Source organism: Copidosoma floridanum, unplaced genomic scaffold, assembly GCF_036245765.1.
Source record: "Copidosoma floridanum isolate Cflo_tuat_1 unplaced genomic scaffold, Cflo_Japanese_pri ptg000013l, whole genome shotgun sequence".
Taxonomy (NCBI): domain Eukaryota; kingdom Metazoa; phylum Arthropoda; class Insecta; order Hymenoptera; family Encyrtidae; genus Copidosoma; species Copidosoma floridanum.
The window spans coordinates 29,075,544-29,193,525 of record NW_028321890.1 but is presented as its reverse complement, the minus strand read 5'-3'; the positions used below and the strand labels follow the sequence as shown (position 1 = coordinate 29,193,525).

At 37.3% G+C, this 117,982-nt stretch overlaps 16 protein-coding genes and 1 long non-coding RNA gene across 24 annotated transcripts; 8 read left to right on the top strand and 9 right to left on the bottom strand.

Moving 5' to 3' along the window:
* The first annotated feature begins 4,234 nt into the window (after positions 1-4,234).
* LOC106640641 (uncharacterized) lies at positions 4,235-5,605 on the top strand. Its single transcript, XM_014354733.2, has 3 exons — positions 4,235-4,383; positions 4,695-5,105; positions 5,180-5,605. The coding sequence occupies exons 1-3, from the start codon at positions 4,306-4,308 to the stop codon at positions 5,603-5,605; spliced, it is 915 nt and encodes a 304-aa protein (XP_014210219.2). The 5' UTR covers positions 4,235-4,305.
* Positions 5,606-7,669: 2,064 nt separating this feature from the next.
* LOC106640682 (ADP-ribosylarginine hydrolase CG2909) lies at positions 7,670-13,857 on the top strand. Its single transcript, XM_014354791.3, has 10 exons — positions 7,670-7,893; positions 8,979-9,245; positions 10,016-10,279; positions 10,838-11,007; positions 11,096-11,167; positions 12,637-12,923; positions 13,001-13,162; positions 13,249-13,359; positions 13,486-13,670; positions 13,750-13,857. The coding sequence occupies exons 1-9, from the start codon at positions 7,864-7,866 to the stop codon at positions 13,668-13,670; spliced, it is 1,548 nt and encodes a 515-aa protein (XP_014210277.1). The 5' UTR covers positions 7,670-7,863; the 3' UTR covers positions 13,750-13,857.
* LOC149374992 (uncharacterized) lies at positions 10,636-11,754 on the bottom strand. The gene is made up of 2 exons (XR_016292942.1): positions 11,597-11,754; positions 10,636-11,512 (listed from the first exon to the last, which is right to left on the bottom strand). It is a non-coding gene; the product is annotated as an uncharacterized LOC149374992 (long non-coding RNA).
* A 7-nt stretch (positions 13,858-13,864) lies between the features above and the next one.
* On the top strand, positions 13,865-25,721 carry LOC106640642 (uncharacterized). Its single transcript, XM_014354734.3, has 4 exons — positions 13,865-14,041; positions 14,136-14,768; positions 15,577-16,395; positions 25,267-25,721. The coding sequence occupies exons 1-4, from the start codon at positions 13,867-13,869 to the stop codon at positions 25,302-25,304; spliced, it is 1,665 nt and encodes a 554-aa protein (XP_014210220.3). The 5' UTR covers positions 13,865-13,866; the 3' UTR covers positions 25,305-25,721.
* HLH3B (Helix loop helix protein 3B) lies at positions 17,046-19,133 on the bottom strand. Its single transcript, XM_014354814.2, has 4 exons — positions 19,007-19,133; positions 18,515-18,745; positions 17,722-17,939; positions 17,046-17,649 (listed from the first exon to the last, which is right to left on the bottom strand). The coding sequence occupies exons 2-4, from the start codon at positions 18,740-18,742 to the stop codon at positions 17,133-17,135; spliced, it is 963 nt and encodes a 320-aa protein (XP_014210300.2). The 5' UTR covers positions 18,743-18,745; positions 19,007-19,133; the 3' UTR covers positions 17,046-17,132.
* LOC106640672 (uncharacterized) lies at positions 24,528-34,005 on the bottom strand. Of its 2 annotated transcripts, XM_089591073.1 has the most exons (8): positions 33,614-34,004; positions 30,270-30,487; positions 28,670-28,851; positions 27,912-28,062; positions 26,527-26,905; positions 26,150-26,439; positions 25,847-26,076; positions 24,528-25,638 (listed from the first exon to the last, which is right to left on the bottom strand). In XM_089591073.1, exons 1-8 carry the CDS (start codon positions 33,678-33,680, stop codon positions 25,308-25,310), a joined length of 1,848 nt encoding a protein of 615 aa, XP_089447199.1. In that variant the 5' UTR covers positions 33,681-34,004; the 3' UTR covers positions 24,528-25,307. The 2 variants fall into 2 exon arrangements, with proteins under 2 accessions (XP_089447199.1, XP_089447198.1); XM_089591072.1 differs by having other exon boundaries at positions 26,150-26,905; positions 33,614-34,005.
* Positions 34,006-34,692: 687 nt separating this feature from the next.
* On the bottom strand, positions 34,693-49,701 carry LOC106640643 (spliceosome-associated protein CWC27 homolog). 2 transcript variants are annotated; one of them, XM_089591180.1, is made up of 9 exons: positions 49,677-49,701; positions 36,767-37,009; positions 36,468-36,677; positions 36,185-36,385; positions 35,968-36,107; positions 35,646-35,906; positions 35,420-35,572; positions 35,152-35,339; positions 34,693-35,090 (listed from the first exon to the last, which is right to left on the bottom strand). In XM_089591180.1, the coding sequence occupies exons 2-9, from the start codon at positions 36,806-36,808 to the stop codon at positions 34,777-34,779; spliced, it is 1,509 nt and encodes a 502-aa protein (XP_089447306.1). In that variant the 5' UTR covers positions 36,809-37,009; positions 49,677-49,701; the 3' UTR covers positions 34,693-34,776. The 2 variants fall into 2 exon arrangements, with proteins under 2 accessions (XP_089447306.1, XP_014210221.2); XM_014354735.2 differs by lacking the exon at positions 49,677-49,701 and having other exon boundaries at positions 36,767-37,019.
* LOC106640644 (dynein axonemal heavy chain 7) lies at positions 38,007-49,481 on the top strand. The gene has a single exon (XM_089591176.1). The coding sequence runs from the start codon at positions 38,007-38,009 to the stop codon at positions 49,479-49,481; it is 11,475 nt and encodes a 3,824-aa protein (XP_089447302.1).
* A 101-nt stretch (positions 49,702-49,802) lies between the features above and the next one.
* LOC106640675 (NSFL1 cofactor p47) lies at positions 49,803-51,841 on the top strand. Of its 3 annotated transcripts, none has more exons than XM_014354777.2 (6): positions 49,803-49,864; positions 49,943-50,053; positions 50,333-50,792; positions 50,868-51,156; positions 51,226-51,429; positions 51,543-51,841. In XM_014354777.2, exons 2-6 carry the CDS (start codon positions 49,952-49,954, stop codon positions 51,673-51,675), a joined length of 1,188 nt encoding a protein of 395 aa, XP_014210263.2. In that variant the 5' UTR covers positions 49,803-49,864; positions 49,943-49,951; the 3' UTR covers positions 51,676-51,841. The 3 variants fall into 3 exon arrangements, with proteins under 3 accessions (XP_014210263.2, XP_014210265.2, XP_014210264.2); XM_014354778.2 differs by having other exon boundaries at positions 49,828-49,849; XM_014354779.2 differs by having other exon boundaries at positions 49,809-50,053; positions 50,871-51,156.
* Positions 51,842-51,895: 54 nt separating this feature from the next.
* LOC106640676 (uncharacterized) lies at positions 51,896-54,560 on the bottom strand. 2 transcript variants are annotated; one of them, XM_014354780.2, is made up of 2 exons: positions 54,144-54,560; positions 51,896-54,036 (listed from the first exon to the last, which is right to left on the bottom strand). In XM_014354780.2, the coding sequence occupies exon 2, from the start codon at positions 54,001-54,003 to the stop codon at positions 52,615-52,617; it is 1,389 nt and encodes a 462-aa protein (XP_014210266.2). In that variant the 5' UTR covers positions 54,004-54,036; positions 54,144-54,560; the 3' UTR covers positions 51,896-52,614. The 2 variants fall into 2 exon arrangements, with proteins under 2 accessions (XP_014210266.2, XP_089447462.1); XM_089591336.1 differs by having other exon boundaries at positions 51,896-53,961.
* Positions 54,561-57,171: 2,611 nt separating this feature from the next.
* On the top strand, positions 57,172-58,188 carry LOC106640706 (uncharacterized). Its single transcript, XM_014354817.2, has 3 exons — positions 57,172-57,540; positions 57,615-57,745; positions 57,821-58,188. The coding sequence occupies exons 1-3, from the start codon at positions 57,534-57,536 to the stop codon at positions 58,049-58,051; spliced, it is 369 nt and encodes a 122-aa protein (XP_014210303.2). The 5' UTR covers positions 57,172-57,533; the 3' UTR covers positions 58,052-58,188.
* A 74-nt stretch (positions 58,189-58,262) lies between these two features.
* LOC106640645 (uncharacterized) lies at positions 58,263-62,720 on the bottom strand. Of its 2 annotated transcripts, none has more exons than XM_089591714.1 (4): positions 62,631-62,720; positions 61,840-61,955; positions 60,897-61,284; positions 58,263-60,659 (listed from the first exon to the last, which is right to left on the bottom strand). In XM_089591714.1, exons 1-4 carry the CDS (start codon positions 62,645-62,647, stop codon positions 58,670-58,672), a joined length of 2,511 nt encoding a protein of 836 aa, XP_089447840.1. In that variant the 5' UTR covers positions 62,648-62,720; the 3' UTR covers positions 58,263-58,669. The 2 variants fall into 2 exon arrangements, with proteins under 2 accessions (XP_089447840.1, XP_014210224.2); XM_014354738.2 differs by lacking the exon at positions 62,631-62,720 and adding an exon at positions 62,292-62,504.
* Positions 62,721-67,533: 4,813 nt separating this feature from the next.
* On the top strand, positions 67,534-71,115 carry LOC106640722 (E3 ubiquitin-protein ligase PPP1R11). Its single transcript, XM_014354847.2, has 4 exons — positions 67,534-67,835; positions 69,959-70,067; positions 70,144-70,302; positions 70,364-71,115. The coding sequence occupies exons 1-4, from the start codon at positions 67,767-67,769 to the stop codon at positions 70,390-70,392; spliced, it is 366 nt and encodes a 121-aa protein (XP_014210333.2). The 5' UTR covers positions 67,534-67,766; the 3' UTR covers positions 70,393-71,115.
* Positions 67,868-69,847, top strand: LOC106640721 (succinyl-CoA:glutarate CoA-transferase). The gene is made up of 3 exons (XM_014354846.2): positions 67,868-68,702; positions 68,818-69,320; positions 69,397-69,847. The coding sequence occupies exons 1-3, from the start codon at positions 68,144-68,146 to the stop codon at positions 69,619-69,621; spliced, it is 1,287 nt and encodes a 428-aa protein (XP_014210332.2). The 5' UTR covers positions 67,868-68,143; the 3' UTR covers positions 69,622-69,847.
* Fbw5 (F-box and WD repeat domain containing 5) lies at positions 70,994-75,889 on the bottom strand. Of its 2 annotated transcripts, XM_089591716.1 has the most exons (10): positions 75,348-75,889; positions 74,741-75,239; positions 74,424-74,581; positions 74,160-74,337; positions 73,519-73,711; positions 73,208-73,429; positions 72,956-73,134; positions 72,535-72,874; positions 72,159-72,371; positions 70,994-72,080 (listed from the first exon to the last, which is right to left on the bottom strand). In XM_089591716.1, the coding sequence occupies exons 2-10, from the start codon at positions 75,198-75,200 to the stop codon at positions 71,813-71,815; spliced, it is 2,211 nt and encodes a 736-aa protein (XP_089447842.1). In that variant the 5' UTR covers positions 75,201-75,239; positions 75,348-75,889; the 3' UTR covers positions 70,994-71,812. The 2 variants fall into 2 exon arrangements, with proteins under 2 accessions (XP_089447842.1, XP_089447841.1); XM_089591715.1 differs by having other exon boundaries at positions 72,535-73,134.
* Positions 75,890-81,211: 5,322 nt separating this feature from the next.
* Positions 81,212-85,695, bottom strand: Cds (CDP-diacylglycerol synthase). The gene is made up of 10 exons (XM_014354764.2): positions 85,081-85,695; positions 83,348-83,472; positions 83,176-83,272; positions 82,919-83,095; positions 82,427-82,629; positions 82,193-82,349; positions 81,968-82,120; positions 81,755-81,886; positions 81,551-81,685; positions 81,212-81,475 (listed from the first exon to the last, which is right to left on the bottom strand). The coding sequence occupies exons 1-10, from the start codon at positions 85,144-85,146 to the stop codon at positions 81,386-81,388; spliced, it is 1,335 nt and encodes a 444-aa protein (XP_014210250.2). The 5' UTR covers positions 85,147-85,695; the 3' UTR covers positions 81,212-81,385.
* A 1,052-nt stretch (positions 85,696-86,747) lies between these two features.
* Positions 86,748-90,107, bottom strand: LOC106640646 (uncharacterized). Its single transcript, XM_014354739.2, has 8 exons — positions 89,882-90,107; positions 89,647-89,790; positions 89,355-89,573; positions 89,125-89,282; positions 87,829-89,044; positions 87,375-87,746; positions 87,202-87,297; positions 86,748-87,138 (listed from the first exon to the last, which is right to left on the bottom strand). Exons 1-8 carry the CDS (start codon positions 89,993-89,995, stop codon positions 86,980-86,982), a joined length of 2,478 nt encoding a protein of 825 aa, XP_014210225.2. The 5' UTR covers positions 89,996-90,107; the 3' UTR covers positions 86,748-86,979.
* Positions 90,108-117,982: the final 27,875 nt, after the last annotated feature.

Below are 117,982 nucleotides of genomic sequence, written 5' to 3'. Positions count from 1 at the left end.
TCGCCGCTCATCTATAGCCTTCTCTTGAATAAATCATGCATTAATATAGCGATTATTACAACATATCATTGCGTTATAATAATATTAAACCTTGTACTGTGTATGTGTGTGCGTGTGGATTAATGTCATCATTGTTGTGAATAACACATTTATTTGACCCAATTGTTGAAATATTTCAATTAAATTCAACGACATCGAGCTCAACCCACTCGATTCTCAACAATAAAACAGTAGTATATGTACGCGAGGTGACGCTTAGTGTCCTTACATTGGGAAAGAAAAAAAAAAGACATCCGGCATGCTCGTGATACCAAACGAAACAAGACCCAAAACAGCTCAATGTCGGAAAGTCCCGAGCGAGCGTCGTAACTTTTCCGGTATGAGTCAGTGCAGGGTTCAGTACTCGCGGCCAAGGATGTCTCTCGGTGCAATTGAAGGGGGTGTGAATATATATATGGGAGAACAAAAAAAGAGGCTCGAAACTGCGGCAAAATGTGTAAGACGAGAGCGGGGAAGGTGCTCCGACGCCGGTGCCAAGGTAAAGGCGCGCGCGTGGACGTACAGAGAGAGGAACTCGAGGTAATCGGCGGTGCGCTTTTTTTCTTTTTTTTTTCTTTTTTTTTTTTTTTTTTTTTTGCGTACGTATACACGCGCCCGCGTGTACGTGTACACGTTGCGGAATTTTTGCTGTCGTTGCATTTGCTACGCGGTCGCGTGATATTTTCGCAACGCAGATATACATATATATTGCGCGTATAATCATCGGGTATGCGTTGACACGGTCTTTTCTTTTTTTTTATCTGGAACGTCTTGAATCTTTTTTTCTTCGTCGCTCGTGCACTACGGTTCCGTGAAAGTATTATCTTTTCCTCGATTCCCGCGCGACAAGGGCTATTTTAACAATCTCTCAGTCCCTCCCACTCACTTTTACTTACGTATATGCATAATATACTCCTCGTATGAGAAACGATACAAAGGCCTGTCTCTATCTCTTATTTTGACAACCTGACCCTTTACATCCCTTTTCGTATATTGGCTTTGCGTTAGGATTTGTTTTTTCATTTTGGATTTTAGGAGCAATGTATATACGTTACGAAGAATATTTGGAAGAAGGTTCATTCCATCGCGTAATCGATTTACGAAGTGTACGGTTTCATATACCAACGAAGAGTATAAATTGGTAAATTTTGATGCATTTTTTGCTTTGGTCCGGGTAAGAATTAAATTTTTATCAAAAGTACACGATACTAAAAGAGGAACGATTTTTTTTTTACATATGTCAATCAACTCGTACCTGCCGATCATCGGTATTTTCAGTGAATTTCACTTCGATATTCGATTCTGGGTCTCCAAAGCAACTATACCTGCCATCTTCGAAGATAATCTATTGTCTATACCATTCAACTAGACGTCCCATGAATAAATTAAAAGAAAGGCATTCGTCGGTTCCCCCCGACTCGACCGATTTCCGTCTAGCCGCAGTAAACTCCCACCCACACATCAAGAATCGTTAATTCAAGACCTCACCCTTCCCACTTTTCTCACTGTAAGACACAGGCAAAGGAAGAAAAAAAAAAAAAAAAGAAAAAAAAAAAGACACAGGTCACGAAACGCCGATACCACGCGGATAAATTGGAGTTCACCGAGAGAAAATTGTCTGTTGGCCTAATACTCGCTACCGAAACTACATCGAGGCGGGGCACATGCCGATAGCGTCGCTCCTTGCCTCGTAATATACCGTTCACCGGCCAACTCTCTCTCGCGTTTTATTCGAGCCGCTTATGTATACACATATATATTTAATATTCCCGAGCCGCTTTCCCCCCCGTTATTACGTGCCTCGTGGGTACATGTATATAATATAGACTCATAGGCTGGCTTACGGGACATTCCGGCTCCGTATGGCCCGCAATCGCGTGTCTTTTTACAAAGACTCTCCCTATATTTTACACTGCACGTGTTGCGCTCTTATCGCGTAATATACGGAATTTATTGGCCCCCGAATTTTCATGCTTCGGTTCCCCTTGTTGTTTCATACGTATAACGATCGAGCCGTTATTGGCGTTAGATTCGGACTCTAAGGTATTGTAATTCCAAAAGTCACGAGTATAATAATGTACATATACATTTGGGATACCTCAACGAGTAACAAAAAGTGCCTTCACCTATAAAATCAAATTAAAATTTAACTTTTCTCTCATACTAAGGAATCACATATATTACAGTCGAGCGATCGTGTTTGCACGTACATATATTTATTACTTTTTTCTTGTACGCTCCCACAAAGTTGAGTACTGTCGATTGTGCATTTGATAAGGCAAATAATTCTCTGTAACGTGCTATAGTATGTGGGTAATTTAATATAGATGGCCCTGCGATGGGCAAGGATTACTCGCGCGAGTGGAATTTTACAATGATACGTGTATATGTGCACTTATCGTTTTGCGATTATCCGCTTGCAACGATGAAAAAAAAAAAAAAAAAAAAAAAAAGGGCAGCTGTTTGAGGTAAAGGTCGATTGCAAAACAATAATCCCCTTGTATGTACAAACGCCTGTTGCGTGGACTGGTCGATCAACCGTTTCTCGCGAAACGAAGGGGTATAGGTATCCAGCTTTGCTGATAAAACATTCAAAACTCGCTCGTCGGCAGAAACGAACGGAAGATGAATAAACAAAAGAAAAAGAAATTTTACTCGTAGTGCCATACATACTAGCACCTAGCCATAGAATCAAACAAAGTCCGATACGTGGAATCGATCGGTGCGTTGCGATGCATGTGTAGGTAAACAAGAAGAGGAACAAATGAGCCTGACGTAATGTACAGAATCGAATAAGTGGCGGTCACTCTCGTGCCTATACTATGACTATATTATGTACAAGCCGGGTCCAAGAGGGTTCGATAACCGCGAGCCACCGAGTGACAGGTTGGTGTATATATTTTATTCGGCACCTGCGGGCGGGTCTCTTTTCTCGATGGCCTTTTTTTTTGCCTATAGGTATAATTAGGTAAACGAGGAGAAGGTAAGATACGTTGCATGGAAACGCCTGTATATATTATGACCACCTAAAGTGTATAAAATATTGAGTTAGGGAATTATAATTTATTCAATCGTGAGTGATTTCGGCGTTAAAATATTCAAGAAGTCTTCAATTTTTATTTTTAATACTCTTGTAGTGTATTTTTAGTCGCAGTCGCCATACATTATTGAAATTCAGTGTATGACCATTACGTGAACGAAATGGCTATTGCGCTTACGGCGTTGTACATCATATTTTTATTCGCTGCGTATATTTTTGTGCGTTTGCTTGTCAATTATGTATGAAATAAATCATTAATTATAATGTAGGAAACTGGTAAATTAAAATTGAAAACATTAACAGATTTTTCACTTGTCAGTTCTCGATTCTACAACCCGTTCAGGGATTTTAGTATAGTATTTTAGTATATACATGTGCAAGGATAAATACTCTGTATTTTGTTACATCGATCGCATATCACTCGATAAACAAACAAAAGACATCGAGGGGGGGGGGGTACTAGTCCCTACACCTTTTACCCGGTGGATATAGCGTGACGTTTAAGTTTCACATTATTGCGATAGGTTTCGAGTGATTCCCAAAATACCAAAACTCCATCCAGGTGGAATAAAAATGTTCAAACCCGAAACATTTGCCGCTTCGAGCTTTCCACAACTCGATATCCCGGAGCAATCTCAGCGTCCGGCTAGCCAAAACCGCAGTACCGTCCGTGGGAATTCCAGTGGCCGCATGCTCGTCTTGCCGAACTTTTTAATCTCCGTTTGTATACTAGTAGTGGTGGTGATGAAATTGTAATTATGTTGACTGACCGTGCGAAAAATGCATTTTGTCTTGCCGATCCCGAAAATTTTCGCTCTTTACATTTACGTGTGACTTTTGATCAGGAATGTGTAATATTTTGTTAATATTATTCAATGCTTTTTTGATGTTGGGTTTATTTGATTTTATTAAACATTCATGTTTCTTACATCCAAGCTCTTAAATTTTATTACATAGACAATAGATAGAGCGATAATACTCACAGTACAGTTGGAAAAAGGCGCAATAAAATGATTTTTGTTTCTGTTGTTTAACGTGAGCTTTGAAAAAAATCGGTAACATCACGACTTCGTGACTCTATTTTCCCCATTCTAGGATTATTGGTTGAGTTGAACGTATATTTTACGATCAGGAAAAAACAAACCGTGAAAATATGTGCATATTATCGTCACACGTAGAGAAACTCAGTTGACTTTGAAAATTTTTTCAAGTAAAACGTCAAAGCTATGCCTTCGAGATCACTCGTCACTTTTGTCATACTCAGCTTTAGCTGTGTCCCATTGGACATTAGCCTCCTATGCATCGTAAGTTCAACAAGTAAAATTTAATTAGTATAAATTAAAAACCGCTAACTTTTCACACGTACTATATTCACTTAGTAATTGAATGTAATCTGGGTCACTGCGAATCAAACAACAGTCATGGTTCTGTTTGAATAAAAAAATCGTAATGTATACCTACTGCTTTATTTATTGGATTTTCTTGCAGTGCCACTAGAATACATGAAAAATCTTCATACCTGTCAAATGAGCAGAAAAACTTTTCCCTCGAGCACTTGTAACTTCAATAGTGTAGCAATAAAAAAAAAAAAAAAAAAAAAAAAAAATTCCCACAGTTTCCATACACCAGCATCTTCGAGTCAATCACGGTAGAAGCCACCCCCACCTCACCTCAAGAAGGCATGGCAGTCAAAAGTCTGTTCGACGAACTGAAGCAGCACACGGAAAACGCGTACAACGAGGCGCGTGACAACTGGAAGAGACTGAAGCTCGACCTCCTGAGGGGAATATCCATCGGCGAGACGAGCCACGCGATAGCCAAAAACAAAACGTTGAAGCTTATCAGGAGGGTCGAAAGGGCTTACCGGAAAATCATGAACGGAACCGATGAAAATTATTACACCTTTGCTGGGCTCTACGCCGAATTGACGAACGAAATTCGGCACTTTGGTAATCGCGGAGCCAAGACTTACCTAAAATTGCGGGAGCTGCTCTACTACGTCAAACAAAACGTCGCTGTTATGAAGGTAAGCTCCGCATTTTCAAGAAATACTATACATTGGTCCTTACGCAGAATTTTTTACTCTACCCCGCGATGCAGGGGAGAAACATGTACACCGAACTAAACCAGCTGGAGACCCAGTGGCAGCCGATGAAGTCGAGGTGGGACGATTTCACGATCCTCTTGATCAGAGGCATCGATCGATCGGACAATCCAACTGCCCACATCGCGGTGAAGGAGTTACTGTCCCAAGTAAGGGCTGCTTTCGATTCGATAGTTTTCAGGCGTTACAATAACTACGAAGATTTCGATCGGGCGTACGGTGAACTGAAGAAAATCTGGGATGACGTGAAAAAACACCTTAACATAGAGGAAATCACTATCTCCTTGGAAGCGTTTGGCTCGTTCGTGCAAAGGTACAGGGAATACGTGGATAACTCTCAACAACTCGTTTCATCGACTCGTGATGCCTATGCGAGGAAAAACTTGTTAGACGCGGCGAATGCCATTCTCCGCGTTATTTAACCCAATGGTGAATAAAACAATTTTCACCAAACCATCAATTTCGACAAAGATTCCAGATACGTATAACAAATAACTTTAATGATCCCCGCATCCTCTGTATCGGTAAACTCGGGCGTACCGATACTTTTCTATACTCAGGAAAAAAAAAAAAAAAAAAAAAAAAAAAAAAGGTTTCATATCGGGAGGGGAAAAAAAGTGTTGAAAACAAAAACAAAAAAGATCACCTCTGCTAGCTGCCAAAAGCAATATCAAAGCCCCCTGGTCCGGTTGCGCACTTTTTCTCCCTTCGATCCGCAGCGCGTGCTATATATCCTCTCCACTTTGGCTCCAAACGCTTCCTAAATCAACACAAACGCGCGCACACGTATACGCCTACGATGTAGGGTTGAAAGATCACATACATCCGATCGGTGATAAACAAAAGGCGTCCCTATATGCACCACCCGAGCAAAACTGGGTACACCAACCACGAATTCCCGAATTCAAGTATACCACCGTGTAAGTATGGTAAGGTCTTACAAATGAGCGTCCGCGGCAGTGGCCAGCCACTTGACTGCCGGTGGCCGATCGGCTCGACAGGTATAACCGCTCGCTTTCGCAGGAGGTGGAGAAGGAAGGCTCGCTGGCATTCAGATGTATACATGTGTATATAGGTGTACATATAATGTACGGAGAAAGAGGTGACGGCCTATAGGTGCACACATGGGGCCCCGTTCGGTCTCGTGTGTAGCACACTTACGAAATCGACTCGCGAGCCACCGTGGTCGCATTATAAGCAGCCCATTGGGGGCTCGATGTGGGTACGTGCCATGGTATATATAGTATATAGGAGGGGCTATAGAAAGACAGAGAGAGAGAGACGAGCGTGCGTGTGGGTATACGTCTAGATACGCGCGATTGAGGTCGTGCACCGGCTATATGTGTACTTTACGCTGCCTGTACTGTATACTACCGATCGTAAAAATAAAAGAAGAAAACAGAGACAAGCGGACGTACGATCGATCGGCTCTTTTTTCTCCCTCTCTCGCTGGTGTGCACGACCTTATGTATGTTTTGAGCACTTGTCGTTCTGTAGGGGCTTGCAACATACTTATATGTCCTTAGCATTGCGATAATCATTATATACTTGTGTGCAAACGTATACTAATCACGGTACCGATTCGTGAGGCGAAACAAACATGTACCTTTTTTTTACCGATCTACCACCTGTTGAAATAATTTTTTTAACGCTAAATATTATCCCAAAGTGGTATCACGATACTTAGTCAACGATGACTATAAGGTTACAAGTGTTGAACGACTTACCGAACTACCGATCGGTATGTAGGTTTTGTTTACCGAGTCATGTTATCTTTTTATTTATTTTTTTTTTTTAAGGCAATCGAATTATAAGAACAGGATTGTGTCAATGGCACCAATACCGATCTCAAAGAGTTGGGACAGTCTCGTGTACAGTTTTAATCACTTGAAATCCTCGATGTAAGGAATGGTCGAGATTTTTCGTACGAGAGGTCGCTCGAGATCAGTACATTGTTTGTCAGGCTGCAATCAATACGTTTCGCTCGGACGGTAACCTCCGTACTTTCGATGTATTATCGACGATTAATAATGAGTTATCTCAGGTCAACTGTATAAATTATTTGACTTTGCAAAACTATATCGTCTGCGATTCAAACGATTTATCAGCGGTTTCAATCATTTTGTTATAAAAACCGTGCGAATACCTGGAACTTTATTAACAATGAAACTCTTTAATAGAAATAATATCAATGTAATAACTAGAGACGAAATCGGTAAAACGGAGACGTCGAAATCGGTATGGTTAAAAATGTTTGCTTCTCTTGGTCGGGTAGCGCAAGTCGCAACTTCTCGGAGGAATAATCAATACGAGTTATTTTTAAACCGAATTTCATATACTTCCGATCTGAGATGAAAGAGAGAGATAGAGATGGGGGAAAAAAGGGAGATATCCCAAGCATGCGCAAAAGCAAGGTAACGAGTTGGACGAGCGCACGAGCGAAAATTCAATCGCCATCTCTCACCGACGACGACGCGGGGAGAGCGAATAATCTTTGTCGGAGATAAGGGCTCGGTTTGTCTTGGATCGCGCGCCGATCTTCCCGGAAATGAGCGTCGAAGGCGCGACGAGTGCATTCATTGACGCAAAGGGCTGCAATCAGTGAGTCGCGTCCTACATCTTACATGTGAGTGGGCTCGAAGAAGAGCTGGCTGGTGCTGATCGGCGTTTGGGATTCGTCATGTCGATATTCGCCTGTTGCTTCCGAAGAGTAAGTCCTTGAGTTACTTTTTTTTTTTCTACATCTCAGTGTCTTTGGTACTACACATTATTTAACAGCTCCCAACTTCGGGTTCATGGAGTCGATGTTCATTGTTTTTCCTTTTCTTTCTTTTTTTTTCTTTTTTTCATTCGAGCGATCGTCGATAAAACACCAAAAACCCGAGTTTTTGAGTTAAAACCCAGGCGTGGTGATTCGCACGGCTTTCAAAGGGAGATCGGGAACAAAAGTCGATTTTCAAGGATGCGCACGTGCGTACGGGACAAAAGGTCTCTTGCTCGCGGGAGCTTCACCCCTATCGTCGAGCTGGCAAAATCGTCCGTGAATGCGAAAAGGCCGGCCTTTTGCACACGTCCACCCAATACCCACACGTTATACATGTGTCAAAAGAATATCGAGATACACGCCAAAGGAGAGCGCATGCATGTATAGGTGAGCGAGGGTGAGCGGATAAATTTTCCACTACTTAGCGGATATTTCATGCCCGAGTGTCAAAGGCGCGCTAACGCCGGCCTTGCTCCGATCGCGTTATTAATAGAGAGGAGGAAAGGTGTTGCAGATACGGGGTGTGGATGGGGGAGAAAAAAAATATGTACATACATGTATAAAAATATTGGGTCAACCACGAGCGAGGGAGATACGATGAAAGGGCGTGTGTTACATTATTTTGAATATCCACCGCGGCTACGCGAGATGTAAGCCAATCGATGAGACGATTACGGTAGTGGGTGATCGAGATAAATAAACTGTACGCGCCGCTGTGTCAGGGACGATCGAGTATCAGTAAATTCAATCGGTTGCTTTGACGTGGGAGGGGGTGTACCATTGTTTTAGTCTTTTGTCAATATAATTTTCGGCAAACGTTTCCACATGGAGTTTATGATTCATATAACAAAGGGAAAAAAAAAAAAACAATCTCGACCAGCCAATAATAGCACGTATAAACCCGAGTTAATGTCACTCTTGCGCAACTATTGAAATCCGAACGATAAACCGAAGGAAAAAAAAAGCTCGAGAGTGAGCCGATGAACTAAGAAAAAAAGAAAAAAAGAAAAAAAAAAAACTTTTCCCATTAGCACAACAGACAGAGGGACGAGAGCATGAACGTGCTGCACGAGCCGCCCGAGATTTCGTGGGAGAATACCTTGGGTGCGCCAACGGGCGTGCCCTTCGACGACGAGACCAAGGAGCTGCTGCGTGCCTGCTTGGGCGCCAAAATGCCCAGCCCCGCCACCCTCACCGAGATCATCAAGCGCAGCGAGAACTTTCCCGTCCCCTTTCCCGTTGGTAACGCTCGCAGCTTCGCCCTGCGCGATCGGGGCGTCGGCATGGACACCCTCGAGGCAAGTGCTTTTACCATCCACTCATCGAATCCATCATCGGTTCTATAGATGAGTAACATACGATGTTTATTGGCAAAATGGGGCCAACAGCGTCAATTGCAAAAACCAATCGTCTTCCTGATAGCAAAATTCGATGTTTGGATGAAATAAAGAGTGTTGAGAGTAAAACACGTACAAAACGAATGTGCTTTTGTTCAAGAAATTGTATCTTTTGTAGTCAGTTGCAATCGCGATGGCTGTACCCTTTTTACTCACCTGAGTTTGTGAACATTTACCATCAATCATTGGTTTTTCGCTTACTCGAATTCATACATACATACAAGTACATATACGTAAGCGCACGCAGATATATATATTTATGATATATGTATACCCATGAACCGATACACGTATCGTTGACCGCAAGCGAACGATACAGTACCTATACTACCCGCATATACATATATGTGTATGTACACGGCGTAATTGACAATTGGTGCGAAGTCAAGTGTGAATTTGCACGTGGGGTAATACTTACATATATGTATATATTGGGATGGTGCAGGATTTTCATCGATTTCATTTCCCTATAATGCGTATACGCGAACACTGCAATTGTTTCGTGTATGACTATTTAGTTAAAAGTACTGCATAAGGTGTATATGTATATCATATACCCAACAAGGCAGTGTCTAATATAATCATGTGTAGAGATAAAAATCGATACTGTGTAGATATTGTATGAACCAGGGCATATAGTTGACACGTAACGTAGTCTCGATTTGTCACAGTTCAACGCAAACTCGGTTTACCCCCTGATCCACGAGGCCACGCTGCCCTTGATCGCCAATTGGCTCAAGTACAAGCGCATCCACGGCAGTTCGGTCGAGCGAGGGCTGTACAAGGACATGGGACTCGTGAGGTTCGTCCAGCGTCTCCTCGACAAGCGAGCCCTGCAGTTTTACGGGGCCGATGATCGCTTCTTTCTCGTTAGCGGCAAATCCGGCTCCGGTGGGTGGGAACATGTTGGCACCGAGCGCGAGAAGGAGCCACTGGTGAGTCGGGCATGGGTCTGGGGAGTTGAATACTTACAGTACACGTACCTCACGGGGTTTTCAGCTATATGCGGAAAAAGTCAATCACTCGCTCGTACTTTGTTACAGTTGGTATTGATAAATTATTAACTTTCTTTTTTTCTTTTTTTTTTTTTCAAGTTAAAGGAAGGAAAAGTTTTTTCGTTACAACACTGTCTTAAATGTATATTACAAATTAAATTGTTCAATCAGTTATCATTACTTTTAGCACTTTTCATTGAAAATTTCTTTCCAAGTCATTAATTAATGTTTCGTTACTTTTAATTGCAATTTACATTACAGTTTTGACATTTAAATTAACATTGTTGTATTGGTAAAACAAGACAATGTGGATTTTTATTTAAACAACGTCGATAAAGCTAGAATTACTTTAATTATAATTTCGAATCCCAAATCAGGATGTGTAATAGCATCAATAAAACATAAATTGACAAAAAAATTGGCCATTACTTAGTTTAACTCGGCGACAAACCGAAAAAGGTTTTATTGACCGTTGCAAATGTTTGGTGATCGTCGCAGGTCTTGGCATCGTGTCTGTCCTACGACGAAATCAAACTGTCGGCCACGATTATAATCACATCCCACACGGAGTTCATAAATGACGGTTCGAGGGAAAACAAGGGTGTTGTCACTGACGATCCCGACTCGATACAGCCACGTGGTGTCATTATGGGCGTCGTCGGGACGAGGTAGGTATTCCCAATTGACTGTGCTCTCATGAACTTTCTTTTTTTTTTTTCTTTTTTTTTTATTGAAACTAATTAATCCCCGTTTCAGATTCGAGAAGCCACGCGTCATGGAGTACCAGGACATACTCATCTCGCACATGCAAAACAACGCCGACAATGGGTAAGCTCACCGAAAATTTCCATTCGACTTTCCATACCGAATATATGGGCTGTGCACGTTGTGGATGACGAAATCTTTACACGCACGCACACATACACATACACACATACACACATACATTGAAATTTCACTGTTGCGCCAGATGATCGTTGGCCCGAGTAAACGAGTAGGCGCCAAAACAATCCTCCCTCATGACGAGGAAAAACTCGGACCATTCCTTGACGGTCTCCGCCAGGGCCCTGTCAATGGGGCTGAGTTTCTTTTCCCCACCTGCGTTCCAGGATCGACTCGAGGGCCCTGGGGCTTCGTCCGACTTGCGTTTCCGGCCACCTCGGCGGGCTTGCTCTGAGAAAACAAAATTAGACCGGTTATAATTTGTCCGACGGGCTCGGGGAGGAAAAAGAAAAAAAAGTTTGGCGATAGACATACCTTTGTAACTTTTCATCTTGGGAAAATAAGGTGACAATAGACGCTCCTGTGAAAAGCAAGTGAGGGCCTCGGAGAGCTGGCAGAAACTGTCCGAGAGATTACCCCTTTTACGGCGAGAGGCACGTTTTCATGTTTAGTAGTTGAAGGGAAAATTAGAAAGTTCGATGACGTAGGTAAGTATACGAGCCGGGGCTGCGGAGTAGGCTTGAGACCCCCTTGAGAATTGCTTTAATGGGAGTAACGAAGGGAAACTCATTAAGTAAGAAAGTAGTGAGTCGATCTCGCCGAGTTACTCATTGATGTGGTGAAATTCTTTCACTTCGTTGTACTCAACGATTTGTCGTGTAACAAGACATTAACTTTTTACTGATTATATCCTCCACTGTTGGAGTAATCTCGATAGGGCTCCAATAAGCCTACTATAAGCTATTTTACATTTGGGCACAGTAAATATTATCTAAATCGAAAAAAAGTCATTGGTTTTTTCGAATAAGTACAATTGTATTTGAATTAATGAAAAAAAAAAAAAAAAAAAAATACATTTAGGATTATTTTAACAAATACCGATAAAATATTAATTTCGTGGCTTTGAAATAATGTTTATGCTGCACTTAAAGTACAATTTTATGAATAACATAGTTTGAAGCCATATAATTATTTGAAGTATTTAAAATAATTAAGTGAAATGTATAAGTGTATTACATTGAACTGTTTTTAATGATTTAATCACCTGCAAATATATTGAGATAGTCTATATTTTTAGGTATATCCCTATTACTTTGGATGAATCATTTATATGAAAAACCAATGTTTTGGATAATTTATTTGATAAATAAAAATACATGTTTTTTCAAATTATTTATTATTTAATTACGTTTGAAACGAATTTTTTTTTTTTTTAATTTTGTAGTTAATGGAAATATTTAATATTGAGATGAAACAGAAGTGTGTGTGAATTGCTGTACAAAAGTACGAATGAAAAACAGAGAAGAAAAAAAATTATAATTAACCATAGAGTAACGGAAAAAAAAAAAAAATAGCTACGGACCAGCGGAGGAAGGCGCGAGCGAGGAAAAGCGCGGTCTTCGTTGCGTGTGGGCGCGCTTCTACGGGGAAGAGTACCATCCTGTATACGACGAGGCCATGCAGCGAGCAAAGTCCAAGGACAACAGGCGCTACGTACCACTGACCGGACAGATAATATTCGACGCCGAGAACTACATGAAGAGAATCTTGATGTCCGTCGAGATGATACTGCTCGACGCCAACACGCGAGCCGAGAAGCAAAACACCACGGCCTTCCTCCACGTGGTTGGATTTGGACTGGGTCGGTTTTTTTATACGTTGCTGGTGAAAAAATAAAAAGAAAAACAAAAATTTACACATGTTTTTCCCGCCTACCAGGGATCTGGAAGATCATCTACGACCAGGAAATTTACTTTCTGAAAACCTTCGAGATAGCCCTACGTAAGATGAACAAAAAACTGAGGTACGTGTCGGACATCATGTTTTCGTACTTTCGCCAGCAAAAGTGCGGCGGCGCCGGCAACGGGGATTACCTCGGAGGTGAGAGCCCGCATAAATGTACACACCCATTTTTTGCACGACCTCCTCTATACCTCTCCGTGGCACTTGTTGCCTCCAATTTGCAGACATCAGGATACACTTTGCTCTGCGCGAGCCCCAAACGAAGCTGTTTCGCTCCAGCGACGCCAATAAACTCCTTGTCGTCACTTACGCAGCCGATGGGAACTCCTACCCTGGTACGTACCACTCGCGTGTGTTTTACCGTAATTTCATACAGCCACATCCTCCCAACTAACCACAAGGGGATGACGGAATGAAAACGAGAAAAGTATACCATGCGTGTATGGTTCGTTGGCCAACAGGTAACGAGTTCTGGGGCAACTACTTGACCGCGAGCGCCGATCCCGCGGCCGCGTGCAGCTCCCAGATAGCCGAGCTGCACAACCCACGTATCAATCCACGAGCTTGCGGTGCCAGCTTGCACGTGGCGTCCCCGGAGCACGGGCTCGTGCACATAGGCGACTACGCCAAGCTTCACCTCACGTAGGTCAGTCCAATCGACAATACTTTGCCCACGCGCGCTTGTGCCCCCCTGTATATTCAAGCCCTCCCCCACGTTGCAACAGGGTCGAATAAGCCCTGTGGGCACGGATGAGCAATCACAGGTGGGAGCGAGACGGCCCTCGCGCTCACCACGCAGCCAACGCAGCCGCAGCGCGGACATTGACTGTCTCAAAAAGTACATGGAGCGCAAGGTGGAGCACCGCCGGCACACCGAGGCCGGGGAGACTTCGCGATGGATCCCCTTCTCCCGGGGCTCCATACAGGCGGGCCTGCCGACCAAGGACCCTCGGGCCCCCAACAACGCCAGGGCTGGCTCCATCGCCGCCGACTCGACGCCCAAGCGCGCCACCGAAGGTCGGTACTATTTTTTTTTTTTACGATTTTTACACAACCCACCCACCCCCCCTAGTTATTTTTGAGGCTCAAAGAGCGCGGTTGACTCTCGTAGTAGCCGGGAGCGTCAGCGCTGGGGAGAAGCCCTCGCCGCGTCGGTGGACGCTCGACCTGCACGAGATCCCCGAGACGAAGGACAAGGTGCGCCCGTTGCCGGTCCTGGGGCGCTACCGATCAACGGAGCACGCGAACGAGGACGACGTCGTTCGCACTCCGGGTAGGACGCGGCAGGCGCGTAGCCACAGCGCCGACGTGACGGGGAGCGTGCGACGGGACTCGTTGTCGCGGTACAACGAGCGCTACGTGAACTTTAGCGAGCGGGGCAGGTTGGGCAACTACCGGCTCATGTCCGACGCGGGCCCGATCGTCTCGCGTTACGTGCCGTCGCCCCTGGCTCGGCGCATCAGCGAGGGGGGCAACAATCCCGAGCCGCTCGGGGCGAGGTGGGTGGGGTGCTCGCGTGGCCCCGTGCAGCGCAATCCGTCCTACAGGCGGGCCTCCGAGCAGAACCAGTCGCTGCTGTCTACCTGCAGGCGCCAAGAGAGTATAACCGAGGGGGAAGAGGAGCAGCAGATCGTCGGGTGGCAGCCCATCAGGAAGTTTGCACCCATCGTCGACACCACCACTACGACCGTCGCAGCTGAGGACACCGGGGCTGTGCCGAAGCAGCCCAAGCCCAGTGCACCAGGTGCTGATCGGACGCGTTAGAGAGTACCTGATGGTTTTTTTCTTTTTCTGTTTCCGTTCAATGAGCTCATATGTTTTTTCTTTCAATTTTTAATTTTTTTGTGTGGCGTTTCTCTTTGTCCTTCGAGTGTTTATCCAATCGGTACATTGTTATGCTCGGGGCTGGGTGGACATCAGAATCCTAACGCGGTCTTTCAATTTTTTTTCAACTACCCAGCCTTGATTGCACTTTTTTTGTTTGCGAAACCATTTCAATGTTTGTAAATTATATTATTACTATTTTTTTTTTTTAATGTCTAAAACTTGATGTATCATTGTATCGAAGGCAAATGTTTTTTATTATTACTCTTAGTGTCTCCAGAAAAAGTGTTGATTATATGTGTACATAAAATGTTACCCTTTCTTTCAAAGTATCGTGTATACCTAACGAAAACCTTTTTAATCCCCAATCGTTTTAATGTTAAATCATCAATTTCGTGTAAAATAACAATTCACAGTTTTTCTTTAGTATACAGGAGTAAACCATTAATAAAAAAAATACAATACAAATCAATTTTATCGATCATAAAGAGATACTCGTACAATCGTCCATCACATCATCTCAAAGTGTGCGAATAACGATGTAAAACCCACGTGTGTTGTTTGAAAAAATAAAACTTTGTACATAAAATCGAAACGTTTGCTCCACGTTATTATTATACTCCTCGAAGATGCCTCCTTTTGCACGACTCTTGACTATTCATTGTGTAAATAAACACCAACGACGAGCAAAGGATTGGAAAGAAAGAAAAAAAAGGCCTCGTCTGCAGGTGACCACGAGCCAGACGTGAACCGCGTGAAACAACGGCTGCGCGAGCTTTACGACTTCAAAATCGAGACCGAGTGGCCGCAACGGGTGCGCAAGCCGTCCCGCGACACCCTCTGGATCAGCAAGAGCAGCAGCGAGGAAGACAAGCAGCCACCGGCTTCATCCACGACGGGTACTCTTCTACCGCCCCCGCCACCGTCACCGCCCCAACCACCCGAGCCCGTGCGCCGCAACAGCCAAGACCTCGAGTTCAACGACCGCGACGGCAAACCAAGCATCGGCAGCAAGTACGAGCGCAGTGCCGAGACACCGGCTACTGTGTACCACAGGCGACTGCCCGAACTGCCCTCGGACAGGCGGGACTCTGGTGGCTGGAGCGACCACGTGTTCGAGCCCGTCAACGCCGATGACCGCCGACTCCAGCGGAAACTCGTCCTCGACAGGTTGTGCTTCAGCGAGGAGGAGCAACAGCAGCAACCGGCCGTGGCTCAACGGGCCTGGCGCAAGTACAGCCTGAGCGTGTTGGCCGGGGGCGAGGCGAAGCGCAACTCGGACTTGAGGCCATCACCGGCTAGATTGCTGCCTCGAGTGCCCCGTCCAACCGAGGCCGTGGGTCACGCGAGGATCGGTCGGTGTGACGAGGACGACCAGCACCGGTACCATCAGCCGCTCGCCAAGAGGAGCAGCTTGGAGCACAGGAGTGCTGGCGGCGGGAGGCTCGAGGCGGGGCATCACAGGCGCGCGATGAGCCAGTACGAGCCGAGGCAGAGGCTGATGGAGCCGAGACCGAGGGAGCAAGTCTACGGGGACTTTAGACCGGGTAAGGTTACAGGTGACAATGGGCTTTCTTTAACAAACCGAGGCTACATGCCACCTGGTGCACAAAAATCGTAATACATAGTCTCTACCTGTCTGTTTTCTTTTTTTTTTCCCCTCGTCTTTTTCAATATTGTACATTGTAGTTTTTGGTACACGCTGAGTTTAAACAACATTAACATCAAACGCGTGTCACACACGTGGAACAAACGCAACATCAAACAGAAATACAAATATGACGGTATTGTTCATTTGTTTTGCGTTTTTGTTAACTTATCTTTTGTTTGACTGTAAAACAACGAGTGTTGGGATCAACTGTTGTGAGGTTTATTTTTTTTTTTTATTTTATTTTTTTTTTTTTATGTCGTTTTTGCATAGATTCTCGAAAATAAAACAAACAGCCATGAAAAATGTTGGATGGCATACAGATACAATGACACAGCCACGTGTTTGTAACGCACTTGTTTATTTTTTCAAAGAGACAGCGAAAAGTATTAACGAAAGAAAAGAAAAACTGCGGGTAGAATGACGCAAAAAGAAGGGGGGGAGGGAAATTAACAATCACTGTAGTAAGCTTAAAACTATACAAAGAGACACGAGTGATTTTTCATTGGTAAGGATAAAAAAAAGGGGGGGGGGATCGTTATTGTTTGAATTCCGCAACAACCAACCAACAAATGTCACTTTCGTATAACACCTCCCTCCAATCCCCCGTTCACGCGCACCCACACACGCGCAATCTCAAGTTCTGTTGGCATCCTTGCCGAAGGGTACTTTGAGCCGCTTCCTCGAGCAGGCTTTGCTCCGCGAAACAACAACAAGAGCCTCCTCCTCCTCCTTCTCGACCTCCTCGTCCATCACCATCTCGAGCTTGGGCCTCTTGGCAGCCACGGAGCACCCATTGCTCGCGTAACCACTCGACGACGACGACACGTGATGGTGCTGCTGAGTCGGCGCCACCTGATGCCTCCCGATTCGCGGTGGACACCCCTGCGACCCCCCGTTCACCTGCACGCCGTGCAAAAACGTCGCAGTGGGCCTCGGGTTTGCGACCATCGGCACTACACCACCGCGGTTCCGGTCGCTCGTCAAACATTGCGGTCCAATCGCCTGGTAGATCGTCCCCGGGACGGTGGTCTGGTGGTGCGTCGGGACGGGCTCTGACTTGACGCGCACCTCCTGGTGACCATGTGCCGCGACGCCGTTGCGCTCCTGCGACTTTTGCCACTCGAGCACGCGGCTCAGGAGGCCTATGTACCTGCAATTGAGGGGGCCATATTATACATACATATAGTTACGTGACACAACGGGTACTCATTTGCACACTTACTTGATGGCCATGCGGAGGATCTCGTTTTTCGAGAGCTTTTTGTCCGGGGGATGGGTGGGCACGAGCTTCCTCAGCTCGGCGAAGGCGCCGCTGACGTTTTGTTGGCGCCATCGCTCGCGGCTGTTGGTGAAGAGCTTTTTGACCCCGGTGCACCCGCTGTTGGCGCGCGACGTCGGCGAGCCCAACTGTCCGTTCGTCGAGGAGGACACTCCGTCGATCTGGAAAGTCATGGATGTGGTTTAACGGACAAGTGTTTTTTTTTTTTTTTTTTTTTTTTTTTTTTTTCTTACAAATGAAAAATGTTTGTCTCTCGGTAGTTTTTACGTGAAAATGCTGTTTTCCTTACAAATATACTTACAGATTTAGGCACAATCATTTCTACTCCCAAGTGGAATTGTTTTGGTGTGAAACAGTTTTTTATCCATCACTATTTACCGTACAATATTGGATTTTGGATATTGTAATTAAATATTTAAACATCTTTTCAACTACCTTGGCTAATTTTTTCATCTAAATTGTTGTATGGTAGAAATAATGAAGAAATAAAAAAAGGATCATAGTGCCCGTTACACTTTGCAAAAAAATGATGTCAACAGCGACTTTTTAAATATACCTGGTATATATCCCAAGTTAAAGTTTGAGCGAACGCGGATCAATATTTGTAATCGAAATGATAAAACATTGACAAAAACGTAGAAGTTAAATATGGTATGGAACGAGGTAGTTTTGACACGATGTGTGCACTGCAACTTGAGAAAGAGAAAAATGGGAGAGGAAAAAGAATTGGAAGTACCGAATTCGTGCGATCGCGTTTCTTCCTGCCCTGCTCGTCCTCGTCGTCGGTGTCGTGGGAGTAAAAGTCATCGGACAGCCCGGCCTCCTCCTCGGTGTCCCTCGGCGTTTCCGGGGAATCCCCGGGCTCGTCTGCCATCTCGCCCTCGCCCGAGAGCAACGAGCCCGCCGGCGAGCCATTGTCGTTCTCCGAGCTCCCGCAGTTTGTCGCGCTACTGTACGTCAACATGGGCTGGGGGAACAAAACAACGGGCGCCTCGTTTTTTTACTACAATCATTACAACATTCCCCCCCCCATGGCTAGTTTTCACTCCATCTCAAAGTGATCTATTCTACTTTTTTTTCCTTTTCATAAGAATTTTAATTGCTATTGTGATGGTTTGGGGGTATGGGTATGTACATTCCAGCTCGTTGCGTTTAATATCTATGTTCGGAAATTAGTTTGTTGATGAAGCCCCGATTATTTTTATTGTAATACTTTGCACCAACTTACGCATAAAATGACGAAACAAAGAAAACAAGAAACCGGAAAGCAGATAAAACTCGTGGTCGTCGACGGCACTTTGTCCCTGACATTCGTCAGATATACCCAGATCCAGTCATATACGTGTGGTATACTCCCTTATCTCCTCGGCGGAGCCGTGCTATGCGCGCACTCCATCGTGTTATTGTGGTCAAATATAAATATACCCCGAGATAACGCGCTGGCCACTGATTATTGTCTTTCCTAAAACAACAATTACACGAAACTCACAATCACATGCATGTATGTACACGCATCAATGGCACTTGGACGCGAAAACACAGGATACAATTGAGAAAAAAAAGAAAGTACTTATTCCACACGCGTCAAACGCACACCATTATTGGTCCGTGCCTCCGCCGAAATGCACCAGCACCGAGTATATTTCTGTAAACTCCACGAAACACTGAGGTGGGAGGGGGGAAGAATCACAGTATCGGACTAACGAAGCTCATCTGGGGCACAACTCGCGTTCGACAGTGGCAGGACATTTGACTGACGGCGTCAACGAGGAGGGATGTCTAGTCGAAGAAGAAGAAGGACCTCCTCGGGGAGGGGGGACAAGCGTATAAATTCGAGGGCGGAGCGGACAAGCTCTCCCCGGCGCGGAGTGAAACGTTGTGGGTGGAGTCGCCCCGCGCGCGCGTGTTTCACCCGATGGGAGCTCCCGCATTGGCTCGCGTGGGCCGATGCGCGCAAATCGATGTCGCGCTCTCTTTCTCTCTGGTAAAGTCCTTAGAAGGGGCTGCTGGGCTCGCTCTCATTTTTACGGACGGCAAATTTTACCTTTCGCCCGATCGTACAGGTGTACGAGTGTCGATTCGTTTTTGGAAGGGTTTGTCGCGCCACTAGTGATACAAAAGTTCATCGCGTCTGTTATTGTTGTTCCAATGTAGGGAAACAGATCCCACGGCCGGACAAAGTTTTCCTTTGGCTCCTTTTAATCCGGTAAATCTCGACAGGGGTTATCCCTCCGGAGGGAGAGGATTTAATTTCTCTTCCTCGGTGCTCTTTCGTTTTTGTTAGGTCAAGGAGAAGGAGCTTTCTTTTTTGTTTTTTTACTTCATAATCGGTGTAGGATAAAATTTGTGTCTTATCGTTGTTGCGCGTGTATTTGGTTTGAGAATAATTGTTTATTATTATTTTCACGTTTTGGTTCCACTTTAATAAAAAATCACGAAACATTTGAAGAAAAATTATTTGTGTTGTGCAACAAAAGCCAAAAGTTCTTTTGATAATATTACGTCATAATATATCTAAATGTTTTGTAATTATTTTTTTTTTACTCTTATCCCGTGATCACTGAATACACGTAGGTAGGTATGGGAGACTTATTTATTCGTTTAATCGTTTGATAGTGAATTAGTTTAAGTTTTATATTCATTTACTCATTTCTTTTTTTTTTTTTTTTTTTTTTTTTTTCAAATGTGCATGAAATATTACTTAAATAAATATATCATTTTCATATTCTTACAGTTTTTCTTTTTATTTCCTAAGACAGAAGTTTTTTTTTTTTTTTTTTACAAACTAATCAATCTTTGAAAAACAAATCAAAAAAAAATTGTGAATACATTTTCTACATGAAAATAAAAAACTTTCCCAGCGCCATGAAATTAATCGGATGCCAAATAAAAAGCACAAGCGCACAAACACCACCAGCATCACCCTTCAGCTTTCCCATCTAATTAAATTCAAATCGCAAAGATTAAAAAAAAAAAAAAAAAAAAAAAAAACATCACTCATGCGTGCACGAGAGCGAGCAGCGTCGGAAACCATCAGTGGAAGGGTCGCAGTATCCAAACACTCAGCGACGGGGACAAAAGAAGGCACCGTCAGTTAAATCTGCATTAATACCCATATAGCCAATAACGAAGGGCGACGCGTCCCACTCTACGGTCCGTACGCCAATGCACACAGACTCCCACCCTCCCTCCTAGCCGTCAAGTGACCGCACCGTTATAGTCACGTGTTGCTCTATTATGACACTCGAATTAGGGCCGACTGCCATCGGGGATATACGATTTTTCGATGGGGTGTCATCGGTATATTATATAGGTGCGGGATGCGCAGTATCAATCAGCCGGTATCGCGATCTCAAGTGCCTTTTAGCGGGTCCAATCTGCGTGGGATAAGTTTTTCTGCAGGGGAGGGATGGGATCATCTTTTTTTTTTTTCTTTTTTTTTTTTTTTTTTTTTTTAAATAAAATACGTACAGAGCGCGTGTGATGTGTCCACGGGACAATGGAGTACACGCCTCGATACCCTCATTTGGCTCCGTTGATTCGACACTTTTGTTCAACGTCGCAATGAAAGGTATATTGTCCGTGTACGTGTTAGATCGCAATCTCCGTTTGGATTGAATTTTTATTGTTATTTAATTTTTGTATTGTACACCAATCCTTTCAGTGAGTTGTGAAAAAGTTAAGATTTTACCTAGTTGATACCGAAAGTCTTTATTTCAGTATTTACAATCGTTTGCTCTATATATAAAATCGGTAATTCAAAGGTACGAAAATGGATGAAATTAGGTGAAAATTATATTTCTCAAGTGGTGAAATTTGATAAACGAAAGTGTGAGTGTACTGAAAATATATGGAATCTAAAAATATGTGACAAGATTACACGAAAATATTTATCGTAAGTCTCTTTGAAAAAAGAAAAAAAAAAAGTTTTACCAGTTAAAATAGAAAACAATTTTTTTATTACTTATGTAATTTTTTTATTACTGATGGTGTACCACATTAGCTATTTTAAACTTGGATCGAAGGATAATTCTGCATGCGTACAGTACGAAAAAATACGAAGTACACAGGGGGAAAAAAAGTTCAATCTAAAACGGACACCTCGTAATAATACAATAATTTATATCGCAGAAAGGCGATAAATTACTCGTAAATTAATTCATGAGCCCTCGATCGTGTGTATATGATATATAATCTTTGAAATCTCAGTATTCTCAGAGGCTTATAAAATATAACGACACCCAGAGAGCCACGAAGCAGCTCTAAAAAAAACACCGCTCGCCACATCCTATACATGCAAAGGCTATATGAATATTGGTAAAAAGCACACACGAGTCTAATTGTCCTCGTAAGCGACTGGTTATTTCAGTCAACCCCCCCATGATAAAGTATCCTCGTACACATCGCCCTCTCCCCCGTTATGTGCATTTGTTACCTACCATCCCCACATTATTGTACGCACATAAGCCAATACGAGGGGGGTAAATAACTCCTCGCCCCACAGAGTTTCCCTTATTTCTAACGTTAGCACTGCGTCACCTCAAAATAATAGAAATACCATTTCTACAGCCACTCCATTTTTTTTCCCCCCAAAAATCAGTCTCTCTCTGAGCAGCTAATAAAATTCGTGCACATAGGGAACCCGATACAGATCTGCCGATCGACGCGTGCTCGTGATCGTATACCGTAATCGAAAAGCGACTTTGCGGTCGCTTTTCCCACACGTGAGGATGAATACATTTTCGGACTTTGGGACCGGCAGCTATACTCAAATGGGATGCACGTGGCCCAATAGCACACTCAGGATGGACGAAAAAACAAATACCACATTGTATACGGGTTTTTTTTTTTTTTTTTGTTTAACAAACAGTTGGCCTCACTTACGAAATAAAATTAAAAAAAATAAAACACGTTAATCACGCGAGAAACACGCCTCTCTCTCTCCCATTGACCGGATCACACAAAACGTTTTATAGGCAGCCGCGCGGTTGTGTGCAACCCATTGTCGTGCAAAAGTCAACGATGAGTATCACACACGTATATATACGTGTGGAGCGCGCCGACGCGGAATCATTGAGAGAAAAGGCACGCGCGCCCTCGTCGACTATATACACATACCGTACGTGTATCGCAATGGAAATAAAAAAGGCGAGGAGCCCGAAAAGGGACTGAAGCAAATCACGCTATGGGTGGGCGTGTCGCTGAGATTTGCCCACTGTCCCATGAACGTCAAACCTCGTGCATTATCGTCATCTTGTTTGAATTTGTTCGTATCTATATAGGTACTTTTTTTTTTTTTTTTTTTTTTTTTTGTCACTCATTTCCAATTTTGATAAAATTAGAGCGCCTCTTTTTTTGTTAGAACGTAAACTCGCGTGAGTCGGCATCATCGAGGTGTCCACGGAAGCAAACGAGCTAGTATACACGATTTTCTCGGCAAATTCAACGACCCACACCACCTACAACGAGTAAGCGTGCGCGGGCGCGTCACAAAAAAAAAAAAAAAAAAAAGAACGAAAGAAATGGTCGACGAGCGCGAGAGAGGGCTCAGAGGGCACACAATACAAGAGGGGGTTGGGGGGGGGAATAGAGCAGAGGGGACCAGCGGGAGGGAGGAATCAATTTTCCTTATCACTGTCGAGCAGCCGTCCCCGTATTAATTCCACTATTAGTGTTTACTCCCCCCACGACTCTCTTTCTCTCTCTCTGCCACGCATCCATCCGTCGGTCGTATGGTTATATATATATTATACACATGTACGAGTAGCGAAGGCTCTCTGATGTGCATTTCATTTACGGAGCTTTTGTATACTCGCACGTCCCGCGACCATTTCGCTCCGTATACACCACCTCCTCCTGCATACACATGGTCGTTCTTGTGCAGGCACGTTTTCCCGCATCAGCGACATGTTATCCAAATTATATTTTTGCAACTGCAACTTGCACGAATGTACGAGTGGTTGGGTTTTTTTTTTTTTTTTTTTTTTTTTTCTCTGGAAAAGAAAATCCGAGAGCAACAATGAACAACAAGAGACGATGGGTGTATCCTTGAGTCTGCGCGAACGTCTTGGCCTGCTCCCTCCCCAGGGAAGGAAGGAAGGAAGGAAGGAGGAGTAGGCAGCCAGTGTCGAGTGTTTCTAGCTGATAAGGAACGCCAGCGCTCCGCCTTCTCGAAGCAGATAGATAGCCGAGGCGAGCTGAGAAACAGGCTCGGGGGGGGGGGAGTAATCGTGGCGTGAAAAATTAATCCCCGGCTACAAATCGTCGGGCAGATGACTCCGGGAGATATACAGGGGCGGACACCGAAGGAAGGGAAGGACGTGGGACGGGCCGGAGATCATTTCTGAGTCGGGACAGTCTCGGGTCGCGATTCTGGTCTATCTGCTCGTTAGTTGATTGATTGATTGATTGATTGATGGCTGGGTTGGCCTTTTCGTATAAAAAATATATACAGAGGGTACACCAGTAGATATACGTATACCTCGAAGGACTCCTTAGCGTGACTTTCAAGTTGTTGTCAGCGAGTATTGTGTGTTTACGAATGATGATGAAAGGGATTCGTTTTTGGTACAAAAATTTTTATTCGTCTATAAATTAATTTTTTAACATGTACGTATGAACTATGTTGTTACAATTACGGCGCAATCGTTTCGAGGCAAAAGTAGAAAAAAAAAGCGAGCTCTGTATAAGTATTACAAAGTCATTGAATTCTCACGGTTTTATCGTGCATTTGGATTTGGGGTGTTTTTTTTTTTTTTTGTTTTTTTTTTTTTCAAATGCACGTGCATAAAGAATACTTTTTTTTTTTACCCAAGCTCCTTTCTTTTGCATCCATAAAGGATTACAATAACAAAACAAAAAAAGTTGAATATTACATACGGTATACTAAATATCAAAATATCACATTGCGTTTGAGTTTTTGTTAAACTCGAGGTACACTTTAAAACTCGTTTTTCGCTTTATTTACCATTTATTTTGTAAGGCTATGAAATACCCGAATTTGTCTAAATATCGCACAAATATCATACTCGAGTTTGGATGGTTAAAAAAAATAAAATAAAATGAAAAAATCGTAATACTTCACACGGTTTACACTTGCCTTTTTTTTTTTTTTTATCATCCAACGCGTAAACCATCACTACAGTCTTTTCGGAAGGAAAACTAATAAACCTAGTGACTCTGATGCTCGTTCCCAGCGGCAACGATCCCCGTACTATACCTTACACTAAAAACAACTTTGCTTCTCGCGTAGATTTTTTTTTTTGTCATCCCTCTCTACGCTTGTGATAAAGAGATGAAAAAAAAAGAACAGACAGACGAGCAAATCTTGATGTACAACGCGGTCTAAAGCTAAAAAGTTAAAATACTCGGAATGGCAAATAATAAAAATAAAAGAAGACGCGCAAGTTTGTCGTTGGTAAGAAAGCCAGTATCTGGAGTAACAAAACAAAACAAACAAGTAACAACGACACCTCCCTCGATTTGCAGAGCTCGCCCCGCGCTCGGCCAGCGAGATATTCCTGTGAGGTTCAATAAAACGCAAACATGAGGATGAGCAGAGGCACCGCCATCGTGCAGACAACGTAGACCGCGGTCCTGGGCACGCAGGTCGACATGACGACGTACTCCTGGTTCCAGAGCGACTCGTCCCCGGCTAGGACCGGCAACTCGAGGACCGTCCTCTCCCCACTGAAGAAACTGATCGGCAGGGAGCACTCCCCCGTGCTGTTTTTGCACTGGAACACCGACTCCGAGGTGTTGTACAGCCTCTTCTGCAGGTCGAACTTTACGCGCAGGTAGTTCGACTGCATCTCGTTCTCCGAGCTGAACACGAAAAAGTAGTAACCATCCGTGGGAACTCTGGAAACATATACCATATCTCAAAATGTCAATCTCTCTGATGCTATAGCCTTTTTTTGTGTGTTGGGTACACATTGTCACTCATATATATGTTTTATCACTATCCAAGCCATTGCATGTATAGGTACAGTCCAATAAAACACAAATGTTTCGGTGTGCACGTTTATCACATTATTATTTTTTCATTTATGCAATTTGTACGGTGTACCTGTACGTGATGGTATTGGCCACCGCGGCGGTAGAGTGTTGATGCTCCATCTTCGAGTCGCAGAACCGGTGTGGCGTCAAGGGAAGGTTCAGTATAAGGCCCTTGCACTCGAGCAGCCTCTCCTCGGAGCTGCTGAACGAGCTCCAGAATTCAGAGTTGCTCCTGTCGTTGAGGGTCGTCTCGTTGACGGTCCCCCGGTCGTCGGCTATACCGTCCGGCTGCAGTACGCCCTGTCAAACACACAAACACATGAAACCTACGTCTCACGGTACAAATTTTATAAATGATGTATAATTTACGTACCTCTTCGATGGCAGCATCCGCAGCCTCGTCGTCCTCGGCCAGCATGTCCATGGGCGGTGTCAGGGTCAGGTCCCGTTTGCGTCGGCTGGCCTCTTTGGCCGCCACCTCGGCGACGATTTCGGGATTCCTCTGGCCGATCTCCTCCACCAGCTTGCTCAGGACCTTCTGTCCCCTCTCACCGAGCGCGCTTATCTTCTCCAAGGCGTCCTGGTACACTTCCACGGACGAAGGCTCGCTCGAGTTGGTCCTCCGCGCGCTTGGATCCACCGTAGTTGTTTCGGAGGGGGACGCTGTTTGGAAAGTGATTCGATGATTGCGGGGGTTCTGGGCAGTGGTTGACTGGTGGTGGATCATGGAAGGATATATTATGCGTATACCTGGAGTACTCGACATGGGGTGGGCTGCCTCGGAGGCCATGGCCTTGAGGCGCACGAGCTCGAGCTTGATGAATTCGGTTTCGTCGACAACGGGTGGCTTGTCGATGTTGGCGCTCTCCTTGAACACGCCCTCGTGGTGGTAGTGCTGCCGCTGCGTCGGGGCCTTCGTCTCCTTCTGGCGTTTCTTCATGTCGAGGGTTTTCATGAATATTTGCGTGAGGATCTCGCGCATGTCCTTGGCGTCGAGTTCGTGGCTCGTGTAGTGCTGCGGCTGGTGGTTGTTTATGTTCTCCGCGTTTTTGTGGGCCTGCTTGTTGAGGAACTCGACGTCCTGGTGGACGCGTTTCATTTTTGAGGGCTCGTTGCTCGGACTCGGTGGCTGCAATCCGATTTTTTTTATTTTATACATTTATCTAATATGTAGAGTTAAATGTTACTTAACAGAGATATATCTCTTTGGAAATCTTTATTTGCATTGCTAGAATTTTGTGACGAATAGAGAAGAAGTCGCAGATACGATGGATTTAACGTTGGTCCTAATAATTAACATGTGAGTAAATAATTATTTAGCGCTCGATGAATTTGTGTTATCTTGATTGTTTCGAATTATTTATACAAAAATTTGGATTTGTGTAGTTTGAACAAAGATTTGGTCAGAAGTTTATCGGTAACGGTATGTGTATTGTTTTTTGTACTACAAGGATGTCAAATTTGAAGATTCCTCGCGTCAGTCGATTTTTAATTTTTGTGATTCACTGAAAATTTCTAAAGATCAAACAAATATACGCTACAATTAATTCCAACTAAGCAATATTTTAAAATAATATTGTATTTTTTTATTTTAAAGAAGTATTTATTTCTAATAAGAAAATCTTCTTAATGTAGAAAATGGTAGTTTTCCTACGAGTTTGAAAAGTCTCTGTTTGCGAACCGAGACGTTTGCGGCCCGAGCCGAAGGCGAGGGACGTAACGAGGTTCGTAAAGGAGACTTTTCGAACGAGTTCCGGAAAACTGCTTTTTCGCCCGAGGAAGTACCAGCCTCCCAAAACCACCCGAGGGCGGAAAAATATTATTATTATTATTATTTTTTTTTTAAGAACATTTACTTGCAACTAGTTTATTAAATATTTCTTTGATTTTAAGAAACATTTTTGAATGTGCCTTGTACTTTATTTTTTGTTTTGTTTTTTCAATTCCACAAGGCAATTTGGAGCCACAAAAATGTTCGTCAAAACAAATTGATGGTACGTTTATTGTTGCTACTACAAGGATATTCATTGCAAATATTCCTCATGTCATATAATTTATACCATTTACGATACATCAAAATAAGAGGATATTTGTATACTTTTATTAATCTTATAGAGTAAAAATCTTATACTCACCGATTTCTTATTGGACAATTCTCCTAAAACTCCACGCTCCTGGGCCACTTCGACGAGTTCCTCGAGCTCCTCGCTACTGTCGTCACCTATGAAAGCGCATTCGTGCAAGTGCTTGTGTCCTCGAATAACAGTCAGTGATGCCCCAGGCCATCTGCAAATGGTTTGCATAGTATTTTGTAGTATAATGTTAGTTGGAAGATTAATTTAAAAAATTTTTTAGCTATTCCCTATTGAAAATTATTCGCATTTAATATATATATATTGCTAAGTTTCATACGTCACTATAATTTTTCAACAACAATAAACGCGTATAAATTATTTTTTCACAAAATATATACAATCATTTGCGATAATCACGATTTAAAAGAAGATTTTTATTTTCATCATTTATCAAATTACCGTCCCAAAGTCCAAGATAAGCGATTAAATATTATCAGTCGCGAGATATCCGTCGCTTTGTCAGAGAGAAACAAATGTCTGTTTTTCATTGAAACATTGAAGTGGAGCGTCGACCTGTCCAAATATATACATTGTCTGCACTAGCGTGTATAGATATTCGAATTAATGATACTCCACTGGACACATTTAGCTTCGACGCATACCTCGCGCATTGTGTCTTTGGCTTTGTATCACATACTGACGAAACAATTTAATTTATATTTGTGTTGCGCAGAAATACAACTAGTAGAGGAATCTTTGAATATTTTTTGGACTGTCAAAAAAAAAAAAAAAAAACTTTCCTAGGTTATTGTATATACCTTACACAAGTGGATACGGAGACGCTGCTGCCACGGAGGAGATAAAATCCCCAGTACTCCTTCATGTCGTCCTCGAGCACGAGGTGTCTGGTCATCTTCAAGGGGCTCACTTTGCTCTGCACCTTTGGTACGCCGTTCATCAAATAGGCATTGAACGTTGCGTTTACCTTCACTACTTGACTCTACAATTAATTGTTACTAAATTTAATTGTGAAATTATATTAACATTTCAAAACAAAAAGGTAAAAGCTGTCTCGAACAATAACTAATAACTTTTAAGTACTCAATTTTACTGCATCACCTTTTATTCAACCAATTTCATGTATAGTCCTGATTTTTTGATAAATTAACGCCTACGACTTTATTCATAGACTCATTTTCGTATTCTTAACGAGAAAATTCTACCATCGATAGATATCTCATGTTTTACACAGTTTAATTGGTTCATTTAAAAATTAGGCTGTTAAAAATTATTAAAATTATTTATTGCTTCAGACTATCGATGAATTTTGAATAAGCTATACTTTTCTTTTAACCCACCTTTGACTAGTCTATTAATGTTTTTGGGAAGTATTTTAAAATTATTTAATAATCCAATTATGATATCGTGATAAAAAATTTTCCAAATCGTTAGAATTTGCTAGATTGCTGCGACACGTACAACAAATAAGGAAAGTGTACTCATAGTGGCGAAAAAAAATTATAGCTCTTGAGCAGGCCGTTATCGCGTTCAATTAAATTTCATTTGCCGATGACACTCGGAACAGATTATCTGTTACGGCAAATAAATTTGAATTCCCCCGGCCTTTCTCGCCCTAATCCTCGTTTACAACTTTTCTTTTATCTCTGTCACATGTTTCGAGGAGTAGTAAAAATAATACTTGAGGAAAAATCGGCTCACAAGACGAGAGAGTGATCAATGCCTGTGATGACAAGTTGTTTAAATTTCCAAGCTCCAATAATCAAAGTAATCTCATTTTTGAGATTAACGTTAATTTTATGATTTATCTGAGAGTTGCATAACTATTAAATCTAAGGTGTTAGGTGTCACTCACTCACTGCTTAATTTATGGGGATCCTCGTAAATAATTAATCGTCAAAAATAATTCATGAGATTTTTTATTATCATTCAATAAATGAATTAAAGTACGCACGTAAAATCATTTCAAAAAATGAAGGGGGGAAAAAAAAAAATTGCTAAAAATCATTATCTAACATAAATATATCTGATCCCTATTGAGTAATCTTGATTGACACTGAATCCGCGCAAATGTCTCATAATAAATAAATCAAGTCCATCTTTATCAACGTACCCAACTGACATTCAAAAACTTTTTTTTTTTTTTTATCAACTCACAACATGTACTGCAACATACTGATTTTCTTTCCTCACTTTTTCATCATTGTTGTCTTGAAGTGATAATAATTTTTCCTCGTGCACGTATAGTGAAATGATGATAACCTTTGTTTTTCAATTAAATAGAATATTGGTAAAAAAAAAAAAAAAAAAAAAAAAAAAAAAAAAAAAAAAAAAAAAAAAAAAAAAAAAAAAAAAAAAAAAAAAAAAAAAAAAAAAAAAAAAAAAAAAAAAAAAACCTACCTGACACCAAGTACTCGATATTTTGGCATCAATCAAACGCTGATCGGAAAGTGCCAGTGGATACAGCTGTTCTGAAAAAACTCGGTATCTCAAATAAACTGGGATTGCCACGAACATAGCTGGCAATAGCACACCCAATAAACATAGTCGCACCAGACGCAGGGGCACCTTGCATTTGGCGGGCTTTGGTTGCCAATCTCGTGGTCGCATTCCATCGTCTGTCAACAATGATATACGGGAAATTATTAGATACACATTAAAAACTTTTTTTTTTTTTTTTTTTTTTTAATTTCATGTAATTATTGTCTTTTAATTTAGTCAATATGATGAGGCTGTACGTACAAATTAATTTACATTAATAATCTGATGTGACGAGGAGAGAAAATTATTTATGACATGTTTTACGAGTCATGAGGAAAATAGTCGAGTTTTATAAACAGCAATTGTTACGCAATCGTTCATTTCCTCCAGTCTACGCATCCATATAGAGAAAGATACTGACAGTTTTTTCCTCATTACGAGGAACTCGACAGGCAGTCTGCTAAGCGACTAATTTGATTTTTAAATCAAAGCACGCCTCTTCGAGTAAATTTTGTAGTCAAGCGTCTGTCAACAAGATTTATAAGCTTTGAGGTCTTATCGGGCAGCTGAGTTGAACGATATGAATTAAATAAAACGATTATAAAAAAAAAACAAAAATTAAAAAAGGTAGGGATGAATATTTTAAAGATCAGTAATATTTTTTGAAATCGAACATTTTTTTATTACTATAATTATTGGATGAAGTAATTGTGGTTAGTCGGTCCAAATATTTGTCATTTTTCACTTTTTCCAAAAAATACGAGATAAATCGGCTGCTTCGAACTATGAAAGCACAAAAGCTCGGATGAGTGGTAAAAATTAATTATCTCGAGGCGTTTCTCGGCCGCTTCTAAATATCACTACGTTGATGTGACTTTGGCGCACCTTCGCTTTTTGTCAAAGTATCTATGACGTGTACGTACATATTTGTTTTAGGATTAGCGGAAAACAATCGAAAATTATTCGTATCGATGTTCAACTCTGCCACTTATCGTGAAATACGCGCACGTAATAACGATAGTGCGATTGCGCGCTCGTAATATTGAATTGTAATGGTACTTAAGTCGAAATCATTTTTTTCGTGGAAATTATTGATAAGAAAAAAGATTGAAGGGATGGAAAAAACGAAATTAGCAGAAGTGCATCTTGTCAAATTTTTACGATTAGATTAGCTGTTGTGAAAATATTCTTATGTCGTGAATATTAAAGCTCGTCATACTAATTTTTGCTAAAGTTCAAAAGGATGTTTTTTTTCACGTATATGTATATAATTCGATCGTATGACCATTTTTGTTTCATTTCATTGTAATATTAGTTATGGCACTCTTTTATTTTCGCGTCTATAATTTTATGATGTTATAATGGTTTATGATCTTTGCTATTTAACTTGTACATTTACTACTGAAATTGTTTGTAATTATCAGTATTTATGAAATAATTAATAAATTATGAAAAATTTATTAATTTTTATGAAATGGCAAAGTAAAAGTATATCATCAACGCAAACGAGATATTTTTAAAGAAAACTTGTTCAAGATTATAATAAATCACATTGCTTTCGAAATAAATGTTTGCTCTTATTCAATTTGCTTGTTTTATTATTTGTAACTGAAATATTAGAATCAAACCTTGAATCCTTTTTTTTTTTTGTTTTAGCAAAGCTTTTTCATCGAATCGTTTAACCCTATCTCATTTAGTTACCTATCCGCTTTGCGTAAACGTTTTTTAAAATCGTTTTTCTGTTATCAATCACTTCCTAATTCTTCACTTAAAATCAATTAACGCCAATTTGCTTCTCAACACATTAATAATTGATGTATAAGGCAAAAATTTAATCAAATCATACGTTGAATTGTGATATCAATACTGGTAATTCATTAAAATATAATTCCAATAAAAAAATGAGTTTCAGTCTAAAAACTTCAGATTTTCGAGTGAATGAACATGAATAAACAAATATCACTCTAATTGAGAAAAACGTAGATTAGCACAAGAGAAATCATCTGTGTAATCGTAACAATCGCAACACTTTGTACACCTATTGTTCAACTTCGCGTGCACCATTTGTAATGTGTGTATAGGTGTACCGCTCCACCGAGTGTAGAACAAAACAAGAATCACTTATTAAATTAAGTGTAAAACAATGTCTTCGGCGCATATCGTGCTTTAGCATCAAAACCGCGTATATACGTTATCTATTTAAAAATACACCCCCGTCAAGTCAGCGTACGCTCGCTTGTATATTTGTATGTTCGCGGAGTGGCGCATACTTTCGCTCGACTTCTTTGTTCAGCGCGAACGACTCGAGGTTCGAAAAATTAATTCAACCAACGTATGTATATAGATTGTATTGACTTATACTTGTGTACGTTGTAGCTAACTACAGGTAATATCACTGATCACGTTGGATAACTGTTGTTACGTACTGTTTGTTTGAATTTATACAGCTGAGGTAATTTTACTGTAAATCAGTGGTTCTTCGTAGGATAATCGTATATACGAGTACTTGTTGAGACCTAAGACCTTTTTGATCACATATACTGCGCCTATATATTATACATTCATTAAGGAAGAATTCCTTTCGCACAAAGAGTACAAAGTACGCAACGCTCCGCAGAACGACACAATGCAGTCTGGCAAGCCGTTTGTGTATTTTGAACGGTGATGGACGACAATTAGTTCGACAGAGTCGCGTTATTATCTCTTCGAGATGGTAGGCGTATATTTGTATATAAATATATACACTTATTGCGGTGCAAAAATGTCAACCGATTATCTATAGCATTATTGTTCGAGTGTTTATACAGAGAAGATTACAAAAATGACAAACGAATCGATACACATACGTGCGTCGCAGTAATATTGCACGAGATAACTTTTATACTATATACTTACATATAATGGTAAATAATCAGTCGACAATTTGATTTGCATAAATTTTTTTGTCTCGTGCAGTCGAGCGGTTATTGTAAACGTGACAGAAAAATCATCCCGAAATGACACTACAATATCACTTTTACTCGCTGTGATGTCTATGTATACATCGGTGGGTATTTAAAGACATTATTGGATACCCAAAATAGATAAAAAAAGCTGACAAATTTATTGTATGCGTATACGTATGAAAAATACATATTTTTAACGGGTGCGCGCATGGTGCGTCGGCATACCGGTTTTTCCATCCCCGGTGCCGGTCGCGGAGAAGAAAAACAAAGTCAAACGTACAACTAGGGTATGGGTGTGAAAAAAATGTGCCAACTCACCAAGCGAGTTCAAGCGCAGGGGCACTTTTAACGCAGCCTCGCCGCTCTCGCAGTCTTTTTCTCGCATCGCTCGTCCGCTGCAACGTATACTTATATGCTTAATCAACCGGGACAATGTGTACGGGGTACGAGCCGAAAGAAAGGAACTAACGAAAATTCCCCCGCGTCGGGCCGACTTATGGGCAAAGTGATGGTGATAGCGATTCCGAAAAGTATCGACACTCGACCGATTACGGAAAACACCTTATCTTTCACCGCATCGCCGATTACCATGCACGCAAGGTGTCTACCGATGCGCCAAAGTTTCGATGATCGGTATATATACCCAAGCTTTCGGGGCTCGCGCTTCGCACTGACTAGCTTTTCACGCTCGCGCTGCGCTAATAAGCTTTTATCTCCTCTCTCGACTCCGTTCCTCGCGCGAAAGAGACAGCCGTTGCATTATTTTAATAACGAGGCTATATGTGGCATCGCGCCCAACTGTGCAATCAAACGAGCGTGGAAAAAAAAAAAGGAAAAAAGAACAATCGGCGCGAGCATAGCTTCGTTTTTTGCATTTTCTGTTTGATCGTTGCGAGACGCGGGAGTTTATGGCTTATCGGTCTTGGACTCGCGCAGGTGAAGTAGACGATCGTCGACTTATCTTTGCCGGTGGGCTATTTTTTCTCTCTTCCGTACAAACAACTAAAAAGTTTTTTTAATCTCGATGTGTTTGGAATTTTCTCCGCTGGGATATAATATGGTCTTGAAATTGACAAAAGGAGTCTCTAAATTTTACATGCTCAAGTGTACTTGGTCGAGTTTCTATTTTGTGGAAGGCAATTAGGCTTTGGTGTTTAATCTTGCTTCATGAATTTACTTTTGAAAGCAACGTTAACGAGGAAGCATGTGAACCTTCAAGAAATTTACTTGTGATTATAACTTTAGATTAGCCCGTTATCTTCAAGTGTTGTGGATGAAGTAATTGCATTTTTGCAACAAGTTTTTCAAGCCTTAATTGAACAAGTATTCAGTAACGCCTGCTAACGTGACATATTTAATGGACACACCAGTAACATTATTATTATTTTGTAGGAAAATTAGTATTTATTTTACAGTCTATTTACACAAACAATGTACCAGTTCATCTTAAAATACTAAGCACAACTTTCAACGAGAACAACTTATTTTTTACTGCTCTTTGACTTATCAGCGCCATCACCGCGTCTTCGTTTGTTGATCGGATTTCTGGGATCGTAAATCTCGAACCAGTCGTCGCCCTTGGAACTGGCGTCTTTGGCGAGCACAGGAGCTTTTTCCTCGCAGCGCAAAGGCTGGACAATCCAAGACATGTCGTCTGGGTCGTCCTCTTCGTCGTCTGCTTTTTCTGATTTCTTTGGCACCGTGACTTCGCCGTCAATCTGATGTTCTTTCACGCTAATGATTTTGTTTTTGAATTTATTCAGCAGAGAGAGCGTGAAATCTTCCCTCGAGACACCTGCAACGTAATTCCAGATTAGTTACGGGTACGTAATTTTTTTTTTTTTTTTTTTATTTACCTTTCTTTGGAATTTTTTTGTGCTCCTCCTTGTATTTTTCCTGCGTTTGATGATACTCTTTTATCAACTCGGACTTGACTTCTTTCTTCTTTTCTTCTTCTACTTTCTGCTTTTCTTCTTCTAGCTTTTTATTTTTATCGTCACGCATCCCACGCTTCAAGTCGCGAATTTCTTTTTTTATCTCTATCCTGTTGTAGAACATAAAAAAATTTTCTTCGAATTCCCGAATCATAAGGTGGATGATGAAAACTAATAAAAAATTACGTACGTTTTTCTTTTCCTTTCATCGTGTTTTTCTTTGCCAAGGTAATATTCTTCCTCTTCCGATTCGTCGTCATTATCTTTGTGTTTTTGTACTTTTGTTTCATTAACAAATTTCTTTGATCCCTTCAATTTACTTTTTATTCTTTCTGCCATTTCTCTACAACAATTACAACACATTCAATACATTGTTGTATTGTAAAAATAAAGTTGTATTTTTAAAAATGTATTACTGTTTTTCTTTTTCTGCCACAGCTTTTTCCTCCATAGCTAGCTCATCATCACTAGCATCACTATCACTTTCAGAATGACCAGAACCATCTATTCTGGATTTTTTTTTTGGTGGAACTTCAATGACTGGTTGAGAACTCAATTTTGGATCATTTAAAACATCATGAGCTGATTTACCTTTGGTGCTCAACTTTTTGTTTAAAACTACCGATTCATCTTCATCTTCTTCGGCTTCTTCACCAAATGACAATAATTTGAAATCTCTACGAAATTTCATTACAACAGTTATTCACAGTGACGAGATAAGATCTTTCTAATACTCACTTGACGCCTTTCTTTTGTCTTTTCTTGATTCTTTCCTCATTAGACTTAGTTTTGGGAACCACCCTGGGTTCAATATCATCAAAAGGATTACTGAGAACTTCTGTTTTCAATATTTTTTGAGGATAAATCGGTCTGTCAGTCTAAAATACCATGACAACAAAAACAATGCCAGTTTAATATAACTGATATAGTTCTACATTGAATACAATGCTCATACCTCATCTACAAGAGTATCTTCGAGCTTTAACATGTTATAAATGGTTTCACCAGTTATTTTTCCAAATATGGTGTGTTTGTTCTGCAACTCGGGAGTTGCAGCAAGTGTAAAGAAAAATTGGGACCCGTTGTCGTCTTTCCCAGCATTGGCCATAGCCAGGAGACCTCTTCGAACAAAGCGTAACCTTGAATGGAACTCATCCTTCGTTGAAAAAGAAAAAAAAAATTAATCTAACGTTATACACATTTTTTAATCGTTAAAGAAACAATCAATCAATATTTACCTTAAAAGGTTCTCCATAAATACTCTCACCACCCTCTCCAGTGCCAGTGGGATCACCCCCCTGGACAATAAAGCCCTTGACAACTCGATGAAATATGGTATTGTCATAGTAACCTTCCATGCACAATTGAATAAAATTTTTGCAAGCTTTTGGTGCTTCTTTCGTCCATAATTCTAAATCTAAATCTCCCACACTAGTTTTCATGAGAACCTACAATAAAATGTATAGGTTAGAGAAAAATTTTTAAATAATCCAAGTTGTAAGGATTTGTTTTTAACAAATAATTATTTCTACATTACCTTTCCTGTTGCAGGTGGTTCTTGAATATAAATGTTACTCATTTTTATTTAGTTGTTTGGTTCAGTTGTAATGAAGCTATGAGTATATAGGATACTTTCACTCTTACACTGGTGGCAAATGTTTACACTTAAAAATTGGCTTTCACATGACAAGTAATATATATTAACTTCTTAACACAAATTTTATGTAATAATATTATTAATTGACCATAAAACAATGTTCCAAGAATCAGCTATTAAAGCCTGTAACATGCAATGTCTGCTTAAACTTTGCTTACAAATAGACACATATATTTGTACATGGATGATTACACGGAAAATCCAGTAGTATTCGGATTTCCGAAATTGGGCATTATGGACATTATTTCCACAATTTATTCACAGTTATTATTGTACTAGAGTTAAAAAACTATTGGCTCGGAAAAAAAACAAAAAAAAAAAAAAAAACGAAAATGTTGCAGTAACGATATTTCAATCGCTTTTATACATCGATCTCACACCTTATTTATCTCCAATGGATATGAAAAGCAATACACCGGGACATGAAGAAATAATTGAACCTGTATGTTGTTTCGAATATGTAGTAAAGTTTTCGTGAAACAATCCATGTACATCTATACAGTAGACTACCAACACCCACGCAACACACCTGTTTCCCTAACAATAAGGTGCATAGGTACAACACCGCGCAGACATGCGATTTACTTGTTTCCTTGGATACAGATGAAATTTCATAGATTACTCATGCTATTTCCGTACGTTGCTTTTCACCGTCTCGCGCGTCGAGTTTCGGGTGTGAAACGCGAAGTGCACGTACTTGTACGCGTAGTGTGTGAACCGCGAGGAAAAAAAAAAAAAAAAAAAAAAAAACACCGCAGCCATGCAGGAGGAAAAGCGCGAATTTTACAAATTGATCCACGAGAGGCCCAAAGCGCCGCGTCCCGTTCAAATACCCGAGATGGATTTCACCAAGAGCGAGCACCTCGAGAGAAACCCCCTGCAAAAGTTTCGCGCCCAAGCCATGAGGTTCGTCAAGCCGAGGCCAACTCCCCAGACAAGCAATAATAAGTTGACCGACAAGTGGAGAGCCAGTGTCGATCGGATCTCAAAGACCCTCTACCAGGAGGAGCTCATCAAGTTGGCAAAGACCATCCACGTGCAGGGCCTGCTGTCCGAGTGGGAGGAAAACATCCTGAAACTGATTCCCAGGACCTCCAAGAGAAAGCACATCATGTTCCTGATGAGCGTCATGAAGGAGGTCAGGCAGGACTACCTGCGGGAGATGCAAGATTTGAGCGCCCGCAGTATCGTGCGCGTCGCCAACGGCAGCGAGCCCAGTGCCGAATCGCCGAAAGCAATCAGGAGAGCCTCGACCGAGGATTTCGGCCTAACTTTTCACGCGAATCGCAAACTCCTGAACAAGAGGTACCTCCTGTCCCACCGGCTGATCAGGAGCATCGCCAACATCATGCACTACAATCTTCCACGGAGTTTCGTCAATTTCGATAAGTACAAGGCTGTCGAGGGCGCGCACGTGTCGAGGCTGAGCGACATGATGAACGGGGACGTGCAGCGTTGCGGCGTGATCGTGCAAAACCAGTGTTACAACGAGATAGTGAGGCACATGCTGCAGATGACGCATCTGAAGGACGACAGGAGGCTGCCGAGGTTGTTGCACTGCGCCGAGAGCTTCATGGCCCAGCAGATCTTGAACAGCATGATGAAGAGCATCGACGGGCTGATCGACGCGCTGAGGGGCCCCGGTGGTTGTTGGGCGCGCTTGAAGTTGACGCTGTTGTGCAGGAACGACGGAATAGAACTCGAGCCGAGCATCGACGATGTGTTCGCGGCGTACCACCGGGTCGTGGATGGCGTAGGTAGCGTAGCCCAGGAACTAGTGCCCCTGGGCGAGTGGCTCAAAGTGATGGATGACGGCAAAAGGAGGTACATCAAGGTAGCTTTGCCGGCGTGGTTTTTGAAGAGGGCTCACGAGGATCTGCAAGAGGTGCTCGAGGGGTGTTTCCAGTCGTTGCACGAGCACCACGAGTTCGCGAGTGCGCGCTTCAATTTGTTGTGCTCGAGCAAGACCAGGAGACAGATTAACCGGCTGATAGCTAGTAGGAGGAACTTTGATGTTTACTGCGCGGAGGTGCGCAAGTTCAACGGGTACTTGAAAGAGGTCGCGGACTTGGCCCCGAGTGTGTACTATGACTTCGGGACGTTGGACCAGTCGGTGGCGATATGCGATTTGAAGCAGAACGCGTCCGAAATCATCGGTATCCTCGTCGATGTACTGCTCGACAATCATCAGGAATTGAATCGGAGTATTTGCGCGGAGTTTGAGAATCTGGAGAGCAGAGCCCTGGCGATCCCCGATGACACGAAATCGTTGTTCGAGCTTACCGATTACGTGTCTCACGCTTCGAAAGTTTTGGTGAAGGAGTTGGAGGAGAAGATACGGCGCTCGGTGGGCATGTTGTCGTCGCTGCTGGAACTAGCCGTGTTGTCCAACGAGCACGTAGAACTGAACAGGACCACGATCAACTGGCTGGAGCTGATAAAACCTGTCTTCAGTCAGCACAACATATTTTGCGAAGCGAAGAAAGGCGAGTTGGAGGACGAGCTTCAGAAGAAGGTCAATACTCTGAACGGGGAAGTGGACGCGATTTTTCCCGAATTGGTCATTATTAATGACATGGACGATGCCAACAGGATTCTCGAGTACAAGGAATTTCTGATTTCTATTTTAAAAAAGATAAGTCTGCTGGACAATCATATTTCGGGGATAAACGACGAGGAGAAGCTTTTCAAGTTTCCAGAGACGACGTTTCCCAAAGTCGACGAGGTCAAGGAAGTCATGAGTTCGTTTTGTTCGTTGATACACGTGATTTCACAATGGCAAAGGAATTACGGTGTTTGGATGGACGGGCCATTCGAGTATTTGGACGCACAGTTGATCAGAGAGAAAACGGAAAGCTACTTCAACAAGATTACGGAGATGCACAGGGCGTACAAAGTGAAGATTAAGTCGGATCTGACGTCAAATAAGCCGTTCAAGTTCTCTGGGATTGTCGACGATCCAGATCCGATGCAACAGCCGGCTCCGTTGAAACTGTGCTGGCAAGCTCTACGGGATTTAAGCGAGTTTAAAAAGTACGTTCCGTTGGCGATTTGCATGTGCAACCCTGCACTGGAAAAACGTCACTGGGACGAGATGTCCAGCATAGCTGGCATAAATTTGTTGCCCAATGCTGGTACAACTTTGAGAAAAATGATCGACATCGATTTGTTGAGGGATTATGATAAGTACCAGGTCATCAGCTTAGGAGCCAACAAAGAATTAGCTTTGAGCCGGTTGTTGAATTCGATGATCGGCAAGTGGAGTAGCATTAGTTTTTCAATGTCCGTTGACGAATCATCGAATTTTCCAGTTTTTGCCAATGAAGATCAAATAGAAATTCTACTCGAAGAACATTTCGTGGAAATTAAAAAGATGAGAGCGTCTTACTTCATTGCGCCCATCGAAACGAAAATAGTTGATTTTTATAAAAAATTGTGCTGTGTCCGCGATACGATAGAATTGTGGAATGCTGTGCAAGAACAGTGTACGTACTTGAATCCGTTTTTCATTCATCAAACTGTACAGAGTCATCTTGCAACGGCGGTCGAGTTGTATAATTTTGTGGTTTTTATGCTGAAATCCATCAAGGAAGCTGTCGCGTCGACGCCGACTTTTGATTTTATAACGCAAACCTCGAGTGCACTGGACAAACTTAAAGAAGGAATGTATGCTGCCGAGCTGATAAGAGGAAAAGTGCGCAGTTACCTTGATGGACTAAGACTTTCGTTCAATAGATTTTTTTTCGTGTCAGATGGTGAAATGATGAAACTTTTATTCGAGCATCAGTGTGTTACTGAAGCAAATTCTCATTTGCAAAAGTGTTTTCCTAATGTAGTGCAAGTAAAAATGGATCAACAAAGTAATATCGTTTCGATCGTGGGAGAAGATGGCGAGGAATTAAAGTTGGAGAATGTGGTTTCAGTCGTGTCTAATGTTGGCTCTGTAACTGATTGGCTAGTGACTTTGGACAAGGAAATCGGTTGTACAATTAAATACAAGATTGTTAAATCTTTAGAGGTATTTAACGATGAAGTGTCTCTGTCGTGGATATCGAGTAATCCTGCCATGGTGACCTTTTGCACGTGGCAAATCATTTGGACGTCGCAAATCCACAATTGTTTCATACTTTCCAACTCGGAGGCCTTAAAAGTTTGTCGCAATAAATTCAACGAGTACAAAGAAAGTGCTCGGCAGCTCTTAAAACTTAGTCTGAGTAGAAAAGATCGAGAAACCGTTACCTCTTTAATTATCCTTCTGATTCATCAAGAAGAAGTAATTAATTTGCTTGTTGAGAAAAAGGTGCACGATGACGCAGATTTCGATTGGAAAGCTCAAGTTCGTTATTACTGTCAAGACGAACAAGTCAAAGTCTTTATCATAAACACTTGCATTAACTATGCTTACGAATACTACAGTAGTAATCAGAAAATATTGGTCAACACGCCGCTGACAGAGAGATGCTACAGAAGTTTGATGGAAGCAGCAAATCAAAATTACTACGGGAAAATCGTTGGCTTCTCGGGTACCGGAAAAACTGAAACGATCAAAAACTTGGCCAGAACATTGGCTAAGCCAATGTTTGTATTTCAAGGAGATGACAGGCAAGATTACAACTGCATGATCAATGCGTTTAAAGGACTAGTGACGTTAGACGTGTGGGTGTTTTTAAAAAATTTTACAACGATAAAAGAAGAAGTACTGTCCGTCATTGCGCAATACATTTTCCGGATTTTTCAAACCAAAATTATGAATTTAACCACCATAAACATCGACGGAGCTCATCTTGACTTTAATCCAAACAGCCATTTGAGTATAAGTGTGAACCCAACGATACCAAAACTGTTTAACTTACCGGACAATTTGAGGCTACATTTTAGAACAGTTTGTTTCATGAATCCAGACGCAGAAAAGATTTGTCAAATCGAACTGTTCGCCGCAGGATTCGACGATGCTAAGAATTTAGCGACGGCGCTAAACGAAGTTTACGATCTTTGTAATGATCTGATGTCTTCCCGTAAAACCTACAATTTGAAATTAAGAAGCATGAAATGCGTTGTCGCGAGAGCAGCTCAATTGAAATTTGCATCCCCAGACGAGGAAGAACAAGCCTTACTTTTTCGATCGTTGATTGATGTAAACATTCCCCAATTGGCTGCCAACGACATCGTCATCTTCCGAAATGTATTAAGTACAATATTTCCAGGAGCAGTGCTACCTCCTCCTAATCACGACAATCTTTTAGAAGCAGTGAAAAAAATCTGTGCGGACGAACACTTGAGTAATCACGACGTATTAAAGTCAAAGGTAGCTCAATTGTACGAAATGTTGAATGTTAGAAGGGCAATCATTCTCGTTGGGGACGCTTGTAGCGGAAAATCGACTATTTTACGCGTCCTCAAAGAGGCCTTAACGCTTTTGCACAACCAAGACAATCAAGACGACAATTTCGTGGTGAGCTGTGAAGTAGTCAACGCCGGGGCTTTGAGTGTCGATAGAATGTACGGGTATACTGACAAAGGAACTGGCAAGTGGATCGACGGAGTTTGTGCCAGTGCGCTTCGTCGTCTGGTAGAAAAGGACAATTCTGAATGCAAATGGTTGATATTCGATGGGAATCTAAGTGGTTCGTGGACCGAAAAGTTGGAAACAGTTCTTGATGATGATAAAACGTTATTTTTAACTTCGTACGAGCGAATAGTATTAAGTAAAGAGGTACACATATTTTTCGAAACATCGACTTTGCAAGACGCTTTACCTTCGACAATCTCCCGGTGTGGTGTTGTTCACTTAGATTCTTGGGCAATAGGCTGGAGACCTTTTTTATTAGCCGACATTATAAGCGTGGAACAATTTTGTGGACACGAAAAACAAATTTACGCGTTGTTCGACTGGACCGTGGACCCATGCTTGGAATTCATGCGCAATAATCGTTGTACAGTTGGCTTGGCGTTAACAGATTTGCACCTGGTCATGTCGACCCTGGATTTGTTCAAGATGTACATGAATTTAGCGTTCGAAGATAATTTAGACAGAAAAGAAAAAGACTACATCGCAGTGTGGTCCCAAGCGGCCGTTATAATGGCCATTAATTGGGCACTGGCAGGAACTCTAGATTTCGAGTCGAAAGTAAGATTCGAAGAATTTTTTGCGGCCTTATGGAACAACTTGAACGAGCGTTATCCTCGTCCGCCCGATATAAAACAATTGGAAGTAGCGCTGCCCACCGAAGGTAGACTACAGGACAACGTTTACGTATTCAAGGGAGCCGGCAACTGGAAAAACTGCGGGGACATCCTTAAAACGGAAAAAATCCAAGAGGACGTATCATTTCAAGAAATTTTCATACCCACGATCGACAGTTTGAAGCTATCCATGATTCTCAACTTGCACCTCAAAAATCGCAAGCCGTTTATATTATGTGGGCAAAGTTCCAGCGGCAAGACCGCTTTCCTTCGAAACTACCACGCCAACGTTTCTACGTTGGAATACATTATGAACTTTTTTAATTTCGATTACCTAACAGGGTCGGACAAGGCCCAAGAACTGTTTCTCTCCAAGTTGAATAAAATCAAGCACTACGACTACAGACCGTCCAAGAATATGTGCTGTGTGCACTTGATTGACGATTTCAACGCCATTCCCGGCAGCGATGTGGATTCAAACTCGACAACGGAATTGATACGGCAGTACATGGATTACGGTTTTTGGTATGATGTGAAACGCGTGAAGAAAGTAACCGTGACAAACGTGTTGTTCGGCGCGGCGATGACCACAGGAAGGGAAAAACTTGGCGCTTGTCCCCGTTTTCTGAGGCACTTCAATGTATTCGCCATGTACGCGCAAACAAAGGACAGCATGTTTCGAATTTTTTCGAATAGTCTCACGATCGGTTTGAAGAACAACTCCTTCGCTCCGGACATTGCGAGCAGCGTCAACAGCATCGTCAACGCCACGCTGGAAGTGTACCAAGCCACGGTTCAAGAATTGCGACCAGTACCGACAAAGCCGCTTTATTGCTTTTCCATGAGGGACGTTCAAAGAATCGTGAACGGTTGCAGCTTGGTTCACAAGGAGTCGGTCGAAAATAAAGTAACTTTCATCCGGCTGTGGGCCCACGAAGCTTTTCGCGTACTCGCCGATAGGATCAACGACAACGAAGACAAGCAATGGCTGTTCTCGAAAATACGCGAGTCCGTCAAGATGTACTTCAAGGACACGTTCGAGTCGGTGTTCGACAATCTGCCAAAGTACGGGGACAACGAGCTGACGTTGGACAGTTTTCAAAATCTCGCTTTTGGCAATTTCGTGGATTTGGACAAAAGCAAACGAAGGTACGAAGAAATCAGTTCGTTCGAGCAGTTAAAGAACAAGTGTTTGCAATACTTGGGGGAATTCAACGAGAGCAATGATAAAAAGCTCGACATGGTAGTCACGTGCCACGTGCTTCAGCATTTAGTCAGAATATGTCGCGTTCTGGCCACCGCAGGTGGCAGCATGTTGATGATAAGTTCGAGTGGTACCGGGAGGAAATCGCTTGCGCGATTAGCTGCTCACATTCAACGACAACATTTGTTCGAACCAACGATGGACATGGAATACAACGAAACGTGTTGGAGAAACGACATTAAAGCCATGTTGCTGGACTGTGGGACACTAAAGAAAGATAACGTCCTTTTGATGAGCGATCGACAGATGAGACCGGAATTCGCAAGGGATATTAGCAGTTTGCTGAGTTTCGGGGAAATTCCTATGTTGTTTTCCGATGACGAGCAAAGGGATGTCATAAAAAAAGTGCGACTCGATGCCCAAAACGGAAACAGAAATTTAGAACTTAAAATGTCGAGTATTTTCGATTACTTTTTGTACCAGTGCAAGCAAAAGTTACACGTTATTTTGAACGTAGGGCTCACGCGAAAAAATTCACTAGACTACTTGCACAAGTATCCCGCGTTGATCGACAAATGCACGATCAACTGGCTGGACCCTTGGCCAGAAAAAGCACTGGAACAAGTGGCTACTTGGTACACAAGAGACACAAGTATTCAAGATTCCGTGAAGCAACAACTAATACTCGCCAGTAAACATTGTCACGGTAGAATGAGGCAAATAAGCACGAGTTATTACGAAGAAACGGGAATAATGTCACACGTAACGCCCGTGAGTTTCGCGCGTACGATAAAGCTGTGCGTGAAAATAATCTCTGATAAACAAAGGGAGATCAAAGCAACGAGAAAACGATATCTGAGTGGATTGGACAAGTTGCAGCTGGCAGCTCGCGAAGTGGCACAGATGAAAAACACGTTGACGAAACTCAGGCCGCAACTGGAAGCGTCGGCTCGAGAAACCGAGGAAACAATGAAGGAAATCGAGAACGAGAACGTGAGCGTGGAAAAGACAACTGTTCTCGTTAAGCGGGACGAAGAGGTGGCTAACAAAAAGGCCGAGATAGCCGGTATTTTGAGGACAGAGTGCGAATCCGAACTTGCCGTTGCCATACCCATTTTGGAGGATGCCATTGCTGCTCTGAACACCCTCAAGCCCACGGACATCACGTTGGTCAAGGCAATGAAAAATCCCCCCGACACCGTCAAACTCGTCATGGCTGCAGTTTGCGTGATGCTGGGCGTGCCGTCCGAAAGGGTCATAGATTCCGTAACCGGCAGAAAAACCATGGACTACTGGGGTCCCAGCAAACGAGTCTTGGGTGACATGAATTTCCTGCAAAACCTCAAGGATTACGACAAGGACAACATATCCCCGGCAATCATGGCCACGATCAAGAAAACTTACATGTCGGACAAGAACTTTATGCCACACATAGTCGCTAAAGCGTCCAGTGCTGCCGAGGGATTGTGCAAATGGGTCCGGGCCATGGTCTCTTACGACGAGGTGGCAAAAGTTGTGGCGCCGAAGAAGGAAAAACTCGTGGCAGCTCAAAAAGAGTGCGACGAGACGGAAGCTTTTTTGAACGCCAAACGTAATACCTTGGCCGAGTTGAACAGAAAATTGGCAGTGTTGAAAAGTACCCTGCAGGCCACGCTTTTGAAGAAATTGGAACTGGAAAGGGAAGTGAAGGACTGTACTGTTAAGCTGAAAAAAGCCGAAGGTTTGATTTACAGCCTCAGCGGCGAGAAAACCCGATGGCTGGATTCGGCCAACAAACTCGGTCGATCCTACGACAGCTTAGCTGGAGATGCGTTCATGTCCAGTACCGTGATAACATATTTATCATCGTTTAATCTGGTGTACCGCGAAAAAGTGATCACCGAGTGGAAAGAGTTCATGAAAGTGTACAATGTTCCCTTTTCAGATGATTACGATTTTATAGGCTTCCTTGGAAACGAGGTGAAAATAAACGCGTGGCAATTGTGTGGTTTGTCGAACAACCGGTTTTCGTTGCAAAACGCAATAATCATGGACAATTCCCCATTGTGGTGTTTATTCGTCGATCCGCAAGCTCAGGCAAACGAGTGGATCAGGAACATGGAGAAACCGAATAACTTGCAAGTTTTGAAAGTCACAGATGCGAACCTCATGAAGTCGATTCAGCAGCATGTTGAATCGGGCAACCCCGTGTTGTTAGAAAATTTGGATAAGGAAATAAGTGTTTCCGTCGATCCAATTCTCACTCGATATGTGTACGAACTTTCGGAAACTCCGTACATAAATCTTGGACGAGAAAACATGCTGTACAAGCCGAGTTTTCGATTTTATTTTACAACAAGGCACCACAAGCCTTGTTACTCGGCTGACATATTTAACAAGGTCACAGTGATCGACTTCTTGTTGCCCAGCGATGCTCTGCGAGATCGGCTTCTGGACATCGTGATATCTCGAGAAAGGCCGGAACTCCAAGAGAAATTTGAAAAAGTATTAGCCGAGAATATAAACAACAAGAGAATACTCGAGCAGCAGGAAGACAACATTTTGCACGTTCTGACGACTTCGTCTACGAATATTCTGGAGGACGAAGGAGCCATCAAGATATTGGACTCCTCCAAGAGTTTGGCCGAAGACCTCACGAAGCGTCAACAGGCCACGAGAATTTCCAAGGAAGAAATCGATGCGTTTCGCGAAACTTACGCTCAATTCACAAAATATTGCGCGGACTTGTACAGTACGCTGAACGTACTGCCCAATCTGAACCACATGTACAGATTTTCGCTCGCGTGGTTCACGCAATTGTACATCAAATCCATCGAAACCTCGAATCGTAGCGTGATTCACAAAAAACGCATCGACTACTTGAAAATGTCGTCGATACAAAATCTCCACCTAAGCGTCCAAAACGCCCTTCTCGACCGGCACAAGCTCATTTACTCGTTCCTATTGTGTGCAAAAACTTTGATGGACACCGAACAAGTTACCGAACAAGAGTTCAACGTCTTTATGAACTTGGACGGAAAATATTTCACCAGAGACAACGCGACAATCTCTTCCAATAATAATAATCCAGCGCCCCAGTGGCTGTCCGACAAGTCGTGGAAGGAAGTATGCAAGATTAGCAATTCGCTCGGTGTTTTTCAAAATTTTGCCAACAGCTTCAGCACGAATATTGCCAAGTGGAAGAAATCATGCAACTCAATCGACTGTGATGACTTTTGCATTCCCCCGCCTTGGGATAATAAACTGACGAACTTTCAAAAGTTGATTGTCACGCGAATTTTGTGCCCCGACAGGATAATTGCGAAAATAACCGAATTCGTTGAATCCGTGGTTGGACATGGCAACGGTTCGTTCGTCCCAAACAACGTAACGCGTCCGTACGCTGAGTCTAGTTGTTTCACGCCGTTGTTGTTTATTTTGCCCAGTTATTCGTCACCTTTCGCAATCGTCAATAAATTGGCCAAAGTCTTAGGATACTCTGCAAAATTGCATGTATTGTCGATGGGTCCATCGCAAGGGCAAAAGGCCGAGTTGTTGATAGAAATGGGTAGAAAGAATGGGGAGTGGGTGTTTTTGCACAATTGTCATTTAGCGCTAACTTGGATGACAAAGTTCGAAAAGATGTGCGAGGAGTTCACGGTGTCCAATACGAATTTGGGCTTCCGTCTTTGGATGAGCGCTCAAACCGACGACAAGTTTCCAATAGGTATTTTACAAAACAGTATTAAAATTGCCTTTGACTTTCCGCAAGATGTAAAGCAAACCTTGACTTGGTCGTACAAGTCCGAGCCGATAAAGGATAAGGATTTTTTCGAAGGTTGTCCTGGGAAAGACAAGACATTTTCAAAGCTGCTCTACGGCTTTTGTCTTTTTCATGCTTTTGTCCGGGAAAGACGGCACTTTGGCAGCCAAGGCTGGAATTTCAAGTGTGACTTTGACGAGTCGGATTTACAAATGTCAATTACACAATTGAAGAATTGGATAAACCAATGTGACAAAGTTCCTTTCAAAGCTTTGAATTATTTTTTAAGCGAATGCAATTACGGTGGAAAAATAATGGACGTTAGAGATAAAATTTATTTAGACACTTTACTCTTAGATTTCTGTAACTTTAGAGTTATAAGCGACTCGAATTACGACTTTGATACTGTTTTTGCATACAGAGTGCCGAAGAGAATCGAATACAGAGATTACTTGAAACACATTAGAAATACGATTCCGGCTAACACGTCACCGGAAGATGTAGGTCTTGATAAAAATGTAGCTTTGCTGAAAAACAGTAACAAAGTTAAAAAATTTTTAATATCATTGTCTTGCTTAAACGAAACTACTGTGATTCCTGACATTGAAAGCAAAAACAATCAACTAAAGTCAATAATTTTGGAAATTCTTGAATTAATACCAGAAAACTTCAACATCAGAGCTGTAGAAGAAAAGTATCCAATTGTGGAATCGGACTCTTTGAACTGCGTTTTAGTTGAAGAAGTAAAAATGTACAATAAGTGTCTAAACGTAGTGAGGGACACTTTAAACGAGCTTAAAACAGCTTTAAGTGGATATTTAGTTTGGTCGGAAAGAATGGAAGACATTTCGGAAGAAATATTAAAAGAATCAGTTCCAAAATCGTGGAAAATTCACGTTTCCTTGTGTACAAAACATGTGCTTTCAAAATTTATAACAGATTTGTTAGAACGTGTCAAATTTATAAATAGTTGGATTGTTAATGGACATCCAAATTTTTACTGGTTTGGTGGGCTTATGTCTTGTGAAAGACTACTATCGACCATGAAAGTTATTTTTGCTAAACAAAAACAAGTTCCTATCGATCAAGTTGGATTTGATTTCAGTGTATTGGACATAAAAGAACCTTCCGATAACTTTGAAGTACCAGAAAACACTGTATGCGTTTATGGACTTTACATGGTAGGTGCCAAGTGGAATGAGCAAAGTAAATCCATAAACGATCCAAAGACAAAAGTTTTTTACAACGAGATGCCAGTCATTTCTTTTGAACTGACTCTCAAGAAAAATATAAATTCTGTAAATAGCTACAAGTGTCCCGTATATGTTTCACCAAGTTTACACAATAGTGAATGCAACTCCGAAGACTTGTTTGACAATTACGTGTTGTCGGTTAATTTGAAATCTGATGTTAATCCAAAAATATGGATCAAACGTGGTGTTGCATTGTACTGTCAAGTAGAATAAATAATTTATTGTAAAATATAAAAAAGTGTAAAAATATATTGGTATACGTGTATTGTGATGGTAAAATAAATGTATTTTAAACAAATGTGTCAATTTCAATTAATTGTTTCTACCCGATACCTCTCATGGAACGCACAGCACAACTTGTCAAGTTAATTAATTTATTATTTTTTTATAAAGATATATACTACTCACCCGCTAGTATACAAGTGTGTCTCTTCTATATTTTCAACGTTCAAAAAAACTCGCGTATATTACGAGCTGCACTCTGATTGGTCGAGTCAATTGGTAAATATATCACGACTCCCGATCCTTGGATGACAAACGACAAATTGAAGACAGCGGGCAGACAGCGGGGCTGCAGCAAAGTGCGAAGAAGAAAAGTGACACGTTTTTTTTTATTTGCTCATGTTAATAAACAATTGTTAAGCTGATAAGTAAATAGACACAGTTTGTTATAGGACGCGAAAATGTCAGATCACGATGAAATGGTCCAACGCTTTATGGACGTGACGGGAGTCGATTCCACACGAGCTCGGTTCTTACTCGAGTCATCGGCATGGAAAATCGATGTAAGTTTTTGCGACAATACAATTTTTTCACGATTTCTTTTTTTCAGCAACTGTCTGTCATTTGACCTCGTACTGCCGGTGTTCTCTCTTCATATTCATCCAACGAACAATGACGGTCATAACCTAGTCGTTGACAACTACTTCACAACTAGATTAATTTTGTCTCGAATGTTTATAAAAAGCTCTGTCGAAAGAGACTACTATAGAATGACTAGACTAAACACGTAGTTGGGAAATATTATGCAAACTGTATTGACATGCATACGTTTTGTGTCGTAGTTTGCTCTCGCTGACTTTTACGAGAACGACTCTGAATCTGTGAACCTGCCTGGACAGGCAGAAGGCGGAAATCAAGAGGATCATCTGTACGAGGCCGCAGATGATATTAGAAGGCCGCAGGAGCCCACGCCGACAGAAATGAAGCCAGTCAAGTCCAAGTCAAAACCAAAAAAGAAATCCAATGTCACCACGTTCAGAGATCTGAACAACAAAGACAGTAGCTCCGAAGAGGAAGAGGGACAGGCTTTCTACGCTGGTGGCTCTGAGACCAGTGGACAGCAAATTTTGGGTCCTGGGAAGAAGAACGACATCATTACAGATATGTTTAAGTCGTGCCAAGAGCAAGCTGTCCATGTTGAACCTAGCAAATCTAGCGGCAGTGGCAGTAGTACTCAGCACAGACCAAATACGTTTGGTGGAACTGGATACAAATTGGGCATGACCAGTAATGATACCGAAGGTGAAATTCGAGAACTTAATTTTCGTGTATTTTCAAGTTGTTTACAAGAAAAAATCATGAAATTTTTCATTTCAGTAGTTACGCCTTCCTCATCTGCTGAAAGAAGACCATCGACTGGTTTGATCACTTTAAGACTGTGGCAGAATGGCTTCACCATCAATGATAGAGAGATTCGAGCATACGACGACCCAGCTAACAGAGAGTTTCTTGCAGCAATAAAACGTGGGGAAATTCCAACGGAAATTCGACAAGAAGTACAGGGAGGTGAAATGCGTCTTGATATGGAAGACCACCGTCATGAAGATTATGTTCCTCCAAAACCCAAAGTCAAAGCCTTCAGTGGGAAAGGTCAAATGCTTGGAAGGTACTGTCCTACATTTCTGCTGTTAATTTTTTTGCACCTGTAGAATAACGAATGTTTTCTTACATACAGCCCTTCTCCAGCCACCGTAGGAATGACAGTGCCTACAGATCCAGCTGATCAAGCTGCCAATGAAGCATTAGCTAGAAACCAACTAAATCTCAATACCGAACAGCCACTAACAACCTTACAGATCAGATTAGCAGATGGTAGTAATGTAAGAGCTCAATTCAATTTGACACATACTGTTGGAGATGTCAGGCAATATATTACAAAGTATCCTTTTTATCAAAACAATTTACTTACGATTTATCGTATTTCAAAAAATATTTGGATAAAGAGTTTTGCATATTAAAACTCGGCATACTTCTTTAACCGAAAAATTGCAGTATCAGACCACAATATGCACTTCGAGAGTTTAGTTTACAAACAACTTTTCCTACCAAGGAATTGACAGAAGAGAACAAAACAATCGCAGAGGCAAACCTCCAAAACTCTGCTGTCATGCAACGACTGAAATAACGACTTTATAATTAATAGTTTTTCACAAATTCTTTATCAAAGTACACATTAAATGGTTCTTACGAAAAAACTTGAATTTATACAAAAATATTTTTCTCTGTTCATGAAAGTTTAGAATTATTAATTAAAATATTGAAAACCTTGCTTTTTCAAAAGTTTTATTTTAATTTTTTTTTTTTTTTTTTTTTTTAATAAAACTATAAAAACAATATTTTTTATTTTGTAAATTATATTTAATCATTAATCCCTTAGTACTCACTAAGTTGGGTACAATTTTTGCTTTAAGTTTGATTCATGTGCTTGTACATCTTACATATACCACTTATAATTTTTTTGTTAATCGAAAAGAAAGACTAATGATATTTATGAGTGTATTTTTAAAATACGCACCAATAGTGAGAACTTAAAAACAAATAGTTGATTATCGCATCATCAGCCTTTCTTTAATTCAAAGTCTATCTTTGATATGAAATCTTCAAAAATCGCCAAAATCACATTATATTTGAGCTAATAATGTGCGTTCCTTGTAGTTTTCAAGTTATTATTAAAAAATATTACTGAGCATGCAAGACACAGTAGTCATTAAACCACAACAGTATTGTTTTCACAAATTTACACTAAAATAAAAAATCACACAATCTCAAGCCTCGTATTACGCAAATGATAATGTAACTTAAAAATAAGTAACGAATCGTTGAGCAGCGGACGTTGAATATTATAGTAATACTAGCAGTCTTCTTGTGCAATATAAACTCACTTAAATGAAAAACTTTGCACTATTGCGATAGTAATAACCATTCTTTCAAATACTTAAAAATTGATGCTTACAGTTAATCTCTTCACAAGATTAAAATAGAAACTTGTTTATCACAATCTCCCCTATGGTCCGTTTTTTTTTTTTTTTTTTTTCTGTTTATTTACAAACATTCTGTCCAGGGTCTACTCCAGGTCAAACATCCTTCCTGCGAGGAATTTTTTCAAAATCGTCGAATTCTGCATATAAGCGGCGAACCGTAGAATTGACGATTCATTCTTATTCTCAGTATTTATGGCACTGTAATCATTACAGTTGACGTAGCGATTGAGCATAATCAAATTGGCAGCAGTTTTGAGCGTTAAAACTTTTTTTACGTTTAGTGTCTCATGAGGTTTGTAAATGTAAAGAAAATTGGCGTCGAGAGCATGTGGCGAAGTATATAATTTTCTTAGAACTATTGGAGTTGAATTTGTTGAGCGTCTGTCATCCTTTTGCTGAGTACAGAACGTCTGCGTCTTAACAATGTAACGATTACCGAACATCTTTGTCCGTTCAAAGTCTATCAGGAGATCAGAGACGATGTGGTGGAAATTTAAAACGATGTATTCCTGCCATGATACGGTAGCTGCATACATAACTTTGTTGTACGTTCGATAAAGGCAGTCAACTTCAATGATGTTTCTTATCACGTTCATGTGAATTTCTCTTATAGGAAAATTCCAGGGCACCACTTCGTATGTAAAGTTTGAGTTTTGTGCCAAATCTTTAAGTGCCTTGTGAAACACGGTAGGTATGCCATAATCATAAATAATGAAATGATTAATGCCTACTAATTCATGGAAATTGAGAAAACTTATCATATCAGCACGTGACATAGGAATATTCAGTGGTGGAGCAACACATAGTGCACTACTGTTGTTATTCAAGGATTTTGTTAAACTCTTGACTGTTAATATTGGAAAGTTAGAGTTGAAAACACGCTGATCTCTAGGCTGATAGTTGACACCAAGTGGTGTCATGTTTTCAGTGTACTCACAATTTAAGATGTAGCCTCGATAAGCAGTTCTTTCTGGTATATCGCTAGTGTTTCCAATTATCGTGAATGAAAATATCCCAGGGACGGGTGTCAAAAGATCATCAAAGAATATATTGCAATCCAGATTGGGATCACTGAGTTTTCCATAACTAACAGTCTGAATCTTCTTGTCATAAGTAGCATACGTTGAATAGACAAACAAACCGTCATCTAGTCTTTGCCATGCTGATAAAGGCTCATCCAAGCCAATTGAAGTCTTCTTAAATTCTACAATCTCTTTTGGACATGAGATTTTTATTCCCTCTTGATTAGGCTTACCAAAATAGTCGAACACTTCCAAGACATACCTGAGCCTATTATATTCATGGCGGTAAAACAGCAAAGATATTAAGCTAACAATGGCTGTAATCAGCAGAGCAGCTTGATAGTACTTCCTCATTCTTTTCTCCGTGTGCCGATTATTCGTCCTGCTTACAATATCAGTTATTCCTCTCTGTGAATTAATCAGCTGTGTAAAAACTATTTCCTTTTTCATAATACTATGTTTGATTTTTTTAACCAAGCATTTCTAAAATAAAAATTATCATTTACTTTCCTACAAATCTGATTTCAATCGTCTTCAATAACATTGATAAAATCAATACACAGTTACAAATGTTGGAATGATTTTGTTACCTTATGTGAGTTTCTTTTACGTCAACCGAACTTCAAAATACACAGTAAATTTGCTAAAATTCGTGTTACACTCATGCTTCAAGGGAAAGTGTCACTCATTAGTCACTAGAATCAGTCCCTTAATTATTTATAATAAAACAACAAAACAATTTATCATGTGCGAAAGAAATGCTGTATTTCTTCTTGTAAATATTTCTAAATAATCGCACATGCACATACATTTATTTTATTTTACTTAGTTTTACTTATTTTTATGCCTTTGACAGACCCATTTAGGGTGCATTCCGCAAACGCGGCCACGCTATAGCGTCAACCTAGGGTGTTTTCCGCAAAATCGTCACCAGCAAGTATATAATTTAAGGTTGCGCTCTACGCTACTATCAGGTCGGTAAACACGCGCAGTTAACAGATTACGGAATATACAGCGCCAGTTTAATTCAAATAGTTGAGTTTCTGACTTGACGGTAACGTAGAGCGCAAATTTAAATTACTTGCTGGTGACGACGATTGCGGAAAACACCCCGAGCGGCGTTACCACCACGACCTACGTAACTTTACAGCCTCTGATTTTATCATTCTGGTAAAGAGAGCACGGTGTAAGATGTACGTGAAGTTATGTGTAGTAATTAAAGAAATTACTACTAAGTAATGCCATATGGTCGATTTCATTAAACCATATGAATATCTCTATTTTTAGAGGTCGACTTTTGAGTAAAAATAGATTGTAAACTTGCCGCAAGCAGCACGAGCTACGTCAACTTTTTATTATCTATCTGTAAGATTAGTTGCGGCTGGTTTGTAATTATCAAAGTGACTTTGCTGTAAATAGCAATAGTTATTTGGATCAGCGCCATCTAGCGGTCTTTATTTTTTGGCCAAAAGTGGCTCCTAAAATTCTCAATCAGAGCATTCAGGATTAGAGCCATTTAGTCAATTATAAACCAGCCGCAACTCATGTTGAAGCTATAAAATAAAAAAATAACGATACGTGTGTTTTTGGCGGCAAGTTAACAATCTATTTTCTACCAAAAAATTGACCTCCTATGTGTTTGTACTTTTGAAGATAAATTTTCAAGCATAAGATGGATTGTTAACTTGCCGCCAAAAACACATGTATCGTTATTTTTTCATTTTATAGCTTCATCACGAGTTGCGGCTGGTTTATAATTGACTAAATGGCTCTAATCCTGAATGCTCTGATTGAGAATTTTAGGAGCCACTTTTGGCCAAAAAATAAAGACCGCTAGATGGCGCTGATCCAAATAACTATAGCTATTTACAGCAAAGTCACTTTAATAATTATAAACCAGCCGCAAATAATCTTGTTAATAGATAATAGATAGTTTACATTTTTTGTGCTACTTGCGGCAAGTTTCTACATCAATATTTTACATATCTTATATGGCTCATAAAATCGACAATATTTACAAAATTACAATACTCTTGACCTTTTACCATTAACTCATGTAAGCACAAATTAATCAGTCCATTAAAGAGACAACCAAAGAAAAAAGGCCTAAAAAAGAAGCACAGTCACACGAAAAGTCTCATACAAGAATGGAGCATTGGATCTCACTTGATCAGAGAAGGTTGGGTTCTTTGTTTACTTACAACACTTAAAATTTACATCTGTGTAATAAATGTATTTTTCAATTAGTGAGATCCGATGCTCCATTCCTAGGAGACTCTTCGTGTGGCTGCTCCTTTTTAAGACCTTTTTTCTTCAGTTGTCTTTTTTCGACTGATTAATTTACGTGTATATTTGATCGTGATTTACGATTTCTGTAACACAAATTTTGTTATGTACATATTATATAAGTTAACTGTTTATTGGAAATCTAAAGTTGAAGAGCTGTTCTTTCATTAGTTAATGGTAAAAGGTCAAGAGTATTGTAATTTTATAAATATTGTCGATTTTATGAGCCATATAAGATAAGTAGAATATTGATGGTTTTGGAGGTCGATTTTAAGGTAAAAGATAAATTGTAAAGCAATCTAAATTATGTGAGATCCAATGCTCCATTTTTAGGAGACTCTTCCTGTGTAACTGAACTTCTTTTTTAAACTTTTTTTCTTTAGTTGTCTCTTTTGGACTTATTACTTTACGTATCTATTTAATCATTGTTCAAGATTTCTGTAACACAAATCTTGGTATGTACATATTGTATAAGTTAGCTGTTTATTTAAACTAGAAGGTTAAAGGGCTGTGCTTCCGTGAGTTAATGATAAAAGGTCTAAAGTATTTTAATTTTGTAAATATGGTAGATTTTATGAGCCGTATAAGATAAGTGGAATATTTATACGTTTCAGGGTCCATTTACAGGTAAAAGACATATTGTAAACTTGCCGCAAGTAGCACAAAAAATGTCAACTATCTATTACCTATTAACAAGATTATTTGCGGCTGGTTTATAATTATTAAAGTGACTTTGCTGTAAATAGCAATAGTTATTTGGATCAGCGCCATCTAGCGGTCTTTATTTTTTGGCCAAAAGTGGCTCCTAAAATTCTCAATCAGAGCATTCAGGATTAGAGCCATTTAGTCAATTATAAACCAGCCGCAACTCGTGATGAAGCTATAAAATGAAAAAATAACGATACATGTGTTTTTGGCGGCAAGTTAACAATCCATCTTATGCTTGAAAATTTATCTTCAAAAGTACAAACACATAGGAGGTCAATTTTTTGGTAGAAAATAGATTGTTAACTTGCCGCCAAAAACACACGTATCGTTATTTTTTTATTTTATAGCTTCAACATGAGTTGCGGCTGGTTTATAATTGACTAAATGGCTCTAATCCTGAATGCTCTGATTGAGAATTTTAGGAGCCACTTTTGGCCAAAAAATAAAGACCGCTAGATGGCGCTGATCCAAACAGCAAAGTCACTTTGATAATTATAAACCAGCCGCAACTAATTTTACAGATAGATAATAAAAAGTTGACGTGGTTTGTGCTGTTTGCGGCAAGTTTCTACATCAATATTTCAACATGGTATGTTAGTGACAGTAACTTTCATGTTACTGACCGTAATGTTCACTGCGGGAATCCTCTTCACCCAACACTGCATTTTTTATTTTTTCTTTGTAATTTGTAAACAGGCTCCGAAAGTTGTAGGGTAATTTTATATCTCTCTCACTGAATACTTAAGTGATCTACATTTTTAGATAAGAGTGGCGGTGGTATTGTGATAGATTAAGTACGTTTACATATTTATTACATTGATTACACACGCAATATATCGGAGATGGGTATCCATATAATAAATACCTGTGTAAATAATAAAACTAGTGCGATTGTTTGAATGGTTTATCTTCTACTTTAAATCTAACTCGAGTTTTATAAATAATTACATGTAGAATCGAATCGATTTTGTTTCAATTAAGTTCATATGATGGGTAAGTATATGTAACATCCTTTTGTTCTTACAAGCATAAAAAAGGTTTACTTTTAATACGATGTTTTATTTTAGACGTCCATAACAGTGATTTAGAGGAACAATGCGAAAATGCAGTGTTTAAGATTTGCTGCACACGAAATAATTATTCAGTTCGTTCTGCTAATCAGCTGGAAAAACAATTAAGTTTAATAACGAAAAGTATCGTAAGTTTATTTTTCTTCTTTTTCGAGTTGCAGGTTATAATAGGGAGGTAGTATACTTTTTTATTCTTTCCAAAGACTGCTCCAGTGAAAATGGCACCTACTCTAAATTTTGAAGTTCCAACAATTACAGAAGAGCAACTAAAAGTTTTTGAGAAATTTAGCACTTCAGAAAAAACTCGCAAAGAAAGCTCAAGTAAGGAATCCAACAATAAAAATATATTAAGTACATTGAAAGACTTGGAGTCTATTTTAAATTTGATTGAAAGATCAAAAAATAGCGATATTCAAAAGTGGCTGAAAGAATAGCATTTAAGGTGCTAGCCAATTTTTGACGATGAAGCCTCTTACAAAATAAAACTCATCAGTATACTACTGTGTGTGCATCGACGTATATTTTTTTTATTAAGTTTGATAAAAATGTAAAACTGAGTATTCGATCTCTATAAGGGTTAATAAAATTATATAGTTAAGAAATAAATAAGACGTTTTATTACTTTATATTTATTTTGATACCTATTGATAAGTGCTTGTAAAATTACAAGCATTTTTGTGTATAAGAAAATGCATTATTTACAACATAGTGCCAAATTGAATCAAGTTAAATTAGTATTGGAAGATCTATAAATTTGATTACGTGTTTCCTATTGCAAAATTACCATTTTATTTGCAGAATTTATACTGATTATAATCAAAACTTACAATGTAACTAATACTTTGCATATGTAATATGTATATGATTACATATACACTTGGATGAATCAAAGTTCTTTTGAATATACTAAATAAAATTTATGAAACATTAATACCGTGGCAAAGTATGCCTTAACTAAAATTCATTAGTTAATATTTACATAAATTTTTAACAGAAATGATTTTTATAAAAATCATTACAAAATTTTACCAATATTTTTATACAATTGTTATTTATGAATTTTTTTCCAAGTCCAATCGTTCAACAGTAATCTTAACACCATATTTTAAATCACTTAGTAGCTTATTCATATTAATGTTTACATCTTTTAATCCGTTTATACCATCACTGGACTTATGCACTTTTGATATACATTTATCAGTTGTACTGTTTTTACGTTTTTGCTGCACTGAAATTTTATTTGACTGATTACTCGAACTTTTTTCTAACATCTTTTGAGATCTTGTCTCAATTTTACGTTCTTGTTTCAATCCACTGTCATTTGATATCAGTTCATCAGCTATACATGTAGGTAATAATTGCAATTTAGAAGATGATCGAGTTGTTCTTAGTTCACTAAGTGTGTTAGAATAGGAACCTTCAGTAAATTTGTCGTTAATACTCGAAGAAAATCCTAAAGTACTGTCTGTTTCATTAATCATATTACCAGCAATCTTTATTATTTCATCTGTTTTATCTAATACGTCGAGCATATTATTCGAACCATAATTAAAACTGTCGATATTGCTTGTTTCCATTGTTTCAATGTTTTCTATCATTTCTCCATCTGCATCAAGAAAATCGACTTCAAATGTACTATTTAATTCATTATCTTTTGATGCTTTTTTTACTTCATTGTTATCATTTTTAACACTATCTGCACCATCTTCTTCATTAAGAAGCATATCATTATCTACTGTACTTTGCAAATTTTTATTAACCACTAATTTATTTTGTAAAACCTTCTGCAACAGAGGAGATAACTGATCATTTGTAACTACCGTATTTGATATTACCTTAGGAAGCTTATTTGAATTCTTATTAGTATTAATACTATCTATGACTGAAGCGCATTTTAAACGCTTTGAAGATAAAATTTCTATGTCCACGAAAGCTTTGGCAGACAATCTCTCATCAACATTTTGATGCACAAGCTGATCTTGAGATTCCTTGGACTGCGTTGTTTCATTTAGAAGGCCATTATTTGCAAATGCTTCTGGTACAATGTCTTCTTCCTCTTCGGTTTCACTGAGTTTCAACTCCATATCTCTATCAGAACTTTCACAATTGCGACTTGTAGGCACTCCACTAGAACTTTTAAGCTCTATTCCTATTGAGCTTGGTAATTCATCGAAATCATCATAAAGGTTGCTTATGCTGTGTGTACTGCTTTCTTTATCAAGCAGGTTCTGCTCTATCCTTTGCACGAATTCTGGATCAACTTCCATATTACACTGGTCCATGTAAGAAACTAAAGGATTGAGCTCATTGCCATTATTTTCTGGAAGACAAACTGGTTCTCTTATCCTTGTTACCATTTTTTCGAGCCTAAGCAAACTTGAGTTTAACAGACATGAGTCACCTGCTTTAGTCTCAACCTTTTCCGAATTTTCTAAAACTTCATCAAGCTCGAGTTTAGTCTTCTGTTCAACGACAGTTACCGCATCTTTATCCTGTCTGATGGTAAACATAAGACCTTTCATCACAAGGTCCGTGATATCGGAGGATTTTAAGTTGGCAACCTCCGGTGGTGGCAACGAGTCGCTGTCCTGGGAATTCTGTCTCGATCTGAACTTGGTATTGCTGCTGCTGATTTTTTGATCCTTTGACAGACTATCGAAATGGTTTTTCACATCATCACTAACGGGCAAACTTACTGGGCTAGGAACCCGTTCTGTGAAGTCAGATTTATCTTCATTCTGGGAATTTGCAAGTTCTGCAAGTCGAAAACTCTCTAGCGTACGCTCGATGTCCTTCTCGATCAGATACTGGTAAGGTAAACTAGCCGATTCGGACTGAGAATCAGAACAGTCGCTTTCGTCCTCGACGTCAGAAGAGTTTGCCTTCTCGGTGATTGGTTCATCTGTCAAATTAGGAGACTCCTCAGGAGATTCCGATACGACAACTGAAGAATCACACATTTGCTCCATGCTCTGTTCGATCGTTTCTGTTTTTTCAGAATTATCATCTTCATCCTCGGGTTCGTGTGACACTTCGTTTGCTCTAAAAGTAGTATATTATTAGGGCTACAACAATGCATTTATTTTTTGCATATTTATTTATTGCAATAGTATTTTAAAATATTTTAAATATCAAGTCAAAGTTGATTTGTTTCAAATGTATTATTTGTATTAAAAAAAAAATGTAATCAACGACGTTTCGTATTGGAATATTAAAAATAAGTGTTTCTAAAAAAAAAAAAATTTTTATAATTTTTTCAAGGAAAAAATGAAAATATACCTTGGTGTCGTTACCGACATTGTAAGAGATTCTGAAAATTCTTTGCATCCTGTCCGCGTGCGTGGGGACCATGGAGTGTGTTCGCTCTCACTGTTTTCTTTTTCCTTTTGTCCATTTGTAAGCATAATATTGTTAATATATTCTTGATCCCTTTTGTTTTCAGTAGGCAAACCATTGGAAGATGTGAGATTGCCATCTATTGGACACAGGGATTTTTCAGGATCAGGTTTCGCTATTTTTGCCCCCATCTCTTCGATTTTAAACTGTTGCTCTTGATCTAAAATTTTTACTGTCAATATAAATGCGTGTGGGAATGCAGTTGCATCAGGCCTATCGCAAAATTTCATGACTGCAAAGGTCTTATCTTGACGAGTCCACGAGGCATGATCTTAAATTTTTTCATAGGCTAAGTCAAGGAAATATTAATTCTAAAATTTTTAGTGAGTATATGTATACATATATAAAATACTTTATTGATGTATGAAATAAAAATTCATAAAAAAATGAATCCAAAAACTTACTGTATATTTTCTGTTTCATGCATTAAAGTGTATTAACTACATAGCACTGACTGATCATTCTATGGATCAGAGGAGTGGTTAAAGTCAGGTAATGGAATATTTTGTTGGAATATTGCAACGAAAACGATTTTCAAATCATACACTTAGAGAGTGATCACAATAAACCAATTACTAAATGCTTAAAAAACCAGTAAGTGCACCTACCATTTATGTGATTTTTTTTTCAAATAATTTAGGACGTTCCCATTATGAGAGTACTTTAACATATTTTCTTCAAACTACTGGAGCAGGTACTACTTGTTAGTGGGCATGCATGTGTTTACTACTAGGACTCAATTAAATAAAATATGTGATTGTAAAAAATTAAATAAAATAATAATTTCAGACATGAATTGCTCGAATTAATGCTTTTATAAGGATACTGTACGTGACCAGTAGGTTTTTTGTACTGAAATGTTGTCCTTGTTTAGGTTGCCATTTTATGACTCTTCTAATAATTTTCATCAATTCTTTGCTGTAAACAAAATTCGTCGCATTCCTGCAACAAAGATTTTTTTGAATCTTAACAACAATTTTATACTATTATGTCTATTGAATTCCTTGTCTGCATGGCAGCAGAAAATAAACTCAAAAAGCCTTATGATATACCAATATATTTATCACTCATGTGTGTATATTAGCTTATATCTGCACGTGGATCTCTACACACACGCACGCACACACATGTGTGATAGACTAAATTTTTCATATTTTTGTATATAACATTCAGTTGCATGTACTGACTATAGATAAGTCTTTAAAAATCGATTATCCTCGAATAAGTTTTAAATGCGTGACTCTAAAAAAATTTTGTCAAAAGTTTCAGAAGTCTCACCTTAGCGATTTGTGGAATTTAAACGTGAATTTGTAAATATTATTTTTGTGACATAACCAATAAGAACCGGGAACAGTTAACATTGGCTCCTTATTCTGGTCTTCCCAATTGAATTTGCCAACCGAACGTACATGTATTCCAGGCATTTTCTTTCGGGTTTTAAATCACAAAATAAGGGGATTAGCCTTATTTTCTCCTCCCCATTACTCGTCAGTTCTTTAACAATGAATGTTAAGTAATATAAAACTTTTTGCTAAAATATAATAAGCCAAAATGAAAAAAATTACTTTGAACATGAAGAAAATTTGATAAAAACCTTAACATAATTAATAAATATACCTCTGATATAACTTCATTTATGAAAACATCTTTGATAGAGTTCCAAGGTAGATATTCTTCAAGGACACCAAAAATAGTTTTTTTATTGGTAATGTGCACTCCAACTGATTCCACTAACAACAGGGCAGCTGAAATACATCATTACTACATTAGTTATTAATATAACATAAAATATTATTGGGTTAAATATAACGTGTGTAAATTTTTTTAATGAAAAATATTATTAAAACTTAGTTGCAACTGATGTAAAGAATTGAAAACTTTTTTATTTTATACTATGTTAGATTAGATTAATTAAAAACTTGAAGAATAGTTCAATTTTACGTCTTTTGTAGTTGAAATAAATAATGAAAATGAGAAGGTAGTGAATAAATTTATTCTAAGATTACATTTTCCATGCTACTAGTTGGTAACATGAGTGTGAAGAAAAGAGTTTGAAATAAAACCGTGTGTCAGCAAACAGTTTATCTACTATGACTTCATAATTCTGATAAGAAAAACTTCCTATACTTTTTATCTACGTACTTTTAATCCACATAATAAGAGAAATTTTTCAAAAATTCTCAAATATAATATAAAATTGACAGTATATGAAATAGTGAGTGAATTATTTAATGCTGCCAATAGTAATCTTCAAAAAATATGTAGTGTGACTAATAAACAAATGTAGTATAGTCGACTCAATATTTTCAACATGCAAATGGAAAAATAGATATCTGAAGAGCGTGTATTTAAGTTTTATTAAATGATATCACACGATATATTAACTATTTGATCAAAGCTATAAATATTTTAGCAACAAATTTTAAAGTTTTTATTAATTATATGAAGGTATTAGGGATTACAATAATTTTTCTGATGTACTTATTAGTATTAGACAATTGGACACAACCAACTTTCACTTGAGTTCACTGGTCCAGTTGAGAAGAGAAAAATGACAAAACGAAAGTCATGAAGTAATAAGCATCAAAATTAATACGACACATAAAGAAAAGTATGTTATTTCGAGTAACTTTTTAAACGAATACTTAATAGAAAAATTGCAAGTATGTATAATACATAAAAGCGTAAAACGTACATACCGCCCAGCTTCACTCTCCATTAACACGTAAATCCCATTAATAAATAACTTCCTCTTGTCCCGTATACTTACATGACACTGTACTTACACGATATAATACTCAAGTATGGTAAAAAAAAAGAATAAAACAGGAAAGAAAAGAGAGAGACAGAATAGACAACCCAATAGATCGCCCACTTATTTAAGCGTTTTCCGGTTGTGTGAAAGAAAATATAGGGGCAGCTACTTAATTAAACTTCAGTTAGCCCATTTTGTACTAATTTGTACAGGTCTTAAAACATTTGTTGAATAAATAAATAAATAAATATCATATATATATATATACATATATATATATATATACAGTATGCTAGCTCTCAATGTAAACAATCTTTTTTCGACCTCCTGAGAGCAGAAAAAAAATAAAGATAAGAGTTTGGGGGGAGATAATTTATCAATAAATGTTAAAGAGAACATCTATAGAAAGCGAAATTGCGGAATGCGAGAGATGCGCAGAGAGACAGAGACGGGTAATATAAATAGAGCAACCATGTATATCTGTGTATAAATAGGGTCTTGTGTATACGCAAGTAAAAAAAACACAAGCATTAAACAATGCACAAAAACTCACTAGTTTTGTTCGTAAAGAGAGCACTACGGAAAGCCAAAGCGAGTCCGAGGAGTCCGACCAAAGCGTAGACGAGTGAACGAGTAGTGGTCCAGAATGCGAGACCAAGACACAGCAGCCCAAGATCGACGCCAGCCAAACCGCGCCGGCTCTCCTGTTTTAGTATGAACTCGATCGCGCCATTTCTAGTACTCGCGGCAGCATCATCACCATTATTATCACTGTTGTTGCACACGTAGCCGTGATTCGTCTCGATGAGGGTTACTTTGTTGCCGCATATGTCCCGGTAATAGAGCACATCGCTTTTGGACGAACACAGCGTTCCCTCCTTCTTTTTTCCCAATTGACGTCGGAAGGATTGCTGCTGATGGTTATTAGCTTGCGGACTGCAGGAGGACGAGCTCGTCGCTGATGACATTTGAGCTAATAAGTGCAGATTCCGGGTTACGACGGGGCCTTCCTCAGGTGCCCCGCTCACCCGCCTTCAACGACGTTAGTGAGCTGTGAGCTGTGACTCTGTGAGAGAAGGGCAAAAGGGTTTCTTTCCTTCCTCTTTCTCTGTCTCTCTCTCTTCCCTTTTTCTCCTGTTGATTGGCGGATTGGCCCTGTAAGCTTGATAGGTATAGGTTGTACAGAGAGATAAGTGTATTTGTATACCTATATATTATATACTGCTCAGAAATTAACAAGTTGCACCTATTCTATGAACAGTAGAACAGAATGTTTTTTTTTTTCGATATTTTTTCCTTCCACTAATATTAGTTTTTATTTATTTTTATTTATTTTTTTAATATCGTTTAATCAATAAGGTTTCCGTTTACAGACTTGATTCTTGCTTGATTGTTATATACTTACCCTTTGTTACACCTTGTTTAATTTTTTCGCAGTCATTTTATTAATTTTACACGTGTGCATGACGTGCAGAAGGCAGAGGTAAGAATAGGTAGGTATATGTTTAGGTATTATCTTCGTTCTCTCTCTCCTGGCGTCAGCTCGCGTGCAGTTTGCAGTAAACTGAACTGAACTGCAAACTGCAATGTTGTTGCACTTAATATATATTATATACCTGTCTCTCACAGCTTTCACTGTCAACTGTCTGTCTGATCGTCTGCTTCGTCATGCGACGAACGGCATTAGATCGCATGCCATCAGCAGCGCTTCAATCAGCCCATCACGACTTCACGTTTGCATGTGCAGCATCAAGTGCATGCAAACTGTATGCACGCGATTTCCGCTATGCGCTTATCCGACACCTCGATACCTATAAAAAAAAAAAAAGTTTGATTGGCGCAAGGCGCGAACGTACAAAGAGACAATAAAACCAAACTCATGCATATAGCATCATGCACTAATAAATAAGTATATTACTTACAGAAAAGATGGTGGCAAGGTATTTGTATGGCATAATTGTATATAGGTATAGGTATTATATCGTATTATTTACGTTGCAGTGCTGCACTATGCAGTGTGCAATATACCTAAGTTATGGTACTTAGACAATGGTATACTGTTGGATATCTATTACTTTCATTCAGACCTTCAACTATAATCTATGTATTCTGTACACACACTAACTTTTATCGTTACATAGATGCTCCGGTTTTAGGTTTTATATATTATCAATTTTCGTAAGTAAACATCAGACGATAAAAACGCTATATATCTGATATTTTTATCTCACTATATACCGAATAAGTATACCGATCAAGTTAGCGTGAGAGTCTACTCTCGACCCTAAGGTGGACACGCGCAGAATGTTTAAATAAACTACAATGGAACTGGTTGGATGGAGGGCGCAACTAAACTAATGTACTTCATTTATATGTTTTACATCCCACACCTATAGGTAGGTACCTAAGATTTACACATGTAGAATCTACCGATCTACCCACTTATATGGTAGCTCTCGTTGTTGAGAATGTTGAGTCGAGAGAGTGTCACATGTTACAGTGTGTAAGGACTGTAAAGAAAAGCTCTTGCTTATTTTCACATTCCGATATTTGAAAGAAAAACCGGAAAGTTTATACTACATGTAGAGAAACTTCATACTAAATAATATGTGTATATGTATAGTAGCGATTTTTTAAAGTGTAAAAGAAGTAGATGTTATGATATTATTATAACGATACAGGTACTTCTTGTAAGACGTCTTTGATTTACTACATTCTTAAGGATTTTTAATTATGTTGCTACTTCGCTATGTACATCAGTATCATAATTTGTATAATGGGTGGAGAGCACATTCATATATACCTGTGCACATGAAAAACGTTTTCATTATCGATTTAGCTGCTCTTAGTCTTCTAGAATAGCATCTTGGATCACTGCAATGTCTTTACACACGCTCTTATATATTCATTCGATTGCGATAACTTGCAAAACGTCAATATTTTTACTCTAGATTATTATCATTATTTACAATCGATCATTGCAAAACAGTTGTGTTATTTTGATGGATCAATCGCTCTGAAATTCCAAAACTACATTTTCAATTTTCAAAAATTTTGAGGATATTTATTTAAATTGATCATAGATAATTAAACAACGTTGTTGAAATAAAATCAATCATATAACTTGGATAAAATGAAAGGATTATAAAAAAAGTATTATTTTTGGGAATAAACATATATATATATATATATTACAAGTATCTAAATCAAAATACCGCAAGCCTTTATTATAATGTACAGTATCACGTGATTTGGTAAAATTTTAATAAGTATACAATAGAACACACACAATAGAAATTTTTTAGTGCTCTAATAGCGATACGCAATCATTCATCTACAACCGACTTGAGATAATGTTAAAGTTTTTCAAGTAAGTATATACACATATTTTCTTACACAAATATGAATCAAATAAATTAATTATGTATAGGTATATTATATCAGTGTAAAAATTTTTTATTAATGAAGCAACCGAACAGCGTCAATCACATATGCATTGAAGATATGTTAGGGGCATGTATAAAAAAAATCTTTCGAAAAAATCTTTGTTATCGTCAATTGTTGATTAGGTATATTAAAATATGATGTGGTTATAGATCAGCAGAAAAAGTGGACATTGGACGTGTACAGAGACGATGAGAAAACAATTGCTTATAATTTATATGAATTAACTTACAACTATATAAGTAGGTATACCTATAGGCCTAACAGCAAGTCTCCTATTTGTTAAACCTGTTAAAAAAGTATCTCAAGCTCTCTATATATTGTCGGCTCGTTTAAAACCTCGCGGTACACTTTTTTCATGTCGCGCACAGTATAGGACACTAGCCTCAGCTGATACGAGCTCATTGCTCCAATAGTGTATAATATTTACAATTTATTATTTGGGTAATGGGTAGACTCCCTTTGATGACCACTTCAGTATTTATTCCAGTTTAAGTTAACCGAGAAAAAGTGTAAAATTAAACAAACTAAGAGATTAACAGGAAATTAAGTACATGGATAGACAAACGTCAGGACAAATGTCGAGCTCGCAGACGGAGACTGTTGTCGACGGGGCGACACAAGTAAGCAATGTGATACCTACATAATTATTTTTTAATTGCCTCTTTATTCTTTACGTACCTATTCGCGCTACGTTCCGTAAGTTCAGCACATAAAGTTTAGAGTAAACAGATAAGGCACACACATGCAGGCCACAGTTTTTCGCGTACTTACTATGTAAGTATTGTTTAGGCAGTAAAGTGTCGGTGTTTGTTATGCATGTGTGTTGTGTTTGTATAAATTATCAGAAAGCGATCAAGAGCTTTCGAAACCTCATATTAAGTGCAGTTTTTGCTAACGATTCTTTAGCCGATGAAAGGGGTTTATAAAAATGTTTACAACTCTAAGGTGCAGACACCTTGTTTCTAAGCTAGTTGCAGTTGAACAGATAAAACTAGGCCAAATATGCTTTTATTCCTCAAATAACGATGACAAATCTCCTCTGAATGGCATCAGAGTTTTGGATCTTACTAGAATAATCGCTGGTCCATATTGCACCATGATACTTGGTGATCTGGGAGCTGAAATTATTAAGATTGAACAGCCAGGAGTTGGAGATGAGGCTCGCAAGTGGGGACCACCGTTTATCAACAACACAAAAGAAACTGCCTATTTTGCTAGCGTCAATCGTAACAAGAAAAGTGTGTGTATTGATCTGAAGAAAGGCCTGGACATTGTCATTGAATTAGCTAAACAGAGCGATGTGTTGATAGAAAATTACGTACCTGGAAAGCTAGCAAAGATGGGCTTAGGCTACCATCAACTAAAAGATGTGGCCCCTCGCTTGATATACTGTTCCATAACCGGCTATGGATCAGAAGGACCTTACGCGAGTAGGCCAGGATATGATGTTATAGCAGCTGCTATAGGAGGTCTTATGCACATAACTGGTGAGTTATCTTAAGTAAGTAATCTTAATTATTAGTGCCAAAGGTAAGTTTTATTTATTGATTATTTTTCACTGTTACAACAATACTGTTGCAATAAATTTAATATTTTTTAAAGGGCCAAAAGACGGTCCTCCGTGTAAGGCTGGTGTTGCAGTGACAGATTTAGCTACTGGGCTGTATGCTCATGGAGCAATTATGGCGGCTCTTTTCCAGCGCATGAAGACTAATAAAGGACAGTGGATTCAGTGTAATCTCCTATCTACCCAAGTGGCCAGCTTAATAAATATTGGCTCAAATTATCTCAATGCTGGTAAAGAAGCTACAAGATGGGGCTCTGAACATGAAAGTATTGTCCCTTATGAAGCTTTTCCAACAAAAGATGGTTATATCACCATTGGAACCGGAAGTGATTTGCAGTTTCAAGATCTTATGAAAAAATTAGATCTTTCTGAACTGCTTGATAATGATAAATATAAAAATAACATCAACAGAGTGAAGAATAGAGACGAATTGTTGAAGATTCTAAGAGAAAAGCTGAAACAGAAGACAAATAAAGAATGGAATGAAATTTTAAAAAGTTCAACATTCCCTTATGGGCAGATTAATACAATAAAACAAGTGATTAATATTCAATCACGTTGCTCACTTGTAATGCAGCTGTGTAAAGGTCTAATGAAAATATTTTACTCACTAGGTATTTGAAGATCCACACGTACAACACATGAAAATAGTTAAAGACATGGATCATCCTATTGCTGGAACAGTAAAAGTTGTGGGTCCACCAGTATGGTATTCATACGCAAAGAATGCTGTAAGACTTGCTCCACCAACGTTAGGACAACATACATTTGAGATTTTGAAGGAAATTTACAATAAAGAGACTCTACAAAAGTTGAAAGAGAACAAAATAATAAGCTAATATTTTTTAAATGTTATGTATTAAATAAAGTATTAATAAATTTATAATTGAATGCATATCACGTAACTATGCAAACTTGAAGATCATTTATCTGGCAACATATTATCAAAAATCAAAATTTTAAATTACCAGGGCTTCTACTTTTCAAGTCTGCTTACTTGTTAGTCAATCCACGTAGATTGACATAATTTTAATTACTCTTGTTAATAAAGCTTTATATTTTATCGCCAAACGAGGTATCATTTACTAAAATCCTTTGATCCACATGGAAATTGCGTACAGAAGCAATAAATACTGAGTTACCAAGAATTTTTCATATAACTAGCATTTCTTACAGGATGTTCCAACAGTTAGATTGCGTCTTAGGAAACCAAGATCAGACAAGAAAGTACAATGGACACAAGGAACAGTTGATAACGAAAATATGAACAAAAAAAAGTCAAAATGTAATTAATAGTTTTGCTACCAAAGTACTTGATAATTAAAAAACTATCATCATATTAAAATATGATCATGTTTTAGGCTGTTGCATTTATGAAAAGCCGAAAAAATTTGGCGAAAGCAGCTCAGAAGAAAGCGACGACGAATGTGAACATTGTCATGGACGTAAAGACACTCACAAAAACCCGCAACTCACTAACAAGGATGAACCACCTGGAGAAACAATTCCATCACATCCAGGTAGAGATGATTTTAATCTATAAGTTCTTCATGATGATTAACGATACTTTTTATTTTTCAGAACCCATTGCCACAGGTGGTTCAGCTTAAATTTTTCATGTGTAAACCGTTGAAATAATTTGTCTCATTAATCGACAGATAATGGCAGAGCGTAAATCATGTGGGGTATCATGTCAAAATGAAGACATGTACATTGGACTGTGATTTTAATTTTTCAAACATTTACATTTTTTAATAGATTAATTAATTCTATATGTAATAGAAAAATTGGTCTTGCTTTTAAATGTTAGTGCAGGTGACTGTTTCATCAATGAAAACTATTCCACGAAGTAATTAACCCTGAAAAAATATCTAATTTATTGTTCATTGTATAGATGCTTAAATATTTGTCTTGACACTTCAAATTATAAACCAATCAAAGTTAAGAAATTTTATTAAGTGTAAAATAAAAAGAATTTTTTTAATTAATTTTCAGAAATATTGCATAATTTTAGAATTGTTATAGGTTTGTATGGTTTTAAATATACAAACAAATTGTTCCTTTATTTTAAAAATATCTTACAGGTAAGACATTTTTCAACCAGAGGAGTTAAGGATAACGAATCGTTTAAATTAAATCAATTAATTAGTAAGAACATTTAATCTTATATTGGAAAAATGTTTGAATTATACAATTTTACAGCACATTATTCCGCAATAAAATGTTATAAAGTCAAGAATTTATTCCATGTGTAACATTCCATTGATTGGTACTGTTCATAACATTATTAAGAGAACATGAGCATACTTAAGGTTAAGCAGGGTTGAGACGAATAACTTTATATAAAGAATATTTAATGCTCAACAAGTAAACAGCCCTCGATTTCTTAGCGAATGCTCATGACCCCTCTAACAATATTTTAATTTTTTCGATTCAACACACCAGTAAAATATAGTTCTTTAACCATAGATAAAACACTACACGTTTACTTTTATTGTACTTTATTGCGCTTTAAAATTTAAAAATAGTTTTATGCTTGTCATGGCGCTTTACTGTAGTCACTTTTTTTACTTTAAAGTTTACTTACACCAGTGCGTATTACATGATTTATTTTTTATTGCATGTCACAATTATGTACAAATTTCAGTAGCAAAAAATTTAATAAGTACGTTTCGTTTCGAATATGTATAGAAAATATAGTCATAGCCCTGCAGAAAACTTAACAACAATTGCACATAACATGACAACGATTAAATAATTACGTAATTTGTTCCTTTTCCTTTTTTTAGTTACTTAATTTATAACAACATTCAATTTTCTATTTAAACATTTTCACTTCATTTTTGCCTTAAAAAAATAAAAGCTCCTATATTTGAGGTATCAAGACAATTAAGTTCAATGTGTAATAATTATAAGCACATTAAATTCGTCTCAACAAATCAAATATTCCCAATCACGATATCAATATTATGAATCTTATTTACAACTTGGTAATGAAAATGTTTAAATAGGAAATTGAATACTCCTTAATCAGTCGACGTTACAGTTGCTTCTGTGATATTTTCGCCTGTTTCTTACTTCCATCCCTCTTCTATAAGCAACCTCATCAAGACCTAGTGATTTCACCATTGCGCGGCTTCTCCATACTTTGATTGTGTAATCATCACTTGTTGTGACTAGCATTTCGGTATCACGAGGGTTGAAAGCTACCGAATTAACTACGTCAGAGTGGGGAAATTTGGCCAAACACACGCCATAATGTCTGTCCCATAGGTATCCGTGTTTGTCTTCAGCACCACTGAAAATTTTTCACAAATGACGAATGTGTAGAAAATAATGATCAATTTTATATGATTGAAGAGCTGAATTTGCATACCTCGCGACATACTCGTTGCATACATCTAAAAATATGAAAAAGCACTCATTGTTGGGCGTATAAGCTTTGTGAGCTCTGAGCATTGTGCCGACTTGTTTCAACGTTACCAAGTCAATAACGTGAATATCAATTTCTTGCGCTATTGGTGGAGGTTGCAGTGGATTTGTAATTACGTAACCTCGTGGCCATGGCCGAGTATTAATGTACAGATACCTGGAAAAAAACAGTTAGATAAAAAAAAAAATTGACAACTAAATGGATTCTAAATAGTAGTTATGATCTAATCAACGACATTGTTGTGAGGGGAGGTATTTGATTTAAATTTTTGATTTGTTAACTCGTATGAAAAAAAAAAAAAAAATAAATAAATAAAAACCTATGATCAGGTGAGAGGCCCATTCCAATAATATGGCCATGGAGGTCAATCAGATGATCTATTTTATCGAACTTATCGGCAACTGAATCATAATCTAGCCAATTAGGTTCCGGCCGCAAAGAGCCACTATTTTGCATTTTACGTTCTCGGTGTCGCTGAGCTATTCTTTCCTGTAGAGACGGACCAGGATCGAGTCTTCGTGGAAATGTGACCGGCTTTATTCTTTTGAAACCAACTTGATGAGGTGTGTACGTTTTCGAGCCTGTAGTAAAAATCAGGAACTTTTCAGGACAGTCGGCTAAATCGTCGGAGTCATCAAATTCTTCAGCGGATAACGAATCTACAATAAAAATAGATTTTTTAATTGACAAAACTTCATTTAAGTCCATGTGTTTGAGGAATATTACAAAAAAAAATTTACCTTCTTCTTCGCTATCTTCCCATGGAGGACTAGATTCATTATCACTATTATCGCTATCAACAACTTCTTTTTCCATTTCTACCTGCCGATATTCGTTATTGTATTTTATGGGGCTAGCATATTCAAAACCATCGCCTAATTTTCTCCAATTCATAAAACCACCTTCTAATGTACTATACCTGAGTAAAAAGAATTTTAAGAATAAATGTAATAAACTGCTTGTTACAAAGAGAGATTATTACACTGCATTACTGTAATCTAGATGACGCATGATGTAAAACTTCAGGCTCTTCTTTTGTACCCTGGCTAGTAGATGCCATTGATATGTCCCTGTGACTCAATGGATTTCCTTTTTCTTCTTTAACATCGGAACTGGACGGTTGATTATTTTGTGCGTCAGTTTCTGTAGCAGCAGGGGACAAGCAATTCGCAACCATAACTGCTCTGATTGATGATGCATTCCCATTGTAAAACCTGCAGAACACAAATAACGTTACTAATAAATTTTTTTTTTCCAACTAAAAAAGTAGTCAGCGAAAAGTTGACGAATTATTATTCATTACCGGTATAGTTGATTCATTATAGGTACATGCTCACTTCCTGTCTCCTGATTAGCCTTATTCAGCCATAGAATACTTGTACTGACTAGGTGTGCTAGCCAGTGAAGGCCTCCACTCAGCAGATACCGTTCACTGTACCAGGTACCAAATATGTCATATGGTTTGTTCATAACTCTACATTGGAGTTCAAAGCTAGCTGAAAAAGTTAAAATTAATTAAAGACTGCTATACGAGCAAACCTATATTTTTAATAAATATTTTTTCTACTACCGACTTCATAAAAATTTGAAAATTATAAAATAACAATGAATGATAAGAAGCAATATTATATTTTACAAGTTTAACCTAAAATTATTTTGTTTTAATTTTAAATAATATAATTCAAGTCTGTTTATTTTATTCTTAAGTTAAGATGGTCACACATGTTGCAAAACAATGCGCTGTATACATATATACACGTATGTATCAGCTTATCACGATTTAATATTGAAGCACAAGACATTTTTAGATGATCTATTTTTCTTGGCACCTATTAATTAGGCTATGTTATTAATGGCACTTCACAATTAAATAATTATATTGATACCTCCCTTTGTTGCAATCAAATTTAGTAGAAAAAAAAGATTGTTAATAAAAAAACTTACGTGCTAATCTGAAGACGGCAATTTCACCTGATGTACTATGTGGAGTGCCAAAATGCACCCCAGAAACTAATAGTAAGGTGTCTGAAGAATTGAACTGTGAGAATTGTGTGTACTTCCAACTAAACGTTTTCATATCGTGATGATATTTAATTGACACTGGGTGTTGGCTGTTCCATACCTATAAAAAATTAGTGTTACTGATTAAATAATTTAGACTAATTAAGAATCTAATAAAATATTGTTACGAAATGAACTGCCACTTACTAATATATAACCATCTTTTGAACAAGTAGCAAACATTTTTCCGTTGTGTGAAAAACTAACATGTAATACCTGGTGGGAATGTTCTCTCAGAGTTTCAGTTTCTACCAGTGGTATGTGATATGCCAAACGTTTAAATTCTTCGAACCAAGACGTTTTACCTGAAATAAATTAAAAAAAAATTTTTTTTTTCCGTCAAAACAATCATTGATCATTCATTCACCTAATAGAGGAAACAGTTTTTGATTATGATTGAAACATGATTTTATAAATCAACAAATATTTCCCAGGGAGCACACACAAAAACACTTCTTTCTCACCTGGCATAATACCAACATTAGGGTCGACCTTGTAGGTGCGATAAAACAACGCCTTCCACAGCATCTCGTCCTCCGAGACTCTGTTCCACGTCCTACACGTCCCGCCAGCAGTAAGCAATTCCTTAGGACTCAAGTATTGAAAAATACTCAGCATCACAGAGTCGGGCATGTAGGACCACCTGTCATCGCACAGCATCTCCTCGTCTTCCTGATGTTTCGCTTGCTGCTCCACATTAAGCTCTGCTGTATCACTTGTTTCAGTCTGAAGATCCTCCTGTTGCATTATCTCGTGATCCTCCTTCATCTGATGTGAAATTGCATCTTCACTGACCGCAGTGACATCGGACTCTTTAGCATCGTCAGGATCAGCTTCAGCCTCACTTTCCGGTTGCTCCATCGCTTCTGTTGCAGCAGCAGGCGCGTCGACGACGACAACTTCGACGACGTCTTCGGCCTCCATCTCTTTCTTTGTTTACGGCAAAACAGCTGATCCGATTTGCTTGAATATATGTATATACAACCGAATGGCTATATATACATACAATGTACGAGTGCTACGACGTATTTAAGTACTTTATAACATTTATGTTACAAATTGTGTACTTACCTACTCACGTATTATTCAGAAACCTATCACTACGTTGACGGCTTCACTTTGGAGTCGCTTGTTGTTTTGACAGTGGTTTGATTGTTAATAACGATGACAGGCAAACAATGTACTTAGCTTAAAATATGGAGGACTGATACCAGACAAGTCGAGGGATAAGTAATCAATTCCCCAGCAGAGAGAGTACTAGCTGCCTTTAACGTTGAGCATCACACACGAGCGATGTTCAATCGCAAAAAATTGCCTCCCCTTCTTGACGTCACACTCTTGCATTTAAAGGGATAGGACGACACAAAGGTTAAGTGTGTGATACTTCATCGCGGCAGATGATCTTGCAGAAAAAAACCCATTGGAAATATACATGTACGTTATTATTATATTTTTTTTTATTGCTGCCGTCGTCTTGTTCTCGATAAAACTCAGCGCCGAAAACGCCAAGAGCCAGTTGCCAGTTGTTCCTCACAGCAGATGTCTGAAAAAAAATTATGTGTGTATAGGTAATTTAATTAAAAGGCTGATTGACGCCAAAGACAACAAAAGGGGTAATAACTTTGATAAGGACCGAGAGATTTCAAAATATTTGTTTTGCAGATTCGAACTTTACTTTTAGTTGAGCGTACTTTACATCTTGAATTTTATTTTCGCGACGATTAAATTTATTTATACACACGTATGCACGTTATATGTAAATACATTGTATATACACATAAGGTATAATTATACGCAAAAATGAAACAGATCTATCTATAAGCGCAAAATTTTTTCATATTTTGTCAACGGAGAAGCGCAAGCGCGGTTTTTTCGTATTTTTGTAAAATCGGTTACCGGTTAGGCATAAATGTCAGAATAGCAGAAACAAAAAACACCACACTATTTTGCAGTTTTGCCACTTAGTTCGAAAGTATAGATACCTAATACTTAATACCTATAGGTAATTTTTTTGCTATTCAATGTTTACCAATTTTTTATTATATATGTGTATATGTATTGTTGATTTAAGTAAGTGTACATCATATTATTGACTCTCCAAACAAAGGAAGAATCATCGACCCGGAGAATGGAGATTAAAAAATACGTCTTCAAGTAAGCACATAAACGTTTCGTAAATGATTTGATCTGCATCTAACAGAAGAAAAAAAGAAGAGAAGAGAAAAAAACAAACCAAGAAAGTGCACGCTCGTTTCGAGGTTAACTTCTTAATATAACGCGCCTCAAGAAGTATATATTTGCACGCACAATAATATTATTATTAGGTATTAATATATATACGAACACACACTGCAAAAAAACTATCCTTCTTATCTAGACACATTGTACAATTGCAAAATTCATTCACGCACTACTCAATACATAAAATGAAAAAAAAAAAAAAAAAAAAAAAAAAACAATACAAACTATGCATGAGAAAACTTTTTACGCTACATTTAGGTAAAAGTTATACACAACGCGGTGAAGAACAACGCGTAAATGAAACCGCGTGAAAATTTCCGTTCGCTCGAGTATATTATGTGTACTTATAAAAGCAGAGGGTATCCGCGTAAGATATATATGATTTGTTCACTATACATATATTATGAAATTTATCACGATCCACCTGCGTGATCGGCTCTCTGCAAGTCAACAAATTGTCGTTGTAGTGGCTGCAATGCACTTAAATTAAATATAAAAAAACACGATCTAGTTGAACCATTGAACAAAGATTTTTAAAAACCCAAGTAGTAGGGGGAGAGAATTGATCTTTAAAAAAAAAAAAAAAAAAAAAAAAAAAAAAAAAAAAAAAAAAAAAAAAAAAAAAAAAAAAAAAAAAAAAAAAACACATTTGTACACAAACATGTGTATATACAAGTATCAGCAGGTGCGTGTGCGTAAAAAAAAAGACGACATCAATACTAAAACCGCTAATAAGAAGTACAGTGGAATGAATAAATAAAAAAATATCCTCATCACGGTAAATTACCATGATTATACTTACCTAATAATCAATAAAATAAAAAACCAAACGATCAATAGAAACGAGAGAAGAGAAGAGATATATATGGGTATAATTATATACCACGTACCTGCACTGTAACAAAAGAACACGTCGCGTACGTGTACTTATACCTTCTGTACGTTTGAATCTCCATTGGCAGACTGACTGAATTTATTATTTTTGTCTTGTTTTATGTTCTCCAAAGGATGTCTGTTGTATCTTGTATCTGCACGCAGTCACGCACTAACCGTGTATGTATTATCTCTCGACTCTTTTACCTACTTAAATTATATATCATACATATAAGCATCGATCTCCTATGGCTACAGCTATGAATATAATAAACAAACAATGAATACATATTTGTATTTACATTTTATGAATTCATCCACAGATGAAGCAGCACAAAAATATATATGGCAATTGTAAAATAAGGCACAAAAGAGAAATAAGAAAAATGAAACGGACGGAAAGGCTGCGCTGATGCGTGCATTGTATCTCATTATTTTACTTATTTTGTTACTCAATTGAGGTATTATCATGTAAATTTAACCACGTACTTAAAAAACGTGTAGGTTGGTTGTATGTACAATATACCAGTACCAGCTAGTGCACTATTCTTGTACTGTTTACTGTATGATGAGAGGTGCATTTTAAACAGAGTCAGCTTACTTACTTTTTCGCGAGTGTCTTGTGCAATTGTGGTAGGGCATATTATAAGTACATATTGTACAACATACGTATATCGTGCGGTAGGCGATACGGTAAATAAATAAATAAATAAATACGGTACCTACTTACACCGCTGCAACGTTACATAACACGACATAACATACCTATACTCTCACACACGTTTTATCGAGCCATCCGATTTCCGCGCGTACATCATAAAGTTATTGCTCTTCACTTAAATTTAGCGTTTTTTTTTTTTTCTTCCTCAATTTATAATAATCCAAGTCGTCTGTTTTATTTTATCTTCTGTAGGATACCTTCAATTGTACACGTATAGTAGTCGGTGATTTAACCGAAAGTAATTATTAATTCACCAAGCACATCCGGTACAGGAGTATACGGCAAAAATCCCGTTCCATATAAGTTGCGGGATCAGCGGTACTTTGTATAGAGAGAGAGAAAGAGAGGCGCACGGTAGCATCATCTCTGACTGACAACTTCCTCCAGCTGCGCTTATTTATCCTTCCCTGGAATTAGGAAGATTATTATTAAAACTATTTTTAATAATAACTATTATATTATATTACTACGAAAATGTCCGAACAAGAATGGCCGATTCACTTTTCCTCACTCTTTCTTTGTTCTCTATAATATAGCTCTTTACTACTGCTTAGTTGAAATGTACAAACATGGTAGTACCTATTGCTGTACCTCGAACTGCTGATATATTGTCCATAGTAAAAAAGGCCACCTGCATTACGCACACCCCCACCAATGCCGCTGATTCGAAAATTTATTAGTTCCCTCGTCATTTGTAAGGATATCCGCACGTACATGTGCAGTCACCCTCGCTAATTTATAATTGTAAACAAAAAAAAAAACAAAAAAACACCTAACCAGAGAACGCCTTTTGCATCGATTCGAGAAAATAAAGAGAAAAAAAATGTCACATACGTCAGTGGAGCTTTTTATACATATATATACCTAAAGTTCGCACTTCCGCAATGCGACGCGTGACTCCAAAATTCTTCTCCCCCAACACAAAAGAGAGCCGCGTATCGCATAGAATATAAATATTCACATTTTCTCATGCACAACTATATATACACCTAATTAAATAATAATATTTGATTAAGCCGCATCCCTAAAATAGATATGTTCAAGCGCGCGTGCACGTTTTTTCGTATAAACGTTAGCAGTTAAAAAAAAAAAAATACAAATAGCAATCTGTAGTTTACCAATAAGTATGCTAATTCTAATCTGTGTAAAATGTAAATTGTGTTGTTTTGAATACGTGATACATGTATCGCGTTTGATCGTTTTTTTTTGCTATGAATATTTTAATCAAAAAAAAAAACAATTGGTAGCATCGCTTTGGATTTTATTAATCTTGATTATCTTGAATGCCACAACTTGTAGGATCAAAGTGTTTTGCGAAGTTGCTAGAAAAAGTATCGAAATCTTCTAGATAACATAGCGTACAATCGTTGTGACATGAGTATAATATATACACAATACCAAACGAGTGCATAACGTCAGTGGTAATATACTTTGAACTTTGAATAACCGATAAAATTTGCATAAAAAATACGAAAAGCCAACAAATAAAATCATGTAGCTCGTTATCTCGTAGAAACTATACCGATGTCTGATATATACTTACCATGAAGCGATCGAGACGGCAAAAAATTAAATTCCAGGCCAAACGTGTTTCTCTCCATTCACCATTTTATTTATTTTTCATAAAATTAAATTCCATGGAGTTCAATAAAATTTACTTTTTTTCCTTTATGATTAATATTTTTCTTTATTTCGATTGCACATGTTACGCAAATCATTATTTTTATTTTCAAGTTTTCCATCACTACATATCATAAATAGATTCAATATAGGTACATAATTGTTTTTTTGTTTTTTTTTCCATTTACATATAACTTAAGACACCGTCACATTAAAATATACAGGTGTTGTAACATTTCGTAATTCGTAATATCCATATACATAAACATTTATCATCTCTAATATAATCTTTTACGTTTCTTTTTGCCCACGCACTCGCGCACACGTTAATTCTCGCACTCGTTTTCCGATGCTCACGCAATTAAACATCCAAATCAGTCAACAATAATAAAACATCCGTTTACTTTTCTGTAATCATACCTCTATGTGTTTTTTAAGCGTAAAACGTAACAAAATATACGTACAAGTAGGACTCACTGAGTGTAAGTATACCGGAGTATTCTCGCTTCATAAAACTCCTGGACTTTATTTATTCATTTAGTATCTAAATTAGCCAGTAGGCTTTTTTTATTTACCTGACTTTATAGCTGTTGAGATTGTTTATTATTTATCACCAAACGAGCTTGCACTATTTATTGCACAAGAACTTGCAGCGCAAGCAAATGTTATTTTCTATGATTAAGAATGCCGTTGCTTTCAATTTCTTTTTCACGATTTGAAATTTTTTTTTACATGAATGAAGACGAGAAAACAAAGAAAATTGGTCATCGCTAATTAACTATATTGGTCATGTTTCAATTTTTCGATTTAGACTAATCTAAATGAGATTTTTTAAATACACATATACACACAAAGTTGCATTACTGCGTACATATATCATGCAATTTCAGGTTGCTGATGAGCTGCTCAGACTATATTCCAGTCTGAATAAATGCAGAGAAATACATTTATACACGTCTAACGTATAGAGATCCACAAAACTTTGAACGCTTTTAAAATTTTTTCTATTTTTTCTTTCAAAAAATATTGGATAATTAACAAACAAAAAAAAAAAAAATAGTAATAAATTAACAACTCGAATACACGAATTTAAGCAATAACTTACTAGTGCCGCCTTTAAATAATCTTTGATCAGACAAACAATTAAATACACTGTATCTTTTAAATGCACAAAGGTAAAGCTTTGCGAGATCTATTTGCGTTTAAACTATATGTTAATTAAAAAAACTGATAAAGAAAATAAAAAGTTATTTACAAATTGTAGGATTCAAGCATTAAAACTTAACGATATGGAAACAAAAGTTTGCGATTTCCTCCATCAAACCATCAAAACCTAGTTGCACAATTCTGCCAGATTGTGGCTTGAGGTTTGCTTGACTAAGCTTATAACGTAAGCTCGACGAGAGTATGGGATAAAAGCCATTTAATTGCTCTCAGAATGAGAGTTATGAGTCATTAAAAAAAAAAATAAAAAAAAAATTCATAAAAATAAAAAAATAAAAATAAAAATCGTTCAAGACTGATCAAGGAGTTATCTTCAGACTAACCAAATAGGCTGTCCAACAATAAGTAGACCTGTCCATTAAATAACTTGGTAATCAGGTAGCTATTGTAATTAACGAAAAATATTCATCGTTTCGTTATTAAACAATATTTAGGAAGAATTTAAGAGACCTCTGTTCTGCAGTGAGTCCTGTAATGTCTGGAATAATTGAAGTTGTTGTTCTGGTTTTAATGAAAATACCTACAACATTAATTGATTCATATTGTAACTCACACTTTTAAGTGATTTAAAATAAATAATCCCTGTTTAACAAACCTGTTGCAAGAGTTTCTGGGGTGTAGCTGTGTGAATAAAAGACGAGATGTACACATTAACAAATGTTGCCATCAAATATTGACAGTCGAATCTGTCCATTATTCCTCCGTGACCGGGTATTACGTCACCAAAGTCCTGAAATTTTTTTTTAATTAAAAAAACTATTTTTACAATTGCAGGTTGTACAACGATATTATGCCCTACCTTGATTTTAAACGCTCTTTTGAAACCACTTGCGAAGAAACCACCAAATGGCCCTATCACTGAACTGAACACAGACAATGACAAGGAATGCAACATAAATGGATAAACCGTGATGGTTGACTTCCAATTAAACTAAAAATAAAAATTTAATAGATTAAGGATACATATACATGGACTACAAAAAAACAAATTGAATATAAATTTGACAGTTACTAGATTAGGTATGACTAGTAAAGACTGCGGCACATTATATTCTTGAGGCTTGAACAGGTAAGAAGGTTCACAATCCATAGTCATCCTGCCAAGAGTTTCGCTATATTCAATGGGACAAACGAAGTAACGATATTGACACATGGCGTACGATATCTGAAACATTTCATTGTTTGATTAAAAAAAAGCAAGTACGTGAACCGCTTTTGATCAAAGTAATTTACAAACCAAGACTCCAAGCGCGACAGTCGAAAAACCACCGCCAATAAAGCCTTCCCAAGTTTTCTTGGGTGACAATTGTATCAATGGGGTTCTACCAAAGAAGAATCCAAACATATATGCCATCACATCGTTAATAACAATCATGCTGACTGGTACAATAAACCTGGAAAAATCGCAAACGGAATGATAAAATTGAAATTTTTATGAAAGCTTGTATCAAAAATATTTAATTGAACTCACCATATTAAGCCTTCAAAAATATTCTGAATAATTAAATAACTTTGAGTAACGACTATTAACAGAGCAACGTGTGTCCAGGCGAACAAAGAAAACTGTTTCATATAGTACTTTTTCACCAGTGAAAGTACAAACCAAACGAACCCGATTATGTACAAACAAAATGATAAAAATCTGTGATACGTCACGAGGAATCGTAAGTAATCCTGAAAAATTCATTACATAAGTTACAGCATTACATTAGAAGACAGATTTTGAAAGCTCTTTAAATTTATCGACGCCAGAAGCCTTAGTGGTTGTTATGTGAAATCTTACAAGTTAAAGCAATGATACATAACTACGAATACTATTGATTTTGCATCGTACGTTTGAACGAACTTTTTTCTTCCATTGAAATTAAAAGGGAATAAATTTTTTTGATTAAAAAACAATTTAAATTTGTACACAAAAAAAAACGATTTTTTTTTCTTTGTTAAATTACATTATTTTACTCACCGTTCTATTGATAACGACCGCAAAGTAATCCATTAAATTTTCTCCATAGAAAAAATAATTGGAAGTAATTAAAAAGTACCAAGATAGCGAACGAAACCAGGGTAATCCGTGAATCCTGTACACTGCATATCCAATGTTGATGATTTCTTCAAAGCATTTTACTTGTACAATTAAAACCTGTGGATGAAAAGATGACAATGTCAGTTGGTGCCAATAATAAGAAAAGTACCCATGTTTAAAAAAAAAATTCTACCCACTGTAATCATTAATGCTAGAGGACCACCATAAATGATTAGACAGAATCCTCCTATCATCAAGAGAGTAAAGATACCCCGAATGACCCAGTTTTTCCAGCTACAAAACATATTAAAACGAGTCATTGAAATTTTACAAAGGATTGTCTTTTCGCATTGCACAAAAAACAATTACCGTGGGGGTAAGCCGGCAAGTGCAGAATCAAGCAATTCTGGGGTATGATTTGTCCCTTGTGGTAGTGTCTTTGAAAGTTCATCAACATCAAGTTTCGCATCATCCTCGGACTCCACATCTTCCTTCTGTTAATCAAAGTAACGAGCAAAACAGATAATTTATGAAACAACAGGTAGAGTTGATAAAACGTAAGCGAAACTTTTTATTTCACATACGCTATACCTAAAGCTCAAAAAATTATGAAAGCAGATAATCTGCAATACTTTAATTTTACAACAATAATAGCAGCCAAAAAATCCATTAAAAAGTGCTTTAGAGCGAGATATGGGATATCAAAAACGCCTTCCAATAAGCTATGATATCATTACTTTTAACGAAATTGTAAAAAAAAATTTCAAGTAAAAAAATTTTGTTAGACAGTCAAAACCAGTAAATACCAATGTCCTAAAAAATGTTTCAAAAAGCCAATATCATAACATATATAAATAAGCAAAGACATCAGCCGTAAACTCCAAGTTGTCGCAAGTATATGCACTTAATTAATTGACCAAGTTTAAAAATAAGTTGCGCGCGCGCGCGTATGCTTCACAGAATTAACAACAAAAAGCAAATAATGCTCGGGAGATTGTGCCGGCTAGCCGGAACTTTGCGGTTTTACATGTTGCAAACGTATAACGTGAGTGAGTTATCAAAAGTTCAGCCTGATAAAGAGGATAGTGTAAGTAATAAGTATTGACAAGCCGCGAGTGTGTGTAATACAAAGGAACCGAGTCATTCTGTCATTCATTGACAGAACACGAGAGAGAGAGAGAAAGAGAGGTATCTTGTACATTGTATATTTATGTTATACCCGATAAGCATCGACGCACTTTAGTTTATTTCGTATCGTATGCTTATCAGAAAATGCACGGGTACGTAATTATAGTCAGCCGGTTACTTGCGTTTGCGTCTATATACTTGGACCAGTAAAAATATTTACTTCACTCCTGCATACTGATATATGCCAAAACATGTCGTGTATACGTATTTATGTGCATAAAAATACACAAGATCTATATAGTATGTGTGTGTGCAATCGCTAACATTTCCCAAGAATATTTACGTCAGTAAGCAATTGTTATAATAAACCTATACGTATATAAATTATCATCATGTATACGATCCTTGGTGCGTGGGAAGAGGGTAAGTGTATATTTATATATAAGGTATACATGTATCTGCACTCGTGGGCGAGCTCAAATTATAAAACGACATAGCATGTGAAAAGCTCTCGATGTTACATACATGAACAGGCTTTTGAGAATTACTTAAAGAAGTAAAAGTAGCCGCGATGTACGTCAATGTGAGGTATGAGAACAGGAGGGATTGACGCAGAGGAATTAAGTATTATAACACTGCAGGCTCCGGTTCCACGCCTGCACGGATTTGTTGTTCTTGGATAATATTATATCTTTGTAGCCGTCGACCGCGAATAATTGTTAAATAGATTGAACAAAGTAAAAAAGGAACGAACAAAAAAAAAAGATTGTGGTAAGGTGAATAAAAGAACAGAATCAGAGGGCAAGTGTCGCTCTTATTTTGCTGCATAATTAACAACAGGTGACTTGCTACTTTTTCAAGAGTCATCATTGCATGGACTCTGTAGAGTATATTAGGTACTCTCCGATCCCGTATAAACGAGTACACAACAAAATTATGCAGGGGAAGGTGGTTTTAAGCAGCACATGACAGACCTGATCCTCGACAGCGGTATCAGCGGCCTTAGGCTCGGGTACCGTCCTCTTGCGCACCTCCGACATGACGGTGGCTGGAAAGGGCGAAAGCGAGATGGAATAGGGCGAGCTCGGCACTCGGTAGAGCCTCCTCCTCAGGCTACTGCAGTCACAACAATAACAGCGCGTCTCGTTGGCGCGTGACGAGGCCACAGCGCTTTTTTTTCAATTATACAGTGCTTGTTGTTGTTGTTTTTACTCTTCTTCTCGTTTTTGCATTTGCTATGTATATTATTTGTTGTTAATTACAGTACACTGTACTATTAAGCCTGCAGCCAGCATGGACGAGCGCACAGGCCAAAGAATGGAGTTTACACATGTTTGTCCACCCCGACTACCCCGAGTCTCGCATCCACACGATGATCGTTGGCTCTATTTGACAATCAGCTGAATCAGCGGGAGGACAATAAAAAGAAACAGCACTGCACGGACACAACAGTCGGATGAAAAATAGAAACGAACACGGGAGGAGCGCACGCGTATATATATGGAACACCTGCCGATTATATGGTTTATTGTATATATGTTATCCGTGCATATGCAGCAACAACACACGGCGACAGACGACGATGCAATGATAATTTATTGTGATGATGCGATGATCGCAGGAGCAGAAGACGTCCAAGAGCGTGTATAGCAGACAGGTTCTACATATATATATATTAAAAAATAACTTATCCCCTCCTCTATATATGTCACTTTCTTCTGTCTCTTTCTTTCTTCTATCATATAAACAGATTCGGAATTACTCGGCAAGGCTCGGCTAGACTCTCGGGAGTCTCGGTGTCTCTCGGGTAATCAATCGAACATGTTTTTTTTTCCCTATACATATATACTTATACTTATTAATTCCCATTCATAATAATCATATGCTAAGTACTATCGTAAAAAAACAGAATCTCTGCAAAAATTTACATAGTATGTTCTAAAAAGTATGTAATATCATATTACTCGCGGCGGGAAGTGAGAGGGGAGATACAAAGATATATATTTTTAGTTGCATTGAATTTGCATATATTATACTACAGATATTTACATGGACATTGTGTACTTAATGTAAAAGTGCACGTGCTTTTATTATGTATTACGGAATTATCGTTTAATTCTTGCAGTTTGCAGATATGTACCCTATATATATTCTCACAATTGATAGGGTCATTGACTTTGGTAGAACAATAAGGCAAAACCGGCGAATCGATTTTATAATATATTAGCGCCCGTGAATACTTAGGGTGTGCTTTAAAAAACCCTTACGAGATGTTATTCGAATCATAATCGATCTAAATATGACTCATGAAACAATTAACAATGGAGTTATCAAGATTTAATACGTTCAAATGTGATAAAATAGCTTTCACGATAAGTATTGTTTCTTGGTGGTTTAAAACTCGAATTTTTAATTACTCCCGAATTTCAAAATTCGAAAACTAACCCATGCCTATGTATTAACACCTATTTATTTTTTCACTTGAAAAATTTTTTAGACAAATTTAGCTATTTCTTTGATCTTTGATGATGTTGAATGTTGATTTACCATTTCTCTGTGTTCGATATTTCGGACTGTTTAGAGTCATATTAACGAACGTGTGTATGATTTTTAGTTTCAAAATTGATATAAAGAGATGTTACTTGAAAATTAAATTTTTTTTTATTTTCTTATAAAAGTATTAAATATTTAACACATAAAATAAATTATCTTAATATATAACTTGCTTTTGATAATCACATTCATTTGTCAAAAAAGTAGTAGGAACTAGGATAATTGGGCTGTTGGGCAGCACATTTATCCTCAATAAATGATCAAGATTCCTTCAGAGCTTTCCTTATTTCTTTCTATTATTCGAGTAACTTACGAAAAATTTATCTTGCATTAATCAATTTCACTCTATCGTCAATACTTTTTTTTTGTTCCTTGGTTAATTTTACGCTATTTAGAATCACAGCTTTTTCGTTCTTTCTTAATTGTATTTCCATTAATTCATCCATAACTATCAGTTTTTGCTGGGCTTTTTTTAAATCCTAAAAAATATTATGTCAAAATTTGTAAAAACAAAATATTTCCGTTATTACATCTTAATTTACCTCTCTGAGTTGATCTTTAATGCTTGGATCAGTTTTACTCTGTTTTCTTTTTTGACTGAACTCTTGAGTACTATATCCAATAATCTTTTCTAATATCTAAAAGTGAAAAAAAAAGATCACACATAGATCAACAAATAGTATTTTTAAGTAACTGCAGAAAAATGTTATGATACCTCGGAAGAAAAAACAACATCCAAATTTGCAGTATCATCTGAAATAGTACCTTCCAAATGAAAGTATTGCCCTTTTTCGTTTTTAAGCAAATTTAATTTAACAACATTTTTTACTTTTCCTCTGACTATTATACGTGCTGAGTCCATTTTTTTGCATAACTTCAATGAATCTTTCAAAAACTCACAGCATTTTATACCATCCTCAGTGAGTAAGGGGGATTGTTTATTTTTAGTAGAACTCGTTGGATTAGTAGGACTGGTAAGAAAATCTGTTATTTTTCTTCCATTAGATTTATTAGACTTTGGAGTACCACTTAAACGAGGTACTTTTTGAGGAATATCTTCAGAGGAAGATGTAGAAGATGTGGCTTCCTGAAAATTGTACTTATTTTTTAATCGAAAATGAAAAACAGTATGAAATTTTGTTTGGACTGTAATTAAAAAACTTTCTTACTCGTGATCTTTTATTTCCAAATTGTTCAGAAAAATTACTTTGACTTTGATTTTTAGCCTTAACTGGTAAGTTTTTTGTATCTGTTACCTTGAATTTTTTACTATCTGCTTGTTGATCAATACAGGACTTAAAGTCTTTGTTTTCTATAGCTTCGAATTCAATGTCAAATTCATCATTAAATTCCATATCCATTTTTGGTAAAGAATCGTTCTCAATACCAAAATTAGTTTCACTTGATGAGTGCTTGGAGCTTGCACTATTTTTACTACCACGAGATAAACAATCGTTATTTATCTTTGATTCCTTTGACTTGGATAAACTAATTGATAATTGATTGGATTTTTCAGTATTTGTGCTGACTTCATTTTTGTTAAAGTAATCATAAAAATCATCCGTTTCCATATTAACATCACCTAAATCAAAATCATCATCTGGAATACTAAATTTTTTTGTATTGTACAATTTTTGTGGAAGATTATTATTTCCACCTTTACTTGAAATTTGGTTTGAAACACTTTTCAAAGTATTATTTTCTTTACTAGTATTATTTTTACTGGCGCTAATGGAGCTGCATGGTGCAATGTTTGATAAATTTGTTGTACTTTGAGACTTTGATTTGATAGAAGTTGTAAAAGAGTCTGTTAAATGATACATTTCATCATCTGTTGGAAAGTCATCAACAATGGAATTTGGTGTTGCTTTTGGTAAATTAGAGAGTTTGCTACTCAGGGGTGTGGGTAGTGGAGGTATTTTAAAAGTAGGTTTAGACATAGGTATGCTTTGAAATGCGTTATCATCAACCATTTCTAAAAACGAGTCTCCATCATCTTCGAATTGAATCAATCTTTCTTTATTTGCATTGTTATGTTTTTGTTGCGGCGTTTTATTTTTATCCACAGTGGTTCCTAACGACTGTTGACTTCGTGATCCCGGAGTGTTTAAATTTTCAGTTTTCTTTACGGTAGAAGAATTTTGCCTCTGATGACAATTTGAGGTATTCACTTCAGACGTTTGACTTGGTGTATACCTCAAAGATGAGGATGTATTTTTGCTGATACTAGAAGTTTGTTGATTAATTTGCTTGTCAATCTGATCTAAGACTTGTGAATCGATATCAAAGTCATCATCTGTTTGAATTGTTGCTTGGGTGGATTGGGTTTGATTGTTTTGAGTTTTCTTGTTATCATTATATGGATCTGGATTTTCTTCTAAATTTCTGTTGGATATGTATATAACAATAAGGAGAAAATTTTTTTAATCTTGTGCCTTAAGTAATTAACTACAGCTATAACTTACAGAGCTCTGGCAAAAACATTTTCTACAGCATTAGTAATTAATAAACTATCAACTTCACCACTGATGCCCATGATATTTGTCTCTTCCAGTAATATGACACCTTTTCTGCATATGACGGGTCCTTTGATCATTACTTTGAATCCCGGAAATAAAGTATCCTAAAGGAGAAGCATTACAAGTATGTTAACACAGTTCAGAAAAAAAACCGTCTATTGAAGAGAATTTTTTGCCTTTAAAAATCTTATTGGCTTATATTCAATAGCAATAACATCTTGCACTCCATCGGTTAAAAATAACTGTAACATTCTTTTTGACTTGGGCTCGAAATTTTGAAACTTGTCATCTTGTATATTTTCACGTTCAGTTGCTTCAACATTTTCAATTGACACATTTCTTATTTTTTCAAGTTGCTTATACTTAGACTGGGAGATGTCATATATTTTATCCATCTGAGAAGAATAAAATTACAAATATATTAAAATGACATCAATAGAATGATGAGAAACTGTGTTGAGTAAAAACCTGAAGTATATATTTTCCAGGAAGTGTCGTGCATTTCTGTTGTGCCAAACCTCTAGGCAGGCATCCTTTTTCATTGTTAATTTCTCTTAAATCATACAGCGCCCATTGATTCATAACAAAAGTTATGATTTCTTCTTGTGATGCCTAAAATGTCAATATTCATTACCAATAACGACTACAACAATATTGAGCAAAAATCCATGAGTGTGTATAATGGGAATGAAAAAAAACTTACATTGGAGTGTTCACTGAAATAATATTCGATGCATTCTGACAGCCAAGAATCATTCATTGTATAATGTTGTTTGTTTAAGGAGTTTTTCACTCCCCTAACCAAGGCCTCGTTCATTCTGTCACTTATTTGTGCTATTTAACAATTTATGCAGTAGCTTTTTCCCAAAGAAAAGACATTTGCACAAATACCGTACATTAAACGGTTTTAAAAACAAGTGAATTTTCAATTCACCCCAACAACTTAGGTATTTTAAGTATTAACTTAATAATGCTACACGATGTCTAATGCAAAATAAAAAATAACGATCAGCGCGCCATAAAATTATGCTGAACTGCATCGGTACTACAGGTGACTAAAGGTGGCATTATCATCGAACGATAAGTCCACTTTATCGATAGTAAGTAACAAAAACAAAAGTTTAAACTTTTATATAATATATATATATGTATGTACATAATTGAAATACTTTTTTTTAGATTTCAATTGTTTCTTTTTATATTTCATGAGGAAATGCATCAATTCTTTTAGTATACTGTGCGTCTATTATTTCAACAAAGTATCACTTTTTCAATTTTTTTCATACAAACTATTATCTTTCAGTTCTCTCGAACGGAAATAATATTTTTATTGAAACAAGTAATTCAAAAATTTTACGTAGAGGACACATCGAGTATCTATTTTTTTTTTTTAATTTTCTAAATAACTCAATCACTCATATAACTTTTGTAATTGAAGAATTTATAGTTCATCAGTGAAAAATAAACTTTGTTTGAATAAAAAAGAGTTTTAATAATAAAGTTACAAAAAAAAATTTTGTATTCATGCATGTAGCAGGGATCGAAAAATAAATGATAGAAATAATAATATAAATAATTTACGAAATGAGTTTCTTAAATACTTAAATAGCATCTAACAGCTGTTAATTAATAAAATTAAGAAAAACTTTTCCTGTGATCATATATAGTAGGGTTCGAAGAATGGTAAAAGATAAAATATTGAAATAAATAATTAAAAAATGTATTGAAATAGTTAACAACTGTCAATTTAAGCAAGCACTACGTATTGAAATAACGCATTTTTAAATTATATTGACGAATAATATTTTGTATGACAGTTTGTGTCGTTATACTTAAGCCTTTACACCCTTCGATAGTAGGTACACATAGTAGTCGGCGGCGAGACAAATAGAGTTGAAAGCTCGCCACATCCGCCACCTGTTTTTTACTTTTTTGATTCGTACTTACAACGCAGCATGATTTTTTATCATCACTAAGTTGGTGAAAAATTTTCAAAAAAAAAAAACAAATAACAAAAAATCAATGTCTGAAGTTAAATGAATTGTAATTAAAAAATTAATGTTCCCAAAATTAATGAAAATACAAGAACAAAAAGAAATAAAAATCATTCCTCAAATTTCGGTGAAAAAACCTTCAAAGCAACTCATTACAAAAAAATTTGTAATTTCTAATATTATACCTGTAAGTTGGATGCACGATAGATCAATAAATGAAATTGGTTTGTACAGAATAAACAAACCAAAACCACGATACTTGCTACATTAATTTTTTGTTTTTTCTTGTTTTCGTTATTTCCAAAGCGAAAGTATACGCTTATACAATTTCAGTATGCACACATTATCCACAATTTATACACACTGCACCAATACATGGTCATCGTTTATAAATAATAGCACCTCCAAATTTCCGCAAAAGCATGCAGGTATACATTTATTATTATTTTTTTTTTTTTGTAATAATAATTGCTTGTAACATAGGTATATATAACCCATACACGCTGGAGGCCATCAGGCGCGCGTGATGTGGAGACCCGACTCCCGTCCGTATTGTACACCTATATGTAACCGCGCTTGTGTTATTAGCGCGGCAGGTCCCCTTTGATCTTTTCGTTCGCTCCTCGCACCTGTCGATTTCTCATTCTCTCGAACCGCGTGAAATTTTTCGACGTAAAATTTACCGATTCCCTACATATACCAATTGCTGCACACATAATGGCACGTAATATATAATATACTGGGGTGTGGCAAGGGGACCGCGCGTGTTTTTGATAGATCTAGGTTTAGCATCGGAGCTTTGATTTTGTGGTGAGCTATGAGAGACTCTCAGGATCAATATTACGTCCGCCTCGCGTGTAGATGTAGTATAATAGCCACCTCTACACGAGGGTCTTTTCCCATATACATATACATTGTATACACGACAAGCGCCGCGGATCTCTGAATAACGTGATTATTGTTGTTTCTTTTTTTTCTTTTTTATTCCGACACGAAGACGGTACCTAGGTATATCATTAGAGTGGCCTTTTTTTTATTTTACGTTCCGCAGCTAAACCTAGCTGCGACTCCGTTGTTCGGGTTTCATGTGAAAGAAGCATTTAGGTCCCAAAGAATACATAATTGAGAAAAGAAGAAAACCACAGACTGGCGTGTTTCGTAAATTTTGAGGGATAAAAAGGAAATGTGCCGTTTCGTGTGTAACGTTGGGGCCCATAAAATTTCGATTCGACGGGTACAAGTGGATAAATACACTTAGGCATGGCGGAAATGTGTGAAACGTCGAGCGATGAAATAATAAATGACAATAAAACGATAAAACGACGGGAGCGGTATTGTATACGCGCGTAGGACACCCTGTACACGCAATGCGTTTTAGCACGCACGTGTGTAAATGTAAAGTTACGTCCAAGAATCTTGTAAGCAGACGTACATAAAGTGGACAGGACACTTAGCAATTTTTATACTCCTCCATAAAACATCTTACAGGTGAGAAGCTAAATTAAAAAAAAAAAAAAAAATGTTTCATGGAATAAAATTGTTCAAGTTGCGGCTTCATTTGTGCTTGTCATTACATACAGCTCTATTCGACATTTACTAATTTCAGACCAAATGTATTTTCCATTCAGTAAAATAATTTACACCAAGCCAATGTATACAAAATCGCTTAAATGAATTACATTTTTTTTTTCATGCAACAGGGAAACAATGAATAGTATAAGTAAAACTTTAAATTTGGATTCTTATTATTATTAATGAACAAAACTTGTTCTATAAATATAATTTTCAAACAAAAATCTTTATTTTTTTCTTTACTATCAAGTCAGTTCCACAGTATTCTCATCACATTTGTACGAAAAAATTAGTAGTATACTATAGTCCTGGTTTCTATTCATTTTCATCGATAGCTCTTAAATGGACGTTGTAAATGGTTCGTTTTCCCCAGTATTCTTTTTCAGATACTCTAATAGTTAATTTGATATTTCCCAAATATACTGAGCAGTCAGAATTAGGTCTCACGTAGAAACAGACCGTATACAAGGCCATTTCTAACTCGGGTGATGTGCCAACAAGAATTAATTTATTCGCCGTTACTTGATCGCCATCAAATGTAATGTTTTTAAAAGTTACGAGCTGTATTTTATGATCCTGCAAACAAAAAGACGTTTACACGATCATCAAACTAGCAGTGTAATCGAATCGAAAATTGAAATGCGAACGTAACATAAACATATTTTTGAAATTTCCACATATTATAAATGAAATAAAACAAAGATGGCTTACGTAGACTGAATCAAAATTGGAAATCCATTTTAACGCTGAAAGTTGGAGCCTATTCTGTTCTTCCATTTTTGCTGCATAGATCCAGTTAAAAGGGCCATCGTTTTCTGTGGTGACAAAAACTGCCTCGAATGCACTGCTCCCTGCTACATAATGATCTGATCTCCAGACCGAGTCAAACCACAGATTTTGCAAACTTTTTTTGTACTCGTTGATATCATTTTTAATAAAGTCCTTGCTAGCGAGGAAATTCATCGCGGTGGACAATACTTTCGTTTCAAGGAATGTGTTGAGCAGCGAGTTCTGTTCATCTATGATTAATTGCCTTTGGTTATTATGTAATTCTGACTCTGGTAACTTGTAGTTATGGCACATTTTTAAAAAGGTTTTGGTCGTCTGGACTTCAAAGAGATTCGATTTAACAGTGAAAAACCTGTAATTGACAAACATGAAAAAAGGAAACATTACAAAATTTGAATAGAATTTATTAGTTACATTTGAAAATTAGCTTACTTTTCGTCTATTTTTTTGTACGGATGTGTTTTGACATTCATGTCCAAACTGTAGTCTTGATCAAAAAGTGTCCGAAAAAGCCGAGCTAATTCGTCATCTGTAATTCGTCGTTCTTTTGGATGTTCAGGTTCCACTACTGTTTATATACGATTAATATTTAGTGTTTCCTTCTATTTAAATATAAGTAGTTTTAATTTTTAATTACGTAGTTAAAAATTTTTTTTTATCAGGGAAAGTAGTGAAACCGCTCATTAATCGGCTGTATTTTGTTTACAGGAAATAAAAGAATCTAGTACTTATGGGAATTAGTAGAGTTGCACATAGAGTTTACAGTTATTTATTAGTGTCGACAAGTATATACTTCTAAATTATCTAAAAAAGATTGCATCACAAAACTTTTAATTGGTAAATAAAATAACAAATATTCAAACTTCAAGACAAGGTGTAGCTTCTTACCAAATCAAGAAGAAAAAAATAACTTTTCAACAACAAATATAATGTGTAGATTCTTATAAACAAATGTTGTTTAACCTTTGGAAAATTATTTTTAGTTATTTATAACAAATCAAAGTTTTCGTTTAAAAATATACACGATAGTGTCTGATCTTGAAGTTTAAGTTTCGGCTGATTTTCGATTTACGATACCAAAAAATTTAACAAAGACTGTTGTTAAAACAATAACTGAATATGTAGTGAATATTATAATTTTTAATATAAAAAATAATATTACCTTTCTTGGTACCTTCTAATGATGGAACAATCTTTCCGTACTTTAACGTACCTGATGGTAACCATGTTCGTATAGGTTGCTTAGGCCCGCCATGAACGACATTACAATCTGCAATAAAAAAATTTTCCATACTTTAATGCTTTCCACACAACTACTTAGTAAATTTAAGCACAATTAATTTTTTTTAAATCTTTGTTTCGAATTTATTTAAAATATTATTAAAAATAGAAAATACAGTCAGTTGATGCTTTTGTGTTTTAAGTTATGAACTTTAAAAAACAATTATAGCACTGCTTTTACTCACCGAAATTGCAATGTATGAGATACACTTAGTGGGACTTACCAATAACTTGATACAACGACAATAGAGAAACCAAGAAGCTGAAGATTTTCATTTTTTTCTGGTTGAATTTTAGTCGCTCTCGTACTATCGATATTATACAACAGTATCACTGTGACTGCAAACTCAATCGCTGTTCATCCTATATATACGTTTTCAATTCTTTTTTAAATGAGTACACTCATTATTACTACTTAACGATCTCTTTGTCAATTACATTAGTCGTTGGTTCAGATTTACTAATTAAAATTTAATAACTCTCTAAGGAGAATATATTTCAGCTAGTAATCGCGCACTTTTGTTCCGAGGCGTGATATCTGATTGACCTATTTTTACGTTTTCACGCTCATGTCGTTTTTGTTTAAAATTTGCTTCAACATCGCTTCATGAAAAAAAGATTCCAATTCGGCAAATCATTATAAAAGGATTTAGGTTATAGAGATCGCATACATTTATTTTTACGAAAGAAACAAATCAAAATGGACACAAAAAAAAATTTTTCAGTGAACAAAATGACTTCAAACCCAATAGACTATCGAAAGGAGACTGTTTAAAAATACAATGTGGCACAAGTACATTTTTTCATAAATTAATTGCATTACTAGGTATCCATAAAAAATATAAGTCACGTAGTTGCAAGCTCGTTTCGTTATTTGTGTTATTCAAGTTAACTTTAAAAGTAGAAATCCATATTAAAGGCAAATTTAACTAAAATTACTTTTCGGATCTGGAAAAAAGTCAGGAAATAAAAGTTAACGTTTATAATAGTTTTTTTTTTTTTTTTTTTTTATATCGGGTTACCGCGACAGCCTATTGGCCCAGTCGCTGGGGCCACCCACTCACCACCTATGTGTGGGGGTGTTGTATTGCCACACCCATTAAATCCTCTCTTTTTAATTGATACCATACAAATCATACCATGGGCACAGTGGAAGTATCTCCGGTGTAACACACCTTGTCAGTTAAGCTGACACTTTCTGCACCGGGGGGAAGTGCATCGGGTCATCTCACCACTGTGTAGCCTGGGTCCGAAGCATCGGATCCAGGCTAATTAGCATCCCCGGAGAAGCCCCATGTTTCAGGGGCCACTACTCCTCGCCGGTAAGGCCGGCGATCCCTGCCTGGCATCGGGCCGGCTAATCCCTACCTATTAGGCCCTAACACTGTTTCGCATTCACCCAGGCCCGAAGACCTGTGGAGCAAGGAAAAAACCCTGGAATTACTCTGAAGGAAAATTCCACGGAAAAACCCGCCCCGAAACAGCCGGGGTTACATAGGAACTTTTTCCGGTAAAAACAGTTTTTGAAAAAATCTGCACTCACCGGGAATCGAACCCACGACCCCTAGAACAGCGTTGTATCAGTAGCAAGCACGCTTACCACTGAGCCAACGCCGCTCTAACGTTTATAATAGTTATTTACGCAACAAGTGTGGAAGAGACGATTTTCCGCACGAGTAGTGATTAACTCACACGAGTGGCCGGAGTGCGTAGCACGAGTGTGATCGCAAGGTACGAGTTACCGTCACCGGCCACGAGTGCGAGTCTATCACACGAGTGCGGGAAATCGTCCCGCACGAGGTGCGTATAAGTTTTTTCGCAATGAGTGAGGACAATACGTACAAAATAGGTATGAATTTTGATTTCCAGTGTGTACCACAATTTTTTCCGGATAAACTAATTTTTAAATTTCCAAAAATTGAATAGCATCTTGTTTATTACCTAATGCGTAAAAATAGTGATCACGCATAAGTCTTTGTATGTAATCTAGTTTTAATTTATTGACCTCAATACTTCACATTTCTCTACTGATTTACTAACAATGTATGAGTTTTTCAACGTCCTTTTTTATTTTTTTATTGTAAAGTGTAGTTTTTTATCTAAATTGACAGTCACTCGAAAAACTATTTTGTTCCAATACATCGAAAAATAAGTCAAATGATTGTGTTATCTACGTCCTCGTTAAAAAAAAATTTATCATTAAAAATGTTGATAAGTAAGTTTTTTTTATGCATATTGAGCGAGAAAAAATTTCTTTAATCGCATTATATAAAATATTTTATTTTAAATAAAATAATACTTTTTTTGAATGAAACATATTTTATGGAATTAAATTTTTTTTAACCTTAATTACAAATAGTTAACCATGTAAAATATTTGTTTGGACCAACAACTTTTTGTTTAATTAAGAAAAGGGTGTAACAAAATAAGAGTAGAAACACTTTTATACATTCAAGGAACAGAGTCGCTTTCTGATATGAATGTAATTTACTAAGCTGAACGCTTAACTATAGCAACTATGAACCTATTCTCACCTTTAAAAAAATACCTTTTTTGGACTTCGACGGCGATCCATTATTTAACATTGAAAAATCTGTATTGGGAGAATATAAAAAAATGATAGTGTCATTAACCTCATCATTTAAATTATAAAAACTATAGTTTGTGAATCAAAGTCGAGGGAAGAAGGTCACGGAATCTCCAGCGTCATATTCTTTTGAACTAATGTACAGGAATAACTAATAGGTCTGCTTTTTGTGTCAGATTCTCTATAGTTCCAAGAAAAAATAGATTTTCTTCAGCAAATTTTTCTACGTTCGCTCGGTAAAAGAAAGCTAAGCTAAGCAATACTCCACATTTCGTCTTTGTATGCCAACTAGCAATTAACAGTTGATATGTCCAAAGTGCTGAAATAAATTTCCTTCAATTAATGTAGATTACGATCCCTTTTTTTGGCGTGTAACTTCAAATGCAGGTATGAAAGTTTTTTTTAAGGACGAAAACTTACTTTTTTCCTTTACAAACGAAATAATTATTTTATGACATCTATTCGTGAGTTAAAAGTGAGCACTCCTAACATTTCTTATTTGTGTAGTATATAATATGTGTATTTCATCTGAGTGATTGTACGTCACTTTAGAACCTAAAAAAAATTGTTTCTTACCGACGTTGTATTTTTTAAACAGCTGACCATAATAATCTTATTCACCAAGCGCATGAAGTTAAAGAGGTAGTTTGGTGGTAGATGTCACTTCCACACGCAGTCTTATAGGCTGTATGGAGGGACTTTCTTATGCAATAGAAAGAAAATGTACAGTTGAATGAGAGTTTAAGTCTTGTTTATCATTATTTTTATTAACGTGTACAAATTATCCCAAACACAAATAGTTTCCACAATGCATTGTTTATTTTTCTTTTTATTACTTACAAGTAAAGGACCCGATGTCTCTACAACAATAATTTGTATTAAAAATATTTCCATTACAAGCAATCGACACCTTAACTTTTCATTTATTTTCATCAATAACCTTCAAATAAACATTATGAATTTTTTTTTTTCCCCAACGTTCTGTTCCGGATACTCGGATAATGAATTTAATACTTCCTAAAGATACTGAGCAGTCAGAATTAGGTCTCGCGTAAAGGCAGACCGTATATAATGCCATCTCCAATTCGGGTGATGTGCCAACAAGAATTAATTTATTCGCCGTTACTTCATCGCCATCAAATGTAATGTTTTTAAAAGTTACGAGCTGTATTTTATGATCCTGCAAACAAAAAGACATTTATACGATCATCAAATTAGCAGTGTAATCGAATCGAAAATTGAAATGCGAACGTAACATAAACATATTTTTGAAATTTCCACATATTATAAATGAAATAAAACAAAGATGGCTTACGTAGACTGAATCAAAAGTGGAAATCCATTTTAACGCTGAAAGTTGGAGCCTATTCTGTTCTTCCATTTTTGTAGCATAGATCCAGTTAAAAGGACCATCATTTTTAATGGTGACAAAAACTGTCTCGAATGCACTGCTACCTGGTATGTAATGATCGGCTATCCATTGGGAGTCAAACCACAAAGTTTCCAGACTTTTTTTGTACTGGCCTATAACATCTTCAAAAAAGTCCTTGCTGGCAAGGAAATCCATCGCGGTGGATAATACTTTTGTTTCAAGGAACGTGTCAAGTAGCGAGTTCTGTTCATCTATGATTAATTGCCTTTGGTTATTATGTAATTCTGACTCTGGTAACTTAAAGTTATGGCACATTTTTAAAAAGGTTTTGGTCGTCTGAACTTCAAAGAGATTCGATTTAACAGTGAAAAATCTGCAATTGGGAAAAATAAAAAAAATAAAAGTTGCAGTGATTTTATTAAATTTATCAGTTAAATTAAAAATGGTAAAATCAGCTTACTTTTCGTCTTTATTTTTGTACGGATGCGTTTGAACATTCAGGTCCGAATTATAGTCTTGATCGAAAAGTGTCCAAAAAAGCTGAGATAATTCATCATCAGTAACTCGTAGATCCTCGTGAAGTTCAGCATCATCTATTTAAAAAAAATTAATTTAACGAATGTTTGAATACGATAAATTTTCATATTTAGTTTTCCAGATGAAAGCTAATATTCATAAAAAAAAATGACAAAAAAGCACATAAATCATTAATTTTTTTGTCTAAAACTGACTATCTATATATATATATATTGGTATTATTAACGTAAGGTGCACGTTGTGGCTGATTTTCGAGAACAAAAAATCTAACAAATACTGTTGGTATAACAATTAGCCGACCACGTAATGTACGTTGTTTTTTATACAAGAATTTGTATTATGTATCTTAGTACCTTCTACTGGAGGAACAGTCTTTCCGTACTTTAACGTGCCTGCTGGTAACCATCTTCGTACAGCTGGATTAGGTCCATCGTTAATCATATTACAATCTGTAAAAAAATGATTTAAACTTTGGTACTTTACATAAAACTACTAAATATATTTTAGTACATCCAATTCTTTTAAAATCATTGTTTCGAACGTATTTTCAAAATTATTAAATATAGTAAATATGGTCAGTTTATTATTTCGTATTTTAAATCATTAACTTCAAACAAACAATTATAGCGCTATTTTTATTCGCCGATAGTGCAATATATGACACACTTAGTGGTACTTGCCAACAAATTGATACAACGACAATAGAGGAACCAAGAAGCCGAAGATTTTCATGTTCTCTGGTTGAATTTTACTTTTCGTTATCGTACTATCAATATTCTCCAACAGTATCGCTGTGACTGCAAACTCAATCGCTGTTCATCCTATATATATATGCATTCAATTATACCTCGAATGTGTACGCTCATTATTACTTTTTGACGATTTCTTATTCTCTTTTGTTCCAATATCTCATCGACCTACTTTTTACAGTGCACTGCACGAGTTATTTTAATAGTCAAAAAAGTGCTTCACCATCGGTTGATAAAGAAAAAAGGTGCTAATTTGCCGAGTCTCTACGAAAAATGATTATTAGGCTCTGCAATATGGAAAAATTGGATTCTGTGATACAAAAGGTATAAATTAAATTTTACGCAAGAAAAAAGTCGATATGGATGGAATTTAAAAAAAATTTTAATAAATGAATATCTCAGAAACTAAGAGATCATGTAAGAGATACTATTTAAAAACGTGGTATTATTATTTTATAAAATCTTTATTTTTTTCTTCATCGCCAGCTGAGTTCTACGATATCCACGCCATAATTGTACAAAAAAAAATATTTCATACAAACGACATCCTTGTTTCTAGTAATTTTCATCGATAGCACTCAAACCGACACTATCAAGATTTTTTTTCCCCCAATACTCTTTAACGGATACTTGAACAGTAAATTTAACTTTTCCAAAAGAGACTGAGCAGTCAGAGTTAGGTCTCACGTAGAAACAGACCGTATACAAGGCCATTTCTAACTCGGGTGATGTGCCAACAAGAATTAATTTATTCGCCGTTACTTGATCGCCATCAAATGTAATGTTTTTAAAAGTTACGAGCTGTATTTTATGATCCTGCAAACAAAAAGACGTTTACACGATCATCAAACTAGCAGTGTAATCGAATCGAAAATTAAAATGCGAACGTGACATAAACATATTTTTGAAATTTCCACGTATTATAAATGAAATAAAACAAAGATGGCTTACGTAGACTGAATCAAAATTGGTAATCCATTTTAACCCTGAAAGTTGGAGCCTATTCTGTTCTTCCATTTTTGCTGCATAGATCCAGTTAAAAGGGCCATCGTTTTCTGTGGTGACAAAAACTGCCTCGAATGCACTGCTTCCTGGCACAAAATGATCGGTTCTCCAGCTGGAGTCAAACCACAAGTTATGCAGACTTTTCTTGTATTCGTCGATATCATCTTCAAAAAAGCCCTGGCTAGCAAGGAAATCCATCGCGGTGAGTAGTACTTTTGTTTCAAGAAAAGTGTTAAGTAACAAGTTCTGCTCCTCTTTAATTAATTTACTTTGACTGTTACGTAAATCTGATTCTGGTAACTTGTAATTATGGCACATTTGCAAAAATGTTTTGGTGGCCGGGACTTCAAAGATATTCGATTCAACATCAAAAAATCTACAATTCGCAAAGGTAAGAAAAAAAAAGTTGCAGTTATTTTATTAAATTTATTACTTAAATTAAAAATGATTAAATCAGCTTACTTTTCGTCCATCTTTTTGTATAGGTGAGTTTTTACATTCATGTCCAAACTGTAGTCTTGATCAAAAAGTGTCCGAAAAAGCTGAACTAATTTATAATTACTAACTCGTAAATCCTCGGGGTGGTCAGCAATTACTATAATTTGTATAAACTTAACATATATTTTTTTTCTATTTAAATAAAATTAATCTTAATATTCCGTTTTATATTTAAAAGCCAGTTTTCACTTGTAAACATAATGTAATAGATCATAAATCATCTTTTTGTCGCTTATAATGGATGGAAGGTGCAGTACTTATAGTAGTTGTAAGAACTTTTTTACAAAATATGCACTTATGCGTATGTGTGTACAAAGAACATGTACTCAAAATACCCATAGAAGAGCTGTTCAAGAAAAATTCACGTAAGTATATAAGATAAAACGTTTTTCAACTCAGAGGTAAGGGATTAATCCTTACTGAATTGAGAATCAAAGAATTTATATACCTGTCATAGTTCTTTCTGTTAAGGGAGCAATCTTTAAAGTACCTGATGGTAACCATCTTTGTACAGGTTGCTTAGGTTCACCATGAACGATATTACAATCTGTAAAAAAGTTATTTAAACTTCGTTACTGTCCATAAAATTACTTAATAAATTTAGACATAACTAATTTTTTAAAAAACACCATTTCTTACTTATTTAAAAAATCATTAAATATGGTGAATTTGGACAGTTGATTACTTTGTGTTTTTAACATAAACTTTTAACAAAAAATTATAGCACTGTTTCTACTCACTGATCGTGTAATATATAAGATACACTTAGTGGAACTTACCAATAACTTGATACAACGACAGTAGAATAATCAAAAAAGAAAAAATTTTCATCTTTCTTATGGTTGACTTATTAGTCTCTTATTCTGTTAACGTAATTTAACAGTATGACTGGTACTGACAACTCAATTGCCGTTCATTTTATATGCACACATTTAATGAGTAGTTAATGAATCTTACTCAAATGTATGTATCTATCATTACTATTTAATCATCTTTGAGCCAATCAAATTTATTCGCTGGGTCGTGTTTCCTAATAGAAACAAAAAAATATCTCTACAGTAAATATATAACAGCTCGTAATTGCTTACTTTCGTTCCGAGGCGTGATATCTTATTGACCTATTTTTCACGTTTTTTAATTTTTTTCTTTGAAAAGAATAAATAAAAATAATATTTAATATACTTCCAAATTTGCTTGTATACATATGCGCTTTGGCGGCGTGGTGCAATCAATGCAGCTGCGCTTGGCTGCGGTCGTGGCTCAGCGGTTAGTGTAAAGTCTTGCGAATCTTTAGTTGATCGAATCAGGCCCAAGCTCCACCTATTTGGCGGACCTACTCACTTACAATACTGCAATTCAAGTTACTCCATTTCACAATAATTAGAATTAAATCAATTTTAAGTCACATAAAATGTCTTAAGAAAAAGTGTGAGAAAGAAAGGAATAAACCAGAAGGCCACGAAATATCCAGCATGATCTTTTAATAAACAAATGTATAGGAAAAAGTTACCGCTCCAATCGGTCTGGTTTTTGTACCATGGATTTTCTATATGTTTTCAGAACTAAAGAAAATTCCTATAGCCAGTTTTTTTCTACTTGCTCGATAAAATTGAGAAAATGTAGCAACGTTCCCCCTTTTGTTCTCGCATATTATTTGTGTAATGTCGAAACTGCCACCCTATGTATATAAGCTCACAGAAGTAGGTATACAAGGTTGTGTTATACGTGCACCACACTATGACGATGACAATTTTTTTTTCTTAAATATTTAATAGACTAGAAATAGTTGACAAGTCTAAAGTGTCAAAAGAAAGTTGCATAAAAGAATATAAGTTGCTATTCCAATGTTATTGTATAACTGTAATTCCGTCCTCAAAAATTAGTTTTAAAACAGATAATTTTTTGTTTTGTTTTGTAGAAGCATAACAATTATTTTATGACAGTAATGCAGATCTTAACATGATCTGTATACTAGCTTTAAACAGCTCTGTATATGTATATATATATTAATGTATATATGTATATGTATGCATATAATTATTTCATGACATTTAGTTAATTTTCAGCACACGTTCTGCGGAGTTTCGTGCACTCATAGATATGGCTTCCATAACATACTAGAAAAATTGTAGTCTAGTTTTGCCCTTTTTAAATAGCTGACGATAATGATCTTATTCACCAATTTCATAGGGTTAAAGAAGAACTCTGACACTAGGTGTCACCTTAACACGCAGCTTCAGTAGGAGACGGGGGAGGCTGAGCCACTGGAAACTGCTTCTAGAAATATTTTTATTTTTTTTTATTTAACATATTATGTGTCTGACAAATACTATTTCTTGTCAAAGGAAGTTTTTATAATATGAAACTGTAAAACTTTCTCCTTAGTGTGGGCTACCGATGGTATCGTGCTAGTCTTCAATGACTAATTTTAGACGGAGTATATTTTTAATTTATAGGTAGCAAGTTTACCTAAAAAATTATGGACTAAATTTAGTTAAATTTATTTCCACATACAATAGAAGAAAATGAAAAATAATTAAGAATTGAAGTTTTGTTTATTATTTTTATAATTATCATTCTTATTATGACAAAAAAATAGCTTTTATAAACAACATCCTTTTTTTTAGTCATATCCATCGACAACACTTAAATAGACCCTATCAAGAGATCTTTTTCCCCAATACTCTTTAACGGATACTTGAACAGTAAATGGAAAAAAGACTGAGCAGTCAGAGTTAGGTCTCACGTAGAAGCGGACTGTATATAAGGCCATTTCCAACTCGGGTGATGTCCCAACCAAGATAGATTTCGGCGTCGCTTGATTCCCGTTAAGTATGGTGTTTTTAAAAGGCAAATACTACTTCATGTGTAAAAAATGTTTTATGGAATGGAACTGTGAAAATTTCTTATTGATTTGTGCTTGTGATAGTATAGCTTTCTCTGCATTGTCAAATTAAGACCTTGTGTATTTTTATTAATAGATACTAAGTTAACGTAAAAAAAACAGATTAAATTAAATTATATTGTTTTTTGCGTACAACAGGAAAAAAGCATAATAATTAATGATTAAAGTTTTGTTTATTATTATCATAAAAATTGTTTTGTACATTTAATTATCAAGATAAAATCTTTGTTTTCTCCTTATCGCCAGCTGCATTCCTCTCAACCACATTTCTACAAAAAAAAAAAAAAAAAAATTATATCTCGTATAACCGACATCCTTATTTCAATCATTTCCATCGATAACACTTAAATAGACATTGTCAAGAGATTTTTTTCCCCAATACTCTTTAACGGATACTCGAACAGTAAATTTAACTTTTGGAAAAAAGACTGAGCAGTCAGAGTTAGGTCTCACGTAGAAACAGACTGTATACAAGGCCATTTCTAACTCGGGTGATGTGCCAACCAAAATGGGTTTATTTATCGTCGTTTGATTGCCATCTAGTATAATGTTTTTAAAAGTTACGAGTTGCATTGTTTGATTCTGTAAACAAAAAATTGGACGATTATTAAATTAGCATTGTGATCAAATAAAAAAATTGAAATGCTAATGTGACATAAACATATTTTTGTAAATTCTCATTACTGAAAATTGAATATATCAAAGATGGCTTACGTAGACTGTATTAAAATTGGTAATCCATTTTAACCCTGAAAGTTGGAGCCTATTCTGTTCTTCCATTTTTGCTGCATGGATCCAGTTAAAAGGGCCATCGTTTTTTGTGGTGACAAAAACTGCCTCGAATGCACTGCTTCCTGGTACATAATGATCGGATCTCCAGTTATGGTGAAACCACAAGTTATGCAGACTGTTCTTGTACTCGTCGATATCATTTTTAATAAAGTCCTTGCTAGCGAGGAAATTCATGGCGGTGGATAATACTTTTGTTTTGAGGAAGGTGTTGAGGAGTGAGTTTTGATCATCTGGATAATGGTTCCATAGGGTACCATGTAAATCTATCTCTGGCAACATGTAATTGTGGCACATTTTCAAAAAGGTTTTGGTGGTCGGGACTTCAAAGATATTCGATTTAACATCAAAAAATCTACAATTGGCAATGATAAGAAAAATAAAAGTTGCAATGATTATATTAATTTATCAGTTTAATTAAAAATGGTAAAGTTAGCTTACTTTTCATCCATGTTTTTGTACGGATGCGTTTCAACATTTATGTTCGAACTGTAGTCTTGATCAAAAAGTGTCCGAATAAGCAGAGCTAATTCATTATCAGTAACTTGTAGATACTTGCGATGATTAGCAACTACTGTAATTTATATAAATTTAATATTTCACATTACCTTCTACTTAAATACAATTAATCTTAGTATTTCGTTTTATAGTTTAAAGCCAGTTTTTACTAGTAAACGTAAAAAAATGATATTCAAATCCTCTATGTGTCGTTTATAATTAATAGAAGGCTCAGTACTTCCAAGAATTGTAAGAATTTTGTTTAGATTGTGCTTTTATGTATGTGTGTGTACTAAGAACATGCACTAAAATACCTAAAGAAGAGTTGTTTAAGAAAAATACTTATAGGTTTGTATGATAATAATTATTTGAACTCAGAGACGAGGGGTATTTTTTCCGAATCGAGAGGGAAAAAAAACCTTTTGTAATTATAAGAAAATTATGAGTAAATTTATAATAACGAATGTTGTTTAACGTTTGAAAACATTTTCTTAGTTATAGACAACAAACCAAAGTTTCTGGTTAACGATGGATATTATAGTACCGTGAACTTAAGGTGTACGTTTTAATTAATTTTCAATTCAAATAATCTAACGAAGGCTATTACTAAATTAAGTTACTGACCATGTTGAGAATATTTTTTTTTTATTCTAAGAATCGATATTACCTGTCGTAGTTCTTGTTGTTGAAGAAGCAATATCTTTCTTATTTAAGGTAATTAATGGTACGTTTGTTAGAACAGGAGGCTTAGGCCCACCATGAACGACATTACAATCTGCAACAAAAATTTTCCAGACATTGGTACGTTTTATCAAACTGCTTCATAAATTAAAACACAATGAACGGTTTTGAAATCATTGTTCAAAAACTTGATATAATTAGTTATTATTTATGTTCTTCGTTGATTTACACTTGATGGAGGTTCAAAAAAAAAATTAAAAATGTTAGATAACGCTTAAGGGACAGTTATAGTTTTTTAAAGATAATTATATGTGCGTATGAGCTTTGCAATATTTTTATTGATACGTATTTTTGGGGAAGAAAATTAAATTTTTTTTATCACTTCAAAAAAATAGTTTATCTTCATGATTTAACAGATATTATTATGGTGGTCAGTAATTAAAGTGTCTTTAAACTACCTCTTGAATCAATAAAAAATTTCCGTTTTTAAAGGTAAGTCAATTAAAAATAAGCTGTCTTTGAAAAAAGAATAATTAAATAAAAAAATTTTGCACGAAAAACTACTTAAAAATTTACATTTAATAAAATTTACCTAAAGACTCCCATAAGAGCCTATGTTAGAGTGTGAAAATAAATGATTTTTTTTCTTGTGAATACGTCTGAAAAATATTGAAAAATTCATATGCACTTCTCAAGTTTACAAATAAAAATTACACGAGAAATCAGTTACATTTAATAGCATTTATTTATCACGTCGCTACCCCTATGAAAACCCATGTTAAATTGTGAAAATAAATAATTTTATTTTCGCAAATGCGTCTGAAATAAATATTGAAAATATTTAAATAAACTAACGTTTTTTAAAAAAAGTTATGTTTTTGGCAGAGCTGTCTTTAATTATTTTTTTTGCCGGAACCTCCTTAATTCCAAAATAACAAATTCGACTTTGAAAAAATAGAAAGTAGTTTTTCGCATTTTCAATCATTAACTTCAAACAAATAATTATAGCGCTATTTTAACTCGCCGATAGTGAGATATACGACCCACTTAGTGGGACTTACCAATAACTTGATTCAACGACAGTAGAATAATAATAAATTCAAAGATTTTCATCTTTCTATAGATGACTTTTACGTTTTTGATTTTGCTTTGTACTTTAACAATATTACTGAGCCTAAAGACTCAATTGCTATTCATTTTATATATACACATTTATTTATTAGATAACGAATATTTTCCAATGTGTGCATCGATCATTACTATTTAACGATCTTTTAGCCAATCAAATTGAGTCGTTAGTTCAGATTTACTAATGAAAAATAAAAAACTACCGGTACGAAGAATACATATCAGCTAGTAATGGCACATTTTTGTTCCATTATCTCATCGACCTATTTTTTACGTAGTAACGCATGTGTCAAAAAAAATGCTTCAACATGAGTTGATAAAAATAAGGTGCTAATTGAAAAAGTTTCGTATTGCTGTCGACATATCTTTTAAAAATATAGTTATTGGCTGGAGCTTTTTTTTTTAAATTAATCGACAGGTATATACATAGTGTGAAAAATATTTTAAAGAATTAATTTAATTAATCCAGAAGACTGGAAAATGTGAAACCAAAAACTTTTGACTACTAGAAAATCATTTTTCATGCAAGTGTATTTGTACATTTTTTATGTTTACTATCTAGTGTTAAGTTTTTGTCTGAAGTATTATTTATGAATATTAAACAGGCTTATCCGAATGCATCTGATTCCGAGGTGTTCGTGACTGTTAACTTGATTTTTATAATAAAAATTTCTATTATTAAATATAATAATAATAAATTTTTACGCATTCATTAAAATTTTTTACAATTTTTATACATTAAATTATTAAATTATGATCACATTTTTTGCTTCAAAGTATCGTTCAACTGTCAAAGAATAAAATATTTATATTTTATAACATGGTTCCAGCATGACTTATAAGGTACAGTTGCTGTAAATTTGTTGTATAAGCGCACTTCTTTGAAAATTCAAAATATGTCGCTGCATTAAAATCTGCCAATAATTAGTACCAAGTATAATACTTGAGTAAAATTTTTAATTATTAGTACGATAATAGACGAAATTTTTGAGTATAGTCAAAACACCTAACAAAGTTTTATGTTTATTATCTCAAGCGTATAGTAAAATAGTTTTAAGTCGATAACTAATGTTAAATTAATCTAAATTAGAGTAAAGATAAAGTTGAGACGAGAATCCTTCTAAATCAAGATAATCGATATTGTCTGCAGTACTAATATGAACTTCAGAAACTTTATTCATATTCCGGAATCGTAAGTCATCTAGAAAACTTTTTTGTTAAAATATATAGTAATAATATCACGTAACTGAGTTTTTTAAGATTGTCAATTGTGCTTAATAATTGTCCAAAATAACTAACTGATCTGTTGCATTTAAAATGGAAATACGACAGAAACTTTAGGTTTATAAAAAAATCGTCTCAAAAAGAAATAATGGTACAACAATTATGTGGCCTAGATAAACTGCGGTATTTAACAAAAAAATTTTTTATCTCCGAAATTTGAGCAGTTTTCTTAAAAATACTAACAACAAAGAAAATCTTATCTAAAAGGTGGAAAATTTTATCACACATAGGTCTTTGTACATAAGATGATTTTAATGAATTGACCTCAATAGTTTACATTTCTTATCTGTTTTACAAATGATGTAAACATTCCTTGACAGTCCTTCTCGAAAAAATTTGTAATTTAACGCGTTAATAAGATATTTTTTCTTTATGAATACAACATACATTTTATTAACATTAAAAACGCTGCAATCGTTGAGATTAAAAAAATCACGGTTTCATCAAATCTATCGTTTGAATTGAAGTCATAGTAATTAGAGTTAACCAAGCAAAATCAAGGGCCTTTATTTCTAAAGGTACATACCAGCATTAAACCGAGGTGGCATTACGTTGGTGTCCGACAAGCGTACCAAATTTCTCCTTCACGGCTTAAAAAGGTCAGACCAACCGCGTCTCTTTGCTGTTGCTGCATAGCTGCCGGGGCCCTTTTGCCCTCCCCTCCCCCCGTCCCAACGCCTTAATAGCCCTTCTTTTTTCGCTTTCTTACTCCGTCCAGTCCCTCTTCTTTATCCATATACATGTAACACATATAGTGCGCACTATCCTCTTGATTCTTCCTTATAGAATTTCGCAGCGAACTATACGAGTGACTCGGTAAATATTTTCGTTCTTTTTTTTTTCTTTCTTCCAAATACACGCGCGCCCCTTTGTCTCCACCTTCCGAGTAAGTTCCTTCGCGTGGAACGAATCAAACTAGTTCGACTCGATCGACCAAAGAGTGCGCGTTAATGGAAAATCAAAAAGAAGCTACGGTCCGACGACATGCATCATTATTATTATTATCATTATTATTATTATTATTATTATTATTATTATTATTATTTTATAATGTATAATATACTTACGTATACGCCAAGTGAAGTGTTTCCTTAACTGATGTGATTTTCAAGGGTACAGGTGTGTCTTGTTGCGCTGGAAATCATCCCTCAACGTGTAGATATATGTATATTATTCTTAATATTCCCACCCTACTGTACGCAGTTTTCAAGTAACTCGGTATTTAAATAATTGGCATTAAGTCACTTGGAGCATCATCGAAACAAGGCCACGAAGAGTCTCTATCGTCAACAACGAATGAACAAAAAGCACCCGAAAAAAAATATACTGCATGCTCTTGTATCATATTATACAGATTTCCTACGGTAAGTATACCGAGAAAAAGAGAAAGAGACTTTTCTCCATTCGCTCGATAAAATTGAGCAAAACCAAGCAACTTTTTTCCCCCTTCGTCCTTATACGCGGAACATCGCGGACGGTGGAATGCGGCCACGACCGTATACGTGCAAGCACGCGACGTTTATATTGCGCATTCTCTCTCTCTCTCTCTCTCTCTCCGTGTCAATTAGTACATCCCCGAGAGTAATTGACAAATAGTTGCCGATTGGACTTGTCCGGTTGGAGAAAAACCAAAGGAGAAACGTTTACTTTATAGGCCACTTTTTTTTTCTTTTCTGTCCAAGTTGTTCATACCATAACGGTGACGTGACACCAGCAAGGAAGGATTAGCTTGACACAGGCAGGGGGTTCGCTTTTTTTTTTTTTGTTGTACCCCGTAAGATTTCCCTGGAAGCTCTGCTCGTGTAACAGGTGCACATATGTTGCTCCGGATCGCATATATACGTGTTACGTGTACGTACATATTGTATTTGTTCACTCGTAGGGAGATTACGTGATGTTTGACGCTTTTTTTTTATTCATTCGGTTCTCGTTGCGGTATATCTGTTTTGTAAATCCTTTCGAATGAAGTCTCGATTGGTTTATTTTCCTTTTTTTCTTTCTCTCTGGCGCGCGTCGATGATGAGTTATTCGAGCGCTCCGACAATTTCCCGAGAAAAAGATGCGTCGTATACGATTTAATTAAATTCGTCTCTTTGAAAGGAGACGAACTGCTATATATACTGCACGACGCGCCGAGACGATCTGTTGGATTTTAATTAACTCGCGCTAATTAAATATACAAAATAGAGGCAACGATTTCCAGGGCTCGTTTTCCATGAAAATTAATTACAAACAATCTGACGTAAAATAAACAAAAAGATTCAGCTGTACGTGTATTACACCTGTAATCACCGTAAACCTCAATAAAACCTCAATGATATACAATACCAATAATGATAGTGACAATAGTACAAAGGACACGAGATTGAGTCCTCCAATGATACAGCCGGCCCTCGGCGACGCCTGAAATAAATAATTACCCGCTCGCGAGCTTCCTTTCTCTCGCTGAACAACCACGGAGGTACAACAAAGTGAGGAAGAAAAAAAAAAAAAAAAAAAAAAAAAAACAGAGGGAAAAGCACGATGAGGCACGATTATCCCTTTCTCCTCTTCTCGGCGGAGAAACCGTGTATAGAAAGAGAAACAATAAGAAACGCAACAACGGAGCACATTATACACACTCCCAACGAAGAGAGGGGCGCCCGAGATCGAGCGCACCTAGACGAATGGGATGCATGGAAAGGCACGGAGTCATATAAAAATGAAGAAAAAAGCCTAATAGGCGAGCAAGTGGGTACATAATAATAATATATAGCTCTGTATTTTGCAAATACACGGAGCCTAGGTTGAACAGCTGTGTATATGGTATATGCAATCGGGTAAAATATAGTGTATCCCCGACACACATGGCGGAGGAGGAGGAGGAGGATGCAAGAGGAAGGACCGGCGCAAAAGCCCCGTAGGGTCGCACCATCGCCGCGGTGAGGCGAACCCCATCATTACGCCACTTCTCTCTCTCTCTCTTCCTCCCTTCTCTTGGCAATAAAAATGCCCCCCCCCCACCCCATACTCCCCCTTGTTCTTCATCTCTCGCGAGCGGGCGCGAGCTAAGCTTCACATCTACCTATATGGGTGTACAATGCACTATACGAGGAGAGTCAGAAAATATTGCCTGGGCGGCCCTTCATTACGGGATGCGCCTCTCTCTCTCTCTCTCCTCCGCATCGTATCGTACACGGAGCGCGGGCACGCGAGATCAATTTTCATCCCGGTGCATTACCGGGGGACCCCGGACTGATGATGATGATGGTGGGGCGATGCGTGTAAGTAAGCTTGGTTTCATTCTCAGGCGTCAAGAGGGAGGAGACAGCAAGAGAGAGCCAGACTGTCTCGAATTAAATTTATTTCGGCCTAAAGCTCCTTTGATTGCTCCCTCTCTCTCACTCTCTTCTTTTATGTGCACGCGTGTTTTTCATTGTTTCGCTGGTCTCTGGGGATCGTATATTGCATCGATCGCGGGGGTGAAAATGGCTTTGATCGGTGTGGACGATAACCCACTTTGGCACATAGAAACTCGTTTTTTTTTTTTTTTTTTTTTTAGACTGGGCTTACTGTACTGTTGGATTCAATGCGTGTTGTTTCCCGTGCATTTAAAAATGAAGCGATCGCTGTAGGGAGCTTTGCCCGGATTTTAATATTTCATCATCACTTTTTACCTATTCATTTGTAATTTAATTTGTTTCCAGTCCTTGCCATACCGTATCCATCGATTGCGATGAAAAGTCCTCTCCAAACCTCGCTTTATCCGAGAAAAAAAAGAAAGAAAAGATTCACAATCGGTATTGGAAAAAAAAACCGCCTCGATTCAATTAAAACATTATTCAGCCTCTCCTCTTTGTTATTTTTACCCCGCAATTATTGCACACCTCCGGGCCAATCGCTCGGTGGTCTTTGCCCCGTGACGCCAAGCAAAAAAAAGAACAAAGCCCCGCGATGTTGGAGAGAGGGAGAAAAAAAAAAAAAAAGACAATGTAGAGCAATTTGCAGATCACACACACACACACGGGCAGACATGTTTTTAATATATACGCATGCGAGGGCGCGTAAATAATCGAGAGCGTGTATAATGTAACGAGCAATAAAAGAAAGGTGACACGGAAGGGCGGCCAAAGAGGGTCGAGTGCACCAAGAGGTAAGAGAGAGAAAAAAGAGCTAAGCGGCGCGGTGGAGGAGAATAAGATGAGAGACAGTATATATAGAGGGTGCATATATATATATATACGTATACGTTATAAACCGCAAGCGCGACGCATCGGGTAAAAGAAGGCTAAAAACGAAAAAGGAGGAGGAAGAAAAGCTGCTGCAGCGGCAATTCCTTTGCCTGGAGGGGGTGCACGGGATTTGTGGAAGGTTGTACATGGTGTACATGGTAGTGTGTGAGTGCAACGTGTACGGAGCGGCTGGTAGGAGGAGGGGCGCGCTATACTCTCTCATTACTCGGTAATAACCGGTAATAACGTGGATTTAATGCGCGCCCCCCGAAGTACCTACGTATTACTTGTGCATGTGTATGCACGTACGTCTATATGCAGGCGCAATCGTTCCCTTTACTTGCCTTCGGCGCTTTTAATGAATTGCTCCGGACTCTCTCGTTCGTCTTTTTGTATTCCCATCCCCACCATGTATAGAAGATGTATAAATGTATATTACCCATATATGTATACTGTACCACGTATATACGTATACCAGAGTAGCGCCGATTGCGGTTGTATGTGTGTACAAAAGCTCTCGCACGCGCACCCGTCCAAGTTTTTTTTTTTTTTTTTTTTTTTTTTTTTTTTTTTTTTTTTTTTTTTTTTTTTTTTACACCGCTTGTCGAATATTCGAATTTAATAAAGGAAGTCGGGACGGTCCGGGGGAGGGTTTGCACGTTTATACATGCATTACCAAGCGCACACATACGGCTGATGCTTTTCGGAGGCCTCTCGCTCGTGGTGCAACGCTGTTCGATTAATTTATGAAGCGCGATAAATATTTTACCCGCTCGTCCCTCTTTCCATCGTTTCCCCCCCCCCTGCTATAAACGCGTGTGAGGCGGTTTTTCTCTCTTTTATTTCCAAACAGAGTCCATACGAGCTTTTTTTTTGGCTCTGTTTTGTGCTCTGCAAATTGAATTTTCAAAGGTATACACCGAAGGATCGGTGAATTTTTATTCAGGCTGACGTTTTTAAAGGTACGGTACAACATTATCATGATGATGATAATAACAATAACGAACAATCGCCCGCTTTGCTTTTGTTTTTCGTAAATTTTATTAATTATTTCACAAAATGAAATTGACAAAATTTCACTTCAATTATTACATAGAACAGATGGACCGCACAATTCCTACGGTCTCGTGCCACACGAGCCAATCGACAATCATCGAAAACGAAACAATTTTTCTCTTCTCCAGTACAACGGAGACTCACTGTATAATATACACGAGGGAGGGTAGAATTAATTTGATTGGGGGAGCTTTTTTAATAGCCCCGTGCAATGAAGGGCGTGCTGCAGGAAGCAATATTGCGATTGAAAAATTTCATCAGACCCAACGACCCGAAGCTTTGTATTTGATCGGGCGGTGTACAGTTTTTTTCGCCAAAGACAACATTGACGTTTTTACGTATATAGCGCACCTGCAATCGAGAAAGTATAACAAACCGTGCTGGCGTTCGGCGAAAAAAACAAAAAAAAAGCTCCCTCCCTTCCCCCCCCCCGGTTTAATGTTTGTAAAAGCGCGGAGCCCTCGCATTTCTCGAATAACCCGCGTTCGCGTTCATTCCGATGCGGCAAAAAACACGCGCGGGCCCGAGCAGGCGTCTCGTCATCTCCATCACAGATCACCTCGTGCATTTTCTTGGTCTTCTCCGTGGTCGTCGCGGCCGTGCGAAAGTTGGTTGGGGGGGGGGGGGGGGTAAAAAAGTGCTCGATCGGCGGAACAACGCGAATTCCTCGGCGGCAACGTATATATGTGAAAGATGGAGCAGCAAAAACATTGGGCGAAAAAAGCCCGACTTGCGGAGCAAAAAGCTTTCGAAAATCCGGCAGGGGAACGTATATATTATATATACGTACATACGCCTTGGGACCCAAGTTCGCTCCGGCGTGACGGCGCGACTCTCTCATGCGGGGGGAGAGCGGCACATGCGCGGCTAATTACAATCCCCTTTGACGAGGCCGCGCCGCGCTCAAGCCATGCGTACACGTAGGTGGTGCCCGGGCCCCTTTTTCTCTTCACGGCTCCTCGCCCGCGTGTGTACATCTTCCCCTTCGCTTACGCTTTTTTTATTCCATTCTCTCTCTTCCTTGGCTTTGTGCTCGTCATTCGTATGCTGCTGCAGAGTTTTGGGATGGTCTTCCCCCTCCGATATTACATATACATACGTGGTACAGGACTTTTTGGTGCCAACCGAGTATACGTATAGGTATATAAGTATATCGTCTGTGGCCGGCCGGCACTTGATTTCGAGATACAACACTGTAGACGGAACAGTTACGCGGCTAATGCGCGCGAAGCTTTGCGGTGACCATCTAAGCCCTGCTTCGTACACTTGACTGGCTACGGTTGCTGTAGTTTGGGCCATTTTTTTTTTTTTTTTTTTTCATTTTACTTTTCAACTGAGCTTTTTTCAAGTTTGGATGATTAATCGGCAGGTCAATTTTGGCATACAGACACGAGAGAGATGTCGGTTTGAGATTTCAAAGGATAGGTAGATTAACCATTGCAAAATATACATATGACTGTATCATCCGATATAAGCGGATTCAACTTTGGAAATATTATAATTGAGCCGCTCTGTAATGAAAGATCGATTGGTCGGTTGTTTTAATCGACTCTCGCGCGATTGTTTCAATTACTTTAAATCATGAAAGTCACGATTACCCGATTCCGAATTAAAACCAACCTCACCGGCCCTCGGTAATTTTACGAAAAAAAATAAAATATTAACCAATGCCTTGGTCTCTCTTTCATTGAGGCAACGTAAAACGATTTTCCCTCCGCGCTGCAAAAGTGCACGTGGGAGGATGCACCCCATCATGCGCGGATGTCGCTGTTACGTTTCAATCATCTCATTTCTTTTTTTTTCTCCCTTCGTACTATTTACCCCATATATATATGTACCCGCTATTGTTATTCTTACTTGACGCCAAAGAGCGAACGCACCGTGCCGCGTAAGTATATGTATATATAATATGTACGTGTGGCATTGCTCGAGCGCTTTCGCCCCGAGGCGTGCGTGCACTTGGAAATCAAGAGGAAATTTAATCAGCTCCGTGCACGCTTCGTTCGTAAGAATAAAAGGCAATTGCTTTGCCATTCCTGCCTTTATCGTCTTCCTCCGCTTCTTTCTTCAAAGTGCACACGTCACTCTGCGGCGCAGGTGTCGGTGGTTGTGCTGTATCGTTCTTTTGCCAAAGGAGATTACCATCGGTTTTTAAGGCAGGGTCTTGAATTTCTCGATTTTATTGCAAATTCACTTTGAGGTTGTTTTTTGTACTACTTGCCGATCGGTTGACGAAACGATCAAGCAGTATATATAGGCACTCCGAAGCCATTTCAGCGTCGACGAGAAAAATGGAAGCTTGAATTTCAACGGTCATCCAGGCTATAGGTGATATTCATATTGACCGCGGTGCATCGTGCTAACATAGTCAAACGGAATGAACAAAAAAGAGGATACATCACAAAAAGACACGATAATTCGCTCTATACGTGAAAAGGTTCGAAAGTTGGTGGAACTTTTGAGATGAGAACTTAAACTTTAACAAACAACGGTGACAATTATCGATCGAAAATTGACAAGGTTATTGTCTCGTCATTTTTGCTGCCTTTCTTACCTCTAAAATGAAACCTCGGGCTAGTATAATTACAGATCAAAATAAGGTAGTAGCCCAACAATCTGTAGCACATTTTTACAGGATATTGTGTTAAATTTGCTTGGGATTTAATGATTCACCTGAACGTGGGTGTAATTATACTGATAAATTTTTGATGGCCTTAACAAATGGATGATATTGTGCATGGATTAATCTCTAAACTGTTCCTAATCGTCGAGTATTTTGTGGTGATTACAACGCGTATTTTAGTTTGATACGAATTCATATCACACTGACACTGTACTCTCATGCTCTTGAATATGATTCACACTTGAATATGACGTAGATTTAATTAATTTAGTTTAACTACTACATTGACAAATGGCATTTAGTAAAACTTTATTTGATTCCAAGTGCTTTTTTTTTTTTTTTTTTTTTTTTTTGTTAAAAAACAAGTACACAACAATGGGGGTTGGGTAAAAAATAATGTGATTATTTAAAATCACGAGGAATTTTAATTAACATACTATTGAAAATAGACTACTTTAATTAAAATCTGATCAATAAATAGTAAATTTTAGTATCAGCATCATCGTTTTATTCTACGAGTTTTATTTGGAAGCAAGTTTCATATGTATTTTGAGTATACATTTTTTTCACGCTTTTAACTCGATAAGCTTTATGCGTTTTTTCAATTTTTTTTTTTTTTACTTTACAACAGCTCTGGCAAAAAAAAAGAAGGAAAATTTGATTTTTTTCATGTTAGTAGAAAAAGTTTTTGATATGTCCAAAAATAATATACCTCATCGGCCCTCATAATATATTACCATGATATTGATTAACCACGAGTTTGAACAAAATTGAATAAATTTTGAAGAAGTACAAAAAATTATATTTTGATATTTTCCCGAACCATACGACGAATTATCGTAGAATTTCTCATGTATTCGAGTATTTCATTTAACTAAGGCCATTTCATTTTATCTCCTCTAATAGCTGGCGTGGAAATAACATATTAGTGAAGACAAAACGTACTACATCTTCAGTTGCAATACAACCAGCAAAGTGCTAAAACTCAAATTTTTTAAACATTCGAAAAATGATAAACTTTTTACGCCCATTATTACTTCAGTTTCAACTCTATTTCGTTATTTTTATAAATCCGGGTAAGTAAACAATTCTTCTCTTAACTATTTATACTAACATCTTGACAGTGAAATGTACTGTCATAAATGTACTAAGCACATAACGCTATCAAAACATTGAAAAAAACTGCTTTTTAAACTTAATAAATATTTTTTGAATAAGTTGTAATTCATATAAAAAATAATTATA

Bases quoted from the DNA above. Each gene is read 5' to 3' on its own strand.
- LOC106640676 (XM_014354780.2), bottom strand. From the start codon at position 54,003: ATGAAAAAGGAAATAGTTTTTACACAGCTGATTAATTCACAGAGAGGA.
- LOC106640646 (XM_014354739.2), bottom strand. From the start codon at position 89,995: ATGAACGAGGCCTTGGTTAGGGGAGTGAAAAACTCCTTAAACAAACAA. The intron at 89,574-89,646 runs GTTTTTACTCAA...TATTCTTCTCAG, and splicing joins CTGGAAAATATATACTTCAG to ATGGATAAAATATATGACAT. The intron at 89,045-89,124 runs GTAAGTTATAGC...CATATCCAACAG, and splicing joins AATGTTTTTGCCAGAGCTCT to AAATTTAGAAGAAAATCCAG.
- LOC106640722 (XM_014354847.2), top strand. From the start codon at position 67,767: ATGGATAGACAAACGTCAGGACAAATGTCGAGCTCGCAGACGGAGACT. The intron at 70,068-70,143 runs GTAATTAATAGT...ATCATGTTTTAG, and splicing joins GAACAAAAAAAAGTCAAAAT to GCTGTTGCATTTATGAAAAG. The intron at 70,303-70,363 runs GTAGAGATGATT...TTTATTTTTCAG, and splicing joins AACAATTCCATCACATCCAG to AACCCATTGCCACAGGTGGT.
- LOC106640706 (XM_014354817.2), top strand. The intron at 57,746-57,820 runs GTAAGTTTATTT...TTCTTTCCAAAG, and splicing joins GTTTAATAACGAAAAGTATC to ACTGCTCCAGTGAAAATGGC.
- LOC106640675 (XM_014354777.2), top strand. From the start codon at position 49,952: ATGTCAGATCACGATGAAATGGTCCAACGCTTTATGGACGTGACGGGA. The intron at 50,054-50,332 runs GTAAGTTTTTGC...TTTGTGTCGTAG, and splicing joins CATCGGCATGGAAAATCGAT to TTTGCTCTCGCTGACTTTTA. The intron at 51,430-51,542 runs GTATCCTTTTTA...GAAAAATTGCAG, and splicing joins GTCAGGCAATATATTACAAA to TATCAGACCACAATATGCAC.
- LOC106640672 (XM_089591072.1), bottom strand. From the start codon at position 33,680: ATGCGAGAAAAAGACTGCGAGAGCGGCGAGGCTGCGTTAAAAGTGCCC. The intron at 30,488-33,613 runs GTGAGTTGGCAC...CATTGTTGACAG, and splicing joins CCTGCGCTTGAACTCGCTTG to ACGATGGAATGCGACCACGA. The intron at 26,077-26,149 runs GTACGTAAATTA...TGTGTTTGACAG, and splicing joins CGGATGCTGCCATCGAAGAG to GGCGTACTGCAGCCGGACGG.
- LOC106640642 (XM_014354734.3), top strand. From the start codon at position 13,867: ATGGAGCGCAAGGTGGAGCACCGCCGGCACACCGAGGCCGGGGAGACT. The intron at 14,769-15,576 runs GTGCTGATCGGA...CCTCGTCTGCAG, and splicing joins GCCCAAGCCCAGTGCACCAG to GTGACCACGAGCCAGACGTG. The intron at 16,396-25,266 runs GTAAGGTTACAG...CTCGATTTGCAG, and splicing joins CTACGGGGACTTTAGACCGG to AGCTCGCCCCGCGCTCGGCC.
- LOC106640721 (XM_014354846.2), top strand. From the start codon at position 68,144: ATGTTTACAACTCTAAGGTGCAGACACCTTGTTTCTAAGCTAGTTGCA. The intron at 68,703-68,817 runs GTGAGTTATCTT...TATTTTTTAAAG, and splicing joins AGGTCTTATGCACATAACTG to GGCCAAAAGACGGTCCTCCG. The intron at 69,321-69,396 runs GTGATTAATATT...TTTACTCACTAG, and splicing joins AGATTAATACAATAAAACAA to GTATTTGAAGATCCACACGT.
- LOC106640643 (XM_089591180.1), bottom strand. From the start codon at position 36,808: ATGAGTAACATTTATATTCAAGAACCACCTGCAACAGGAAAG. The intron at 36,386-36,467 runs GTAAATATTGAT...TTTTCAACGAAG, and splicing joins TTTATGGAGAACCTTTTAAG to GATGAGTTCCATTCAAGGTT. The intron at 35,573-35,645 runs GTAATACATTTT...TAATTGTTGTAG, and splicing joins GTGGCAGAAAAAGAAAAACA to AGAAATGGCAGAAAGAATAA.
- LOC106640644 (XM_089591176.1), top strand. From the start codon at position 38,007: ATGAGCGTCATGAAGGAGGTCAGGCAGGACTACCTGCGGGAGATGCAA.
- Cds (XM_014354764.2), bottom strand. From the start codon at position 85,146: ATGTCGGAGGTGCGCAAGAGGACGGTACCCGAGCCTAAGGCCGCTGAT. The intron at 82,630-82,918 runs GTGAGTAAAATA...TGAATTTTTCAG, and splicing joins CGGTCGTTATCAATAGAACG to GATTACTTACGATTCCTCGT. The intron at 81,887-81,967 runs GTAACTGTCAAA...TTTTATTTTTAG, and splicing joins TACTAGTCATACCTAATCTA to TTTAATTGGAAGTCAACCAT.
- LOC106640645 (XM_014354738.2), bottom strand. From the start codon at position 62,437: ATGCCTGGAATACATGTACGTTCGGTTGGCAAATTCAATTGGGAAGAC. The intron at 61,285-61,839 runs GTATCCTTATAA...AAAAAATTTAAG, and splicing joins AAACCTACTGGTCACGTACA to ATCATGCCTCGTGGACTCGT. The intron at 60,660-60,896 runs GTATATTTTCAT...TACTACTTTTAG, and splicing joins ATGTCGGTAACGACACCAAG to AGCAAACGAAGTGTCACACG.
- LOC106640682 (XM_014354791.3), top strand. From the start codon at position 7,864: ATGTCGATATTCGCCTGTTGCTTCCGAAGA. The intron at 7,894-8,978 runs GTAAGTCCTTGA...TTTTCCCATTAG, and splicing joins TCGCCTGTTGCTTCCGAAGA to CACAACAGACAGAGGGACGA. The intron at 9,246-10,015 runs GCAAGTGCTTTT...GATTTGTCACAG, and splicing joins TCGGCATGGACACCCTCGAG to TTCAACGCAAACTCGGTTTA.
- HLH3B (XM_014354814.2), bottom strand. From the start codon at position 18,742: ATGTTGACGTACAGTAGCGCGACAAACTGCGGGAGCTCGGAGAACGAC. The intron at 17,940-18,514 runs GTACTTCCAATT...ATGACTTTCCAG, and splicing joins AACGCGATCGCACGAATTCG to ATCGACGGAGTGTCCTCCTC. The intron at 17,650-17,721 runs GTAAGTGTGCAA...CCTCAATTGCAG, and splicing joins ATCCTCCGCATGGCCATCAA to GTACATAGGCCTCCTGAGCC.
- Fbw5 (XM_089591715.1), bottom strand. From the start codon at position 75,200: ATGGAGGCCGAAGACGTCGTCGAAGTTGTCGTCGTCGACGCGCCTGCT. The intron at 74,338-74,423 runs GTAAGTGGCAGT...AATTTTTTATAG, and splicing joins CAAAAGATGGTTATATATTA to GTATGGAACAGCCAACACCC. The intron at 73,430-73,518 runs GTAATGAATAAT...TGTGTTCTGCAG, and splicing joins ATAATGAATCAACTATACCG to GTTTTACAATGGGAATGCAT.
- LOC106640641 (XM_014354733.2), top strand. From the start codon at position 4,306: ATGCCTTCGAGATCACTCGTCACTTTTGTCATACTCAGCTTTAGCTGT. The intron at 4,384-4,694 runs GTAAGTTCAACA...AAATTCCCACAG, and splicing joins ACATTAGCCTCCTATGCATC to TTTCCATACACCAGCATCTT. The intron at 5,106-5,179 runs GTAAGCTCCGCA...CCCGCGATGCAG, and splicing joins AAAACGTCGCTGTTATGAAG to GGGAGAAACATGTACACCGA.